We start from the raw sequence: 106124 nt of genomic DNA, 5'->3' as shown, positions 1-106124 counted from the left end.
TTTTCTGTGTTAGGCTATTTTTGCATTGCTATAAAGGAATATTTGAGGTTGTGTGATTTGTAAAGAAAAGAGGGCCGGGCACGGTGGCTAACACCTGTAATCCTAGCACTTTGGGAGGCCAAGGCAGACGGATTTCTTGAGCTCAGGAGTTTGAGACCAGCCTGGCTAACATGGTGAAACCCTGTCTCTACTAAAAATAAAAAAAATAGCAGGGTGTGGTGGCACATGCCTGTAGTCCTGGCTGCTTGGGAGGCTGAGGCAAGAGAATCGCTTGAATCCAAGAGGTGGAGGTTGCAGTTAGCCAAGATCATGCCACTGCACTCCATTCTGAGCGACAGAGAAAGACTCCGTCTCAACAACAACAACAAGAACAACATAAAGAAGAAAGAGGTTTAATTGGCTTATGGTTCTGCAGGGTGTATGAAAAGCACAGTGCCAGCATCTGCTCGGTTTCTGGTGAGGGCCTCAGGAAACTTCCAATCATGGCAGAAGGTGATGGGGAGCCAGCATGTCACATGGCAAGAGCATGAGCAAGAGAGAGAAGGGGGAGGTTCCAGACTCTTTTTAAACAGTTGATCTCACATGAACTAACTGAGCGAGAACTCACTCATCACCAGGGGTATGACACTAAGCCATTTATGTAGGATCTGCCCCCATGATCCAATACTTCCCACTATGCCTCACCTCTAATATTGGGAATTACATTTCAGCATGAGATTTGGAGAGGACAGACATTCAACCCATATCACCCTTCTTAGTTTACCTAGAGTAATCAAAATTTCAGATGAACCAAATAGACATGGGAAGAAATGTCTTCAGGGTAAAGATATATATTAATCAGCTCAAGCTACCATAACAAAATATTACAGACTGGGTGGCTTAAAAAACAGAAATTTATTTTCACACAGTTCTGGAGGCTGGAAACCCAAGGTCAAGGTACCAGCAGGGCCAGTTTTTGGTAAGGCCTTTCTCCTTGGCCTGCAGATGGCAACTAACTTTCTTTCTTTCTTTTTTTCTTTTATTATCTTTCTTTCTTCTTTTTTTTTTTTTTTTTTTTTTTTAGGAGGTGTTTCGCTCTTGTTGCCCAGGCTGGAGTGCAGTGGCACAATCTTGGCTCACTGCAACCTTCACCTCCCGGGTTCAAGCCATTCTCCTGCCTCAGCCTCCCAAGTAGCTGGGATTACAGACATGTGCCACCACACCCTGCTAATTTTTGTATTTTTAGTAGAGACGGGGTTTCACCATGTTAGTCAGGCTGCTCTCGAACTCCTGACCTCAAGTGATCTACCTGCCTCAGCCTCCCAGTCTTTCCATGTCCTCACGAGTCCTTCTCTTTCTGTGTCACAGTGGAAAGTGAGAGATGTCTCTGGTGCCTCTTCCTCTTCTTGTAAGATCACTAGTCCTTTTGTCCAGCACCCCACCCTTATGACCTCATTTAATCTTAATTTCCTTCTTATAGGTCTTAACTCCAAACACAGGCACATTGGGGTTAGGGCTTCAACATATGAATTTTGGGGAGACATTCAGTCTATAACAAGGGATGTCTAGGGAGAGTAATAGAATAAGTCTAGTGTCTGAGAGCTGACTGTTCCTAAATAATATTTATTAGCTACTATGCAGATGTATGCAGATGTTGTGCATGGTCCAAGAATGTACCAGAAATCTAACAAACCTGAAAAGGAAACAATTCAAAAGTACCCCTCGGTCCTGATTTTAATCCTATCCACAAAACTCCTCCCTTTTTGAGAGGTCCTAAATAAATACTGAGTTATTTTAATTTATTTTCCTATGTTCCTTGACTCCACATGCGTTTCTCCTTTTCTCTGTAATTACTCTGATGAAGCCATCATAATCTCTTCCTTACAAGAATGATAGCAATGCTTCTCCAATTTGTCTTTTCACATTTACTCTTATTTGCTTTCAAATTATCTTTTAAAAGGGATAAATCAGACAAAGTCTTTGGTGGTTTCCTATTCTTTAAGCATGATATTCTTAATTCAGGCTATGAGGCTATATGATCTGGTCCTTACCTCCCTCTTGAGCCACATTTTACAGCAGTCTTCCACAGCTATTCACTATGTTTTAGCACATATGCTGTAGCTGCACTGGACTTCTGGTTCCTCCAACAGGCATCTTTTCTATACACAGTTCCTTCCACCTAGGATAATCTTCCTCATTCTCCAGTGCCTTCTAGTTCCTTCGTTCTTCAACAAGTCTCTGTTTCAGATCTTTTCCTCGGAGAAGATGCACTAGGTTAGGTTCCCTCATTACACTGTCTTTGCACACTTGACTATGGATCTTAGAAAAAGATCCAAGGCCTAGAGGTCAGATACTTAGTTTCTCACTGTAGTTCTTGGCCAAGTCACTACTTTTCTGGGGTTCCTTGTGCCATGATCTGTATGAAGGACTGAATACTATCAAAAATATATTTTGTAAACTCCCTCAGACTGTCAGGACTGACACACCAAAACCTATAGCTGGGGATGCAATGCGGGAGAGTCACCAATGGAAACCATCACTCAGAGTTTTATAGTCTTTTTTCTAGCATGTTGGGGTTGAAACAAAGAAGTACAGAATTTTGCATTATGTGCACATGTGGTAGGGTAAGGAGAACAGAAGGGCAGTGTGTAAAGGACTGACTAGGCTGGTTATTGTGGTTGAAGTTATAAGCCATATGTTTTAGGTTATATGCTGTTTGTTCCTTAATAATGTATGTCAATTTAATAGTATCTTTTTGGAAGAAAAAAATAAATATATAAGTTATGCACAATTTAAAAAATAGTTTTATTCAGGCATTGTATACAGCAAACTATACATATTTAAATTGAACAATTTGATAAGTTTTGACATACGTATACAGCCACAAAACTGAAACCACAATCAAGATAGTGAACATATCCATCATCCCCTCAAAAATGTTTCTTTGTGTCCTTTTGTTATCTCTCCCTCCCAAACAATCTTCTCCCTTGTGCCTCCAGGGAGCCACTAGGCTGCTGTTAGTATACCTTAGCTTATATTTCCTATAATTTCATATAAACGGAATCATGTAATATGTATTCTTTTTTGTATGGCTCTTTCACTCAGCATAATTATTTTGAGATTCATTGATGGTGTTGCATGTATGAATAGTCCATTCCATTGTATTGCTACGTAGTATTCCACTTTATGGTTATATCATGATCTGTTCATCTATGTACTCTTCACCTGTTGATGCACACTTGGATTGTTTTCAGTTTGGTGTGATTACAAGTAAAGCTGTTAAGAACATTCATATAAATTATTTTAAGGGCTATGTTTCCTCTTCTCTTGAGTAAATACCTAGGAGTGGAATGGCTGTATGGCTGTATCTTCTGCTAGGTGTATATGCAACTTTTGAAGAAACTGACAAATTGTTTTCTAAAGTGGTTATTGTATTAGTCAGGGTTCTCTAGAGGGACAGAACTAAATATATATATATATATATATATATATATATATATATATATATATGAAGGGGAGTTTATTATTAACTCACATGATCACAAGTTCCCACAATTGGCCGTCTGCAGGCTGAGGAGCAAGATCACATTTTTCTGCTTGCTTATATAATATATTATATATATATTTTATATTGTATTATATAATATATAAAGGGGAGTTTATTAAGTATTAACTCACATGATCACAAGCCATAATTAGCCGTCTGCAGGCTGAACAGCAAGATCACATTTTTCTGCCTGCTTATATTCTAGCTGTGCTGGCATCTGATTAGATTGTGCCCACGCAGATTAAGGGTGGGCCTGCCATTCCCAGACCACTGACTCAAATGTTAATCTCCTTTGCCAACACCCTCACAGACACACCCAAGATCAATACTTTGTATCCTTCAATCCAATCAAGTTGATACTCAGTATTAACCATCACAGTTGTAATTGGTCTACATTCCATCAACTAGCAGTGTATAAGTTACAGTACTTCCGCATCCTCTCTTACACTTAGTGTGGTTAATCATTTTTAATTTTAGCTACTCTAATATGTGTGTAGTAGTTCATTTTGGTTTTAATTTATTCTGATTTATTTATTTTTAATTAACTAATCCTGATTATTAATGATGTTGAGTATCTTTTCAACTGTTTATTTGCCATGGCATTTTTTGAGGGGGACGAAGTGTCTGTTCAAAACTTTTGCACATTAAAAAATAATTGAGAGTCCTTACTGTAGAGTTTTGAGTGTTCTTTGTGGATACAAAATCTGGATACAAGTTACTATCAGTTATGTGATTTGAAAATTTTTTTTCGTTCTGTGGCTTGTCTTTTTGTCTTTTCATTCTCAGATGACAGGGTCATTTGAAGAGCAATTTTTTTTTCTGAAGTCCAAATTTTTCTTTTATAAATCTTATAAATATTTGCTTGTTCAAGCTTACAAAGATTTTCTTCTGTAAATGTTATAGTTTCAAATTTTACAATTAGGTTAATGGTCCATTCTGAGTTAATTTTTATATAGCATATAAAGTAATGATCCAAATTTATTTTTGCATATGGATATAAAATTGTTATAATCTCATTTGTTGAAAAATCTTTTATCTGTTGCATTGCTTTTATACCTTTGTTAAAAATAATTTTTCCATATATATGGATTTATTCCTGTACTTTCTTACTATTTTGTTCTTCTGATATATTTGTCTATCTTTACAGCAAATTTAGCTGTTTTTGTTTACTGTGACTTTAGAAAAAATCAGTTACTGTTAGCTCTCCAACTTTGTTCCTTTCAAAACAAAGTGGCTGTATTGATATTAAAGTCAGCTTCCGACCAAAGAAAATTACCATAGTTAGAAAAGTATATGTATTATATACATACATATACATATACATATGTGTATGTGTGTATATACACATATGTATACATATATACGTATATAATACATATATTGTATATATACATATGTATTATTGATTGTGTTACTCCAGTCAGGCTACTATAACAAAATGCCATCAACTGAGTAGCTTATAAATCACATAAATTTTTTTCTCACAGTTTCGGAGGCTGAGAAGTCCAAAATCAAGGCACCAACAGGTTAGGCATCTTCCGAGGGCCTGTTTCCTGGTTCATAGATGATGCCTTTTCCCTGAGTCCTCATATGGTGGAATAGGCAAAGCAGCTCTCTGGAACCTCTTTTATAAAGGCAGTAATATCATTCATGAGAATGAAGCCCTCATGACTCAGTTATCTCCTAAAGGCCTCACCTCCCAACACCATCACATTGGTTATTAGGTTTTAGGGAACACATAAACATTTACTCCATAGCATATATACACTATAACAGATATATCAGTCACCATACAATAGAGTTATAGCTATATATATATATATACACGCACACACGTATGTATACACAAACATGCACATACACGTATATATTTGTTTAATGATGGGTGAATGGATGAAAGTGAAATAAGCACAAATGAATAATCCCATTGGGCAGCCCCAAATATTTCCAAAATATTTAGAAGATATCTCAAAGATGAACTAGTGTTCCATATTTTAGCCTGTTTGTGACTCACTCTTCTCTACCTGCTAATGCAGCTTGCCATTTCTTTGAAAACATCACATTTCCCTACTATTTCTGAGAGTCTCTGGAGTGGTTCACATGTTCATGTCAGAGAATATACAGCTACGACATAGTACTGTAATTGTCTTTTTTGTCTGCTTAACACTCTTCTTTGAGTTCTATGAGGTCTGCAGGACATTGCTATCATTTTCCCTGTTGCATTACTGTTGTTGAGACTCTAATAAATCACGTTTGCCAATATTAGGTTGTTTCTAAGGAGAAAGGCAGGACAACAGAAGTTTGACCTTCATAAACTTCCTAGGAGAAACAGTAACTGGAGATTTAGTCTCATTTAAGAAATTTTTCAGCAGACAGGAGGAGACCAAAGCCACTCCAGTGTTTCAGGAAGTGTCCCATCTAAAGTCCCCTAGAGTAGGCAGGAGTTGAGACATTTGAGTCAAGGTAGATACATCACACATTAGTGTAAAGGGTAAGCTTTGTGGCAGCTTCTGAGTAGTGCCACTCTACCTTTTCTCAGGTCCAGATCTAAGGAAATTATTTTAAGTTCCTCAAGAATGGCCCACAGGGTGGGGGTGCTATTAAAAAATGGGAAGGAAAGCTCTCATCACATGTCATCTTAGTTTCGCAGATCATGATAGGCCCCTGCTTACAACCATTCATAGCATTCCTAGTAACTTAGATAGGAAGCTGTGCTTACGAAAGGCCCTGCCTGATTTGGCCCTTTCTAATTCTCCAAGCCCATCTCATTCCGCTTTTTCTCCTTTCTCACTAAGCTCTAGCCCACTGGCCTCATCTCAGTTCCTTGAACACAGTGAAATTTTTCCTGCCTAAGGGCCCTTCATCTTACTGTTGCATCTGGCTAGAACATCTACCCACAGATCCCCAGTGGTTGGCTTTTTTTTTTTTTTTTAACCTTTTAGGTACCTGTTCAAACGTGGCCTCTTCCACAATGCCTTGCCCAACTACCTGACCTAAAATCGTCCCCAATTCCAGTTGTTCTTCATCACATCACCATGCCTATTCCCTTCATAGTACTTATCACTATCTGTAATTATCCTGTTCATGTATTTATTTATGTGTTATTTTCTCTTTCCCTACCACATAAGCTCTCTGAGAATGAGATCCTTGCTATGTACACACTGTTATGCCAAAAACATTGAATGGTTTATTAACTACCATATCGTAGATAGTTAATAAAAATTGTTGAACCAATGAATTGGTTTGTCTTGTGCACCAGGCTATGATTTCTGAAAGGACTGGATCAAGGTTTGTTTTGCTTATTACTGTATCTCCACACACAGAGGGCATACTTAATAAATATGTGCTGAATAAAAGTGAAAGAAGAATAATAAGTCAAGAGTTATAAAGCCAGGAACACTGTATAAAAAATCCAGGCTAGACACTTTTGACCAGATAGTAGTTAACTGTAGCAGTATACACCATATGTGGGTTCAGAGCCTGCTCTGAGGGACCAGGCAAATGCAAGTGAAATGCAAGTTTGCCAAGGTTTCACCAGCCTGTAGATACATTCAGGGTCACATGAAGACTGCCTGATTTCAGGACTTATTTCCTTTATTTGCATAATGCTTTTCCTCAGTCCTTAGGTTGGTCCCCTTCAGCATTTCTGAGAGTCCCTAGGGAGTGTCTCAGTTGGGATTAGGAAAAAATCTAGCTTTATTAATGCTCTCACTGCCTTGTAGACACCACATTTATCCTCCAAAGATCACTATTACTCTCCTAGGTCCTGTTCCTCCAATCATACCATTCTTCAGCAAACCCCCCACTGCTGCTCCACTGACTACAAAGGACTTTACCACACTCCATGCATTTCTGAAAATTTCACAGCAATAAAGCTCTGTGATCTATGGCAAACTCTCTGCTGTGGTTACCTCTCTCTCCCTTTTAACTTTTAATCTGAGGTGTTAAAAACAGTGCACTATGTGTGTGTGTGTGTGTGTGTGTGTGCCTTAATATTTTATAGTGTTCATTGAATGTTTTTTCAGTTTTTACCTATGGCTCTCACTTTGCCTAGGACCCACACATGAATCTATGGAATTTGGCTGGGAACAGATATGAATCATAGTCACAAAGTTATACTCAGAATCCATATTCTCCTCTGGGAAGAAACTGGGGGGCTCGTTATGGCTCCCACCTTCCATCCTTAGGATGAGTTCTCTCCCAGAGGACTCTACACCCCTCCTTCAATTAGACTGCTGTCAGGGTATCTCACAATTTATTCAAAATGCCCAGTGGCCCAAGCAGGAGACAAAGCTCAAGCTCTTTCCTATAGGCTCTTCAGGTTCCAGGAAAATAGGCTGGCTTCACAAGTTCCCTAGACATGCTTGGACGGGCCCAGATTCAAGCTGAAACTCTGCTATCTTGATACACAAGAAAATCTTCAAATGAACTCAGCTGTAACAAACCTTCAAACTACATAAAGCCATCCCACACACTTGGCAATAAACACAGCCAACAGCAACAGAGGCCGTGAGGTGGCAGCAGGAGCAACTCAAAGACCATGAAAGGGAACACAGAAGCCAACCACCTCACAGGATACTCTGCCAAGAACAAGAAGGAATTTGGGCTTCTGACAATTCTGCTGAAATTCCTCCACGATACTCCTCAAACTGAGAACACAGGTTACTTGTTATTATACAAGTATATAGAATGATAGGATATATAAATCATTAAAATAGTTGTTGTGTTTGGATGATGAAATTGTGATGCTTTTTCTAAATAAAGTTTAATTTGTATATTTTGCTACTCTGTTTTTACAATTAAAGGACAAGGGAAAAAATGAAGATTGTTATTATATACCTGTGAACCTAACCATTCTAAGGTTGGCAGAAAAGTAACCTCCTGTTTAAGCTAAGAGTTAATAATTAATTATCTCTAAACCTTGTTCAGTTTGTAAATTTGTATGTTGAATGCCATAACATAAAAATAGCAGAATCTCAGTTCACAAATTCAAAAGTTCAAGAACCATCATATTTGTTTATGATCTGTAAATCACTTGAAATCCAACTCCATGCCCCGTTCCTATAGGCTAGTGAGAAATTCCGTGGTAATTGAGGCTCCACCAGCCCAAGGCTGTACCTTGCACCTCATGTATCACTAAGACTCAGGAAGACCCCAGTCATTAATCATTTGCTCACACTGTTTTCTGCTGAAATGCCAGGACATTTTCAGGGGCTCTGCTGCTTTGGTCCACATTCAGTGTCGGGAATCATCAGAAGGCTCATAGTACCTGTGCTGATGGTGTGGCCTTCTGAGTGCCCCCAGAAGTAAGCCAGCTCCTTTAGTTGTCATGCCATCTCTTGACTCTGCAGAAAGGAAATACAAAGTAACCGGCCACCTGTTTGCAAATAATATTTCTCAAAATGTAATTAACATGAATCTCTAGAGAACATTTATAACAACTAAAATATACACGCAATTAACTTTACTAACATAGAGCTGTGATAATAAAGCTAAATAGCATTCTGAGATTCTAAAATAATTTCTGCAGATTAAATAGAAGGCGAGGAATGGTCACAGCCTTTTCTAATATGTATGTGTTTCTCTTTCCTATTTTAAATTATATTTTAATAGTATCTTCTATGAGGGGCCTGAATTACTTGCCACCTGAATACAAAAAGGTTCAAAATCTTTCCTGAGTTAGCGATAAAAAATACCTTATTTTATCTAATATGTTGAGGCCTGAAGTTTCCTTCTCACATAATGAAATGTGCATCTTTTGTGATAGGACCAATGTCCTAATACTTTCATATTGTTCTCTTTTATTTCAAAGGTATGTAAGGATTTCATTTGCTTTGAGCACACAGATGCAGTAAGTCATTCATTTGGGGTGGAGGATAGACGTCGCCCACACAAAGACTTTGCACAACATTGGTCTGATTAGAGTTCCACTTGAGCCATGGACACACAGGACAGTGACAGATGTACCTGTCAGAGGCTCACTCCCTGCTTTATCTGATAGGGAAAGGCTGCCCAGGGAGTGTCCAACAACTGGACTAGTCCTGTCAGAACCCACAGGTGCCTCTGGGGCAAAGAAGGGGGCAACAAGGGTCCCTTTCCTCTAAAATCAAGCAGGCTGAGAAAAACTAAGAAGCTCCTTCTCCATCATCACTGTAGGTGAGTGCAGGATGGAGAGACAGAAGAAAAGCAAACAATGATAAAATGGTAATATTTATTTTGACAACGTAAGTATCTTATAGAAAATAAACCATTTGAATTTTAAAAATCAAAGGTGAGGGAAAGAGTAATAGGAATTCAAGGGAAAACAGCATTCCTATATTAGTGAGTAAAATAAATGAGGTTTTAAAAAACAAGTATCTCTGGGACAATATATTAACAAGGTTTTGCTATTTGATAGTTGGTGATTTAGAATTCAAAATTATAGTCATTTAAAAAATATATATCTTATATAATCACATCAAATAAACTCATATCAATATATAATGGTAATAGTAACAATAGTAATCAGTCCTAACTTCCTGAAGGAAATATCACAGAGTGAAACAAAAAATGACAATGTTTCATATTTGTAAACCACTTTACAATTTTCAAAGTGCTTTCACTTATATGGTCCCATTTGATCCTCATATCAGTCTATGAGATAGGCAGCACAATTTTTTCTTTCAGAAGTGTGCAGGTAGGAGATTGAAGCCTAGACCAGTTTAGTGATTTGCCCTGGGGAATATGGCTTGGATATACCAACACTAGAAATAGAATTCTGGACTTTTGCTTCCCAGTGCATTTTTATTTCTTATCAAATGGTTATTCATAGCTCTACAGTTTCTGTCATTGAAAATAGACATCAATTTCCAGAGGTGAGTAAAGCTTGTCCATAGATAGGTATAATTCACAGTATTTATCCATATTGGATTGATACATTTTAGGGTTGACCCTTTTCATAGATTATTAAAATAATGAGAATCAACCTAATAAACAACTCAGCTTACAACTTTCCTTTGTACTCTCCAAAAGTCTTTTCGATCGTAGTTCAGTTGGCAGATGTAGCTTTTGAAGAGCATCGCTTCTACCTACTCCACCCTTTGACCCAGTTTCTACCAAAAGCTGGCACCACAGCTATTATATTGCATATATTGCAGAAGTTTTGAGCTTCTTTAAATCTGTCTCAGCAATTTTCAACCAGGCTATTTAATTCACCCAGGAAAGGGCAGAAGTAAGGAGACATATATGCAAGGACGTTGTCAGGTTCGTTCTCTTTCCTACCTTTTTCCTAGGTCCATCCCTTTCCAACCAGGCTTAGGAGTAAATATACAGATGGGTTAGGAGAGAGACTGTATTTTGTTTCACACAGACCTTGAGAGGCCATACCAACACTGTCAGCTCTGAGGGATCCTCAGAAGCCATGGAAGCTTCAGCTGTGATGCAATTCCATGGAGAACGTCTTGTTTCACTGAAAACTTTCTGGTTACCCTGGGCGCCACTTATGATCAGAAAAGATCCATCCTAACATTTGTGAGATCCAGGACAATAGTGCAAATAGAGGTCCACATACCATTTGTCTAAATATTTAAATGTCATGCAAACGAGCTGTAATATTAAATATGTTCTCTCCTCCTGTGCAATAACGGTACATCTGTAATAACAAAATTGAAATACATGTTTGATGCTACAGTTTCATGCTATTGGTAGTTGGGAAAAAGAAAAGTTATTTGAACTTAATTATTACTCTATTTTGGGGACTTTCTTTTTTTTTTTTTTTTTTTGAGACAAGGTCTTGTTCTTTCACCTCGGCTGGAGTGCAGTGACTCACTATAACCTCGTCGAACTCCTGGACTCAAGTGATCTTCCCACCTCAGCCTCCCAAGTAGCTAGGTCTATAGGCACATGCCACCACACCAAGCTTTTTCATTTTTTCTGGAGAGAGGCGTCTCACTGCGTCACCCAGGCTGGTCTTAAACTCATGAGCCCCCATGTTCAGCTGGGATTTCTGTTGATAAGCCAATCATTTTTGAATTATAACATGAAACAATATAATTTATAACTTATTCATAAATTGATTTATTTCATACATTTATTTTTCTTACTTTCATTAGAAAAATATCACTTATTATGTTGTATTAATTAAGAGTTTCAGACAATTTATGTTCTATTGAGAGTACTAACCTAAAGGACTAAAAATTTTTATTTATTTATTTATTTTTGAGATGGAGTTTTGCTCTTGTTGCTCAGGCTGGAGTGCAATGGCGCGATCTCAGCTCACTGCAACCTCCACCTTCAGGGTTCAAGCAATTCTCCTGCTTCAGCCTCCCAAGTAGCTGGGATTACAGGCATGTACCACCATGCCCGGCTAATTTTGTATTTTCTCAGTAGACATGGGTTTCACCATGTTGGTCAAGCTGGTCTCGAACTCCTGACTTCAGATGATCCACCTGCCTTGGCCTCCCAAAGTGCTGGGATTACAGGCATGAGCCACTATGCCTGGCCAGGGCTAAAAATTAATTGTAACCAGGCAAGGTGCCACCAGCCTGTAGTTCCAACTACTGTGGAGGCTGAGGCAGGAGGACCCTTTGAGTGCAGGAGTTCAAGGCTGAAGTTTGCTATGATTGTGCCTATGAATAGCCGCTGTAATCCAGCCTGGGAAATCTAGTGAGACCCATCTTTAAACCAAATAAAGCAAAATTAATTATAATTACAAAATTTCAGCAAAAATTATAATAAATATAAAATTAGAATTATTTTCATGTTTTTTCAAAAAGTCATTTTTTATATTTGAAATTATTAAACTAGAAGTCAAAATACAAACTAATGCATATACAAAAATTCAATCAAAATTGTCTAAAGTTAAATTTTAAAATTCATTTTTGAAAATTTAAAACATTAGATATTTTCATAAAAATAAAACTGTTCACAATTCTAGCATTAAATGTTCATCTAGTTTTCAATATAAGAATCAATATCACATTTTATATATGTCATAGCTAGATCAGCATTGTCCAATAGATACAGTGCAAGCCACATATACAATTTTTAATTTTTTTACATTAAAGGTTCTTCCACATTTGAAAAATTTAAAAGAAAACATTAACATGTTGTTAATATTTATTTTAATAATATATTTTATTTAATCTATATATTAAAATTTTTTGCATTCTTTTTTCATACTGTCTTCAAAATTCAAAAACACACAAAAGTATATTTTACAATTATAATACTTCTCAGCTGGACACATTTCAGGTGCCCAAAAGTCACATGTGGCTAAGGTTACCATATTGGACCACAACGTGAATTCTTTAATATTTCAAGTATTACTCCGTTGCCATGTGAAACTATTGCAAATATACATTAATTGAAGGCTTTCAGACCCACAGATTGACACACAAAGACAAGCAACAAAATGGATTTTCCACACAACTAGGAATAATAGTAAGAGGAAGAACTTGACATGTTAACATGTCCAAGTAACTTGTCTTTTCTCTTACGTAAGCACTTTCTACCACTCTAATCCTCGGAAGCAGTGTCCATCTCCGGTGGTGGTGCAATCCACAAACCATCATGGATGCAACTGCCTTTTGTTCCAAAGGACACAAGACAAGAGGTTGGAAGCAGCATTTCCTTGGGTCCCAAAAGAGGATTAGGCATAAGAGTGGATCTTTAGGGATCACATGCTACACTGTACAGTGTGGAACATCAGACGAGTAACAGAAATACCATTTGTTCATTAATTCATTTGTTGGTGCATTTATGAAAATTAGGGCTGAAGGAAGAGGCTGCACTTGCTCAGGTATGAGGAAGATACTAGATCACGGCAGTCCCAGAACTAACCTGGTTTCCCAGGAGTGCATTAGAAAAGGAAGGGATCAGGATGGGCCAGGTCTCTCGGGACTGTGCTAGGTGAGGGAAGATGGGCTGGACTGTGATGTCGACACCATCCTGGCTAACACGGTGAAACCCCGTCTCTACTAAAAAATACAAAAAAATTAGCCGGGTATGGTGGCAGGCGCCTGTAGTCCCAGCTACTTAGGAGGCTGAGGCAAGAGAATGCCGTGAACTCGGGAGGCGGAGCTTGCAGTGAGCAGAGATCGCGCCACTGCACTGCAGCCTGGGAGACAGAGCGAGACCCCGTCTCAAAAAAAAAAAAAAACCCACCAAAATCTGGATGCGACGTGTGCTTGTTGCCTGTAGAGTATCATTTACTCTTAGCCCTCTCAGCTGACAGGGCAAAGGAATACATGTGAGTATACTAACCTATGTATTTACAGACAGTCCCTGACTTATGATGATTTTTTAACTATATCATGGTGCAAAAAATCATATACATTCAGTATGCTCCCCAACTTACAATGGGGCTATATCTGGATAAACCCATTATAAGTTGAAAATACCTTAGTCGAAAATGCACTTTTGACTTACAATATTTTTAACTTATGATGGGATTATCTGAATATAACCCCATCAAAAGTTCAGGAACATCTGTAAACATATCTACATGTAAAACTCTTTGCATCTATATTAAGCCAAATGGGAGTTTATGCTGGTGTGTCCAGTTCTAATCTACAACAGGGTATCATCCTAGCCTCCTCCCTTTGCTTACCTTTAAACTTACACTTTAATAATAAGAAACCTGGCTTCCACCATTTGCCATTCATTTACTTAATTGTTCAATTCTAGTGCACATACACAGCAGTATCAGAATTGTTGACTCATAACACTGTAGGAAATAACTATATCAACTAGAGTACATTACCTTTGTGCTTTCCTTTCTCTTTTAGTCTTACAGATTACTCATTTTCAACTGGACTTAGGTCAGCAAATTTTATCCCAACACTTTTCAGTGAGGTTGTTCTATACATTTTGAAATACAATTAGATTATATTGTCACAGTCTATATTTCATCCTGGAACCCTCCAAATTCCAAAGTAATTTTGGAAATTTTTCATACATTAAGGTTTACTCTTTGCTGTAAAGTCCTATGGGTTGTGAGAAATGCATAGTGTTGGCAGGGCACGGTGGCTCATGCCTGTAATCCCAGCACTTTGGGAGGTGGAGGGGGTTGGATCATTTGAGGTCAGGAGTTCAAGACCAACCTGACCAGCATGGTGAAACCCCGTTTCTACTAAAAAAAAAAAAAATAGCTGGGCGTGGTGGCGCATGCCTGTAGTCCCAGCTATTCAGGAGGCTGAGGCAAGAGAATTGCTTGAAACCAGGAGGCGGAGGTTGCAGTGAGCCGAGATTGCACCATAGCACTCCAGCTTGGGTGACAGAGCAAAACTCTGTCAAAAAAAAAAAAAAAAAAAAGCATAGTGTTATTTATCCACCATTACAGTATCATACAGAATATTATCACCACCCAAACCCCAAACCAAATCCACTATACTTCACATATTCAACTTTCTTCCCTCCCCTTTAGCCCCTGGCAACCACAGATCTTTTTTTTTTTTTAAAGAAAGGAATCAGGATTAACCAAAATCCACATATAAAAGGAGAAACCTTGCAGATTTTTCAAATTTCTATATATCCTCTTTATATTACGATTTATAGCCCTCATTATGCTGTACCTTTACTCCAGTGGTTCTGTCATGAGACTTAGAGGAAGAAACAGTGAAACTGATCTCCACAGGCCCACTATCATGTTTTTTAGTCTAGTTTGTGCAGTCCTATGCATATGCTGCAGGAAGGGATGACTCCCCATAGTTTCCACTGATAGGAAGACCATATGAATAAGGGAAGAGAAATATAAATGAAACATCCATATAATCTAGCAAGGCTTTCTTGATCTTTTTAATTTTTATTTTTATTTACTTATTTTTATGTTATTTATTTATTATTTTTAACTTTTACTACAGGTTCAGGGGTACATGCGCAGGCCTGTCACATAGGCAAACTCACATCATTTGCCATACAGACCATTTCATAACCCAAGTACTAAGCCCAGTACCCATTAGTTGTTTTTTTCTGTTCCTCTCCCTCCTCCCACCTTCAACTCTCAAGTAGAACCCAGTGTGTTTTTCCCCACTTTGTGTCCATGTTTTCTCATCGTTTAGCTCCCACTTATAAGTGAGAACATGCAGTTCTGTTCCTGTGTTAGCTTTTAAGGATGATGGCCTCCAGTTCCATCGATGTTCCTACAAAGAACATGATCTTGTTATTTTTCATGGCTGTGTAGTATTCCATAGCATATGTGTACCACATTTTCTTTACCCATTCTACCACTGATGGGCATTTAGGTTGATTCCATGTCTTTGCTATTGTAAATAGTGCTGTAATGAACATTTTCATTACACACAATAGTGTGTGCACGTGTCTTCATGGTAGAATTATTTACGTTCCTTTGGGTATATACTCAGCATTGGGATTGCTGGGTCAAATGGTAGTTCTGTTTTTAGCTCTTTGAGGAACTGCCACACCGCTTTCCACAATGGACGAACTAATTTACACTCCAACTAACAGTGTATAAACATTCCATTTTCTCTGCAACCTCACCAGCATCTGTTATTTTTTGACTTTTTACCAATAGCCGCTCTGACTGGTGTGAGATGGTATGTCATTGTGGTTTTGATTTGCATATCTCTAATGCTTGGTGATATTGCATTTTTTTGTATGCTTGTTGACCACATGTGTGTCTTCTTTGAAAAGTGTCTGTTTATGTTCTTTGCCCACTTTTTAAAGGGGCTGGTTTTTTCTTGTAAATTTGTTTAAGTGCCTTATAGATGTGGGATATTAGACCTTTGTCAGGTGCATAGTTTGTTAATATTTTCTCCCATTCTGTAGGTTGTCCATTTACTCTGTTGATAGTTTCTTTTGCTGTGCAGAAGGTCTTAAGTTTAATTACATCCCATTTGTCAATTTTTGCATTGTTGCAATTGCTTTTGGCATCTTTGTCATGTAATCTTTGACAGTTTCTATGTCCAGAATGGTATTGTCTAGGTTATCTTACAGGGTTTTTATAGTTTCGGGTTTTACATTTAAATCTTTAATCTATCTTGAGTTGGTTTTTGTATGTGGTATAAGAAAGGGATCCAGTTTCAATCTTCTACATATGGCTAGCCAATTATCCCAGCATTAATTATTGAATAGGGAGTCCTTTCTCCATTGCTTGTTTTTGTCAGCTTTGTCAAAGATCAGATGATTGTAGGTGTGTGGCCTTATTTATGGGCTTTCTATTCTGTTTCATTGGTCTATGTGTCTGTTTTTGTACCAGTGCCATGCTGTTTTGTTTACTATAGCCCTGTAGTATAATTGTGATGCTGGATTCAGTTTGCAAGTATTTTGTTGAGGATTTTGCATCAGTGTTCCTCAAGGATATTGGCCTGAAGTTTTCTTTTTTTGTTGTATCTCTGCCAAGTTTTGGTATCAGGTTAATGCTGACCTCATAGAATGAGTTTGGGAAGAGTCCCTTCTCCTCAATTTTTTGGCATTGTTTCAATAGGAATGATACCACCTCTTCTTTGTACATCTAGTTGAATATGCCGTGAATCTGTCTGGTCCTGGGCTTCTATTTGTTGGTAGGCTATTTATGACTGATTCAGTTACAAAGCTTGTTATTGGTCTGTCCAGAAAATCAATTTCTTTCTGGTTCAGTCTTGGAAGAGTGTCTGTGTTCAGGAATTTATCCATGTCTTCCAGGTTTTCTACTTTGTGTGCATGGAGGTGTTCGTAGTAGTCTCTGATGGTTCTTTGTATTTCTGCGGAGTCAGTGGTAACATCCCATTTGTCATTTCTGATTGTGTTTATTTGGCTCTTCTCTCCTTTCTTTTTTATTAGTCTAGCTAGCAGCCTATCTATCTTTTCAATTTTTTCAACAAACCAATTACTGGATCCGTTGATGTTTTGAATTTTTTGTATCTGGATCTCTTTGAGTTCAGCTCTGATTTTGGTTATTTCTTGTCTTGTGCTAGCTTTGGGGTTGGTTTGCTCTTGCTTCTCCAGTTCTTTGATGTTAGGTTATTAACTGGAGATCGTTATCCCTTTTTGATGTGGGCATTTCATATTATGAATTTCCTTCTTAACACTGCCTTAGCTGTGTCTCAGAGATTCTGGCATATTGTATCTTTGTTCTCATCAGTTTCAAAAAATTTACAGATCTCTGCCTTAATTTCATTATTTACCCAGAAGTCATTCAAGAGCAGATTGTTTAATTTCCATATAATTACATGGTTTTGAGCAATTTTTTGTCTTGATTTTTATTTTTATTGTGCTGTGATCTGTGAGTGCATTTGATATGATTTCAGTTCTCTTGTATTTGCTGAGGATTGTTTCATGTCCAATTATGTGATTGATTTTAGAGTATGTGCCATGTGGCAAAAAGAGGAATGCCTATTCTGTTGTTTGGGGCTGGAGACTTCTGTAGAAGTCTATCAGATCCATTTGGTGAAACGTTGAGTTCAGGTCCTGAATATCTTTATTAATTTTCTGCCTTGATGATCTGTCTTATACTGTCAATGGAGTGTTGAAGTCTGTCACTATTAATTGTGTGAGAGCCTAAGTTTCTTTGTAGGCCTCTAAGAAATTGCTTTTTGAAAGTAAGTGTTCTATGTTGGGTGTGTATACATTTAGGATAGTGAGGTCTTCTTGCTGAATTGAACCCTTTACCATTATATAATACTCTTCAACCTTTTTGATCTTTGGTGGTTTAAAGTGTTTTGTCTGAAATTAGAATTGTAACTCCTGCTTTTTTTCTGATTTCCATTTGCTTGGTAGCTTTTTCTCCATCCCTTTATTTTGAGCCTATGGATATTATTGTGTGTGGTATCTTGAAGACAGCATACCACTGAGTCTTGTTTTTTTATCCAAATTGCCACTCTGTGCCTTTTAAATGAGGCATTTAGCCTGTTTACATTCAAGGTTGGTATTGATATGTATGGACTTGATCCTGTCATTGTGTTGTTAGCTGGTTATTATGCTGGCTTGTTTATGTGGTTATTTTATAGTATCACTGGTCTGTGGTTGCTTTATAGTATCACTGGTCTTAAGTGTGTTTTTGTATTAGCTGATAATGGTCTTTCCGTTCCATATTTAGAGCTCCTTTCAAGAGCTCTTGTAAGACAGGGCTGATGGTAGTAAAATCCTTCAGTATTTGCTTACCTGTAAAGGATCTCATTTCTCCTTCACTAACGAAGCTTAGTTTTGTTGGATACAAAATTCTTGTTTGAAGATATTTTTCTTTAAGAATGTTGAATATAGGCCCCTAATCGCTTCTGGCTCACAGGATTTCTGCAAAGAGGTCCACTGTTAGCCTGATGGGGTTCTCTTTGTAGGTGACATGCCCTTTCTTGCTGGCTGCCTTTAACATTCTTTTATTTTATCCTTGGAAAATTTGATGATTATGTGCCTTGGGATGATCCTCTTGTGTAGAATCTTGCAGGAGTTTGCTGTATTTCCTGATTAACATTCTTTCTTTTATTTTATCCTTGGAATATCTGATGATCATGTGTCTTGGGATGATCTTATCATGTAGAATTTTGCAGTGGTTCTCTGTATTTCCTGAATTTGGCTGTTGGCCTAATGAGGTTGTGGAAATTTTCATGGACAATATCCTGAAATATGTTTTCCAAGTTGTTTGCTTTTTCATCATCTCTTTCAGTGATGCCAGTGATTTGTATATTTGGCCTCTTTACCTAGTCCCATATTTCTCAGAGGGTTTGTTCATTCCCTTTCATTCTTTTTTCTTTATTTTTGTCTGACTGTCTTATTCGAGAGAGTCAATCTTCAAGTTCCAAGATTCTTTCCTCAGCTTGGTCTAGTGCTGTTAATACTTACAATTGCATTGTGAAATTCTTGTAGTGTATTTTTCAGCTCTATTGGATCAATTAGGTTCCTTTTTATAGCTGTTATTTTGTCTATCAGCTCCTGTATTGTTTTCTTGTAATTCTTAGTTTCCTTAAATTGGGTTTTGCTTTTCCCCTGAGCCTTTATGATCTTCGTTTCTATCTGTATTCTGAATTCTATTTCTGTCATTTCAGCCAACTCAGTCTAGTTAAGAATCCTTGTTGGAGAATTAGCATAGTTATTTGGAGAACATAAGACACCCTGGTCATTTGAGTTGTTGGAGTTCTTGCATTTGCTCATTCTCATCTCTGCTTGTATGTGTTCCTTTAACTGCTAGGCTGTCCCTGATTGAAGTAGTCAGGTGGGGGTATGGTGGTTGTACTGGAGTCCCAGGTCAGGCAGCCCTGCCCAGTGAGAAGTGAGGACCAGGACCTTCATGGAGAACAGACAAGACACTTTTACCTGAGGTATGTGCTCCTCTGGGGGTCTGGACCAGCACCTGGTCTCATGGATGCTCCAGAGCCTGGACACAGCAAGGGTGAGGGCTGGAAAACAGCAAAGATGGCAACCTGCCCCTTCCATTAGGAGCTCTGTCCAGGAAGCTGCAGAGCTACTACTGGCTCGATAGTCCAGTGTGGGGTGGCTGGAGACCCAGGCCAGGAGAACCTGTCCAGTGAGGAAATATGAGATCAGGGATCCATGTAACAAAGACTCTGGCCACTTTGCCACAGGGCTGTTGCAGTATGCTGGGGTTCTGATCCAGTGCCAAAACCTCAGGTTTTCCAGTACCTGAAGGTATCCAATCTTTTTACTGTCTCTAGAGCTTTGCCTTTTTAGAAATGTTAGATAATTAGAATCACATATTATGTAGCCTTTTTAGACTAGTTTCTTTCACTTAGCAATATTCACTTATGCATTAAAGTTGTATTCATGTCTTTTCATGGCTTGACAGCTCATTTCTTTTTATTGCTGAATAACATCCCACTGTATGCATGTGCCAAAATTATTTTATCCATTCACTTATTAAAGGACATCTTGGTTTCTTCCAATTTTTGGTGATTATGAAGAAAGCTGGTATAAACATCTCTGTGCAGGTTTTTTTATTTTGTTTTGTTTTACAAGAGAACAAATCCACTTATTTATTTACTTTTCATTAGTTTAAGTCCTTGAGGGGTACAGTATTGTTACTGGGAATTCTGTGTTGGAATGGATTCTTTAACCTGGAAGATCAACAGAGCTGGAGCTCTGGACCAGTAATCTTGGTTCCTGTGATACTGAGCAAAGAATTGCAAACTAACACCAAAATGCAGGCTCAAAGCAGAGTTTACTGAAGAACAGTAATAGACTCTCAGAGAGAGAGTGGGCTGATTTCTGCGAAGTGAAATCAGCCGCTCTTTACAAAACTCAGAGGGCTTTGATGCAGCTTTTGTGGGAAGGAGTTAGGGTTTGGCCTGTGTCTGAGTAACAAGATGATGTCATTTGATTGGCAGTATATGGACATGTAGCTAAAATTAAACTGTGCATGTTCTTACTCATATTTTGTTAACAAAAGCCCATGGTGGGCGGCTGTAAAAGCACATGTAAATTTTATTATAATGATGGTATAATGAGCATGGGGTGAACTTGAGGACACAGTTGTATGTTACTGGGCATGTGCCACTTTAAGTAATTTCCACCTGTGCCCTACTTTCTCCTTCTCCAGGATGTGTTGGCCCACAGACTTTACCACAAATTCCAACTGTTAGGGTGGAGTTAGGGCAGTTCTGGGGCTGAACTTAGGTGGGCCATGGGCTGTCTTAGTGACAGCCTTTTGGTTCTCTTTTCTTACCCCCTCCCAGCTGCTAATATCTATCTAATTACCTAAAAGTATCAAATTGATTTTGTGTTCAATGGCCTTAGCAGGAAAGTTGTTTTGGAATTTATTATGAACGATGTCCCTTTTTTTATGGGCACAAGTTACCTTTTCCAGATTACTCTGGTTTTGTCTGGTTTGCTGGCAGAAGTCACTGTGTTCTTTGCTTCATACACAGAAGCACATCTCTTGGCCAAACAGAATTCAGTTTCATCTGGGACACAAATACCTTCAATTTCAAGAAGAGCCGTGTGCTCCCTTTGGTTCCAGAGATCCCACTTATAGCCATCAAAAGTGGCCTTGGAAAACAGCCTTCCAAACAGATTTATCTTTTAGAAGTCCTTTTCCCAGTAGGCCTCCACAGACTACAAAATGGTGGAAAGAACCATGTTGAGGTTTTGGTATGGATATACATTTTCAAATCAGTTGGGTAAATAAATAGGAGCATGATTTCTGAATTGTTAGGTTTTCTTTTGAAATTTAGCCATTCTCATAAATGTGTAGTGGTATGTCATTGTTATTTTAATTTGCAGTTCTTAATGACAAATGATGTTGAGCATCTCATATCCTTATTTCCCATCTGCAGATCTTCTTTGATGAAGTGTCCAGATCTTTTGATTATTTTTTCAATCGAGTTGTTTGTTTTGCTGTTGTTGTTATTGTTGAGTTTTAAGAGTTCTTTGAATATTTTGGATACAAGCCCTTTATCAGATATGTGTTTGCAAATATTTTCTTCAGTTCTGTAGTTTGTCTTTTCATTCTGCAAATAAATAGTCTTTCACAGAGCAGAAGTTTTTAATTTTAATGACATCAATTTTTTTCTTTCATAGATTGTGCTTTTGATGTTGTATCTAAACACTCATCACTATAATGAAGGTCACCTAGATTTTTGCTGATATTTCCATACAGAAGTTTTATGTTTTGCATCCTACATTTAGGTCCATAATGCAATCTGAGTTAATTTTTGTGAAAGATGTAATTTTTCTCTCTAGGTTTTGTTTTGTTTTTGTTTTTGCATGGACTTCTAATTGTTCTAGACTATTTGTTGAAAAGGCTATTCTTTCTCCATTGAATTTTCTTTGCTTCTTTGTCAAAGATAAGTTGACCATATATGTGTTGGTCAATTTCTGGGCTCTGCATTCTTTCCATCATTCTATGTGTCTATTCTTTCCCCAATATAACAAGGTCTTAACTACAGTAGCTTTATATTAAGTCTTGAAATCAAGTAGTGTGAGTTCTCCAACTGTGTTCTTCTTTGGTATTGTGTTAGCTATTCTAAGTCTCTTACATTTTCATATGAACTTTAGAATCAGTTGGTTGATATTTACAAAATAGCTTGCTGGAATCTTATTGAGATTGCATTGAATGTGTACAGCAATTGGGAAGAATTGGCATGTTAACAATATTTAGTCTTCCAATCAGTTTACATAGAATATCATATCTCTCCATTTATTTATATCTCCTTTGATTTATTTCATTAGTTTTATAGATTTTCACATATGGATTCTGTGCATAATTTGCTAGATTTATACCTAAGTATTTCATTTTCTTTGGTGCTATTGTAAATAGTATTGCTTTTTAAATTTCCATTTCAAGTTGTTCATTATTGATAAAGCAATTAACTTTTGTATATTATCCTTGTATCCTGTAAACTTCCTATGGTCTCTTATTAGTTCTAGGAGTTTTGTTGTTGATAACCCTTTGGGATTTTCCACATAGATAATCATGTTATCTGTGAATAAAGACAGTTATATTTTTTCCTTTCCAGTCTAAATACATATATTTCCTTTTATTATCTTATTGCACTTGTTAGGAATTCCAGTATGATGCTAACTAGGAGTGGTGGAGCAGGGTATCTTTGCCTTATTTATAATTTTAAGGAGAAAATGTTCAGTTAGTCATCTTAAGACTGATGTCTGCTGTAGGCCAATTTTAGATATTCTTTATCAAGTTAAAAAAGTTCCCTTTATCCTTTGTGTGCTGAGAGTTTGTATTATGAATGGGTGTTAGATTTTTGTCAAATGATTTTTCTGCATCAGTTGATAAGATTATATTTTTCTTCTTTAGCCTGTTGATGTGATGGATTATACTGACTGACTTTTAAATGTTGATTTTGAATTATTTGGAATGATTTTTGAACCAGCCTTGGATAACTAGAATAAATCCCACTTGGTCTTGATGTTTAATTATTTTTATACATTATTGAATTCAATTTGGTATATTTTATTGAAGATTTTAACATTTATTTTATGAGAGATTTTAGTCTGTAGTTTTCCTTTCTTATAATATCTTTATCTGATTTTGGTATTGGAGTAATAGTGGCCTCATGAAATGAGTTAGAAAGTGTTCCCTGTACTTCTATTTTCTGGAAGAGATTGTGAGAATTTGTATCCTTTCTTCCTTAAATATTGATAGAATTCACAAATGAAACCATCTGGACAAGGTGCATTACATTATAGAAGTTAATGAATTATGGATTCAGTTTCTTTAAAAGATATAATTCTCTTCATATTTTCTAATCTTCTTTGTATGAATTTTGGTAATAAGTATATTTTAGGAAATTAGCCCATTTTACCTATGTTATTGTATTGGTGGGCATAAATTTGTTCAGAGTATTCATATATTATTCTTTTAACATTCATGGGAGCAGTAGTGACGGCCATTCTTTCATTTCTGATGTTAGTAATTTGCATCTTCTTTCTTTTTTTCTTAGCCTAGATAGAGGTTTCAATTTTATTGATGTTTTCAAAGAAGCAGCTTTTGGTTATGTTGACTTTCTCTGTTGTTTTCCAGTTTTCGGTTTCACTGATTTCTGCTCTGATTTTTATTATTTCTTTTCTTCTGCTTCCTTTGGGTTTACACTGCTCTTCTTTCTCCAGTTTCCTAAGGTGAAGCTTAATAACTTTCCACCTTTTTTTCTTTTCTAACATGTACTTTTAATACTATGGAAACCTCACTGCTTTTTCTGCATCCCACAAACTTTGATAAGTTGCATTTTTATTTCAATTTAGTTCAAAATATTTTAAAATTTCTCTTGAGACTTCTCTTTGACCAACATGTTGTTTAGAAATATGTTGTTTAATCTCCAAACGTTTCTGGTTTTCCCAATTATCTTTCCATTGTTGATTTCTAATTTAATTGTATTGTGGTCTGAGGACACACTTTGTATGATTTCTATTCTTTTAGATTTGTTAAGGTATGTTTATAGTCCAGAATGTGGTCTATCTTGGTGAATGTTCCACATGAGCTTGAGGAAGCAGTGTATTCAGCTGTTGTTGCTTGAAATATTTTATGTCCGTTAGATCAAGGTGACTGAGAGTGTTCTTTAGATCAACTACACTCTTACTGATTTTCTGAATGCTTGACCTATCAATTACTGAAATTAGTGTTGAAGTCTCTAATACCGTAGTTGTTTATTTTTCTTTGTAACTCTATCAGGTTTTGCCTCACGTATTTTGACGCTGGTATTGGGTACATACACATGAAAGATGTATTATCCTCTTTATATCTTGTTGAATTTGATTTAATAAATTTCTAAAGGATTTGTGCATGTATGTTAATGAGGAATATTAGATGATAATTTACTTTTCTTGAGAAGTCCTTGGTAGGTTTTGGTATCAGATTTATGGTGACTTCATAAAATGAGTTGAGAAGAGTTATCTTCTCTTTATTCTGAAAGAGTTTGAGTGTAACACTGGTAATATTTCTTCCTTAAATATTTCATAGGATTTGGCAATGAAGCTGTCTAAGCATAGAGCTATTTGTTAGAACATTAAGAAATTATAAACTTAATTTCTTTCAAGGCTATTCAAATTTTACATTTCTTCTTGTTTCAGTTTTGATAAGTTGTATTTTCTAAGGAATTGGTCTATTATATCTAAATCATCAAATCTTCTAGCATAAAACTGTTTATAATACTTCCTTATTATCCTTTTAATGCCTATAGGTTCTGTAATAATATCTTTTTATTCTCTATTTTTTTCTTTATTAGAATATGTCAGGATTTATAAATTTTCTTACTATTTTCAAAGAAGCAAATGACGGCTTTGCTGAATTTCTCAACTGTCGGTTTTCTATTTTCCTTTATTTCTGCTCTTATCTGTATTATTTTATTTCTTCTGTTTACTTTTATTCTAATTTACTGTTTTTTTCCAGCTCTTTAAATTAGGAGCTTAGAACATTGAATGCAATTTCTTCTTCTAATTAAAGTATTTATTTTCCTGTAAAGCTTGCTTTAATTGCATCCCATACAACTTAGTATGTTGTGTTTTAACTATTATTTAGTTTGGATACATTTTTTATTATTATTATACTTTAAGTTCTAGGGTACATGTGCACAATGTGCAGGTTTGTTACATATGTATACATGTTCCATGTTGGGGTGCTGCACCTATTAACTCGTCATTTACATTAGGTATATCTCCTAATGCTATCCCTCCCCTCCTCCACCCCACAACAGGCCCTGGTGTGTGATGTTCCCCTTCCTGTGTCCAGGTGTTCTCATTGTTCAATTCCCACCTATGAGTGAGAACATGTGGTGTTTGGTTTTTTGTCCTTTCGATAGTTTGCTGAGAATGATGGTTTCCAGCTTCATCCATGTCCCTACAGAGGACATGAACTCATCATTTTTTATGGCTGCATAGTATTCCATGGTGCATATGTGCCACATTTTCGTAATCCAGTCTATCATTGTTGGATATTTGGGTTGGTTCCAAGTCTTTGCTATTGTGAATAGTGACGCAATAAACATACATGTGCATGTGTCTTTATAGCAGCATGTTTTATAATCCTTTGGGTATATATCCAGTAATGGGACGGCTGGGTCAAATGGTATTTCTAGTTCTAGATCCTTGAGTAATTGCCACACTGACTTCCACAATGGTTGAACTAGTTTACAGTCCCTCCAACAGTGTAAAAGTGTTCCTATTTCTCCACATCCTCTCCAGCACCTGTTGTTTCCTGACTTTTTAATGATCTCCATTCTAACTGCTGTGAGATGGTATCTCATTGTGGTTTTGATTTGCATTTCTCTGATGGCCAGTGATGATGAGCATTTTTTCATGTGTCTGTTGGCTGCATAAATGTCTTCTTTTGAGAAGTGTCTGTTCATATCCTTCGCCCACTTTTTGATGGGGTTGTTTGTTTTTTTCTTGTAAATTTGTTTGAGTTCTTTGTAGATTCTAGATATTAGCCCTTTGTCAGATGAGTAGACTGCAAAAATTTTCTCCCATTCTGTAGGTTGCCTGTTCAGTCTGATGGTAGTTTCTTTTGCTATGCAGAAGCTCTGTAATTTAATTAGATCCCATTTGTCAATTTTGGCTTTTTGTTGCCATTGCTTTTGGTGTTTTAGACATGAAGTCCTTGCCCATGCCTATGTCCTGAATGGTATTGCCTAGGTTTTCTTCTAGGGTTTTTATGGTTTTAGGTCTAACATTTAAGTCTTTAATCCATCTTGAATTAATTGTTGTATAAGGTGTAAGGAAGGGATCCAGTTTCAGCTTTCTACATACGGCTAGCCAGTTTTCCCAGCACTGTTAAATAGGGAATCCTTTCCCCACTTCTTGTTTTTGTCAGGTTTGTCAAAGATCAGATAGTTGTAGATGTGTGGTATTATTTCTTAGGGCTCTGTTCTGTTACATTGGTCTATATCTCTGTTTTGGTACCAGTACCATGCTGTTTTGGTTACTGTAGCCTTGTAGTATAGTTTGAAGTCAGGTAGCGTGATTTCTTTTGGCTTAGGATTGACTTGGCAATGCGGGCCCTTTTTTGGTTCCATATGAACTTTAAAGTAGTTTATTCCAATTCTGTGAAGAAAGTCTTGGTAGCTTGATGGGGATGGCATTGAATCTATAAATTACCTTGGGCAGTATGGCCGTTTTCATGATATTGATTCTTCCTATCCGTGAGCATGGAATGTTCTTCCATTTGTTTGTGTACTCTTTTATTTCCTTGAGCAGTGGTTGCAGTTCTCCTTGAAGAGGTCCTTCACATCCCTTGTAAGTTAGATTCCTAGGTATTTTATTCTCTTTGAAGCAATTGTGAATGGGAGTTCACTCATGATTTGACTCTCTGTTTGTCTGTTATTGGTGTATAAGAATGCTTCTGATTTTTGCACATTGATTTTGTATCGTGAGACTTTGCTGAAGTTGCTTATCAGCTTAAGGAGATTTTGGGCTGAGACAATGGGGTTTTCTAGATATACAATCATGTCATCTGCAAACAGGTACACTTTGACTTCCTCTTTTCCTAATTGAATACCTTTTATTTCTTTCTCCTGCCTGATTCCCCTGGCCATAACTTCCAACACTAAGTTGAATAGGAGTGGTGAGAGAGGACATCCCTGTCTTCTGCCAGTTTTCAAAGAGAAAGCTTCCAGTTTTTGCCCATTCAATATGATATTGGCTGTGGGTTTGTCATAAGTAGCTCTTATTATTTTGAGATACGTCCCATCAATATTTTTAAAGAAAATAATTTTCAACCCAGAATTTCATATCCAGCCAAACTAAGCTTCATAAGTGAAGGAGAAATAAAATCCTTTACAGACAAACAAATGCTGAGAGATTTTGTCACCACCAGGCCTGCCCTAAAAGAGCTCCAGAAGGAAACACTAAACATGGAAAGGAACAACCAGTACCAGCCACTGCAAAAACATGCCAAATTGTAAAGACCATCAAGGCTAGGAATAAACTGCATCAACTAACGAGCAAAATAACCAGCTAACATCATGATGACAGGATCAAATTCACACATAACAATATTAACCTTAAATGTAAATGGGCTAAATGCTCCAATTAAAAGACAAAGTCTGGCAAATTGGATAAAGAGTCAAGATCCATCAGTGTGCTGTATTCAGGAAACCCATCTCATGTGCAGAGACACACATAGGCTCAAAATAAAGGGATGGAGGAAGATCTACCAAGCAAATGGAAAACAAAAAAGGCAGGGGTTGCAGTCCTAGTCTCTGATAAAACAGACTTTAAACCAACAAAGATCAAAAAAGACAAAGAAGGCCATTACATAATGGTAAAGGGATCAATTCAACAAGAAGAGCTAACTATCCTGAATATATATGCACCCAATACAGGAGCACCCAGATTCATAAAGCAAGTCCTTAGAGACCTACAAAGAGACTTAGACTCCCACACAATAATAAGGGGAGACTTTAACACCCCACTGTCAACATTAGACAGATCAACGAGACAGAAAGTTAACAAGGATATCCAGGACCTGAACTCAGCTCTGCACCAAGTGGACCTAATAGACATCTACAGAACTCTCCACCCGAAATCAACAGAATATACATTCTTCTCAGCACCACATCGCACTTATTCCAAAATTGACCACATAGTTGGAAGTAAAGCACTCCTCAGCAAATGTAAAAGAACAGAAATTATAACAAACTGTCTCTCAGGCCACGGTGCAATCAAACTAGAACTCAGGATTAAGAAACTCACTCAAAACTTCTCAACTACATGGAAACTGAACAACCTGCTCCTGAATGACTACTGGGTACATAACGAAATGAAGGCAGAAATAAAGATGTTCTTTGAAACCAACGAGAACAAAGACACAACATACCAGAATCTCTGGGACACATTTAAAGCAGTGTGTAGAGGGAAATTTATAGCACTAAATGCCCACAAGAGACAGCAGGAAAGATCTAAAATTAACACCCTAACATCACAATTAAATGAACTAGAGAAGCAAGTGCAAACACATTCGAAAGCTAGCAGAAGGCAAGAAATAACTAAGATCAGAGCACAACTGAAGGAGACAGAGACACAAAAACTCCTTCAAAAAATCAATGAATCCAGGAGCTGGTTTTTTGAAACAATCAACAAAATTGATAGACCGCTAGCAAGACTAATAAAGAAGAAAAGAGAGAAGAATCAAATAGACACAATAAAAAATGGTAAAGGGGATATAACCACCGATCCCACAGAAACACAAACTACCATCAGAGAATACTATAAACACCTCTATGCAAATAAACTAGAAAATCTAGAAGAAATGGATAAATTCCTCGACACATACACCCTCCCAAGGCTAAACCAGGAAGAAGTTGAATCTCTGAATAGACCAATAACAGGCTCTGAAATTGAGGCAATAATTTATAGCTTACCAACCAAAAAAAGTCCAGGACCAGATGGATTCACAGCCGAATTCTACCAGAGGTACAAGGAGGAGCTGTTACCATTCCTTCTGAAACTATTCCAATCAACAGAAAAAGAGGGAATCCTCCCTAACTCATTTTATGAGGCCAGCATCATCCTGATACCAAAGCCTGGCAGAGACACAACAAAAAAAGAGAATTTTAGACCAATATCCCTGATGAACATCGATGCAAAAATCCTCAATAAAATACTGGCAATCTGAATCCAGCAGCACATCAAAAAGCTTATCCACCATGATCAAGTGGGCTTCATCCCTGGGATGCAAGGCTGGTTCAACATACACATGTCAATAAATGTAATCAAACATATAAACAGAACCAAAGACAAAAACCACATGATTGTCTCAATAGATGCAGAAAAGGCCTTTGACAAAATTCAACAGCCCTTCATGCTAAAAACTCTCAATAAATTAATTTGGATACTTTCTGTTGCTGTTCTTGAGACAGGGCCTCACTATGTGCCCAGGCTGATCTCAAACTTCCAGCCTCAATTGATCCTCCTGCCTCTGCCTCCCAAAACGTTGGGATTACAGGTGTGAGCAACTGTGCTTGGCCTTAAAAATTTTTATAGATATTTCATTGTTATTGATTTCCCATTTAATCCCCTTGTGGTCAAGTTCTATATTATTTCATATTTGAAATTTATTAAGAGTTATTTAACGGCCCATAAAATTATAGATTTTTGTGACTGTTTCATGCCCATTAATTTGGCCTCCACCAGGTGAAATGATTTGCAGTGTAATAGATCTCTTCTATAATTTATCTTTGCCTATTTGTTATATTAATTATGTAATAGGGGTATTAAATTCCATAACAATAATCTTGAATTTGTCTAATTTTTTTCTTAGTCTGTCAAATATTGCTTTATGTATCTTAAATGTCTATTATTATGTGCTTACCTTTTACTGGCTCTTTTATCTCTACTAACTTTGGTCTGTCCACATCCTGACATCCTTTAAGGTAGTGAAAAATAAAAAGCTTCTATTTTGTTTTAGGCACTTTTCTTTTGGGTTTTTCTGTAATATGTAATCAGATCTAATGCTAAATGATACAAATACTATGACAAAAAAGTACAAGACACCGTGAACGTGTGTGCAATGGGTATCTAACCTTGTTATGGGAGTCAGAGTTTTCCTAAGTCATACATTTAAGGTAAAGTGGGTATTAGCTCTAGTCAGAGGTTGTGAAAGAGTATTCCAAGAGGGAGAAAGTTATGTGCAAAAGCCCTGAGTCAAGGGAAGCTTGGCTCTTTGGAGAAACAGAAAGAGGTCCTGATTAGCTTCCGTGTACACTAAAAGCAGAAGTGGTAAAGGAATGATAGGCATTCTAGATCAATTTTCATTAGGCAAGAAGAAAGATTTACAATGTTCTAAGCTTCTAGATGTGGAGGCTTTGGAGCTTCCGGAGAGTACTAGAAATATTAAGAGATTTTAAGATGAGAAATGCCATGATCTGACATGCAATTTTAAAAGATACTCAAAGTGCTGTGTGAGAATAAATTGTAGGAGGAAATAAATGGATGTAGAGAGATCAGTTAAGGGGTGATTGAGGTCAGGCACGGTTACTCACACCTATAATCCCAGCACTTTGGGAGGCCAAGGCAGGTGGATTACAAAGTCAAGAGTTCGAGACCAGCCTGACCAACATGGTGAAACCCCATCTCTACTAAAAATACAAAAATTAGCCGGGCATGGTGGTGAGTGCCTGTAATCCCAGCTACTCAGGAGGCTGAGGCAGGAGAATCACTTGAACCTGGGAGGTGGAGGTTGCAGTGAGCCAAGATCATGCCACTGCACTCCGGTCTGGGTGACAGAGCAAGACTGTCTCAAAAAAAAAAAAAAAAAAAAAAGAGGTGATTGAAGTTTGAAGTGCTTAAGGTGGGAGAGAAATGATGGAACTTTCAGTTAAACTATATGCAGTAGAGCTGAGGGAAGTGGAAAAAATCAAGATATATTTTGCAAGCAGAATTAATAGGAGGTGGTCATGAATTGGATGTGTGTTGGAAGGGAGAATATTATAAAATGTCATTGATCACTTTTGGCATGTGTGGAAATAGGGAAATATGGAAGAAGAACAGATTGTGGGGAGGGGAAGATAGGTTTTTAACATGTTGATTTTCAAGATGCCTGAGTTACATTAAAGAGAAAGTACCACACAAGCTATGAGATATAGGAGCTGGAAAGAAGATCTAGGTTGAACATATATATCTGAGAGTTATGAATGCAGATGGCAACCAACACTATGAGAGTGCATGAAATAATTTAGGCAGGGCTCTCTGCTCCTCCTGTTTGACAGACAGCTGCATCTTCTCTTGCAGTGCCAACCACATCCCTGAGACACCATGGGGAAAGTGAAGGTTGGAGTCAACGGATTTGGTTGTATTGGGTGCCTGGTCATCAGGGCTGCTTACAATTCTGGTAAAGTAGATATTGTCGCCATCAATGACCCATTCATTGACCTTAACTACATGGTCTACATGTTCCAGTATGATCCCACCCATGGTAAATTCCATGGCACCATCAAGGCTGAGAACAGGAAGCGTGTCATCAATGGAAATCCCATCACTATCTTCCAGGAGCCAGGTACCTCCAAAATCAAGTGAGGAGATGCTGGCGCTGAGTATGTCATGGAGTCCACTGGCATCTTCACCACCATGGAGAATGCTGGGGCTCACTTGCAGTGGGGAGCCAAAAGGGTCATCATCTCTTCCCCCTCTGCTGACCCCCCCATGTTCATGATGGGTGTGAACCATGAGAAGTATGACAACAGCCTCAAGATCATCAGCAATGCCACCTGAACCACCAACTGCCTAGTGCCCCTGGCCAAAGTCACCCATGACAACTTTGGTATTGTAGAAGGACTCATGACCACAGTCCACGCCATCACTGCCACCCAGAAGACTGTGAATGGCCCCTCCAGGAAACTGTGGCATGACAGCCACAGGGCTCTCCAGAACATCATCCCTGCCTCTACTGGGCTGCCAAGGCTGTGAGGAAGGTCATCCCTGAGCTGAATGGGAAGCTCACTGGCATGGCCTTCCGTGTCCCCACTGCCAACGTGTCAGTGGTGGACCTGACCTACCATCTGGAAAAACCTGCCAAATATGATGACATCAAGAAGGTGGTGAAGCAGGCATCAGAGGGCCCCCTCAAAGGCATCCTGGGCTACACTGAGCACCAAGTGGTCTCCTCCGACTTCAACAGTGACACCCACTCTTCCACCTTCAATGCTGGGGCTGGCACTGCCCTCGACGACCACTTTGTCAAGCTCATTTCCTGTCATGACAATGAATTTGGCTACAACAACAGGGTGGTGGACCTCATGGCCCACATGGCCTCCAAGGAGTAAGACCCCTGGACCACCAGCCCCAGCGACAGCACAAGAGGAAGAAAGAGGCCCTCACTGTTGGGGAGTCCCTGGCAAACTCATTCTCCACCACACTGAATCTTCCTCCTCACAGTTTCCATGCAGGCCCCTTGAAGAGGGAGGGGCCTAGGGAGATCCATGTTGTTGTGTACCATCAATAAAGTCCCCTGTGCTCAGCCAAAAATAATAACAATTATAATAGTTTAAGCAGAAAGGATAACGTAAGTAAAAAAAAAAAAACTTGTAAAGCAGCCAGAAATAATTGAATTTTAACATTCACAGGCCACAAAGAAGAGGAGAAACTGACAAGGATGAGAAAGAGGGAACAGATATATAAGTGATGTTACAGAAGCCAATGTTTTCCCTCAGTTGTTATTCACATTTGCTTTTGTGTATAGTGTGTATGGATTCTTCAGGTTCAAGACAGTTTCTCCAAGATCAGAGGGAGGTCATTCATCTTTGTGTGGTTCACAGGCAGGTGAATCCTACTGCAAAGCTGCTGAGTCCATAAAATTACGGTTCATTTATTGGAAAGTTTTTAAGCATTTATTCACATATAACCATTTTCCTTAAGAGGCATTCCTGGATCATCAGGATGGCTGGTAGGAGATAGCTTCTGGAATCGAATAAATGCTTGCCTAGAACCAAGTATTTTTCTGATGTCTTGGGTTTTTAAAAGTAAGTCCTTGAAATACAGCTGGTTTCTTTCCTCTATCATGGTTGGTTTATTTCCTCTCAGGGGCTCTTTTTATCTTCTCCTACCCTGAAACCAGATTGCTCTTCAGTAATAGGAATATGAGAGCAGGGTGAAAAGGCATTCCCCATTAACACTTGGAATTTATTACCAGATTTCTTGGACCAAAGTTTGTTGATATCCATGAAGACGGAGATGTTAGAGTAGTAAGTGAAGGAAATCACAACTCAGACAATACTCAATTAAGAGTGACAAAATTTTTCTTGGTATAACCAAGCCAGGAAAAACGGGCAGAACCACCATGGTTTCCCCTTTTATCACTATATGCTTGAATGTATGACTAAAAGTGTGGGATATGGCCTTGAAACATGGCTATGTGAAGAGAGACTGGGCTAATGGCTTTGACCAGTAAAGAATACAGATTGGGTGTACATATTGGGTGACACCAAAACAATGAATATCCAATGTAAGTAATTTGTAGTTGTCATTCTTAGGAAAGGAGTAGCATATGTACCTTAGAAATATGCATCAGGGGTTGCAAAGCTGAGAAAGCATTCTGATATATGATTCTGGTGGAGGTGGTGGTGGGTGAACCTAACTTATTCCCAGCATCCAATATGCCTAGTTGAAAATCATTATAATAAATTTAGTAAGAGACAAATAGCAAACTGGGAAAATATATTTGCAACATATGCAGACAAACTGTTAATAACTTTATGATAAGAAGACGTCTTATAAATCAATAAGAAAAAGTAGACATAACTAACGGAAAATGTCTAAAGAATTCAAACAAACAATTCCTGAAAGAAGGCTAAAATTGCAATAAACATGATAATCTGTCAAGCAACAATGAAATATCAATATTTACCTCTCAGACTGCTAATGATTACGAAGCATAAATTCAGTAAAGAGAATGGGGTGGGGAAATGAGCACCTTTTCATAAATTTTGGTGGAATTGTGAATTAGTACATTTCTGGAGGTTAAGTGGGCATGATGTGTCAAAATTTGTAAACTTAAAACCCTTTGGCTGGGTACAGTGGCTCACACCTGTACTCCCAGCACTTTGGGAGGCCAAGGCGGGCAGATCACATGACACCAGGAGTTTGAGACTAGCCTAGCTAACATGGTGAAACCCCGTCTCTAATAAAAATACAAAAATTAGCTGGGTGTGATGGCACATGCCTGTAATCCCACCTACTCGGGAGGCTGGGGCATAAGAATCCCTCAAACCCGGGAGGCAGAGGTTGCAGTGAGCCGAGACTGGGCCACTACACTCTATCCTGGGAAAGAGAGTGGGATGCCGTCTCAAAACAAAGACAACCACCTCCCCACCCCCCAAAAAAGTCCCAAACCTTTGACCCAGAAATTTCCCTTGTAAATATTTATGCTAAGAGTTATTAAACAAGTGCACAAAATTGCATATTGTGGATACTAAAAGACCAATTGATACAGTAGTTCAAATTTGAAACAATCTAAATGCTAATGTATAGGGTAAATGGCTACATAAATGAGTGTATATCCATATAATGGAATATTAAGTACTTGGTATTATGTTGAAAAGTATTCCTGATGTATTAAGTTTTTAAAAAAGCAGATTATAGAGTAGCATTATTTAAAAAAACCATCTGTGTTAAGAAAAAAAGGCTTATATAGGCATGTAAAATTTATTTGGAATGGGAGACGAAATTATGGGGGGGATTTTCATTTTGTTTCTTTTTTTGTTATTTTATCTGTGCTAATGTATTATCAGGATAATCTATGTCCATTTAAATAAAATAAAAATAATTCATACAAGCTAACAAAAAGGTAAACATCTTTAAAAGTTTGAATGAAACATATCTCATGGAAAACATTGTAATTCCAAGTTAGTAAAGCATCTGTGTTACATGATGGCTATAACTTGGGGGAGGAGTAGTGAGCAGAATAAAACAAAAGACTGGAACTAATAGTAGTTAGTGTTATCAACAATTTTCTCCATTTTCTCTAAGTAGCATCCATGTAGCAAAATTTACTTCTAAAAGATTTAAAGTCTTTCTCTACAACTCTTTAATTAGTTTATTTCTTTTGACTCCTGACTCAACAGGCTTCCAGGTTCACTTTTCTTTGAAAGCAGAGGTTGCTGACAATATTAGCAACATGGAAAGGTGGACTAGGTAAAAAAAGGTGGATAGCTTGATTTATGTTGCTAACCTTGTATGGACTGTAGGACATTTAAAAATATTTTGTACTGGGCATGGTGGCTCGCTCCTGTAATCCCAGTGGTTTTGGAGGCCAAGGCAGGAGGATTGCTTGCAGGCAGGAATTTGAGACCAGCCTGGGCAACACAGCCAGTCCTCCTTCTCTATCAGCTATTTAGGAGGCTGAGGCAGGAGGATAGCTCGAGCCCAGGAATTCGTGTTGCACTAACCTATGATTGCACCACTGCAATCCAGCCTAGCTGATAGAGTGAGACCCTGTTTTTAAAAAGAAAAAAATATTGCTATTTTATACAAAAAAATTTATGATAAAATGTCTTCTCCTTTAGGTTTTGTAGGTAACTGTATCCTATTTGCATTTGATCCACATGAAAGAATTCTCTGTTCTCAAAATTTGCAGATGCTGTTGTTGCTTGTATTTGCTTTTACTCTGTTATGATGCTACCAAGATTTTGGTTAGATGGCTGTTATTCTAGGTGGCAGACATGCGGGTTTCCCTCCCTTTGCACAACTAAACAAGGTAAGCTTTGGTTGTGGGCAGTCACTGGTATTTACAAACCACTTATTCATGCCAGGTAATAGGGTTCCAGATTGGGAAAGTTTTATGTTCTGGTTCTTGGTATATGTTTAGACAGCTTATAAAGGTAAATAAACATTCTACTCTTACAGGTGGAGTGTGGACACAGTGATACCTGTGTGACCGCCATTCCCAGCTGAAGGTTAGCTCATCTATGATTTTCTTATACGTGACTGGCGCCCCCTAGTGAATAGGGACTTAAGTTGACCTCCACAGTAGAAGAAATATCAGGGAAATACCTGAAGCTGTTTTAACAATTTCTCCTTGTATTAAGTATTATGCTGCAGTTTTAGGTGTGTGAATGGAAGCATGGGTAGAGATCTGTTCTCCCTAAAAAATCCAGGATTCCACAATATAGAAATAGTAATCAAAATTTTAGGTGAAGCTCGAACTAATCCGAACTTTGCTAGATCATCAGCGTAAATGAATGGGTATTGATCCACTCCCTAAATGAAGAGACTTGACTGGATTTCTTCTTTTTATATAGCTACTAGAATCTGTTACACATAATTTAGGATTGAGACTTGAGAAATTGTCATTCCAATCCAGAAAACTTTAGTTTTGCAAATATATTTGGCAAATTAATAAATTACATTTTATTTGGTTAATTTCAAGAATAGGGCATTTAAAGAAGTCTGTCTGTGTTTGCTTTAGTTAGGCAATAAAGTTCCTGCCACTAACAATAATCCTTATTATTCTCTGAAAGACATGTTATATTTTTGTCATCATAAATATTTATTAATTACTGTTTATAGCACTGGGTTAGGTACTCATCAAGCAACCAAAAATAATTCTTACCATCTAGGATGCTTCCAATATAAAATATAGACAATATATAACCAGGTCAATTGGGAAATAGATCATTTCAGTATGATAAAAGATAGTATTCACATTAACAGTGTGAAAGGGCAGGAACAATAAGACACTTGACTCACTGGTCTTTAAAATGTAGCATCCAAAATGAGCAAGTGGAGAAAAGGTTAAACAAGTAGGTGACATTTAAAAAACAAGTAGATGAAAAGGTTATTGGACTATTCTCAAAAATCTTGTTTTATGTGAGAAACCATCAAATTATGAATTGCAAGTAGTGTATTTTTTTTTACTTTTCAAGGGTAGGCTCTCCTATACCTTATCTAAATAATTTTTCAAAATAGCCACAATTACTTTGTTTTCCTCTCTACACTAAATTGCCCTTTGCCTCTTGAGCGATTACCTTTTTCAGATTCACCTCAACTTCTTCAGGTTCAAGCGGACTTCACCTGTAAGCCCTTCTCGGTTCTCCCTCTTCTCTGAACTACTAATGGCCTAATTTAGCACAATTATATTGCTTTGTTCATTCCATGTATAGTAAAAGAGTCTACAAAACACATGCAAGCGTTCATTCAATTATATGTTGATTTGTTCATGGGTCGACCCCAAAGTCTATTCTCCATCGCTGAAGCATGGAAGACAAATACCCTTCACTTCTTCAGAGGCATAACACATGCACTTCTCTTGTCATGGTGACAGGCATGTGCTGGTGGAGGTCAAAGAAACAGGAACACAAGTGAAATCGAGGTGAGTGTCAGGTAAGGACCAAAGCACCACGCCTACCCCACCTTTGCCCACAGAACACCCAGTCTTCCCGTGTCCTGTTTCCCAGGACGTGTCCGGGGTGGATAAGAAGTCACCCGTGGGGAGGCGGTGAACTCCTCCGCAGGGGCCGATGCCCGGGACAGGGGCGGGAAAGGCTAATGAGGCGACTTGTGCGGGGAGGGGCCAAGGAGGGGCCAAGGAGGGGCCAAGGAGGGGCCCAGGTGTCCCGCTCCCGCGCGACCGCGCGCGCCTGCGCGAGCTCGTATTGCGTCGCATCCTTGAGCGCAGCATCCCTACGCCCGCGAGTCCCAATACTAGGGAGGGAGGGAGGAGGGGCGGCCGGCCCCCCGCCCCCGCGCGCGGCCACGTGACGCCGGCTGAGGAGATTGGAGGGGCTGCGGCGCGAGGCTGCAGACTGGTGCAGCGCACTGTGCTGGCGGCTGGGCCTCCTCCACCTCCTAGTCTTTCTCCCGGGAACCTTGACGACGCCTTCCGCTTGGCCCTGCCTTCTGCCGCATCCCCGTCGTCGCGGCGCCTCGAGGAGCAGGAGAAGACGCAGCCGGGCCGCCGCCGTTAGAGGGGTCCCCGGCCGCCGCTCGCCCCGTCGGCCGCCACCACCTCCGGGGTCAGCCCTCTCTCGGGGTCTCTGCTTTCTCCTGCCGCCAGCGCCCGCTCATCGCCGCGATGGGGCTCCTGGACTCGGAGCCGGGTAGTGTCCTAAACGTAGTGTCCACGGCACTGAACGACACGGTAGAGTTCTACCGCTGGACCTGGTCCATCGCAGGTAAAGCCGCTGACTTCCCCATCCTCGCTTGGTCCCCCGCGGGGGGTCATCGGCCCCTGGCCTCGTAGCGCCCGGGCCCGGCCCCACAGGCCCCCGCGCCCTGCGGCTTTCGGATGCTGCGGATCAGCGGAGGGGCCGGCGCGGGCACTGCGGTTGAGCACTGGTTAATCTGATCCGAATGTTAAGGCCTCCCCTCCCCCGACACTCGCAGGTTTTTCCTCTGAGCTCCCTCCATCTCGGATGCGGGAGCTGACATATCAGATGGAGCCTGTGCAGCTAGGAACTCCTCGCAGGAGCCGCCCCACCCTGTGCTCCCACATCTCCCGAGCTCGCCTCACTCTTCCCCGTGCACAGGATTCCTTTTAACATTTAGTCCTATTTTGTATGGAGAGCGGGCTGGGGAGGAAGGAGGGCTTCAGGGGCAGCTGAAGGTACAGGAGGTTTCTTCAGCCTCCTGGTTGCTTTGACACAACCCTGCTAATCTTTTCTTCTATCTAGCTCCTTCACCTATAGTATAATTTGGACTGAAAAGTAAAATAACATTGTTTGGCTCCTTGAACCTTGAAGAATGTTAGTTTCCGAGGCATTTTCAACAGCAAATATGTTTGAAGTGATTGTCTATAATGTCTTTGCGCACTGCAGTGCAGTCAGGGGGAGGGGGAGGCCAAAACACCGGGGAAGAAATCAGTCTTTAGGAAGGGGGTCTCTACAGCAACACCTAGAGGTTGTCCCAGATGCCTACACATATACAGTTCTTAAATCAGCAAACTTTAGCTGTTGCAGTTAATTTGGCAGGGCTGTCAATTGTTTGATATATGCAGCTTTCCTAGCGTCCAATTGTGATATTATGTTTTTACATTTTACTGTTTATTTCTTCATTTGCTTCGCTGCTTTTGATTTTAAAGCATTTAAAAGTCTTTGATATCTAAAATAAGGTTTAAAGGATTTCAGAAATGATTTTACGATGTCAATTTTTCTGGTCCTTTTGCAGTATCACACTGCATCCTATCAGTGAAGGATATTAACGTTCCATCTTATGACTCTGCCTTCCCTACTTCGAAATGAAAATGTACTCCTGTAGTTTTTGTGTTTATTGTTAGAGTAAATTAGACAGATTAGACAGTGGTTACAGCATGAATGTAGTCCGATACATAGGGCTTATGTTGTGGGAAAAACGTTTGCTGGAATTATTTTTGTGAGAGACAAAATGATTATTTGACATTAATACTGCATTCACTTCTTTAGAAAAGTATGTTCTTTTTCAGAAGATCTCAACTTTGACACTGGGAAATAGCTATTTAATAAGCCATTACAGCTGAAAATGGTTAAAAGGCAGTTTTCAATGGAGTATTTCTTCAAGTTTTTTTTTTTTTCTGTGTGTTGTTACACTGATGTTACGCTGTACCTGCAAAAACTGGGAAAGATGTGCCCTTCCCTTCATGTCTGTGATTTCGGTTCTTTAAACGTTGCATCAGGGCTTCCCATTACACAATTGTATAGAGCTGAACATCAGACAAGTTCTTTAGCAGGTAATAGCACTTCGCATACCTAGGAGTTAGACTCTGTTGAGATCCTCCAGTCTCCATATAGCCAGAGCCACACCCAGGAGTTCTCAGTCCTGTCATTCCTATCCTATCCCGGAGCTTTCCCATCTCTTGAGTCTCAGAAGGAAAAATTGAGGGCAAAGGTAGAATACACCTTTCTGTGATGGTGAATTCCTTCCTGATGATGTTTGTGTAAAAAAAAACCACACACACACACAAATGAAACAGGAAATTTTGTGCAGTTGCCGCATGTGAAAGCTTGCTACTAGGCTTTGGAGGGTATATAAAATAATATAATATTGTGGGCCAAGCCTGAGAAGTGAGAGTAGCCCTAGAACTCGAGTGACCTCTCACTAGCAGGCCCAAGGAAGGTATTTGCCTATGCTTTGACTATCCACTTACGAAACCTGAGACTGCTTCCTTGCTTTCTGTAATGAGCTACCTTATGTAGGCAGATGGTATTTCTTAACCAACAGAGAGGCTTAGTGGATATAGTCTGTTCTGCTGTACTGCTGTGTGAGGAGGAGTATTTTTCAGGTCCAGGCCGAATAGACCTGAAGTCTGTGGTGTCCCATTTACGTTTACTCTCCCTCATTCTATGCTCCTCGTGTTCCTTTTTTTTTTTTGGACTCATTCACTCTGCTCTGATTCCACCTCTCAGCATAATTTGATGAAAATCTGGGTGGGGGATATCAAAGTAGAAAAGTAGCTTATTAGATAAGGTTAAACAAAAGTTGGTGAGTCAGATGTTTGGAAAGAAGGGGAAACAAAAATGGGCGGGATAGAAAGATGGTCTTGAGCAATAGTGATGAGTGTGGTGAAAGGATGCAAATTATTGAGGGAGAGCAAGAAATGAAGTAGGCTCCTTATCCTTGGCTGCTCTCGTTCCTAGTGCTGTAGTTACATGCTTCTTTCATTCTTTTATTAATTCATTAAATGCCATTTTGTGCTGTTATATCAAATGGTGCTTTAAATATCCAAACATATCCAAAGAAATGTCTGAAAACTGGGCTTTTCAGAGGCACATACGTAGCAAATACAAAATATGGTCCATAATAATGTTAACAAAAATGTTCCTTTTACTATAGTATTAACACTTTGTACATTGGAATTGAAACTTTGAAAGAGCTGTACTTTTAGAAAAACAACAAAAGTAATTTTTATTTCTCTATATTTGTAGACATTTTGAACGAGGAATTTAGCGTTGGTTTATATTAAATTATAGGCTGGTGTAGGACTTTATACTAGTTGTTAGTATTAGAGTAGGTATTCCATGTCATCATGTTAGTTTTTTTCTTCTATTCTTTCACTTCATGAGTACATTTAAATTATTAGGATTGGAGTCCTAGGCTCAAAGTATGTATCTAATAAAAGTTGTATATACATTTTTTAAACTGATAAATCTAAATATTCCCCAATCTATGAATACCCAACTTATCTACATTATTCATTTATTCATGCTTTTAATAAATGTTCAATAGCTTTTTTGCATACCTGACATTTAGCATATAAACACCCTAGAGAGTTAGTAGGATGCTTACAGTAAAGCCAGGTGTCTCCTGTGAGGCCATATATCTTGTGACCATTTGTTTCTAAATAGCTGTTGTTCACAGGGTATGGGTGCTGTCTGTTGGTTGGGGGTGGTAATGATTGGCATTGGCCCTCTTTTCATAGATGCAGTACCCCGCATTTTGGTGAAAACAATTGTCTACTTGGTAGTTGCAGTTAGAACATAACTTGCTGGGTCCTTGAATTCACTTTGGAGGGGTCAGAAAGGAGAAGGGATGAGTGGTACAGGAAGAGGGAGGAGAGCTGTAGGATGACGAAATGTGGAAGCCAGGCTTATGATACCATTTCTTTCCGTATTTACTTGCCATGTGCAGGCACAGTTCTAGGCTCTGGGGAGGAAAGGAGGACACTTGGTCACTGCCTTCATGCAGCTTGCAAAGTCTAGGAGGTCACTGTCATTCCCCTTTCCTTGATATCATGGTCTAGAGGCAGTGGGATCTGTCAGACTCAGGCCTAGCTGGGGCCTAGGGAAGATCAGAAAAGTCCTTCCCTGCTCTTCTCATCTCTACTTCTCCTAACTGAAAGGAATATACAGGTTGTTTTTAGAATATTTTAGCTGTTTCATCACAGTTTACTTCCCTCTGCCCTTGAATGAGGAGTTGATGTGAGTACTGTCAGAGTATTTGGAGAGGCATACTAGGGCAAAAGGTGTCAAAGGCAAGGGGAACAGCTTGACTGAAAACCATGGAAACTGGGAAGGTGTTTAAGGGTCAGGCCAGTGAGTCATCCAGGTTTGATGAAGCTGGGGTCTAGTGGGAGGGGATGTTTAACTCAGCTCAAATAAGCTGAAGTAAAAGCAGGTTTGTCTTAGGGATTGCTAGGCCCCAGAGGAGCATGTATTTTAAATATTGTACAGTATGCTTACATTAATTTTATTATTTGTCACAGTTAATGTTTAGTTTTTCATCTATGTTATTACCTAAAATAGGTTTATTTGTTTGGCTTAGCCTGGTAACACAGTTTTCTTTGAATGTTTCTTTGAGAAAAGACATTCTGATTCAAGTTGTAGGCAGCTAATTAAAAAAAAAAAAAAAAAAAAAAGAAAGAAACATCACCAGCTCCTAACACGGGATCTCCCTTGGTCACTGTTTTCAGTGAGGTCCTAATTATCCTTTACTCATAAGCTCTCTGAAGCCTCTGGGATGTCCATGCCATTTTATGGTTTTTTGTTTTGGTTTGGTTTTTATTGTCTTTTCCTTCACCACAGTCTGATTTTTGGTGGCAGACTGCTAGACTTTAATAGCTAATGCTCTTGTCCATTCCCCAATGATAGCATAAAGTAAAACATTCTATTGCAGATGGAATTCTAGGAGGGTAAACAATGCAGATTCTAAAACTGGTGTCAGGACACAGTTTTAACTATTTTAACTTAGATTCTTTGGCTTAGGAACACAAAGTTTTAAGAATTCTGCAGATAATTATATATCAGATGGCACTTTTGTAAACTTAAGAGCCACAGAGCACTTGGTCATCCTTTAAAAATTCAATTTGTTTTCTTATTTTTTTGCTCAAGTCCTGTGGATAATGTCACCTGTAAATGATTTAACCTTATTAACATAAGTATTTTTCATTTATTGAGCCACTTATTATTCTGAATTAGGCATATATTAGCACACCGAAATGAGTAGTGTAACAGTCTATCTTTTTTCGCTTTAGATGGTTTTTTTCCTCTTCTTTATCAGGATATTTTGCCTATTAACAAACGAAGGTACTATTGTTTTATTTTCCATTAGAATATATATTTTAAAATCATGTGGGTTTGGATTTCAGAAAGGAGATGGGAGGAAACACATGGCCTTTTAAAGCCAAGGTCCACATTAACTTTCTAGCTTGATCCTTCAGTATTCCCCTGCCCAAAGACCTGCAGCTCTAGCCAACTGAGATAACTCACTGACCCTTGAGTAAAATGTATACATGTCTACCTTTATGTTTCTCATCCCACCATTCCCCTTGCCTTTACCCACCTTTTCCCTGTTTACCTCTCCAGATACCTTTTACCAGAACCCAGTACAATAGTCCTCCTTTGCAAAGCCTTTCTTGTTTATGGTACCCTGGAGCAAGTTGTTGTCTCACAGGAGCTCATTGTCTTTAGTAATTACTCATGTATTTCCTGTGCCATTCCTTCTATGACCCTAGTCTCAAACTGTTTAAACTTTCGTTATTATTTACCACTTCACTCCTTTGTATCTTTCTCTCCAACATCAGAGATTATCACACGTATTTGTTGATATGATATGTATCAGGAGATGACCCTCTTAATCTAGCGTAATTTTGAATCATGATATATTGTGGTTGCTAAACATGAATAAGGCTTTAGACCACACTAAATTATAGAAGGTTTCTCTTTTTGTTTTTTGTAGAGAGGGGGTTTCACCATGTTGCCCTGGCTGCTCTTAAACTCCTGGTGTCATGTGATCTGCCCACCTCAGCCCCACAAAGTGCTGGGATTACAGGCATGACCCACTGTGCCCAGCCAGAGAGTTTTTTAAAAGAATGATATTTTTTATCAGTTGGTCATTAATTCAGTTGCTGTTCACTAAATTTAATGAGTAAATCAGGCCATTAAGTCATTTAGAAGCACAAAACAGATAAAAAATGAAGATTCTAAGACATATAAAATCAGATATGATTGTTCTCTTCATTGTCTATGCAGAAGCATTGCCTTGTGTGGAAGTGAGGAGGGCAGTGTGGTATAGTGAATGGGAAGAATTCTGGACTGGGATTTAGATGACCTAGGTTTTAGTCCTGGTCTGCTGCTGATTTGCTGTGAGAGTTTGGACAAGTTCCTTTGCCTTCCCAATTCTCAGCATTGTTCTTCTGTAAATTAAGAGGGTTAAATTAGGTAATCTGTAAGGTCCTACCTGACTCTAAAAGTTTAGATATAGATGTCACTTTCTTTATTCTTGGAATAGGTAAAGCAATTTCAAATAAATATACATTTATCAGGGATTCAGAAACCTCATTCTTTGTAGTAAGTAAAATTTTTTTCCAGCAAAACTGTTATCAACACTGCCTAAATAGTACAAATAACAGATTCTTATTTAGTCCTTTTTACTTTTTAAAATTTGCTTTATGAGAAATAGGTAGAGGAATAGAGAAACAAAAGTATACAGATATTTAAGTGTCTGTTTTGAAATAACATTGCTTTTGTTGCTGTAACACTATATCTATTTAATTATCTGGATTCCTTGAATAACCAAGAGCCAACTATTTTATCAAAAACAGTAGCAATAATATTAAAGAATAAAATTATCTCAATTATATATTACATTTATTTTGTGATACTCAGCTTTTGAGGATGGCATATTATGTCGTTTTAGGCAAGTTATTCATGACTCTTTGGGTCTCTTATTTCTACCTGCGCTGTGAGAGGGTTGAACTACATAACCTTTAAGGCTTAGTTTATTGAATCCTTATAACATCTCCTAAAACAGCAGCCTAGATATCAATCTAAACTCAGTCTTCATATTTTTCCAATAGAAAATGTGAAATTTTAACATACATCATTACAAATGATTTTCTATTATAAACACTTTATATATGAGCATTTTTTACTTAAGTTTGGAAGTATGGCTTAAGATTTTTGTAAAATTGATAAAAATGTGTAGGTCTTACAGAAGAGAAAACAAAAGAAACTAAATGGTTTTGGTATAAGTATGTTCCTTAACTAATCAAAATACAAATTTTTAAAATTTTTTGCCATATTTTTTTTCATGAAATATTACCATTTGTAAACAAATACCTTAGTATGATGTTTTATTTATGATTATATTGTATTAGAGTAAAATTTTTGAAATTTGAAAGACAAATGCATTAGTCCATTGAGGGAATCAGTTACTCACTGTCAGGTATAATCACATAAAAGCATTTGTGATTTTGAACTGCAGAATTCCAAGGAGCAAGCTTTTCTGTTTTCATTTTTATTCACTTATCAAACAAAAACGTGAGCACAGATGTGTGTTTTTAACTAATTTTATATATTTTTTCACACAATGTACATAGCAGCATTATTCACAGTGGTTAAGAGGTGGAAACGACCCAGATGTCCATTGATGGATAAATGGATAAACACAACGTGGTATATACATACAATGGAATATTATTCAGTCTTAAAAAGGAAAGAAATTCTGACATGTGCTACAACATAGATGAACCTTGTATACTAAGTGAAATAGTCTAGTCACAAAAAGATAATTATGTATGTGGCATTATGGTTCCACTTATATGGCCCCTCTACTGTAGTCAAATTCAGGCTGGGCCCAGTGGCTCATGCCTATAATCCTAGCACTTTGAGAGGTGGAAGCTCAAGGATCACTTGAGCCCAGGAGTTCAAGACCAACATGGGCAACAAAAAAATATTAAAAATTAGCCAGGCATAGTGCCATATGCCTGTAGTCTCAGCTATTGAGACGGCTGAGGGAGGAGGATCACTTGAACCTGGGAGGTGAAGGCTTCAGTGAACCATAATTGTGCCACTGCACTCTAACCTGGGTGACAGAGTAAGATCCTGGCCCAATAAATAAATAAATAAATAAATAAATAAATAAAGTAGTCAAATTAATAGAAACAGAAAGTAGAAAGATGTTTGCCAGGGCCTGGGGAGAAGGAGAACTGAAGACTTGTTTAATAGGTATAGAGTTTCAGTTTTTCAAGATAGAAAAGTTCCAGAGATTCACAACAATGTGGATATGCTTAATGATACTGGACTGTACACTTAAAAATGATTAAGACGGTATATTTTATGTTATGTGCTTTTCTTTTTACCGCAATGCAAGAATTTCATATATTATAAAATTAATACATTAGCACCTGTAGAAATGATCTCTTCAGTGCTCAATGGTAAAACAGTCAATTCTTCTTTATTTTTTCAGTCTAAAATGACTTTATAAAGAGCTGTTTATATATGTAGCTGTTTATATATAGCTGTTGGCTTAAAAAAAATCCAAGTGGCTAGAAAGTAGCAAATAACAAGAAAGAAAACTTTAGCTTTGTATTTTTCTTTATGGTTTTACCAAGAACTTCACAATAACTCTGGGAGATAGGCCTTGAAGGCATTTTTTCCATATATTTAGAAGTCCTTCAGATTTACAGAAGTTAAGTAACTTTTTTAGGTGGTCACCATAGTGCAAATAAGTGTGCATGGGTTGTTTTGTCCCTAGCCCGGTGCTCTTTTCTTCCCGTCACACTAGCCAAGCAAGAAAGAAATAATCAGGCCTGTAATCTATGTTTCTCTTTTATTTTACCTTTTCTTTTACTGTTATCTACAAAGTATCACTGTTTAGAATACTAAATCTGAACAGTCATAATATTACCAGAGATCATCTAAAGAAAGACATCTAAATATTCAAAGGTACTATAAAGGTTGGTATATGAGATTAAACTACAAAGTGATATTTATTCATATACTATATACATACACAAATATGTGAATATATGTAAAATACAAAATGTGATATTTAGCCTGAGAAGATGGTTAACTTCCATATGATGGTGTAGGATTGTTTAAAAAAAGTGTATTCAAAGTGAATTATGAAAGTATTTGCCAAATTGCATAATACAAGAGCTAGAAACTTGTTAGTGAAAGGATAATGAAATTCATTCAGGACTAACAGTATTTTACCCAGTGGCTATTCAACTTATAGAACTGTTAGAGTCAAGGGAAGATTTTGGCTAAAGTTCCCATTAACTCACACACTCTAATGATATCTTCCATCTTTTTTGCTAAAGGAAAACACCATTTCAATTTTCTTGAAGCTTTGAGTTCGTTGGTAGTACTGGGTGGATGGTTGAACTTGGAACTCCCAGATTAAGTTTTATCACTACTTTTTCTGAGAAGCCCAGCAAAATTTGGAAACAGGGAGAGAAGGAAACTACTTGTATTCTGATTTTGGCTTCCAGGAAACGAGGCAACATTCTTCAGCTCTCTCTCTTGAGATGTATTTTCTCCCTTGAAATTGTCTCCTTTTCCCCTATGAACTGGCTTTTGTGAATAGGCCATTTTCTGAAGTCATGAATTTGGACATCACCTGCACTTGGGTGCGATGGCTCACGCCTGTAATCCCAGCGCTTTGGGAGGCCGAGGCGGGTGGATCATTGAGGTCAGGAGTTTGAAACCAGATATCATCTGCACATGATGAAACTCACTACGATTTATTGAGCATTTAGTATAGGACCATTTTAAGATGCTGTAGTACTGTATTTTATACACCTTATATTTAATTTTCAGATCATCTCTATAAGTTAGATATTATTTAACCATCTATAGATGAAGAAATAGACTCAAAGCTACATAGCTAGAAAATAACAGAGCTGGAATAGGATCAAGATCTGTCTCCTTCCCAACAGTGACCTTTTTATGATGCAACATAGCCTACTTATTTATTCAATAAATACCATTTTATTGCCCAGTAATAATAGTGAACATTTATTGGATGCTTACTATGTGTCAGGCACTGTGTCCAGTGTTTTATATGTATTATCACATTTAGTCCTCATATTCCATTGGGCTAGGTTCTGTTATTATCCCCATTTTCCAGGTGAGTAAACTGACTTTCCCTGAACCTGATTCATCTAATACTAACCCTGTCAAATTAAATCCCAGGGCAACCAGCCTTCAGCTTGAATCACATATTGATTCTCTCATCTGTGTTAACTGTCTTTTCTCCTTTACAGCTTCTGAATCTGTTCTTATTTTTTGCTTGCTCTAGGAAATTTTATAATTTCGCTCACTTTCTACCATTATTATGATCTCTATTCAGGCAAACTTGCAACGAAAATTCTTTTTCCCTCTGCTTTTTAACTCTGTCCTCCATTCTTTCAGGCTCTTGGGTAACTGTTATAGAACTGAGTTAGAGGAAACATCTTGTTTTAACCCTGTGCTGAACGACTCTCAGGGCACCTGCTCCCTCATACCTTGAGACATTGCAGCTTTCCCCTCTTTGACTGGTGAAGGTCTCTGTTCCCTCCTGTCTGCCCATCACATTCTGACTTCTTTGCCATTTTTTAGCCCAGCCTCTGCCTTGTCTACCACTGCATTTTGCAAAAGCTACCCTTTCCTCTCATTCATCCAGGTGCTCTTCCAAACTCAAACCTTCCATCCTCTTTTTTGAGTACATAGGGGTTAGAACAGAAATTTTCCCTGCTAATCATGCTGACTATACAGGAAACTGATCATACTATTCTTCACCCACCACCTTCAGGATCTGTTTATTTCTAGAGTGTGTCTCAGATTGTTCATTACCTGCCTCATTTGTCCAGTTGTATTTGAAGGGCCCTTCTCTTCTAGTTCTGCCTTTTTCACCTCACTGATAGACATGGCTTGAAGAATATATTAAGCGTCACATTTTAGATTTGAACCTAGGAGAGGCCTTTAAGGTGTATAGAGTTTACTCCGTTTGTTAGAAATAAGCTCTTTCCCAGACTCTTCTTGACAACCGTTGTCTACAGTTTTCATTGAAAATTTCTTTTAACAAATGTTTTGAAGACTCTTACATACCTGGCATTGTTAACAGAGATACAGCAAGGAACAAGGGCTGTAGCATTGGCCCTCATGACATTTATAAGAAATGGAGGAAGACATTGACTATTTCCTTAAGAAAAAGACTACAGTTACCCTTTGGGGTACTTGCAGTGTACAGTGTGACATACTAATAGGTAACCTTTTTGTGTAATCAGTAAAGGCAAATGGATTTTTCATATCACTTGGTATATTAGTGGTGATCAGTAGCCAGATGTTTTAAAAAAAAGGAATTAATTTGCAACTGTTGGTTTTAACAAATTAAAGGATGGATAGTTTTAGGGAATAATATAGTACAGATTTCTTGGTGTCTTGAATATACTCCTGAAGCTGCTCAATATTTAGCGATTGTTAGACTTGTGTTCTTCTTTTGTTTATGGTAGATTAAACAAATATAGATGGTTTTAGAAGATGAGGAAGTGGCTGATTTATTCAGATAGAATCTAGGAAGAAATCAAGTCAACTTTATTTTGTGACTTAATTACATGTTAAAGTAGGCTCACATTTCTGAGTAGACCAGAGCAGTGCTCCTTAGACTTTAATGTGTTAAGTCACTGTGGAATCTTATTAAAATGCAGATTCTGATTTAGTAGTTGTGGGGTGAGGCCTGAGATTCTGCATTTCTTTTAAGGTTCCAGGTGATGGTTTTCTGCTGGTGCATGGACTCTACTTTGAATAACAAGGGAATGGAGTATTCCTAATTTGTTTTGCAATCTACTGCTATGTACTGTTATGGAAAAAGAAGAATTTTTAAACATGCTTAAGTTATTAATGTAAAAATCAAATGATAGATGTATTTAGATTTAATTATTTTTTATCCTAACAGGAATTTTCTGTGTCTTCTAGAACCATATTATATTGATCAGTAACTGTTGCTCATTTTACCTGAGTCAAAAGAGCCAATGATTTGGTTAATCTTATCATCACCTTCACTTTACACATGCGAAAATAGTGGCTCTGAGTTTCAGGTTCATCATTATGGGGCTAGAAAATAAATGACAGAGCTAGAATTTAGGTTTTTAATTCAAGTCTTGTCCCTCTCCCTGTATCAAGCTGCCTCTGCTCCATGTGACTCCCCTTGCCATCATCTAAGATGATTTCCTACTGTATTCTTGTATACCTTTTCTTTAGTTCTTCTAGGGGTTTGGATGTTCTAAAATTTTTTTAATTACTGTTTTTTCTTTTGGGAGATTATAGTAAAACTTTACTAGCTTAGCTTACTTGGGGAAGATAGTTCGTTCTGACTGGTGGAGATCCTGAGTTGCAAAAAGCTTTAAAAGAAATCAGAAAAAAAATAGGTCTATTAGCGGTTTTTAAGGAAGTTGCTTTAATAAACATACTGATAATTCGTTGTATTAATTATAGTTGTTTGTATATTAAGTAGAAGTTATCTGGGTTAGTTGAAAACTGTTAGATTACAGGCATTTTATTATTTATTAAAATCTGGTTTATATTGTCATGAAAAGGAGTTTTTAAAAATAGCCTCTCTAAATAATTTTAAAAATCAGAGTGGGAATTTTTATGTATTTTATCTCCTGAATAAATAAATACAGAATTATAAAATGTCTTCTTAGTCTATGTCATAAAATGTTTTTTTCTTCTCAATGTAAACTCTTCTAAGTTTAATTATTCATGGTAATTTTTATTTAATTTGGTTTAACTCTTCTCTTTGAAGATAGAGGAGGATTTAGTGGTTGATCAGTGTCAATAGTAATGAAATGCCAAAAATTATTGAACTCTGACACTGTGTCAGATGCGTATACATATTGTTTTATTCCTCACAACAGCCCTTCTATCATCTATAAGGCCATGGGCACTAAGTAACTTCTTGGGTTTATTTAGCTGGTAAGTGAGGAGTCTAATGCTGGTAAGTCTGATTTGAGAGTCCGTATTCAGAATATAGAACTCTCTAAGTTGAAAAGAAAAATCCTGGAAGACATTGAGGGGCTTGACTTTTAAGGGGAGGGGCTCAGATTATCTCTGACATGAGACATACTTTGTGAAGATGTAAATTTGGGAGAGAATAGGCTGCAGCAAAAGGGAATGCATGACGTCATGGTGTCCATGTGTGCTAGGAACCTTCACATACTTTGGTTCATTTAGTTATCACATCTTAACCCTATGAAGTAACTATTTCCTCATTATAAAAAGAAAAGGGAACAACAGTTGGTTCTCTAGCTATAGATTCTGTTCTGCACCCTTTCCTTTTGGAAATTTCTCGGTCTTTGTGACATGGTTTTCTCTTTTCCTGCCTCTCTGGCTTATTTGCTGCCATTTCACCCACTCATCTTCAACTGTCCTCAGAGTCATTCCTTTTTCATGTTATTCTCTCACTCTACATGCTCCTTCCCTTGTGACCTCAAACTCTGGTGTGATTGTGATTGTCAGTGACCCCTCTGTGTGTCCACAGCCCTGGCAGTTCCTCTGCAGCTCCAGAGGCTACTGGACGCTTCCACCTGGCTGTCCCAAAAGTAGCTCAGATGCGAGATGTTTAACATTCACATGATCAGTTTCTCCCAGATCTGCTCTTCTTCCTTTACTCTGTTCTGGATCATGACTTCACTGTCTGTGTTGCCAGATAGACCAGAAATCTGGCAGTAATCCTGAACTTTTCTTTGACTCTCTTCTCTCACATCCACAACAGTCGTGGAGTCTGTAGATTTTACCCATGAAACCTTCATATCTACCTATCCTGTTCATTGCCAGCGCAGCTCCCTGACCCCAGGTTTCCATCATCTCTTACATTCTCGTGGTCTCCACGTCTGCCTGCCTGTCAGAATCATCCGGGGGAGCTCAGATCATAGTGTCCAGTCCCACCTGCAGAGATTTCGATTCAGTAGGTCTGGGGTAGGACCTGGGAATCTATAATTTTAACAAGCACGTGATTCTTACATGGGTAGTCTAGTAGTAGACAAGTGTTGAGAACCACTGATGCAGCTGGTTTTCCTGCCTCTTGACATATCCCCTTCCCCTCAGTCCACACCCCACTGCCTCTACCATGATCTTTTAAAAGCCAAAACTGGCTGGGCATGGTGGCTCATGACTGTAATCCCAGCACTTTGGGAGGCTGAGGTAGTTGGGTTGCTTGAGCTCAGGGGTTCAGGGCCAGCCTGGGCAACATGGTGAAACCTCGTCTCTACAAAAAACACAAAAATTAGCTGGGTGTTGTGGCACACACCTGTAGTCCCATCTACTTGGGTGGCTAAAGCACGAAAATCACTTAAGCCCTGGAGGTGGAGGCTGCAGTGAGCTGAGATCATGCCACTGCATTCTAGTCTGGGCAACAGAGCCAGACCCAGTCTCAAAAAAAAACAGACAAACAAAAACAATCAAATATCTCTTCATTATCTACATGATAAATTCCAGCATCCTCAGTGTAGTTTGTAAGACCTCCTAGGGGATCATCACAGTCATTTCCTGCCCTCTTCCTTTGTATATATCCTCTCCATCATGTCTGCTTAGTTTCCAGATTGTTTTATTTCTTGCTTCTGGGCTGTTTATACATTCAGTTTTCTCAGGGTATTCAGATATTCTCATTTACATATATCTTGTCATTGTACTAAGGGAGCTTTTGTAGGTCTTTCTAATTCTGCCCCCTGAAAAAAGGCTTTTCTCCCTGTCTGCTTGTCAAATTCCTCTTCTTTGAAAAAAAGTTCAAATGTCTGTGTTTAAACCCTGCCTTCTCCCCTTTTCTGTCCTACCACTGTACGTAAGACACTCCTCTGACATTACACTCATCACACTGCATAGCAGTTGAATTCTCATGTCTGTCTCTTCCTCTACTAGTTGAGCATTGAGAGGTCAGGGACCAAGTGATCTGGCCAAAATCACTTTGCTGCAAAGGAGTAGTATATGACTTTGGAGTCTGTTCCATCTATTCCACCATGCTATGTGATCTTAAGATAAAAATCAGATTAAGAATAAAAACTTATTGGTGGAAGGTATTCAAGGGAAACCCCATTTCAGGTGGACTCCTCTTTTTTTTTTTTTTTGAGAAGGAGTCTCTCTCTCTCTCTCTCTGTCACCCGGGCTGGAGAGCAATGGCGTGATCCCAGTTCACTCCAACCTCCACCTCCCAGGTTCAAGCAATTCTCCTGCTTAGCCTCCTGAGTAGCTGGGATTACAGGCGCACACCACCACGCCCGGCTAATTTTTTTTTGTATTTTTAGTAGAGACAGGGTTTCACCATGTTGGCTAGGCTGGTCTTGAACTCCTGACCTCAAGTGATTCGCCTGCCTCGGCCTCCCAAAGTGCTGGGATTACAGGCGTGAGCCACTGCACCCAGCCCCCTCATTTTTTATAAAGGAATAATATGCAAATAGTAAAATTGACTTCTTTTAGTGAACAGTTTTTGAATTTTGACAAACACATAGTTACATAATTATTACGTAGCCTTTTAATAAAGATAAAATTGTATGATTGCTGACCACATTAAATCAGTCCCACTTTGCATAAGCTTTAAAAATCAGTCTCAAAATATTTTCATTACAAACTATTTATTAACTCTTTAAGGGTCCACAAGGGTTAAGGTGTAATGTGCCTTAGTAATTCTCATAATTAAAATAAAGGCTTTTGCTCCTGAGCTCAATTTGCTATAACATTTGGCTTTAGGTTTGCTTAAATTTCTTTCAAAACTATGATGGGAAACCCATTACCAAAGGAGACAGCTCCTTCTATGTACAAAAGGGAAAAACCCACTGGTTAGAAATTTCCTGAATTCAGGTGAAATTTACTTTCCTATAACTTATGTTGGTTCTAATTCCACTCTCTGAAAATGGAGATTAAATCTGATTTCTCATAAGTTCTCTTAGTATTTGCTGAGGCCTCTTTCTCTTTTCCAGGCTTTAGTCTTTAGTCTTTTTCCCTTATTCTGTGTCATGGCTTTGAAGCATTCATGATCCTGGCCCAGGTCTGCCAGATGCTGCACCTAATGGAAGTGTAAGACTTGGCTCCTTTGAGTAACTCTTGTCATTCTTTCTATTGAGGGAACTTTTAAAAGTCTGTCTTATTTTCTTTCCCTTGAAAGAACAGTCTTAAAATATAGCATTTGTACCTGTAATTCAGAAAAAAATCGATGGGAAATTTTCTGCCTTAAGATTAAAGTACATGGTGATTGAGTAGTGCCTACAACAGCTGCTAGGTTACACGAGGCTCTTGCTTTACCTGCATTGGCAAGTCTCTTGACCTCTCTGAATCTCATTTTTAAGATACAGGGATCATTTCTAAATCTAAAATTTTATGATTCTAGTTTAAATAAAGGTTTACATGACAACATGAAAGGCTTAAAATTGTTAATAGGCTCAAAATAAGAGCAAATTTATTAACACATGAAGGTACAAACATGTTAATAAGCATATTAATAGTATAAAATATAAAAATAATTTGATAAACAAATTTGATAATTTGATAAATTTGACAAGAGTCCATTTATATTTGTGTCATTTTTTTCCCCCTCCACCCCACCAAAACTTTCTAAAGAGAGATTCCCAAGAATGCTACATAAAACATATTTGGATCTTTGTACTATTTGGCGACAGGGTTTGACTTCAGTGGTGGTTGGAGAGGTAGGATTTTAGTCGAAGTTTTTCAGTCATTTTTCTTAATGAATTCATGACATGGAATCCCACTGATAACTGTGTAGGATTAGGATGTTGACAACATAATAGAAATGTATCTCCTGTCACGCTAATATGTATAATCTACATTTGGATTCAATACATAGCCCAAATGAATTAGAGGATTTAATTTAGCCGTAAAATATTAATATATATTTTTAAACGTTCGAGTTAATGAAAATATGGATAATTTAATATATTTAAAGTTTACATAAAATACATGAAGCATTAGTATTCATGATTTTCCTTTACTGTTTTAGTCCCCCAACCTTTTTTTGGTTCAAAACTTAGGTGGAACTGTTAGTAATGGTGAATTTTCATATCATTGTATGGCACTATTGTGACACAGCCCTTTTTAGTGGAAAAGGAAACATATGAAAGAAATATAGAATATTTGCATCTCATCAGAAGCACTAAAGGAAATATTAATGCAAATACATGCAGAAAGACAAACATAACTTGTATAGTATTATAACATGTAAAGACATGGAGGAATTTCATCCAAATATTATTAAAAGGTTGGGAATTGTTATGCTGTGGATTAGGGGTTGACAGTTACTATAGCTTCCATGATAATCCTGGAAGGCTGAAGTTTTGAAAGCTCTCTGACCCTTCTGAACTAGAAGGGCTAATTTGAGAAGGGTATGGTGTAAAACGTGGCCTTTTATAGGGTGAAAACAGGGATTTGTTAAGTGGTTGTTGAATGATGCATGCCTTGCATTGTTGGGCAAAGAAGTGAGGGCATTGCTTTTCTCCCCTGGAGTAAGGAATGAAGTAAAAGGTCATATAGAGCACACATATTCACTAAATACTGGGTTGATGAGTTGTTGACTTGAGGATAAAGTTATTATGCCAACATAGAGGAGGATCTGGGAAAAGCTGTAGGAAGGGTTCTTGGACACTGAGGAAACCTTGAATATCAACAAATGTACTTTTGGATTTGGCAGAAAGGATAGAGAATAGAGGAATAATGTGAAAAAATTATCTACTCTTTATTTATTCATCAAATATATTTTTAGGTACTTTGATAGGCCTTGCAATACAAGAATGAAACACCCAGCCCCTCTTTTCAGGGAGAAAACAGTTTAAAAGAAGGTCACTGGACAGTGTAATGAGTGCTGTAATGGAATAGTAACATGTGCAGGTGCTCTGGTCATGCAAAATGCGTCCCTTGACCAGTTAAAATTTTCTTGATCCAGTTTTCCTCACTGTTAGTCTGTTCTTCTTCCTAATAATTATTTTTAAAAGTAACAATTTTCAGAAGTTAAAATAAACCTAAATGATCATCTGGTTTGTTACTGCTCAAAAGGGGATGGTCCATGGAATAATGGCATAGCATCAGTTAGACCTTCCTGGAAAATGTAGTCTTCTTAGAAATGGGCTGCATGGGCTGGGCATGGTGGCTCACACCTGTAATCCTAACACTTTGGGAGGCCAAGGTGGATGGATTGCTTGAGTTTAGGAGTTTGAGACCAGCCTAGGCAGCATGACAAAATCCTGTCTCTACAAAAAATACAAAAATTAGTAGGGTGTGTTGGCGTGTGCCTGTAGGACCAGCTACTTGAGAGTCTGAGGTGGGAGGATGGCTTGAGCTCAGGAGGCTAAGCCTGCAGTGGACGGAGATCATGCTACTTTACTCCAGCTTAGGCAACAGAACGAGACTCTGTCTCAAAAAAGAAAAGAAATGGGCTGCATATCAGACCCACTGTCTCAAAATCTGCATTTTTACCATGCCCACCTGCCCCCCTCCCCAACCTGGTGATTCGTTTTCTCATTGAAACCGGAGAAGCACTAATCTAGTTCACCTACTTCCCATCCAGTTTTATAGATGGAGGAAATGAAGATAGATTGTGCTCCTAAGGTCCTATGCACAGTAGCAGAGCCAGTGTTAGAACTCAGCCAGTCAGCTGGTCATGGTGGCTTCTTACTAGTGCCTCTTTCCTTCTCTCTTTTGGAAATTCTCTGTTGAATGAGAGAACAACAGTGCACCACACTATATGTAAAAAAGAATGAGCATTTTTATTTACTTATAATCTGTGGCATCAGCAACTCAGGAGGCTGAGGCAGGTGGATCACTTGAGCCCTGGAGGTGGAGGCTGCAGTGAGCCATATGTGCACCACTGCCCTCTAGTCTGGACAATAGAATGAGACTCCATCTCTTAAAAAAAAAAAAAGCAAAAAAAAAAAAAAAAAGACCCAGTCACCAGTCTACTTACTGGTAGGGTCTTGTGTGCTTTCTCTGATGCCTCTGTTATTTCCTGTTTCTCTTTACTTTTTTACTCTTCTATTGGCCTCTATTAGTGTTTCATATTGTAAGATCCTCAGCTTCTCGCTAGTGTCTCTTTCCCTCTCTCCTGTGGTAGTCCTCTCTTTAAATTTCTCTGTTGAATGAAAACGATACAGCATACCACACTGTACATCAAAAAGAATGAGCACTTTTATTTAATTTCTGGCAGAGGTTTGGACCTATTTCTTTAATTTTTTTTCTCTACCTGCTACTCAGAACTTTCTTTGAAGTCAGTAGGAATTCTGTATGTGGTAAGGGTGAGAGATAATCTGTGATGTTAGAAATTAAAATCTCCTCACAGATACATTTATCTTCCTTTCTTTGTTACATGGAGTATGGCATTAATGAGAGTACTTTTGCTCTTTGTATAAGTCTCACGGGAAAAACAGCATCTGCCTTAAAGTTTGTGGAAAAGAACAGGATACCACAGCAACTCCTTCTCTGTGACCTAGAACAGAGAGTTTGTCTAAATGTTTCTTCTATAATGTAAGGGGTTTGTCTAAATCTTTTTTCTCTATAATATAGAAAAAGAAATACCTAAGTAGATGCACACCTCATCTTTTATAGGGGGCCTTTAGCATAGAAAGATATGGTCCTAGAATGATAATGAACATAAAATGATAAAATGCCATTAAGAAAAGTGAACAGTCACTGATAAGACCTTCGTGGCACAATGCCTTTTTAACAAATGTCAGCCGCGCCATCTTTTAAGTCATTTCCTCCTTGTGAGAGGTTTATCATCTCTCCTGTGGTTCAAATATATTGGTTTATTTTTAACTCTGAAATGTGTTTGATTTGAGTGATATAGCCATAATCTCTATGAATAGTAGACCTCCTTTTAAAACTATGAAATAAAATCAGTTTTTCTGTTTTCCTGGTTCCCATATCTGTTTTTCTTTCAAGTCATTATCACCTTTTTTTCCCATATCATGAGTCATCAAGCAATAGCTCACCTTCTTAACAACTCTGATTTCATTAAAACCATAGTTGTTGTGTCATTTCCTGACTTTGCAAATTGTTTGATTAAACATTGTGTTTTATATCTTGTATCTTATTGTCTATTGACAGTATATAGACACAGATTAATTTTTTAAGTAAGGTATTTTAATACCTAGTTCACTGATCCAGAAGCATTTTGCATATACAGCCTTTAGTAAAAATGACAGTTTAAATAGGGAGTTATTATAATCAACAATTAAGTTAAATTCATTTAGGTTGGTTCTAAGAAGTTGAATTTTCCTTTACTACTTTAAAAATACATTATTCTTCAAAATACGATGTAAAATGTTTTGCATTGCCAAGAATAAATTAGAAATTAGATTTGCAACCTTCAACTGTTGTTTAGCTTTTAGAAATATAAAAATTAATATTTTTAAAAATGTGTTAAAAGATAAATTTTTGTTAATCCCATCCATATTTCATTGTCATGCTTGTTGCAGAAATGTTTTACTTGTGGCAACATTCCATTATAAAATTGATTTATGGTTGCATATTTGAATATGCTGGACAATCAATTCATTTTAAGTAAAATAATGTGTTGCATTATATATATAGTTACACATATGTAAGTTATGTGATACACAGCTCTAGAGAAAAACATTCAAGTTAGTTATTCATGGGAATAAAATAGGCGCATGCTCTCAATGAAAAAGTTAGAAAAATGTCTTGAATATGGTGACTGTTTAAATACATTATAGAATTGTAATTAACCCTAACTTAATCTCTCAGTGCCCCTATACTCTTGTCTTCAGTGTCTTCAGATATTTCAGCAAATGGCTACCATCGCCCCGTATGTACCTCTCCAGTTACATTCTTGCCTGCTTTAAGAGTGGACACACAGAGCAGCCTCCAAGCTGCCCTAATAAATTTCACGTGTGTAATATGGAAGACAAATGTTTCCGTAACATATTTATTTTCTGTGTATGAAGTTTTTCATTAACTTTTCATCCCAAGATAACCACCTCTGTTTTTAGTGCGTTTTATTTCTTGTTTTTGTTCTGTAGGTTCTCTGTAAAACATAATGTGTGACATAAGTAATGAAGCATAATTTTCAAAAGCCACTTGCAGGAGTCAGTATTATTTCTTTGGTTTTTATACCATGTGTTTTTTGTTGGGACTCAAAGGACAGTGATCCGTATTTGGTCAAATTAGAAATTAAGTTGAAACATCTTGATTCCTAAAAAGTGTATTTTATAAAACATTTATTGATTAATGAATTTTATGGTATTTTGTTCTCTCTGTAGATAAGCGTGTGGAAAATTGGCCTCTGATGCAGTCTCCTTGGCCTACACTAAGTATAAGCACTCTTTATCTCCTGTTTGTGTGGCTGGGTCCAAAATGGATGAAGGACCGAGAACCTTTTCAGATGCGTCTAGTGCTCATTATCTATAATTTTGGAATGGTTTTGCTTAACCTTTTTATCTTCAGAGAGGTATGTTTTTAAGATCACTTTAATAATTTTCCAAGGTTATTGGAAATTTAAAAATGAGAATGTGTAAAACCATCATTGTAATATTTTACCCAGACATAACTGTTAGCTACTCTAAAAGTACATTTTTGACATTTTTCACTTTTGAATAACAAAAATATTAAACATGAGGTATAGGAAAGTTATTTAAAATGGAATTTTGAATAAGACCAACTGGATTCTAAAATAACCCTTACTAGCTGTTCTGGCATTGAAAGTTATTTAACTTTTCTTAGCCTCGTTTTCCCCACAAATACCTACCATCTCAGGTTATTATCGTAGTTAAGTAAGATAATTTTTGCATAGTGTTTGGCACGTATTAAGCACTCGGTAAACAGTAACAGCTATTTATTTATAATTCTTATTCAGTAGTTTCTGGTTTGGTAACTGATCAAAATATGCCAATTTCAAGTAAATCCTATTATGTAATGTTGTATTTTGGGCTGGAATTAAAATGAATTAACTACCATATAGCTGTTGTTACTAATCATTATATACTTTTCTGGGCACTAGCAAATTCTCCACAACATTTTCAAAGGAAATCCTAAAGGTTAGATTGACAACAGCCATTTTTTAAATTGCATATGTATAAAGAATTTGTTTCCTAAGAGACTCATTAAAATTCTGTATGATCCCAGAGAACTGACTAGTAATGCTAGGAAAATAAACAATAACTCTTCTTAGAAAAAGAAATATTTCTTTAATTCAAAACTTAGCCTCGAGTCTCAACTTCATAAACACTTTAATTTATTTGGATACCTGTACCTAATTTGTTAGATGCAAACCACTCTGGATCAAACATAGAAACCAGTTAAGGTAGGACAACTTTGAAATCTGAGTCCTAGCAATAAAAATTTCTCTTACTGCTGTGAAGTATTTATTAGATAAATATTCAGTATAAAAGTTACATGTGATTTTTAATTTAGATTTTAATTATAGAACAAATTAATGCACAGTAACTTCTAGCAATTGGAGCGCATGAAATTTTTAATGCATTTGAAATTTTTAAAGAAAATATTGCGTTTAAAATAATTTGAAAGGCTGCATTTTGTATGTAATTGTGTTTTTAATGCTGTGTTTACTAAAACTTTACTACAAATATTATTACTCTTTTTCCAGTTATTCATGGGATCATATAATGCGGGATATAGCTATATTTGCCAGAGTGTGGATTATTCTAATAATGTTCATGAAGTCAGGGTAAGTACATTAAAAATACTCTTAATCAGTAAAAGTGGTTTGATTTTTATAGGCCCCAGTCTGTGAAAATGTAGAATGTACTTTTTTTTAAGAGACAGGTTCTTTAACATTCATTTAGAGACAGGTTCTTGCTCTGTCCCCCAGACTGAAGTGCAGTGGTATGATCATAGCTCACTGCAGCCTCAAACTCCTGGGCTCAATTGATCCTTCTGCCTCAGCCTCCCAAGTAGCTGGGACTACGGGTGTGTCCCACCATGCCTAGCTATTTTTTTACTTTTTGTAGAGACAGGGTCTTGCTATGTTGCCCAGGCTGGTCTTGAACTCCTAGCCACAAGGGATCCTCTTGCCTCAGCCTCCCAAAGTGCTGAGATTACAGGTGTGAGCCACTACACCTGGCAAAATGTACTTTAATATGATAGTGAAATTATACTAGATTGTTATGAGTCAGTAAAACTATGCTTTTTTAAAAAGTACTTAATTTAAAATTTGTTTTTGTATCTTAAAAATGTGTTTTATTTTGCAGCATGAGTGAATATGCATTGAATTACTAGAATGCAGTACTTGTTAAAGCAAAGAAGTCTCATGTTTCTTTTAAAGATATTATTTTAGATTTTTGTTTGTTTGTTTTTGCTCAAGAGTAGAAACTGTTAGAGTCCAAGTTATGTGTTAAGAAAGTGAGGAAAGGTAAATGTTTTGTGAAGTGTGGAATGTTTAGGAAATTAGGCATAGAACAATTTGTATTGGCATAAACTCAGTTTTTTTATTATATTTGCAGAAAAATAAACCACTAGTAACAAGATGTTATATTTTATTTTCCATTCACTTACATTAGTAAAATTAACATTAATTTAAGCAAAAGAAACAACAGATTACCTTATTCTATTAAATGTTTATTGAACTCTTCTTATATACTGTGGTTCATACTAGAAATTACATATACAACATAACATGTTTTATGTTACTTATAGTATATGTAGTAATAATATCTAGTGGCTTCCCTTGAGAAAAATAGTTTCCTGGCATGGGGAGTAGACAATATATAAATATCAGTATTCATCAAGACCGGAGACCAAATTGCTTTAATGTACTTAACCATTTTGTGTACATATCTTCATTTCCCTATTAGAAGACTTATGGACTGATGAAAAATCACCTGTTTGGTTGTCATGTTGGTTTTATTTATTCATTAAATAGGTATTGAGCATCTACTATATGTTGGTACTGGGGACAGGGGTGAAAAACCCTGCCTTTGTGGGGCTGGCATTTTAGTGAGGTTGAGAAGGCAGACAGCAGCCATGTAAACAAATGACTAAGAAGGAAATAAAACCTGGGATGTGACTGAGAGAAAATGAGAGAGACTACTCTCTAGATGTATTGGCTATGAAAAATTTTCTTCTGATAACTATTGCCAAAGAATCTTTTCAGTTGGAGAGCTGACTTCTTGGTTGCTGTAGGGAAGGGAACAGGGATAAGTGTTTGACTGACTGACTTCTGGGAGTATGCATAGAAAAACCCTTGGATGGGGCAACATTTACTATTTTTAGGATAAAGGTTTAAAAATACCAGTCTCACTTACAGATGTAAATTTTCAAGTCTTTAAAAAATGAGCTATTATGAGAACTGTAATCTAGGAGGATAAAGAACCTGAGATTTGCAACAGATTTCATTTGAAATCTTCCTCGCGCTCTCTTCTCCTCTCTAATATGGGATGCAATAGAGTGAATATTTTATGCAGAGACTCATTTTTGTATTCATTGTTACGTAGCTAAGAAGTATCACTTTTTGGTGTAGTTTATTTAAAGATATGTAGTGCAGTTTGCAAACTAAGCAGACTTATTTGTTGTTATTTTATGTGAATTGTGGCAAATGTAGAGGTCCAGATAGAGGAAAAATAAGAGATTATATCTTTCCTTCTAGTTAAAGGTTACGACGCCAAAATGCTGACAGTTACTTTATTTTAAAGAACTAATATAATAGTGAATATTAACTATAGTGTTGCTGGGAGTAGTTAACTATTTCAAGCTTATTTTCCACCAATTCATATCATTTTTAATGATATTTTTCAAGTAAATTCAGTAAATAATTCTCAGTTTGTAAATACTTTGTTTCTTATATGCTTTCTGTTTCTTCTTTCCCCATACTTTAAAATTATAATTTTGTTTTTCAAATGCAAAAGCCAAAACAAACAAAAATCTCATGACATATACCAGGTGCAGGTATAAAATGCAAAGGGATCCTTCAACTCTAAAACACCTAAGCCTGTCTGTGAATGAATCTGACAGGGCCCTAACACATGAAAGCTTATAAATAGATTTTAGTTATGTACTGCCTTAATTGTTATTTGCACATAGGATGCTTATCATAGAAAATACTTGACATAAAAAATTAAGTTTTGTTTACTGTTACAGTAGGATTCTTGTAAAACATTTTAAAACATACAGAGGTCACCTCTCACTGGATCCTTAATCTCAACATGTAATGTAATCTTTCTGTACCATCTGGTGCCTTAATTAGAGCCCAGGAAAAGAAAAGACTTATTCATGTAAGCAGGATTATATTTATGACCTAGGAAATATTTGTTTGTTCATTCCAATTTATTATTTTAAAGGTTTTAATACCTAATACAAACTGCTGTGATTGGATATTTATGTTGTCGCACATGTTGGTGCAGTCGGAGAGGTGGGGGGGGAGGGGAAGGTGATGGGAGAGGGTGGGCAGACAGGCAGACACTTGTAGAGACCAATTGCTACATGAACTTACTTGCAAGTTTTTCTGAGGTATGATGTAGGCTAAGCATGAACAACTAAAATCATTTTACAAAGTAAACATCTTAGTTCCTCTACCAAGTTGAAAAGCACAGCAGTCTGAACGTGCTTCCAGCTCTGTATTCAGCAGTTTGACACTATGTGACATCTACCTATGGAACAGACAGAAAATGTTCTCTAACTTATTGGCACTGTATAGATAGAGCTTTGGACTCTTTCTTTTCTATTTTTCCCCATGGAGAGATGCTTAGGTTTTTCAAACCTACTTAGCCATTAATGATTCCATGCCTTGTACATTTTGTGCAATATACAAATGTTTATTTTGGACTTACTTACAATGAGTATAAACCCATACAATAGTGTCATTTTGGTGTTTATAACACACGCTTTCCCTTTTTACAGATAGCTGCTGCTCTGTGGTGGTACTTTGTATCTAAAGGAGTTGAGTATTTGGACACAGTGTTTTTTATTCTGAGAAAGAAAAACAACCAAGTTTCTTTCCTTCATGTGTATCATCACTGTACGATGTTTACCTTGTGGTGGATTGGAATTAAGTGGGTTGCAGGAGGACAAGGTGAGCATCTTCAGGAATATACTGCTTGCATTTAATTGCATATATGTGTTCAGTGGAAAGCAATGAGAACCTAGGACTTCGACTTGATCTACCATTTAACTTGCTTTCATGGTTAATCATTTCCATGTTCATTTCTTTTTTTTTCTTTTTTTTTCTTTTTTTTGAGATGGAGTCTCGCTCTGTCACCAGGCTGGAGTGCAGTGGTGCGATCTCGGCTCACTGCAACCTCCGCCTCCCGGGTTCCAGTGATTCTCCTGCCTCGGCCTCCTGAGTAGCTGGGACTACAGGCACACACCACCACGCCTAGCTAATTTTTTGTATTTTTAGTAGAGACAGGGTTTCACTATGTTGGCCAGGATGGTCTCGATCTCTTGACCTTGTGATCCGCCCACCTTGGCCTCCCAAAGTGTTGGGATTACAGGCATGAGCCACCACACCCAGCCATCATTTCATTTTTAAAAAAATTTGAGGCAAGTATGACTTTTGCTTTTTATCTGTGACTACTTTAATACCTAAAGATTTGCCCCAGAGATGAGCATCAACCAAGACTAAAGGTAGAAAACAATATTTTGATGGGGAAATGGGTCAGTAGTTCTGATCCAAAGAATACCAAGACACAGCCCCTCAAATCTGAAGATTTCCATCTTAGCCCATAGCTCACTCCTGCTCTAATACAGAATGAACATCCCTAATCTAAACATCTGAAATCCAAATGCTCCAAAATTCAAAACTTTTTGAGCACCAACATGACACCACAGGTGGAAAATTACACACCTGACCTCATGTGATGGGTCACAGTCAAAACACAAGTGCACAACACACTTTATTCAGTATACCTAAGGGAAAAAAGACCCTCTTAGCCCTTTTCCATGTACAGCATAATATTGATGCCAAACAACCACAGATAATGTCCACACGGGTGACATCTTTGCTTTCTGATGTTCAGAGTACACAAACTTTAATGCATAAAATTATTTTAAAATTTTATAAAATTACTTTCAGGACACATATATAAGGTGTATATGAAGTTTTGGATTTAGACCTGAGTCCTATCCCCAAGACACATCATTATGTCTATGCACATATTCCGAAGTTTAAAAAAATCTGAAATCAGAAACACATCTGGTCCTGAGCATTTTGGATAAGGAATACTCAGCCTGTATAGGTCTTGTTGGTTCTTATTCAAAGGAAATTTTATATAGCCTTGTTAATGTTAAAGAGGATCTAAATTCATAGTTTGGCCAAGATCTGCCTCCTGTCTTTTCAGATGCCTGTAGATTAAGGATGATTCACATTGTTGAGCTTGATGCAGATTATTACTCTGAGGAGGATCCAGGGTACAAGTCATTATAGTATAGTTCACCTTGCTGCTTTCCATTGTCATATTATGATAATTGGCAGCTTAGGAATTCATACATATATTATTGGGGGCCCAGTTTAAAACAATACAGTTAAAGGCAACCTCTGTAATTTTAAAAGAAAATTAGTAAATCTGTACTGAACACTTAGATCACTTTATGACAAAATTAATTATTATTACATCTATACCTTGATTTAATTAATATTCTGAAAAGAAAGAGTGTCATTGAGTTTGACTGAGTGGAATATCTCTGTAGATTTATCTATATTAAATGAATTATTCAATGTATGTAGTGCTATCATATTTTAAACTATTTAGAAACCTAAGAAATAAGTACTGTTTTGTTGCAGATATGTATATTGGCACATCTAAAGGCAAGAATAGTAGAATTAAAAGTAACATAGGCAACAGTTCTACATTTGGGCCTATTTAAGCTCACTGGAGTACTCCATTTGAAAACCTACCACTTTGAAAGTCCTTTGCATTTGAACATACATTTTTATTTATATGGTAAAACCTCAAATATAAACTTTAAAAATACCTAGCTTAATCTGAAGGGAAAACTTTTTCATTAGTACTACTTTATATTTTTCATTTCTAATCTGTACTCAAGATTAAATACTAAAAAATAATGTGTATTCATTTATTGTACATCTCAGTGGCTTACTGCCTAATAAAATTTTCTGTATCTTGTAATTACCTGTTGTTTTTCTAAAGCATTTTTTGGAGCCCAGTTGAATTCCTTTATCCATGTGATTATGTACTCATACTATGGGTTAACTGCATTTGGCCCATGGATTCAGAAATATCTTTGGTGGAAACGATACCTGACTATGTTGCAACTGGTGAGTTAAATGCTTCTAAAGTTTCTTCTGGTAAAATACTGAAATTGTTTAAATTTGATTAATTTTAAAGTGCAAAGTCATTTTAGACAATTTTCTATTATGAAATTAACTTTATCCTCTAACTATATCGCAGTTATGCCCACTTGACTCTAGCCGACCTATTCATAGACTTATTGGTCCCAGCAAATCTTTGTTTTTTATAATATGCTTAAAAGACTAGACATAGCACTTACTCCTCTAAGGAAAACATTCTCTAAACATGTTTGTGGAAAGGATGATTAAAGATCTAAGCACGCTACAAAGTACGTGGATTTATGTATGAATAGAAAAATAATATGTATTTTTTCCCTTCAGGTGATTTTCTTAACTTAAAATTTTATTACCTCTCTTCATCTTGTCCTTGCTTAAAAATTTTGTTTTTTATTTCATTTTTCAGTCTTTAACATATCTCATATATTTAGAATATACAGCTGAAAAGAAAGCACATAGCCAAGGAAGCGGTGGGGCAAAGGAAGGGAATAAGGACGAGAGAACTCCTTGTAATTCTCTAAAACACTGTCTTTAAGAGAGCAGAGACAGATATTTTCAAATGGTGTTCTTTAGTCCAGACAGTTTTCAGCACATCCCCCTGGTAAGACTGCTTGTGGCAATCTGAGTGTGTGCTTTCGTGTATCTTTCAGATGCTAGGCACTAGCCTGTAATCAAACTGGAAATTCAAAGCCAACCTGGTAACTATTTTTCAAGCTTTAGAATTTATTATAATTAGCTTTAATCATAGCATGTGCACAATTTTATCAGTGGAATCACATTTGGAAATATTATTCATCTTTGCTTTAAGTTGCTAAACAGCTGGCTAACCAAACAGGAAGCACAACTTTTGGGAAATGCTGGGTGCGAAGGATTCATTTGTAACCAAAGTGGTATAGGAAGCTTCCTCCAGTTTTTATGTAGAAGCTGTTAACACAGTTTGTGTAATTCATTTCTCTCAGTAAGTAGTAAACGGACCTAAGAAAATGAAGAGGTGATCAAAATCATGTGAATTAGTACTATCTGGTTTGTTGGAGCCTACACCTGGCTCTCCTTGAGTGATGCCATACCCAATCACACCCTTATACACACCCTTTTTGGTGATGCAGCTTCTAAAAACCATTGTGAAACCACAAGTTCTTCAAATTAAAATATTTGCCAAGGAAAATTATAAAAATTGTTTAATATAGTATAAATTTTTAGCTTACATGGCATACATTATTTTAATATTTAAAATAAGTAATACTGATTATTTTAATCAATAATTAATATTTTAAGAACAATGCTATCCTTAAAAGAGAAACCACAATTGTCCATTTCAAACAGGATGCTGAGTTTGTATTTCCAAGCCAGAAGCTCCCACAACAGTTAGTCATATAAGTTAATTGTATAAAAAGTTAACCCTTGTTAACATTATGTCTTGACCCATTCTTTTACTGATACATCAGAATCTATTTCATTTTAATCATCTAACTTTGGGCTTTTTTCCTTTTAAAAATTCTTAAAGTTGAAAGTGATTCTTCTTGTATTTATTCTAAAATATCTACTAAATTTTATCCAAATATTAGTTTTTTCTTTTTTTGGGACGGAGTTTTGCTCTTGTTGCCCAAGCTAGAGTGCAATGGTGCAGTCTGGGCTCACTGTAACTTCTGCCTCCCGGGTTCAAGCGATTCTCCTGCTTCAGCCTCCCGAGTAGCTGGGATTACAGGCATGGACCACCACGCCTGGCTAATTTTTTGTATTTTTAGTAGAAATGGGGTTTCACCATGTTGGCCAGGGTGGTTTTGAACTCCTGACCTCAGTTGATCCACCTGCCTCGGCCTCCCAAAGTGCTGGGATTGCAGGCATGAGCCATCGCACCTGGCCATCAAAATATTAGTCTTTAAAGGATAGTGTTCTTTCAAATAAAAATTTACCTGCCTACTATCTGTAAGAAATAAATGAGCCATTTTGATAAGCTCATTTTAAGTATGTGTATCTGCTTGCTGACAATTTGATAGAAAGAAACCAATCTAAAATGTGGGAGGAAAACAAAATTGAAGAGCCTACAATACTATTACTTTACTCTCCTAGGCCATTGATTCCCTTTCATCAGATAACATTATTCAGCACATATTCATTGATCCTGACGCTGTGCTGAGGACTCAAGAATCACCGATGGGCAAGACAAAGCCCTGCCTTCTGGAGTCATATTCTATAGGCAATAAAGAAATAACAAATACAGAAGACAATTTCAAATAGTTATAATTCTCCTTAAAAAAATGCAAGAAGCTCTTTGGTTAATGAGATTGGGAGGGCCAATTGAAATTGAAGTCTTGTCAGAGAGTCCTTACTGAGGAGATGGCATTTGAGCTGTGAATGAGGAGCTAGCCATGGGAGCCAGAAAACAATACATTTTGCACAGTGTGGCAAAATTTGGGCCTGTGATAGCTATGTAGAAGATGCTGATGTTGTTAAAAGTTGTTTACTATTCAGATTAAATGTTTTGTGCTGTCATTTCTGTTTTTCAGGTTCAGTTCCATGTGACCATTGGGCACACGGCACTGTCTCTTTACACTGACTGCCCCTTCCCCAAATGGATGCACTGGGCTCTAATTGCCTACGCAATCAGCTTCATATTTCTCTTTCTTAACTTCTACATTCGGACATACAAAGAGCCTAAGAAACCAAAAGCTGGAAAAATAGCCATGAATGGTATTTCAGCAAATGGTGTGAGCAAATCAGAAAAACAACTCGTGATAGAAAATGGAAAAAAGCAGAAAAATGGAAAAGCAAAAGGAGATTAAATTGAACTGGGCCTTAACTGTTGTTGACAGTGAGGAAAAACTCCCGTATCATATAAAATTTCAGGGAAAACAGAAGCAAAGGAGAGCTTGGGGGTGGGGAGAAAAGACAAATGTGCTCTATGTCCTAGTAACTCTTAGACTGAGTAAAGTGTTAATACCATACCCAGATGTTTTATTTATGAAGTTTTTATTTTAAACATTTGTTTAAAAATTAGCCTTGATATTCTCCAGACCAAAGCAATCATTAAGTGACTTTGGAGATTCTCCCCCTGTTCACATCCAGTTGTCTAAAGGATGAGATTTTTCATGTATCTTATAGTCACTCATTCTTCGGTCTGAATTTTAGATGATCACAGAAACGGTCTTTATGAATTATTTTGATAAATTACTAATTATCTTATCTACTGACTGAAATCAGTGGTGTTACATTTTCTTGTCCAAAGCTGAAAATGTGTATACACTTAAACTTGCACATTTGAATTCATTTGCTGACCGGAATGGTCAAATCTCTCCACCTCTAGTCAGCGTATACTTTTGGTTGTAATTAAATTTTTAAAATCTGCTGATCTCTGTAGAATCTTAGAGGCTTGATGATGATGGTGTTGGTGAAAATAAGAAAGAATTGCAGTAAAGTCTTGTCTGGTGACCCAGAGATCACCATGACTCGAGGCTCAAATCACTGTGGGGAAACAATTTTTTGTGATGAAAAGGCAGCATTTGAATACTCCTGTTAGTAGCAGAAATATATTATGAAAATTAAGATTATTGTCTGATTGAAACATGAAACAACTCATGTCTTTATTAGTAACATCATAAGATATTACATTTATGTGCTGTTAGAATATGTTGATTTTTATCAGACTTTCCTTGTTTTGATTTATGGCTGTTCCTGATTTTTCATATGTGGAAATATACCTACCTCTTCTGTTGGAAAGAACATTTAAAATTAAATAAATTTTAATTAAAAAATCAAGGAGTCTTCTAATGTAAATTTTAATGTTAACTTTCAAGTCCACTAGTATTTTTTTGCTTTTATGACAAATAGCATACACCAAACATTTCTGTGAAACTATCCTTCTCTTTCAATGTGTTTAATTTTGGAGTAACGTTTTCCTTGTGACTAAGTTGCAAGATCTTATTTATTAACTAGGTATGAAGTATAAACCCATTTTGGTGCAATATTCTTGACTCCTTGGTGCTAAAGATTGTTAAATTCAATGCTTGATGTTACAAGGTGTTGTTAAAACACAAAATGAATAAAAGTGAGAGTAGTCAGAACTATGACATTTAATTTGCTATTTACAAATGAAGTATTTCATGTAATATAAGTGAACAACTGGAAATAAAGTAGGAAAGAATTTGTATCATGTTTTACTACATAGGTTAATTTTTTAAGGGATGTTGCAAAGGGATTACTAGAGAAAGACAAAATGTGACCAAAAAAAAGCATGAATATTTCTTAAGTATCTCAACAATATGTCAAAGCTGCATGTGTAGGATGTATGCTGTTTGTACAAACTATTTCAGAATATTTTGTAAGCTATAACATATTTATTGTGCATTAAAATTAAATACTTTTTCCCCAAAGGCATGCAGTCATGAGAATTACAGAAAATTTGCAACATATAAAGTAGTTTGATCTAAGAGGATTCAACACCTTTGTTTTGTTGCTCAGTGTGTAATGACTAGAGATTTGTAAATCTTTGTGAACATTCTGTACTGGTTCCCAAGAGCTATTCATTCCCTGCTACCCGATTTCAGCACAATAAATATACTTCTGCTGTGGGAAAAAATGATTTTTTTTTGTTAATCAGTTTATTATAATGTAAACTGTCTGCTAGATGTTTATTTGATTTAGTTAATTCTAAATTGTTTTCTGCTGCTAATTTCTTATATAGAAAAAAATCAAACTAGAACTTGGGTATCTACCATTTCAGGTAAAAAGCTTATTTTCTATTGTAGCATATTTTTACTTTAAAAATTAGTTGCTTTTGGAAGAGCTTTTCATTCAGACATAAAACATACCATTTTCTTCTAAATTATTCTTACCTAAATGGGGAAGTTCTTGTATTCTTCCATTTAAATCATTCAGTCCTTACTATAAGTTTCTTTATAGAAGATGATTATAAGATGTCATAAATACAGCCTTTTCCAGTAGCTTTCATAATTTCTCTGTTATCGCAGATATATTGCATGCCTTATATCTAGAAACTGATGAATAAAGATTGTGTCTCCTACTTGGTAAAACTTTGTCACTAACTAAAGTAACATTTTCTTACATAGAAGACAAGGAATTTGTTAAATACTTACAATAACTAGAAATACCTGAGACATGTGAGTTTTCCTCTATAATAGATGACCATAGCTCTTTCTCTTTCCTTTGTTACTTCTTCATTTTTTGGTAGAAATGAGATTTCACTATGTTGCCCAGGCTGGTCTTGAACTCCTCACCTTAAGCAATCCTCCTGCCTTGGCCTCCCAAGTCTGTTACTCTTGACTGTTTTGCTGATGGAAACTAACAAATGACTAGTTTTAGTTTTAACATTATTAATTCATTCTCTTTCTCTTGTTGTGCATGTTCTCAAGGTATTCAAAAATATTTTAACATGGATTCTTATGTTTGTACTTCAGAACATGGAATCTAGCACTGCTTTTAGTTTATTAGGAATATTTTAATTTACAGGCTTGTTTCATATATGCAACTCAGCTACCCTGTAAATGGGAAAGAGAACATAGAGGTATAAGTGATTTTTGTTTTATTATCTATTTGACAATACAAGTCAGATACTATATATTGACTATTGGAGCAGAACTTTTGAATCTCTCTCACCTTCAGAATGAGACAACACACTGAAGAGTTCACAGTCTCCCAGTTCTTTCCTTGTTATAGCCCTAATCTCAACCAGCTGTACTCATAACACCGTGCTTACTAACCCATATGTCCAACAATGATAGACTGGATTAAGAAAATGTGGCACCTATACACCATGGAATACTATGCAGCCATAAAAAATGATGAGTTCATGTCCTTTGTAGGGACATGGATGAAATTGGAAATCATCATTCTCAGTAAACTATCGCAAGAACAGAAAACCAAACACCGCATATTCTCACTCATAGGTGGGAATTGAACAGTGAGAACACATGGACACAGGAAGGGGAACATCACACTCTGGGGACTGTTGTGGGGTGGGGGGAGGGGACAGGGATAGCTTTAGGAGATATACCTAATGCTAAATGACGAGTTAATGGGTGCAGCACACCAGCATGGCACATGTATACATATGTAACTAACCTGCACATTGTGCACATGTACCCTAAAACTTAAAGTATAATAATAATAAAATTAAAAAAAAAAAGAAAAAAACAGTTACAGCTAACCAGGATGTGTGCTGGCTGGCCTGCTCAGCATGGACCTGGGTGGCAGATTTCAGCATCCTGCCGGATGGTAAATAGGACAGCAGAGGTGAGAGACTGTGATACTGAGCTGTGTACACAGGTACACAACATCTGAGCAGTAATCATAAAACCTGCTGAAGGAAATTGGTCACTAGCCACTCAGCGTGCAAGTAATTTTGGCAAGTGACCTTAGAAAGCAAGTCCTTATTAGTGGTGTAATTTAGAATCCATGCTTAGTCTTTTGTATTTTAGGCAGATAACTTCTGAATGACAAGAATATTTGTGAAAAGGAAGAGAAGTAGAAGTGGATTCCTGTTTTGTAGTAGTATTTTTGCACCAACCTAATATTTTTGTTTCAAAATACTACAAATCATGTAAGTGTTAGAAGTTAGTTTTCCTATAAATTACAGAGGGGAAGGCACAGCTGTGAATTGAAAGGCAAAGATCCTTTTGAATTTGTTTTCATAGGAGGCTGCGAATCCTGGAGGAGATTAAAAAACCTAAATTTAAAATAATTGATATATAGAACCACTGCCACATGAAGATTGTAAGATTTTAGAATGTATCACTGGAAGAGCCTTGTGACTTAGGCAGAAGGGGATCCAGAGCTGTCTTTAGATGATTAATGGGAATGCTATGAGTCACCCCTTGGTGTTCTTTCAGACTTAGAAATGTAGGTTTGGCTATTTCCTTTGAGAAATTAAACTTTCTTCTATCTTTTTCTTTTAATTAGCGTGTTGTTTTTTTCCTTTTCCTTTTTTTTCTTGTCTTTTTCAGTTTACCACATAAAGCATGTTTACACATCAATACACATGAGCAAATTTTCCTTCATTTCTTCCTTGGAGACCCATCTGGTCTTAAATAGAAACTCAACTTAGATTTTGATTTTTTTTTTCCATTCTCATACATGAGGTTATCCCAGGGAATGTGTTAATAAAGTAGTATCTCCTTTGAGAGAAAAAGTGCACGCTGAAACACATCACTTAATATCTAATTATAATGCAGCTATCAGAAGGTCACATTGCTTTTGAACATCTATACAGAATATGTCCAAATTAAAAGCCATCCTAAATACAAAAAATCTTCAAAGGTTTAAATAATATGGCTATTTCTAAAAACATAGGATCTTGAAATTATTATTTCTCAATTTAAATACAAGATTGTTATAAAGAATATTTCATCAGTCCATGTACATATTCCATGTACTCTGTCAGTCTTTAGGTATTCCTGAATCCCTTTTCTGCAATTTTAGAGAAGCCAGTCAGATTGCTCCTTTTCTCAGTTAAATTTTATTTTCATTGAATTTGCCATGGAGAAAAAGGAAAGCATCCAGTTGAAATCCCTTCTTTGTCATTCATGATGCATTATATTTCAACTGAGTTTCTCCTCCCTATGAGGAAGCTGTCCTAGGAACCAGTCTTGCAAGAATAATGATTAGCTTGCTATTTGGTAATTAGAGGGTGGGTAGATTATGAGTCTTGTACGATAGATAGCATTATGTTAGCAACAGTCACACCTCACCTGAGAGTGTGGCTTGTGTTCTAATTAATAAATCTGGGGATCAAATACATTTACAATTTTTATAAACATATTATATAGTTAGGGTTTATCAGTTGTACATAATACAGTTAGGTTTCCAATATATTGTAATTTCAGATCTCAGTAAAAATGTAATAAAGACATAATCACAAAAGAAAAGCTGCTTTTCAAAGCTATATTTATTCAACATTTGTTTTTGTTATGCTTGAATTATTACTGCCAGCCCTTGTAAAGTGGTACCTAATCTTTACTCCAGAAATAAAAGTAATATGGGAACTCATGAGGGAAAAGAGCAGCCAGATGAATTTGGGTAACAAATTTCTAATTTATCATTAAAGTTGAGATTTGGAGCTTACATCCTCAAGTCTACCCCAAATATTAACTACTTCAGAAATCAGGCGTCATCTTTAGGTTAGTGTACTAGCTGTTTATGGGCACTACGAATCCATTCCTTTCCCTTTGATATGTTCTCATTCTCCTCTCCTTCAGTATTAGAGAGTTTGGGGAACTAAAAATTACATTTCTCAGATTCCCCTGTGATCCCCTCGTAAATTTAGGTTTTGTCAATGTGAGGCACTCGTGAAATTTTACAAAGGCTGAAGGAGGTGGGTGTCACCTTTCTGTAGTAGCACAATTATGTGAGTGGGCTCCTACAGACAAAAGTGTTGGAAACAGTTGGATAACATGTTCCACTAATTTGGCATCAATTTTATGAATACAGACAGTGCTAATGGTGATGGCACTTATGACAGATGTGGTTGTATGAATTTGAAGCTAAAGATTAAGGATAGCCTCCTGACTTTTATTCCTCCAAGTTACCAATAATTTTATAAACATCTACTCTTTTGAATTAAAGATTTTCTGCTTGAATACCTTGAGTGGTATCTATTATATGTGATGAACCTTACCTAGCTCAGTATTCAGTACCAAAATTTGATCAAGAAATTGACTTTTAAATATAATATGACATTGGTTATCTGACTTAGTTGAGTTTTATAGGCAGTGATAACTTCATGACCACTGGGAAACTGGATACTGTTTTCCATGAAGCAAATAGCTAAATGATCACCTATGGCCACATAGGATGGAATAGCTATTGAAGACAAGCCTTTGACAGACTGGCTGCTGTATTGCACTATTGTGGTGCAAATGAGAAACAGAGAAAACTTGAGTGGAAGGGTTGCTTCCTATTGTACTAAAGAGCTTACAGAAAGAGTATTCGCTCTTATTTTAAATTCTTGGCTCAGAGCAAGGAAAAAGTTGCAGACAGCTTCTATGACCCGCCCCGCCCCCCTCCCCCCCAAGAGACCCTTTTATATATCATAGCTGCAGACTTAAAATGCCTTAAAACAAGATTCAAAGTTTGCTCCTTTGGATTGCAGAATTACAACTTGATTTCACAGCCTCAGTGGTTTCCTATGTGAAATTTGTGGCATTGATCGTGAAAGGATGGGACCTAAAGAAACAGAATGGGGATATTTGGGCAGATTTGGATGAACCTGAGAACATGAATCTTTAAATTGCTTTGAATATGCCTGTTCATAAAAGCAGTCTCTCTTCCCTATCAGATGACATCAGTCCTTTGTTGCTTGAGATTCTATAATGACCTCAACCAAGGTAGTTACCTTCCAAGGGGATGCTGATCCCCTTTATGCCTGCCTTCTCCCCTTTCAGTGCCATCAGATCTGCAAAGAGAATTAGATCGCAGCATGCCCCAGGAGAACAAATACAAAATCTATCCTGGGAGGAGGCAGTTAGAATGATAGGATTTGGCTAATTTTCATTTGCAGGAATGTGTAGGAATAGGTTCTCAGGGTGTTAAGGCAGGGAGAAACATTTCTTTAGAATGAACTGAAATTATTGATATAGTTCTTATATATTACCCAAAATTCTTATTTTGAGGACATAGCTCAACAGTGAGGAGCAGCTTTACTGCTTTTTCAGTTGTTCAACTGAAACAGGGACTCAGTGGCAGCCTATATTAAACTCAGATATATGTTAGAAATTCTTTGGAATAATGTGGAGGAAAGACTCCAGAGACTTAATGGAGTTAGGAGTGTTGGAAAAGATCTACCATGTGTGACCCACTTGACTAGCCCCCTCCATGTTTGAAATATCTATTGTTAAGTTCCACCAGCATCCTTGGAAAATTCTGTAGTGGTTACTTTCTATAGATTGGGATCATGACGGAGGGAAGAAGCTGTCCCTAAAATGAGTTCCTTAATTTCAATTTCAGTGGGAATTAGAGTATCAGATTGGCAGAGGCCAAATGGCAGTATTTAAATGCCAGAGACAAAATAGACATGATTACAGTCATGGGCAAAAGAGCTAGAGTTATTATTAGAATAGCTTGGCCTGTGGGCATCTATGGTGGTGGCCAATTTATTATGATGTCCTGAGGACTGAAATAGATAGACTAAGGTCCTTCTCGATTAATATAACTAACTAATCTGGTAAACACTGGCCTGACTTGAGTCATTACAATGAGAGACACAGCCCCTCACCAATTCCCATTCTTGTTCCAGTACACAGACCCAGAGTTTTTTAAATGGAGGGAACATCGGATTCCCTTGAAATATTCTGTGGTGATGTCACAGGATATACTATCCATCCTCTTTCTAGCTTTCACCAAAAGGGAAACAAAATAAGCACACTTTGGGAGGATTACTGGGACACTGAGTTTAAGCGAATGCTGCTCATTGGGCACCCCCAATTGCTACTGTGCTCACCAGTCAAAATGGGGACTTATAGAGGCCAGGTGATAAATATAATTTTGATCTGAGTTCATCTCACAGTGATTCAGTGGGTCCTCAAACATACCCTTCCCAGTTTCTGCACGTATAGTTGGATTAGACATATTCAATCTCCGGCTGAACTCCCCCATTGGCTCCCTGTCTCATGGAATGAAGGCCGTTATGGTACGAAGGACCAAGTTGAAGCTTCTAAAATGTCCCCTTCTTATTGAAACAGTAGACCAAAAGTATTACCACATTTCTGGGTGAATGTCAGAGGTCCATGTCATCATCCAAGGTCTGAAAAATTCAGGGGTGATGATTTTTTGTCATACCCCCATTTAACACTCCTGTTTGACCCAAGCAGAAACTGGGGAGTCTTGGAGAGAGTGTATTATTATTAACCATGTAACTCCAAATTCAATGGCTGTTTCAGATGTAGTTAACTGAAGCAAATAAAATGTTCAGAGCTGACATGTTGCTATGAATATGTTAAAAGTGGTTTTCTCCCTTCTAACAAAGAGATGACAGAAGTCATTTCACCTGGTAGGGTAAGCTGTATGTCTTTGCCATCTTACCTCAGCTATCCAGTTTTCTGTAATAATCTAGTCCACAGGAACCTTGTCTGTCTCATCATGCCAGAGGACATCACTTTGTTCCACTACATGGTTAGCATCATGCTGATTGGCTGTGGTGAGTAGGAAGTGGCAACCATCATAGATTCCTTGGTAAGGAATGCGTGTGCCAGAAGGGGGGAGGAAAAAACAAATTATGTAAATTCAAAGCCATGACATCAATAAAGTTTATGGCAGTCCATTAGTTTATAGCAAGTTGAGATATTTCCTCCTCCATATACAAAGCTGTATACATGTTGTTTCAAAAATCCAGTGAGGCCAGGCGCAGTGGCTCATGCCTGTAATCCCAGCACTTTGGGAGGCTGAGGTGGGTGGATCACAAGATCAGGAGATCGAGACCATCCTGGCTAACACAGTGAAACCCCATCTCTACTAAAAACATACAAAAAAAAAAAAAAAATAGCCAGGCGTGCTGGCAGGCGCCTGTAGTCCCAGCTACTCGGGAGGCTGAGGCAGGAGAATGGCGTGAGCCCGGGAGGTGGAGCTTGCAGTGAGCAGAGATTGCACCACTGCACTCCAGCCTGAGCGGCAGAGCGAGACTCCGTCTCAAAAAAAAAAAAAAAAGAAAAAAAAGAAAAAAGAAAAAATCCAGTGAGATGGTAACAATCATTTTGTCTCTTTAATAGTGGGTGAAAGAAAATCGCTATTAAAATTGCCCGCTATTAAAAAGACGCAATGATTGTTACCATCTCACTGGACTTCTGAAACAATGTACACACCTTTAAATGTGCTACTTGGACCTATTTATCAAGTATTCCATAAGATTGCTAGTTCTGAATGGGATCCAGAGTAAGAAAATGATTTGTAACTATGAACTGTTGTGCATGCTACTCTGCTATTTGAGATTTAAGATCCAACAGATTAAATGGTGCTTGGAGTGTTTGGCAGAAAGCAATCCTGTAGACGACCCCTGTCAAACCTTGATTTAGAACTACAGTGCAATCTTTTCAGGTTTTAGAGCAAAACCATGACCTAGTCTCCAAATAAATGTTAAGAAACAGATCTTGGATTGCTTTTGGGCCATGGCAGAGACTTGTGTATCTGACCACAGAATACAAAATGATCATGTAAACAACTGCCCATCATGGTCTGGGTGTTATTTCATAAACTAGGACATGCACAGCAGCACTCCTTCATCAAGTAGAAAGTCATAAAGACACAGGTAAGAGTCATGAGCAATGCCTCAGGTGACCATCGCACCTGCTCTTGCTGCATTGCCATTGCTCCCTCAGCCCACATATTTGACCACGTGAAAGTTCCTATGAAATGTTAGCTGGCTGTGTTTGCACACCTCCAATCCATTTTCATCTGTTTTGTGCCCTGAAATGCTGAACCATATGGACTACATCATCTTGGCTCCCTTGCCAGCTGTCTTCCAGTTGGATTCAATCAATAGCACGTGCCAATGGGAGATCAAAAGTTTCCAGAGTGTGACGAACACTTCCATGCCCTCTTCATACTTCAGTGTTGCATCTCTGACCCTACATACCTTCCTCCACAACCACAGCCCCTGCTGGGAAGCAGCTTCTCCATAGGTCTAATTCTCACTGAGCACTGTTTCTTTCCTTGCCCTTCCAGAGAATAATAACAGCTCACACTCTTGCTAGTTTTCTTGCACCTCCCCATCCCTTGTTTGTTTCTTTATGCTTGCCTATATCTCTACATGCAATCCTTTCATTAAAGGCTCTGTATTTAAACCATCTGGGACAAAGTCTAATTTATGATGGGACCCTTATTGAGAAACTGTAAAAGAAAGTAATTGAGCCTGGTTTACAAATTATTCCACATAATGCAAACATCAGCTGGAAATGGACTGTGGTAGCATTACAGCACTTAGGAGTTGCCCTGAAATGTACGTGGGAGGAATTCTCCTTATGAAAGAATTTTGGGCAGTACATCTGATTGCTTCCTTTTCCTAGAACGAAAACTTCCCAGGGTTGTGCATTTACATCAGTTTTTTGGGTAACAGATAATGATTTGGCTAGATGCTCAAGGATTTGGAAGGAATAAAATTGAGGATTGGTGATAAACAGTTCTGAGTGGGACTTTTTGTGTGTGTTCCATGTAAATGCTCACCAAAGGCACCTACTGCAGAAGAGGCTGTTAATAAACAGAGGGACAGGATAATCTGTTCAGTGGATATTAGTCAGCCTCCCTCCTTAGTTTCCCTAACCACCCCATGTTTGCTCACTGGGTTTATAAACAAAGTGGACAAAGTACAGTGTAGTGTGCTTAATGGTGGCTCTGGGACTTATAAATGTCACCCTATTTGAAAAGCGGGGTCTTTATAGATGTGATTAAGTTAAGGACCTTAAGATGAGAAGATAACTCTGGGTTCTGTGGGTGGGCCATAAATGCCATTCCAAGTGTTCTTATAAGAGGGAAATGCCCCAGCACTTTGGGAGGCCAAGGCGAGCGGATTACCTGAGGTTGGGAGTTTGAGACCAGCCTGACCAACATGGAGAAATCCCATCTCTACTAAAAATACAAAATTAGCCAGGCATGATGGCACATGCCTGTAATCCCAGCTACTCCAGAGGCTGAGGCAGGAGAATCGCTTGAAGCCGGGAGGCAGAGGTTGCTGTGAGCTGAGATCACACCATTGCACTCTAGTCTGGGCAACATGAGCGAAACTCCATCTCAAAAAAAAAAAAAAAAAAAAAGAGAGGGAAATGCTATACCTGCAAAGAGGAGATGGTGATGTGAAGACACAGGCAGAGACTGGGGTGATGCAGTCAGGAAAGCTGGCAGCCACCAGAAGGTGGAAGAGGCAAGGAGTGGTTTCTCCTCTAGACCCTTCAAAGGGAGCACAGCCCAGCCAACACCTTCATTTTGGACTTCCGGTCTCCAGAACTGTAAGAGAATAAATTTCTATTGTTTTAAGCCACTAATTTTGTGGTAATTTGTTATAGCAGCCACAGGAAAATAACACAAGTATTATTTGTATTATTTACCAGGGAGAGGTTTACATGGGCTCAAATGGTATGGACTTCTCAGCAAGGTTGGTCTGGCTAGCACTGCTGCTGGGTGCCCACCTGCCCACAGCAGAGTCCAGTGCTGACTGACCTTGTGATATGGACTTGGAATAGCCAGCCACTTTGCTCCCATTAGGGAAAGGGATCAATTCATTCTTACTAGAATGACACTTACTCTGAAATGAATTTGCCAGCAATACGATCCATTTGTAAATGTATTGAATGTGTTACCCAATACCATGTTATGCCACAGAACATTGCTTCATATCCCAAAAAGTCATTTTGTAATAAAATAAATAAGGCAATGATCTCACATATATGGAATTTAGTTATTGTTCCATGTATTAGTCTGGATAGGATAATTACTATAACAACCCCAAATTAAAGGGCTTAATATAATTAATATGACAGAACACATAGATAATTTTTAAAAATTTGATTTCCATTTTCACAGTGTAATAGTGGGCAGAGTGAAAGGCTCTGTCCACAATCATTCAGAGATCCCAGGCCTCCCTCCCTCAATTGGTTTTCTGCACTCAGCTGAGGAGATGAAGCTACCGAAGGGCTTCTCAGAGGATTTCATGGAGGGAGTAGGCTGTCAATGACCCAGGTTTGGAGATGATTATCATTAAATTTAACCCATACTCTATTGACAGGAACTCATTCAAATTATTCCACTTAAGAGCAAAGGATACTGAGAAATGTAATCTAAGTTTGTCTCCAGGAAGATAGGAAATGTGTTCGTGAGCCTCTATTATCTGCAACCTACCATATAGTCTATCTCCCTGAAGCATGTGGCTTTTAAGTCAGTGAATTGTCTTATTAAAGAATAACGCTAGCTTACAGACAACAGTTTGAGAGCCTATGATGCTTTCCTACAAGGTATACTATACGCTCTGAAACCAGCCACCAATGTATGATCTCTCTCTCCCCAAGCCAGGATGCTTGGATTTGGGAACCAAGGGATAGATTTGAAAGCAGATTCTTATACTATTAATACTATACCCACATGCAGAAATCTTTTGTTTTTATCATTGTGACTTTTTGCTGTGCTGGTTTAGAGATTTTCAGTACCCAGAGAAGGAAAGTTTCTACCAGGAGATAAAATAATGGTTTCACTTAAAGTCAAAATGGCCACCTAGAATTTAGGGATTCTTTTGCCATTCAACAAAGAAGAGAACTATATCTGCTGTGGTGATTGCTGGGGTAAAAAAGAGAGGTCTATGTCTTGAACTAGATCCTCTTTGGTGCTTCCAAGTATTTGCATGGGCAGTGATAAAATTTCATGGATGCCTTTAGTAATCAGAAAGAGACAGGATTACCGAGGCCTCAACTCTTTCAGCAATGAAGGTTAGGGTTTCTCTGCCATGTGAAGAATCCTTTCCAGTTTAAATAATAACTGAGGCAAAAGACAATTGGAATAAGCAGTGGAAAATTAGGTTAACCATACTACCTATGATTTTGTGACCAGTTGCAAGAACAAGATCTGAGATAGTTTTGCATATTTTCCCCGGCTTGGTGTTTATATTTGTATATATTAACCCCAAATCTCTTCTCTCTCTATTCCTTTCTATTTGATATAAGGCATATTATTGATGGTAAAATTTATAGTTTAGCCCTAAGTTTAAAAGATACCGGCCAGGCGCGGTGGCTGACGGTTGTAATCCCAGCACTTTGGGAGGCCGAGGCTGGCGGAAAACGAAGTCAAGAGATTGAGACTATTCTGGCCAACATGGTGAAACCCCGTCTCTACTAAAAGTACAAAAATTAGCTGGGCGTGGTGGCACTTGCCTGTAGTCCTAGCTACTCGGGAGGCGGATGCAGGAGAATTGCTTGAACCCGAGAGGCGGAGGTTGCAGTGAGCCGAGATCGCGCCACTGCACTCCAGCCTGGCGACAGAGCGAGACTCTGTCTCAAAAAAAAAAGATATCAAGGTGGAATTATAACTGAACTAGAAGAGAAATGAACAATATCACTAGATGGATACAATTAACAGACTTTGGATCTTCTCTTTTAGGAGAGAGTGAGCATATTTTTGTTTCTAAAAAGTCCTGTTGTAATATGCAAGGTTGGAGCATGTTGGTTTTGCTCTGGTTTTTCTTTGAAAGATAAATATAGGCAAAAGATTGTGGATGTTGAGTAGCTGCACAGCACACTGTGTTCAATATTGTTCAATGCACTTGACATGCATTCCCGCTCCTTTCTTATACCCTCCCACATATCACCATTGCAAGGGCTAGAGTGCTAAAAACTGTATTTCCAACCTTCCTTGAAGCTACAGCCTTGGATCTGGTTATATTCTACCAATGAAATGTACTTGAGTGAGTGGGTTTTTTGGAGAGAGAAGGTAATTCAAATAGCTCAGACAGAGTTAACTCTGATAATAGCTGGATCCCATGTTTCATCATTTATCATCAGCTTCATTGGCATGGGGAAGATACGATGTTATCAGTGATGGTAGCAATGGCAGAAGCAGTTTTCTGACCTCTGAACTTTTAAAAAATGTTAAAGAAATGTTTCTCAATGTTTGGATGAGTGCCAAATAATTGGCCTAATTTGGGCATCCACAGATCTTAGCATAGGCCTGATTCCTACACCTCTCCTCTCTTATTTTGGGGGTTTCTCAAGAGCTGATGACAGGTTTTAAATACAGACAGTTTATTTGAGCATTGCTTCTAGAAATCTGGAATGAATGAGTAAAGGGAGTAAGATAGGGAAAGAGGGAATGCCAATAAAGAATATATTCTAGGCTGGTTACCCCCGTGAGCCACGAAATACATCTGCTGTGAACCCTCTGGGGAACCATAAAGAGACCACCTAGAATCTTATATCTGGAGGATGAGAGAGGCTGGACACCTATCCACAGATTTGTCTCTCGTTGGTTACTCAGGAGCATTGTCTGTACGCTCCTCCTAACGTCTGGGATGTGCCTATTTTCAGGCTAAGTAACTCTGAGACAGAAACAAAAAGAGAAGCAGCAAAAATGAGTTTGAGATGGGACACTCATTGCCAGTGATCACGGAACTGTCCATTACAGCACTGAAATGAGCAGCAGGCTGAGGGAATGTAGTTTTGAGCACCAAACACTTAATACAACTGATTTGACTCTCAAGAACCACTCCCCACTTAAAAAAAATAAAAGACTGCGCTTACTCTCTGGCTTGTAATCTCTAGTGTGTCCAGTTGTTTGCAATATTCTCTAGACACCAAATTAATTGTGTAGTCCACGGAGTTATCCAGGTGATATTTATTATTAGCTGATGCCCTAGTTCTCAACATAATTTTTAACAGAACTTTCTTTTTTTCAATGACAATATAAGAAGTAAAGCTTAAGTGCTATAATGGCATAAATTTTGTGGATGAGAGAATTGGGAGTTTGTTGTGTATACAGGCTTTTCAAACTGCCTTTTTTTGGACCCAACTTCTCGTTCCAACAACAATTCATCAGTCTGGCATTTCTTGGGGGCTGTGGTGGAAAACCTGGTTACCGCCTTCACTACAGCTGCCTCTGCATATAACTTGGTGGCAGTTTCCTCTACTTCGCTTCTTGAGTCTATAATTTAACTGCCTACTTTCCATCTTGCAGAAAATTATTGAAATATTTTATCTGCTGAGGCCCCTTCATATTCTTCCCATTGTTGTGGGTTTAGACATTTTTGCTAATCTTTGACTATTTTTTTAACAGAGGCTTGAGAGGGATAGAAAATAAATAGTTGAGCTTACACTACCATCTTGAGTCAGAAGGATCTTCAATATTCCTAAAAAAGAAAATGTTTTTGAAGTCATCCTTGAACCAATGAGGATTCAGTCTGAGCTTCGTCACTGATACAACCTTGAGCAAGTTACTTAATCTTTCTGGGTTTCTTTCTTTAAATGTAAAATGGGAATATAACCTCTAACTTGATTAATATATGGAAATTAAATTTAAAAATGCATACAAAGTATTTAGCACAGTGTCTACTTCATGGAATTGCTTAATAAACGTGATTTCCCTGCATTTTTCTTGGCATCCCCTTAAAAGTTCATTCATCCTCAGATTTGGTTAAATTCTTTTAATTTCATTTCTTAATTTATTATGTGGCAGTAATGGGGAAGGTTAGGTAGTCTGCAGGATTATTATTCTTTTCACAGTCATACAAAATAAAGAGAATAAATGCCCTAAGCGATTTTCTTGTCATAAGCGATCCACAATATGTTCTTATATTCATTTCCAAAAAGGGTTACATTCCCCTCCACCAGGAAAAAAACCATTCATTACTTATTTACATCAGCATCATGACTTTCTTGTTTCTTTCTATTCACAGCTTAAAGTTTACTTCTAAAATGGCTTTTCTATAGTTAGAAAATTACACTCTCTTTCCTGTGAATTCATTGTATTAAGCATTTTTTAATGTAACATAATACATTGTGTATATTGACCACTTAGTAAAGGATTCAGTGCATTGTTATTTATATAGCATAGCTAGTTAACAGTGATGCTCTGAATTTGGAGCTCCCTTGGAAAATATTTATAACAACATGCAAATAATAAAATCTCCTTTGCAGAGAGAAATCTTTTAATTAATGAGTTATTGGAACATTAACTGTACCACTTCAATCCTGATATTGTGGATTGTGGATTGATATAGTATAATTTGAATTCAGGCAATGAAAATCACTATAGAAAATAGCAGGATTTCTTAATCAAGTACTGAGGCACTTTAAAGTTTGTTTAATAGCAAAACAAATTTAAATAGCTTTCTATAGTAGCTCTTATTGCTTTATGTTGGGAATTAATTTGCACCTGTTATAAGACAGTGGTGGAATAGCTCTGGTTATAATAGCAGGAGAGATAATCAGATTAAGGGCTCATGGCCAGGCACTGAGACAATAATAGAAATTAATGACTTTAAACCCAGAGGGGCCTGCCATGGATCCCTGGATTAAAGAACATTACTAATACCATGCCCATCCCTGTACACATCTACAAATCTCCTGCAGTTTGAATACAAGTGCTTGAAAAATATTCATTAATCATCTAAGCAAAATTAAAGTTATTGCATTATTGATGCTGCTTCTGTATGCTAATTTTTCAAGTCACTTTTTACAATTTCATTATAAATCATAAGGTTAAAATTAGACTTCATTTTTTAGAGGAGTTTTAGATTCACAGCAAAATTAATCAGAAAATACAGAGAGTCCTAGATACCCACTGTCCCAGATAAACACAGCCTACTCCACTATTGACATTCTGCACCAGAATGGTTCAGGTATGTAGAGTGAACCAGTGATCACCCAAAGTTCATAGCTCGCATTAGTGTTCACTCTTGGTGTTGTATATATCCTACAGGTTTTGACAAATGTATGACATGTATCTACTATTACAGTACCATATAGAGTAGTTTCACTGCCTTAAAAATCTTCTGTTCTCTGTCTAGTCATCCCTCCCCCCACCTTTGGCAACCACTGACCTTTTTGCTGTCTTCATAGTTACACCTTTTCCAGAATGTCATATAGTTGGAATCATATAGTGTAGCCTTTTCAAATGGGCTACTTTCACTTAGTAGCAGGCATTTGAGATTCCTGCACATGTTTTCATATATTGATAGCTCATTTCTCTTTATCACTAAATAATACTTCATTGTCTAGATGTACTACAGTTTATCCATTCACATACTAAAGAACATCTTGTTGCTTCCAACTATTTGTAATTATGAATAAAGCTGCTGTAAACATCTGTGTGCTAGTTTTTACATGGACATGAGATCCTAACTACTGTGGATAAATATCAAAGAGTATGATTGCTGGTAACAGTATTCTTTAGTTTTGTAAGAGACTGACAAACTGTCCTCCAAAGTGGCCATGTCATATTGCATTCCCACCAGTAATGAATGAGAGGTTTTGTAGCTCAACATCCTTGTCAGCATTTGGTGTAGTCAGTGTTCTAGATTTTGGCCATTCTAATAAATATATAGTGATAGTGTTTTAATTCACATAATTTAATTCACATTAGAATTCTTTTTTCTAATGAAAAAATTGATGTAGCTTAGTTCATCCCATATTTCATTTTTGTATTTAAAATTCATTTTGGTTTGTGTACTTCTCTATCATAATTGCATGGTCAGGGGACAAGGTTACTGTTTTTTAAATTTTTTTACAAGTATTCATCCTAGTAGTTTTGACTAGATCCCCTGAAAGAGTTTATTGTAGATGGCAAAATATTTTTAACTGACATCTTCCTTAATTATTATTTAATTATAAAATACTAAGACTCTGGGCCAAGATAATTCTCATTTACTCTACTTATGTTTGGCAAAGACAGCTACTCTTCACCAATATTCTTTTCCTCCTCCTGTCTCTGGCTACATGTTTTCCAGCTCACTCACAGTAACTGAGGGCTGAGCAGTACATGTGAGTAGAAGCAACAGGTACTAGTTCCTCCTTGATTCATGAAGCCCTCTCCACATGAATCTCCACTCTCTTTCCCCTTCCAGAGGCGCATGGTTAAATAAGTTGGCTTGTTGACAAGGGTGGGGCCTGGGTCCCCAGCTCATTCTTTGGAAGCAAGCTGCCTGTTTTCTGAACTGAACTGTGACTAGAGCAAAAAATAAACTTTTGTTGTGATAGTTGCTGAGATTTGGGGTTCACTGTTATAACAGTTAGCTTACCTTGACTAATACAAAATGAAAAAGCCAAGTTACATTGAACATAACAGAAGAGAAGAAGGGTACACACAGCAGGTCAAACTGAAAAACAACTACTTGCAGAAACTCAATCACCAGTGTTAAAATAGGCCTTGTTGAGTAATAGAGATGATGATATTCTCAATTATTTAAGCAAAAATTTGCACTATAGGATGAAGAGCACCAGATTAAAAAAAAAACGAGTTATTATGCGCTGGAGTATCTTTTTTGACAAAGGTTGTGAAATCTTTTTCTCATGAAGACATAGATCCACCTGGAGTGATTAAAGCGTACAATACAATCACATCCAAACCTAAAAAATTGTATTAAAAAAGAAATCAGAGGCTAATTTCAGAGACTATGGATAGAAGTACAATAGCTGTATGTGTGGGCCCTGTATGCCCTTTGTACAGCTGAGACATGCTCTCCCAGCATTTTGATTCACTCGTGTAGGAGAGGCTTGTGCTTTGATTTTCTCACTCCTGTGACTGGTACTTGTGAGAGAACTAACCATGCGTGGACATTTGGTGTGTAAAGGAGAAATGGTGGTCCAAAATGGAGCATTCCCTGGCCACAGTGGTCATGTTGGATTGTGCCATACTCCCTGTGCCACCTACTCAGTGACCCTGCATTGTGTTCTATGCTCAGGTGTTCCCTTAGTTGTATAGAGGAAGGAGCATAAGTTTGCAATTAACAGAATCCACTTGAATGTTTTTTGCAGATTGGCTGCTGAGTTATTAATAGTGAGGTGGCAGGATCCTTATAGCATGTGCTGGTATTTAATTAACATTTCCCATTGTCTGTGCTAAGTGATTAAGGAGCATGAGTTCTGGGGTGAGCTGGCTGTGGTTTAAGTCCTGGCTCTGACACCTATGGGCTATATAAGCCAGGGCAATGTCACTCAACTGGGCTTTAGTTATCAAGTTTTTGGTGAGGATTCAATGAGACATTGCTAGAAAAGCAGTTAGCCCAGGAACTGGCACATATTAAATATTCAATGAGTAGTATTATTGTTACAGGGTTTCCATCATATTATTGGCAGAATAATACTTCTTATTGTTGTCATATAATTGTAACACTACATAATAATTACTTTGGCTTGTAACTTGTTTCATTTTCATTTATATTTATCAATAATCACGGGAGGCAGGGCCTACCTACTTTGGCATTTACAGTGCCACATGATCTGTTTAGTTCAGGAAAGGGATCACCTTTATTATCCATTGGACTGGAGCCTGTTTTAGGCAGTAACCTTAGGGACAATTAATGAGCATGTGATATGCAACCAGAAAAAAGTTCTGATTTTCCTATTCATGGGATTTATAGAAAGTCGGTCACACTGAACTAATGGGACTCTTTACTATTGTGGGTGTGGTATAGTATATGTGGTATAAAGCAGAAATGCATATCATTTAATGTTTTTTGCATAGATCTACTAAATATTTAATATAAATTAATTGCTTTAAGCTTGGTCCAAAATGTTTTCTTATATACATCATTATGGTATACATGCTTCTTAAGATACCTGGACATGGCTACGGAATTGTACCACTGCCTGAAAGTCTTTCAAAGACTTATTTTTGAACAACTTCAGTGGTGATTAAGGTTACAACAATTTATGTAACATTTATCCTTCCATATTCAGATTTTATGTCAGAAGTTTCCTAATTGTAACTGAAATTTATATAACTATTTGGGGGACGTGGTATAATTTTGGAAACAAGACATTTCCTTGTCAAGAAGTAGTGTGCTATGCCTGTAATCCCAGCACTTTGGGAAGCTGAGGTGGGCAGATCAACTGAGGTCAGGAGTTCAAGACCAGCCTGGCCAACATGGTGAAACCCCATCTCTACTAAAAAAATACGAAAATTAGCTGGGTGTGGTGGTGGGCGCCTGTAATCCCAGCTACTACTCAGGAGGATGAGGCAGGGAGAACTGCTTGAACCCAGGAGGCAGAGGTTGCAGGGAGCCGAGATCGGGCTGCTGTACTTCAGCCTGGGAGACAGAGCAAGACTCTGTCTCAAAAAAAAAAAAAAAAAAAAAAAGAGGTAAAGAAGTAGTGTACTTATGCCAAAACCTAGATAATATAAAAAGAGCTTTACCTATCATTTTTGTGGTAATTATACTTTATACCCTCAGATTACTGTTGAATATATTCATTTAACGAATATTTAAAGAATTTCTTATATGTACCAATTATTGTGGTAGCCTCAGGAAGATAATAACATACATCCCAAAACTTTGACGAAGCCATTGACTTGTGGGGAAGATTGAGAAAGAAACTAATAATTACATGATAAAAGGTGCTAAAGTCAAGGTCTAGATAAAGTGAGAAAAAGTTAGAATCACTTCATAAAACCTTCTCATTTACAAACAACTTTTATGAATATATATACACATTCATAGTATATTATATATGAATACATATTCATAATAATACATATATTTTCTTGCCTAGACATGCATAGATTTGTGTTTAACGTTTCTGGTGGCCAGTGCAGTCTTAGATGTGACACTATTGGAAACTCCTGAGACAGTATTAACAGAACATACGGCTTTTCTATAAACTTATTGAGGCTGAGGCAGGAGGGTAAATTGAGCCCAAGAGTTAAGACTACAATGAGCTATGATCGTGCCACTGCACTCCAGCCTGGGCAACAGAGCTATACCTTGTCTCTTAAACTAAAAAAAAAAAAAAAAAATTATCAGGGAACAAACTAGGAATTATTTGACCAAGTTTTTATGGTCAGCCAGAGCCTGAACTAGAATCCAGGTTTTTTTTTTTTTTAATTAGTTTTTATTGTTTTTTCTTTTGAGACAGAATCTCTGTCACCCAGGCAGGAGTGCAGTGGCATAACCGTGGCTCACTGCAACCTCAACCTTGTGGGCTCAATCAGTTCTCCCACCACAACCTCCCTAGTAACTGGAACCACAGGCACACACAACCATTTCTGCCTAATTTTTGTGTATATATATATACACATATATATGTATATATACACATATATATGTATATATATACATATATATGTGTATATATACATATATATGTGTATATATATATATATATATTTTTTTCTTTTTGTAGAGACAGAGTTTCACCATGTCTGCCAGGCTGATCTCAAGCTCCTGATCTCAAGTGATCCACCTGCCTTGGCCTCCCAAAGTGCTAGGATTACAGGCATGAGCCATCACACTCAGACTATACTGAATTCTTTAACAATTGGAAGCTAATTTTATACATGGTATATGTCAAAGAAATAGAATAATAGGTTGAAATAAGTGTGTAATTTGTCAGCTTGTTTCATCTCTACTGGAAATGAGGTTATGGTTTAATATAAGAACACAGTACAATTTAAAAGAAGATTTAAAATACAGTGAACTTTTACTATTAGTTACAAGTTTTTAGAGTTAATGTTGCAGAGTTAAGATTATTGATATGGTGCTTGAGAGTGCACTAAATTTTAATTCATTCCTTCAGTACGCAGTTGTGGTAAAATGGTCAAGTGCCCAACATATCACAATGCAAGAGTATGTAATAAATGCCTATGAACATTAAGAAAAATGTTAATCATCTTAAAAATAAGAGCTAGTTGAGACCAAGCTGAGCTGACATATTGTAAGTGTTAGTTTATGCAATAGTAACTAAATAGATGTTTGACATCCATAAAGAATGATGACAGAGTTTGCCTTGCTAAGCAAGTTTGGATTCATTGCTGCTAGTTTAAACTGATATTATAAGAATGTTCCCCAGGCATATTGTGATATTACACAATGCACCTAGTATCTATATGGGTAGTCTCCCAGTTATTGTTGTATTGTGGTGTTCCAAAAATTTGTTGATCATTCATTCGTCTGGCCTTCCAGCTGAAACAATGTCATACATAAATATTAAGCCTCAGGCCTACCCACAGGGCCTATTGAACTTAAAGTTCACCTGAAATAAAAAAAATTTGTATTTTAATCTGGCCATCAAGTAGAATCAATAGTATTTTTCTAAGAAAGGCTTTCAGAATTCTAACTCAAAGTGCTATTTTGGGGGCAGGGTGGTGCAAAAGTAATTGAGGTTTTTGCCATTACTTTTGCACCAACTTAGTATCATAGCTGACACTCCCAACACAATAGAAGCAGGAACCACTCAGCTCCAAGTCATTGCTAATAGCTCTAAAATCTTGGAGCAGGACCACTAAAGGTAAGAATAGGAGATGAGGAGGCAGGGAGGAAACAGGTCTGTGGGAGATAAACTCCTCGTTGGGTTATAAACCTCCAATCAGATGGCAAGTTCTTTCAGGGCAGAGACAATGTCTTACTTGTCTTGCAACAGGTGTTTAAGGGCTTGAAGTTAGGCAAAAATAGAAGTTTTTAAATGGCTGTTTAAATAGTCTGCTAGTAGCTAAATTCATTGACATATAATTCATCCCAGGAATACATTGATAGCTTGGATTGCATCCGTGAACTAAAAGATAAATAAGTGCTACATTTTGAGAAAGCTGCAGATATTAGAAATAAAATCAACATTCTCTGAAATACAACAAATAGTTGGTAAACATTATCTACTATTATTACTTCTATTGAGTACTTGCTATGGCCGTCTCAACACTGCCTCTCTATGTCTATCCCAGCAATTCTGAATTATACCCATAACTTATCAGCATTTTATTTTTAAAATATCCACAATTAATGAAAAATTTCTTTCAGATCAATAAATACTTATTGTGCACCTTCTTGGTGTAAGATAAAGTTGTAGGAAATAGGTATGGTCAGCCAATAAGAATAAAAAATGTTGATTCAGTGTTTTTGGCTGCAAGTAACAGAAAGCAAAATTAATAATAGTTTAATCGAATAGTTTTGCTTTTTTTTTTTCCTTACATTATCAGAAGTCTGGAGGCAGGGGACACAGATTTGATACAGTAGACATTTTTATCAGATTGAAGAATTATGTTCATGTATGTAATTTTTATTACATGTATGTAATTTTTATCCTTTTTCTCTACTGATCCCATCTTTACTTAAAATTTTAATGTGTTGTTCACCATGGAATTTTTGCAATAATTTTTATTCTTTTAACATAAGTTATATTAAATTGCACTTTAATTCCATTAAAATATTCATCTTGATTACTTTTTTTTGTATCCCCTTAAATTTTGTGCCTGAAGCAAAGGCCTCACTCACTTCACCTTACTCCTGGCCCTGCCTATTTCAGTGACTAAAACAATTCTTGTTAAACACATGTACATTGGCCATTTTCTGAACTCAACCCTTAAATTACTTTTCAGTGCTCTGAAGCTTCAGAATGAGGGAAGCTCACAAGCAAATTGGAGTTTGTGTTTTCAACCCTTAGAAATGAGAATGGAAGAACCAAACCATCTTTAAGCTGTTATGTACTGGGGGGCATGCAATGTGGTTGCACAGAATGGGGAACGACTTACTAACAGAGTGGCTCCTAACCCTGGCTTCAACCATTAGAAGCCATGAGCCAATGAGCAAGTCAAAAATCCTCTGTTGGCATCAGTTTATTCACCTATAAAGCAAAAGTAGTAAAATCTGCTTTGCTTCTCTCTCCAACTTGCTATAAAAATCTAATGAGATCAAGAATGTGAAAGGCTTTTTAAAACATAAAAGTATGGAAGAGCTTTGTAAACTCTAAAGCACCCATTGAGGAGGTCAGCTAGGGCAGAATAAATGAGAACAAAGAAAGAACCAGATTCATAGAATGTTAGCTATAATCCAGACCAGCCCTCTTATTCTGATGGTGCAGAAAGTGAGAACAGGGAATGCGCATCTTTCACCTACTCAGACAGTTAAACAGTGGCAGAGATGGAGCAGGGCATAGGCCTCCTGAGCCCAGGCCAAGGCCACGGCTCTTCCTCTTACTCAAATTTATGATCTCTAAATCATCAGATTCAGGGTATAATCTGGACATCTTCTACCAGGACAGATTCTTTCTTCTAGAAGAAAGAGAGAGATTTTTATGTCTTTTGTGGAAAAGGAAAATAATAGGTACACAGAGAGAGAAAGGAGGTAGGAAATTGAGATGATCTGTTTCTGAAGTGTAGCTAATTTGGACTGAGACTAGCAAAACTGGCATTTCCAGGCTCCCATCTCAAGGTGTGGCTACACAGACAAACCACAAGGAGTTAGACTGACCATGTTTTTCAACTGTGGTTGGTTATGCCTGTGGTATATAGACACTAGTTTAACAGGAAAACTATGATGTAAGAGTTAGTCATTTCTGTTTACAAATAAATGATCTCTGAAAAAATTATTCATATTAAAATAATGTGGCTCTCATAGAATAATAATTTACTTTAGAAACTAAAGAAAAACACCTAGAAAAAGACCCCACTTCCACCCTCCTGTTTTTGGTAATAAAACTCCTTCTCTAAATTTCTCTATTCTGATGGAACTAAAAATTTTGCCAAGCTCCACCCAACTCCTCATTGCCATGCCCGATTCATCAACCTAATTCTTAGTTTTTACATGGTACAACTTAACTCTCTAATGGCACAAGTATGAGAGTTTTATTGACATTAGTCGTAAATAGCAAAAATAATTATAAAAGTTAAGAGTAAGAGACACAAAATTCAGTTAGAGCCATGTCTCAGAACACAAATTAATACTATAAAAATTAAAGATAAGTGACGTCACATCTCTTTTGTGAACAGTGGTAATTTTTAAGGGAATGAAGTTCTCTGCATCTTCTCTAAGTCATTCCTAAAATCTCATTGTTCCTTGAAAGTATTTATAACATTGCTGAAAAATCACTCAAACTGTTCTCTGGTTGGCAAAACCACTCAACTTGTTTCTGCTGGACTTCATCCAAAAGATGAATGAAATTCTAGGGACTTGTTTTGAATAATTACGCTAAGCCTCCAGCAAAATTACTACATCACCTTAACACTGCCAAATTTCCTAAAGCCTGGCTACTCCTCATGAAAATATTAAGAATCCTACTCAAATTGTTGTGTCACAGATTAGTTGCCACTGTTCTTCATTCCTAGGAAGGGTGGGTCCACCCCATTTGAAGGGAAGTGTTGGGATCTACACTACCTCTGCCGAATAATCTCTTCAAAATTTAAGAGAGATGTGCACATCTTTTTCAGTCCTAAGATAGGAATTTAAACACACACACACACACACACACACACACACAAATTTCAATAGTATATACTTTCTGAAAAAGTAGGCTTACATGATTGCTACAGTCCTGTGTAAATGAATAGAGGATGTCCAATGTAATGACAACTTTTTCTCTTCCCCAGAGCTTGGGAATCTAAAGCAAGAACACTTTCATTTTGTGGAACAAGTATTTAAGCCAGAATTCATACAATGTTGTTGATGGTAGTAATCTTTGGATGCCACAATGAGTGAAAGAGGAGGAAGGAAAGATAAACAAACCTAAGTGCAGTTGGGAGATAATCATCTGAGATTTTATCCTTTGTCCGGTTATCCAACTCAATGCAGGATTTAAATTTTGTTTAAAAGAATATCCCCTTCTAGAAGTCTAAATATAAAGATTGGATTTCTAGGATTTGTTCCTTACATTTTCTGTTCCCATTTTCATCATTTTTATCTCTTTTTTCCCACTTATTGAGTTCTAGGTAAAGACAATGAAATCTCATCTTCGTTGCCTTCGCCGTGGGTTGTTTTATTTTTTAAATTTTTAACTCTATTAAGGCATAATTTACATCAGCAGTCCCTAAACATTTTGGTACCAGGGACTAGTTTTATGGAAGATAATTTTTCTGTGGTGGGTGGGGGAGGATGTTTTTGTGATGAAACTGTTTCACCTTAGATCATCAGGCATTAGTTAGATTCTCATAAGAAGAGTGCAACCTAGATCCCTCACATATGCAGTTCACAATAGCGTTCCTGCTCCTATGAGAATCTAATGTCACCACTGATCTGACAGGAGGTAGAGCTCAAGTGGTAATGCTTTCTCACCCACTGCTCAACTCCTGCTGTACAGCCTGGTTCCTAACAGGCCACGAACCAGTACAGGTCCACAGCCTGGGGGCTGGGGACCCCTGATTTACATAATTGAATGCATCCATTTTAAGTGTGCAGTTGGCTCCAAGGGACCGCTGATTTGCTTTGTCAATGTACATTAGGTTTGTCTTTTCTAGAGTTTCATATAAATAAAATAATGTATTTTGTACTCATTTGTATAGACCTTCTTTTGCACCGTATGTTTTTGTGTTATCTATATTGTTGTGTAACACTAGCTTGTTCCTTTTTATTGTTGAGTAACATTTTATTGTGTGGACATAAACACAAATTGTTTATTTGTTGACCTGTTGAGGGACATTTGGATTGTATTATGGTTTCAATGAGATTTATCCCTATCAAAATTCATATTGAAATTTACTTGTCAATATAGTGGTGTTGGGAGGTGGTTCCTTGAAAAAGTGATTAGGTCATTAAAATAGATTAACACTTTTCTCATGAGACTGGGCTAGTTCTTGTGAGAATGGATTAGTTTCCACAAGAGTGGGTTGTTATAAAGGCTACTCCTCCTGTTTGGTCCCTTTTGCACATGTCTACTCACCTTTCTGCTTCTTTGCTATGTTGTGATGTAACATGTGAACCTCACTAGAAGCTGAGCAGTTGCTGCTGCCATGCTCTTCGACTTTCCAGTCACCAGAATCATAAGCCAAATAAACCTCTTTTCTTTATAAATTATAAGGCCTCAAGTATTCTGTTGCAGCAACACTAAACAGACTAAGACAGTTTGCTTCCAATTTTTGACTATATGAATAAAATTGCTATGAACGTCCATGTACAAGTCTTTGTGTGGGCATATATTTTCATCTTTCTTGGCTAACTTCCTAACAGCAGAACTGCTAGGTTGTATTGTAATTGCATGTTTACCTCTTCAGGAAACTACTAAACTGTTTTTGCAGATGATTATACCATTTTACCTTCCCACCAGCAATGTATAAGAATTCTACTTCCAGGCCAGGCACAATGGCTCACGCCTGTAATCCCAGCACTTTGGGAGGCTGAGGCGGGCGGATCATGAAGTCAGGAGATTGAGACCATCCTGGCTAAAATGGTGAAACCCCGTCTCTACTAAAAATACGAAAAATTAGCCAGGCGTGGTGGTGGGCACCTGTAGTCCCAGCTACTCGGGAGGCTGAGTCAGGAGAATGGCATGAACCCGGGAGGCAGAGCTTGCAGTGAGCCAAGATCGTGCCACTGCACTCCAACCTGGGTGACAGGGCAAGACTCTGTCTCAAAAAAAAAAAAAAAAAAAAGAGCTCTACTTCCTCTATATCTTCACAAACAATATTGTCAGTGTTTTGTCTTCATTAGTTTATGTTGTTGTTAATTTTAGCCATTCTAATGGGCTTGTAGCGGTATCTCATATTGGCTTTAATTTGTATTTCCCTCATGTTAACAATATTGCACTTCTTTCATGTGCTTCCTTTGTAAAATGTTCAAATCTTTTGCTATTTTTACATTGGATTGTTTATCTTAGTATTAAGTAGTGTTGTTTAAAATAATCTGGATACAAATTTTTGTCAGATATGTGTTCCAAATATTTCCCTCAGCCTGTAGCATTTGAAGAGCAGTAATTTTTTATTTTGATCGAGTTCATTTTATTGATTTTTTTTCTTCTGTGTTTAATGCTTCTTGTGTTCTATATAGAAAATCTTTCCATACCAAAAGATCACAAAGACTTTCTCCTATATTTTCTTCTTAAAACTATAGGTCTATAGTTTATTTACAATGAATTTTTGTGTATCATGTGAGATAAGAGTAATTTTTTATTTTTCCTCAAGTAAATATTTAGTTGTGCCAGCAGTATTTGTTAAAAAGACTCCCTCTTCTCTATTTAGTCATATTGGGACCTAGCATACAAAATAATTGAACATATACATGTGAATTTCTACTAGACTCTATTTAATTCTATTGATCTAAATTTTAATTTTTACATCAATACCACAATGTCTTGATTACTATATATTTATAGTAAGTTTTGAAATCAGATAATATAAATGTTTAACTTTTTCTTTTTCAAACCTATTTTGGATATTCTAAGTTCTTTGATTTTCTTCATATACATTTTAGACTCACCTTGTCAGTTACCACAGATAATCCTTCTAGGGTTTTTATTGGGATGTTGTTGAATCTATAGATCAAATTTAGGAGAATGCCAATTGACATCTTAACAATATTAAATCATCTGCTCTAAATACATTCATATCTCTCCATACAAATGTGTTTATTAATTCTTCAAGTATCAAACCAAACTTTCCTGATATTAGAATGTGTTGCAGGAAGTCAGGGACCCTGAATGGAGGGACCAGCCAGAGCCACGGCAGAGGACCATAAATTGTGAAGATTTCATTTTAATATGGACATTTATCAGTTCCCAAATAATAGTTTTATAATTTCTTATGCATGTCTTTATTTTAATCTCTTAATCCTGTTATATTCATAAGCTGAGGATGTGTGTCACCTCAGGACCACTGTGATAATTGTCTTAACTGTACAAATTGATTGTAAAACATGTGTGTTTGAACAATATGAAATGAGGGCACCTTGAAAAGAACAGAATAACAGCAATTTTTAGGGAACAAGAGAAGATAACCATAAGGTCTGACTGCCTGCGGGATCAGGCAAAAAGAGCCATATTTTTCTTCTTGCAGAGAGCCTATAAACAGACGTGAAAGTAGGGAAGATATTTCTAAATTCTTTTCCTAGCAAGGAATATTAATATTAATACCCTGGGGAAGGAATGCATTCCTGGTGGGAGGTCTATAAATTGCCGCTCTGGGAATGTCTGTCTTATGCAGTCGAGATAAGGACTGAGATACGCCCTGATCTCCTGCAGTACCCTCAGGCTTACTAGGGTGGGGAAAAACTCTGCCCTGGTAAATTTGTGGTCAGACCGGTTCTCTGCTCTTGAACGCTGTTTTCTGTTATTTAAGATACTTATCAAGACAATACGCGCACCACTGAACATAGACCCTTATCAGTAGTTCTGCTTTTGTCCTTTGCCTTGTGATCTTTGTTAGACCCTTACTAGTAGTTCTGCTTTTTGCCTTTTGAAGCATGTGATCTTTATACCTACTCCCTGTTCTTACACCCCCTCCCCTTTTGCAACCGTTAATAGAAACTTGCTGATCTGAGACTCAGGAGAGCATCACGGTCCTATTGATATGTGATGTCATCCCTGGCGGCCCAGCTGTAAAATTCCTCTCCTTATACTGTCTCTCTTTATTTCTCAGCTGGCCAACACTTATGGAAAATAGAAAGAACATATGTTGAAATATTGGGGGTGGTTTCCCCCAATAAGAGTGTTCTTTACTTCATGATCTCTCAATCCATTTTCACAAATACACTTTTGTCTCAAAATTTGTCTCAGATTTGTATTTGACAAATTTGTGTTTGAGACAGAATTTGTCAAATTTGTGTTTGACAAATTTTGTCTCAAACACAAATTTATCTCACCCTAGTTTTACAAATCTCAATTCATTCTTAATTTAGAAAATTCAGAAATTTTCTAAAAGTTTCTCTTTTATTCTTTGAGTAAATCTATTTAAAAGAAAGGCATTTCAATTTATCATGCAAAGCCATTCTCTCCTTCAATCAATATGGAACTATTTCTGTTTGCTCATTCAGAACAAATCCCATCATGCTGGATTTCTGCTAGTTAAAGCCATGTGTTCTGGGAGGAGGAAGGGAGAAGTTCCTCCTTGGTGTTGGATTTTTCTTTGTTATGCTTATCTCCTCTAGGAGGAAGCTCACCACAATGATTTTTTGGCTTTTCATTGCCTGCCGTTATATACTTGAGTCTCATGGTATAAGTGGAGTGCTTTAGAGTCTGTATCACTTAAATTTGAGGCACTTTGTTCTTTCACAAGAGGGAAATTGAGTTAGCCCTTTATGTCTCCATACTTGTATTTCATCCACATTATAATAAAAATTTAGTCTTTGCTCTAACATTGTTTTGTTTGTTTTGTTTTGTTTTGTTTTGAGACAGGGTCTCACTCTGTCACTCAGGCTGGAGTGCAGTCTCACTGCAGCCTTGACCTCCTGGGCTCAGGTGATCCTCCCACCTCAGCTTCCTGAGTAGCTGGGACTATAGGCGTGTGCTGACATGCCTGGCTAATTTTTTGTAGATATGAGATTTTGCTATGTTACCCAGGCTAGTCTTGAACTTCAAGACTCAAGCAGGCTGCCCACCTCAGCCTCCCGAAGTGCTGAGATTACAGGTGTGAGCTACCATGCCTGGCAATAACATTGTTGATCCAAATTTACTTTTTATTACTGATAGTTGGGATGTATAATATATGCAGCTTCACACACAGCTATACTCACTGTAGGATTGGGTCCTACAGTCACAGAAATTCTGTTAAGTTACATCTTTTACAAATACCATCAAGAAAGAAATTAATGTATGGCGTGTTCTCTGTGTTAGCAAGCATATTCTTAACAGGAATGTACTTCCATTTTAACTAGAATTGAATCCTTGGCTTATAATTTTTATATCAGTTTTATGCTTCTGAAAACTAAAATAAATTTCCTCTGGCTTGCTTTTGGCTCCATACAAACTTTGTTTTACTTTCCATACCAAAGGTACTGTAAGATATGTTTCAAAGCTTGTTGTAACGTTCTGCTCTACAGCTTCAGTCATAAAACTAAGTGAGCCAGCACAGTAGCAGTAGAACATCCCTGAAAGCCATTCCTACACAAGCAGAGCTAGCAAGAACTGCACCTCAACTCATCCTCTCCTTAGCCATATCTCCAAAATGATGGCAGCTTCTTCAACACTACCCTCAGTGGTCAGGGAGAAGGTCAGAGTGGAAAGAGAGTGCACTTAACCTACTATAGCTAATTTTTAAAAAATAATATCAACTTATATTTTAGATTCAGGGGATATATGTGCAAATTTGTTATGTGGGTATATTATGTTAGGCTGAGGTTTGGGGTACTATTGAACCCATCACCCAGGAAGTTATCATAGCACCCAACAGCTAGTTTTGGGAGTTTTTTGTTTGTTTGTTTTTTAAATTAACAACTAGTTTTTCAACCTTTGTCTCCCTCCCTCCCTCCCCCCCAGTAGTACCCAATATTTACTGTTGCCATCTTTATGTCCATTGAATACTCAATGTTTAGCTCTCACTTACAAGTGAGAACATGTGGCATTTGGTTTTCTGTTCCTGCTTTAATTCACTTGGGATAATGGCCTCCAGCTGTATCCATGTTGCTGCAAAGAACATAGCTTTGTTCTTTTTTATGGCCAGCATTGTAAATATTTTTTACATTTACAAGTTTTACCAAAATATATAAGCATGTAAACACATCTCTAGGGTTCCTCCAGGCCTTTGAAAAGGATATAATAAAATAATAAAAATTAAGCTTCATTTGCTTTGTGATAAATCTGCCTCAATATTCAATAAACAATTTGTTGAATAAGTGAGTGAATAAATGAACAAAATAACTTTCCTTGCAGAAGAAGGCCAAACTTTTGTGAACTGTATAACATTAGCAATGAAAGAATGTTTGGCGAAGTCCTGGGACCCTTTCTTTGCTGACATATATGATGTTTGTTTTTAATCAATGTCATTTTAGTTAGAAATGAGAAATTTCCTCTCACCTGATTGAAATAGTTGGGGCTGTTATTTTTCCTTTCAGCACTTTCAGCAACCCAAAAAAGGAGGAAATAAAATTAGTCTACCTGGTTTGAGAGAGAAGAAATGTTTCAAATACTAAGACCAACATCTATTCCTTAGCAAAGGAAGGTGAAGAAGCCATTCAAGATACCAACAGTGGATACACAGACTTATTAAAATGTGTACATAAAAACTCTAGTCATGTTTAAGGTGTAAATGGCTGACAATAGTCATTATTCATCTATCAATAATCTAACTATCTTCTGTCTGTCACCATCTATCAATCCATCTGTCTATCAAATTTTAATCTGTCTTTGCATTCCCAGCTTTCCTTTCCATCCACTTGTTTATAATCTAAGTAACTTCTGAGGATTCACCTATCCTCCTCTCCCTGCACCCCACCCCCTCACCAATTTATGTGTTTCAACTGGAACTTGTGACTCCTCTCTGGCTCACCAGGTTATTCTGTCACTCCTGTTATAGTAATTGGTCTACAAATGGGCATGAAGACCTAGCTGGGCCAAGCAGAGTCAGCCCTGTGACTTTCTGGCACTACTGGGGAAGAGGAGCTTTCTGCTAAAGTTGTTCATCTGGTAGAATATAAAGCAGACACTGAGAAACACTCTTGCCGCTATGTGGAGAGAGGCTGCCTTAGGATGAAGTTAACACAAAAAAATGCATGGTTGAGAGATGGTGTATAAGTCCATTTTACGTTGCTCTAAAAGAATACCACAGACTGGGTAATTTTTAAAGAATAGAAGTTTATTTGGCTCATGATTCTGAAGGCTAAGAAGTCCAAAAGCTTGGCACAGCACTTGGTGAGGGGCCTTTCTGCTGTATCACCCCAAGGTAAAAGGTGGAAGGGCAAGACAGCACAAGAGTGAGCAATCAAGAAAAGGTTGAACTTGCTTTTATAACAACTCACTCTCAACATAACCCTTCTGTGAAATAACAACAGTAATCCACTCATGAGAGCAAAGCCCTCAGCCCTCATGACCTAATCACCTCTTTTTTTTAATTTTTAATTTTTGTGGATACATACTAGGTGTATGTATTTATTGGGTATGTGAGATGTTTTGATACAGGCATATGCAATGTGAAATAAGCACATCATGGAGAACAGGGTATGCATCTCTCAAACATTTGTCTTTTGTTTTACAAACAATCCAATTACACTCTTTTAGTTATTTTGAAATGTACAATTAAATTATTATTGACTATAGTCCTGCTGCTGTGCTATCAAATACTGCATCTTATCTATTCTTTCTATTTTTTTTAACCCATTAACCATCCTCACCTCTCTCACTCCCTGACTACCCTTCTCAGCCTCTGGTAACCATCCTTCTATTCTCTATCTCCATGAGTTCAATTGTTTTTATTTTTAGATCCCACAAATAAGTGAGAACATGCAGTAGTTGTTTTTCTGTGCCTGGTTTATTTTACTTAACATAATGACCTCCAGTTCCATCCATGTTGCAAATGGCAGGATCTCATTCTTTTTATGGCTGAATAGTATCCATTGTGTTCAAGTCCTACATTTTCTTTATAGATTCATCTGTTGATGGAAATTTAGGTTGTTTCCAAATCTTGGCTATTGTGAACAGTACTGCAACAAATATGGAAGTGCAGATATCTCTTTGATATTCTGATTTCATTTCTTTTGGTTAGATACCTAGCAGTGGGATTGCCAGATGGTATGGTAGCTCTATTTTTAGTTTTTTGAGGCACCTCCAAACTGTTCTCCATAGCGGTTTTACTAATTCACATTCCCACTAACAGTGCATGAGGGATCCCTTTTCTCCACATCCTCACCAGCATTTGTTATTGCCTGACTTTTGGATAAAAGACATTTTAACTGGGCTGCAATGATATCACATTGTAGTTTTGACTGGCATTTCTCTGATGATCAATGATGTTGAATATCTTTTTATATGCCTGTTTGCCAATTGTATGTCTTCTTTTGAGAAATGTCTATTCAAATCTTTTGCCCATTTTTTGATCAGTTATTAGATTTCTTTTCCTATAGGGTTTTTTCCCTTATATATTCTAGTTTTCAATCCCTTGTCAGATGAGTAGTTTTCAAATATTGTCTCCCATTCTGTGGGTTGTTTCTTCACTTTATTGATTGTTTCCTTTGCTGTGCAGAAGCTTTTTAACTTGATGTGATCCCATTTGCCTATATTTGCTTTGGTTGCCTGTGATTGTGGGTATTGCTCAAGAAATTTTTGCCCAGACCAATGTCCTGAAAATTTTCCCCTATGTGTTCTTACAGTAGTTTCATAGTTAAAGGTCTCAGAGTTAAGTCTTAAAACAATTTTTATTTGATTTTTGTATATGGCAGGAGATAGGGGACAAGTTTCATTCTTCTGCTATATAGATATTCAGTTTCTCCAGCACAATTTTTGAAGAGACTGCGTTTTCCCTAATGTATGTTCCTGGCACATTTGTCGAAAATGAGTTCACTGTAGGTGTATGAATTTTTTTCTGGTTTCTCTGTACTGTTCCATTGGTCTATGTATCTGGTTTTTTGTTTGTTTATTTGTTTTGTTTTGTTTGTTTGTTTGAGACAGAGTCTAGCTCTGTCACCCAGGCTGGAGTGCAGTGGCACGATTTCGGCTCAATGCAACCTCCGCCTCCAGGGTTCAAATGATTCTCCTGCCTTAGCCTCCCGAGTAGCTGGGATTATAGGTGCGCACCACCACACCTGGCTAATTTTTGTATATGTCTGTTTCTAAGCCAGTACCATGCTGGTTTGGTGACTATAGCTCTCTCATATAACTTGAAGTCAGGTAAGGTGATTCCTCTAGTTTTGTTCTTTTTGCTCAGGATAGCTTTGAGTATTCTGGGTCTTTTGTGATTCCATATAAATTTTAGGATTATTTCTTCTATTTTTGTGAAGACTGTCATTGGTATTTTGATAGAGATTGTATTAAATCTGTAGATTGCTTTGTGTAATAAGAACAATTTAACAATATTTACTCTTCCAGTCCATGAACATGGACTCTCTTTCAATTTTTTTTGTATCTTCTTCAATTTCTTGAATCAATGTTTTATAGTTATCATTGTAGAGATCTTTCACTTCATTGGTTAATTCCAACATATTTTATTTTATTTGTAGCTATTGTAAATGCAATTACTTTTTTGATTTCTTTTTCAGATTGTTCACTGTAGGCATATAGAAATGCTACTGATATTTGTATGTTGATTTTGTATCATGCGACTTGACTAAATTTGTCTATCAGTTCCAATAGTTTTTTGGTAGGGAGTCTAGATTTTTCCAAACATGAGATCATAACATCTGTAAACAAGAATAATTTGCCTTCTTCCTTTCCATTTTGGGTTCCCTTTATTTCTTTCTCTTGTCTGATTCCTTTAGCTAGGACTTCCAGTACTATGTTGAAAACAATGGTGAAAGTGGGTATCCTTGTTGTGTTCCAGATCTTAGAGGAAAGTCTTTCAGTTTTCCCTCATTCAATATGATACTTGCCGTGGGTCTGTCATATATGGTTTTTATTATGTTAAAGTATATTCCTTCTATACTCAGTTTTTGAGGGTTTTGATTATGAAGGGATGTTGAACTTTAGCAAATGTTTTTCAGTACCAATTGAAAAAAATCTTATGGTTTCTGTCCTTCATTCTGTTGATATAATGCATTATATTGATGATTGATTTGCATATGCTGAGCCATGCTTGAATCCCTGGTATAAATCCCACTTGCTCATGATAAATAATCTTTTCAATGTATTGTTGAATTGAGTTTGCTAGTATTTTGTTGATGATTTTTGCATAAATATTCCTTGGAGATAATGGCCTGTAGTTTTCTTTTCTTTTTGATGTGTCTTTGTCTGGTTTTGGTATCAGAGTAATACTGGCCTCATAGAGTGAGTTTGGAAGTATTCCCTCCTCCATTTTTTGGAATAGTTTGAGTAGGACTGATATTAGTTCTTTTTTAAATGTTTAGTAGAAATAAGCAGTGAAGCCATCAGGCCCTGGGCTTTTCTTTACTGGAAGACATTTTTATTATGGCTTCAATCTCATTACTTGTTATTGGTCTGTTCACATTTTGGGTTTCTTCAGGGTTCACTCTTGTTAGGTTGTATGTGTCTAGGAATTTATCCTTTCCTCTAGATTTTCCAATTTATTGGCCTATAGTTGCTCATAGTAGCCACTAATGATCCTTTTAATTTCTCTGGTATCACTTGTAATGTCTCCTTTTTCATCTCTGATTTTATTTACTTGAGTCTTCTCCCTTGTTTTCTTTATTAGTCTGGCAAGATGTCAATTTTGTTTATCTTTCAAAAAACCAACTTCTTGTTTCATTGATCTTTTGTATTGTTTTCTTCATTTCAAAATTATGTATTTCTTTTCTGATCTTTATTATTTCTTTTCTTCTACTAATTTTGGCTTTGGTCTGCTCTTGCTTTTCTAGTTCTTTTTTTTTAACTTTTATATGTGGGTGTTATATAAGTAAACTCGTGTCATGGGGGTTTGTTGTACAGATTATTTTGTCACCCTATTACTAAGCCTAGTACCCAATAGTTATTTTTTTTCTTAGTTTTACCTTTATTTATGCATTCTCTAACATGCTTCCTGTTACATAGATCTAAGTTCCTGACCTATATCACTTTCCTTCTCCCTGAATAACTTCTTTAACATTTCTTGCAAGGTAGGTCTACTGCTGACAAATTCCCTCGATGCTTTATTGTCTGAGAGAGTCTATTTCTCCTTCACTTTTGGAGGATAATTTCACAGAATTTTGGGTTGATAGGTTTTATTCCTCCAACACTTTAAATATTTCACTCCACTTTCTTCTTGCTTGCCTGGTGTCTCAGGAGAAGTTGGATTTAATTCTTATCATCACTCCTCTATAGATAAGATGGTTTACTCTGTCCCTGGCTCCTTTCAAGACTTTCTTTGTGCTTATTTTCTGCAGTTTGGATATAATATGCCTAGGAGTAGATATTTTGGCATTTTTCATTCTCGATATTCTCCAAGCTTCTGGAATCCGTAGTTTCATGTCTGTCTTAATTTTGGGAAATTCTTATTCTTTATTGCTTCAGTAATTCTTCTGTTCCTTTCTCTCTTCTCCTTCTGGTGTTCCCATTATCCATATGTTACATCTTTTGTAGCTGTCCCACAGTTTCTGGATATTCTGCTCCATTTTCTGAGTCTCTTCTCTTTGCTTTTCAGTTTGTGAAGTTTCTTTTTTTTTTTTCTTTTTATTATTATTATTATTATTATTATTATTATTATTATACTTTAGGCTCTATGGTACATGTGCGCAACGTGAAGGTAAGTTACATATGTATACATGTGCCATGCTGGTGCGCTGCACCCACCAACTCGTCATCTAGCATTAGGTATATCTCCCAATGCTATCCCTCCCCCCTCCCCCCACTCCACAACAGTCCCCGAAGTGTGATGTTCCCCTTCCTGTGTCCATGTATTCTCATTGTTCAATTCCCACCTATGAGTGAGAATATGCGGTGTTTGGTTT

General features: G+C 37.3%; 1 protein-coding gene and 1 pseudogene across 1 annotated transcript; both read left to right on the top strand.

Annotated features, from left to right (window-relative positions):
- The first annotated feature begins 31654 nt into the window (after positions 1-31654).
- On the top strand, positions 31655-32696 carry LOC129038416 (glyceraldehyde-3-phosphate dehydrogenase-like; annotated as a pseudogene).
- A 5269-nt stretch (positions 32697-37965) lies between these two features.
- Positions 37966-70853, top strand: ELOVL4 (ELOVL fatty acid elongase 4). The gene is made up of 6 exons (XM_054492846.2): positions 37966-38505; positions 59280-59467; positions 60623-60703; positions 63871-64042; positions 66120-66247; positions 68785-70853. The coding sequence occupies exons 1-6, from the start codon at positions 38406-38408 to the stop codon at positions 69058-69060; spliced, it is 945 nt and encodes a 314-aa protein (XP_054348821.2). The 5' UTR covers positions 37966-38405; the 3' UTR covers positions 69061-70853.
- The last annotated feature ends 35271 nt before the right edge of the window (positions 70854-106124 follow it).

Source organism: Pongo pygmaeus, chromosome 5 (genome assembly GCF_028885625.2).
Source record: "Pongo pygmaeus isolate AG05252 chromosome 5, NHGRI_mPonPyg2-v2.0_pri, whole genome shotgun sequence".
Taxonomy (NCBI): domain Eukaryota; kingdom Metazoa; phylum Chordata; class Mammalia; order Primates; family Hominidae; genus Pongo; species Pongo pygmaeus.
Note: the sequence above shows the minus strand (reverse complement) of the source record. Positions and strands in the feature narration are given on the sequence as shown.

What these genes read in the sequence shown, in the direction of transcription:
- ELOVL4 (XM_054492846.2), top strand. Translation starts at nt 38,406, where the DNA reads ATGGGGCTCCTGGACTCGGAGCCGGGTAGTGTCCTAAACGTAGTGTCC. An exon ending in CTGGACCTGGTCCATCGCAG is followed by an intron (nt 38,506 to 59,279) that starts GTAAAGCCGCTG and finishes TTCTCTCTGTAG; the next exon opens with ATAAGCGTGTGGAAAATTGG. An exon ending in GTGGGTTGCAGGAGGACAAG is followed by an intron (nt 64,043 to 66,119) that starts GTGAGCATCTTC and finishes GTTTTTCTAAAG; the next exon opens with CATTTTTTGGAGCCCAGTTG.